Source organism: Rhinopithecus roxellana, chromosome 13 (genome assembly GCF_007565055.1).
Source record: "Rhinopithecus roxellana isolate Shanxi Qingling chromosome 13, ASM756505v1, whole genome shotgun sequence".
In the NCBI taxonomy this organism is placed as follows: domain Eukaryota; kingdom Metazoa; phylum Chordata; class Mammalia; order Primates; family Cercopithecidae; genus Rhinopithecus; species Rhinopithecus roxellana.
In genome coordinates, this window is record NC_044561.1 from 75,223,493 (window position 1) to 75,367,671 (window position 144,179).

A 144,179-nucleotide genomic window follows, 5' to 3' on the forward strand; every position below is an offset into this window, starting at 1 on the left:
GAAGGAAGGAAGGAAGGAAGGAAGGAAGGAAGGAAGGAAGGAAGGAAGGAAGGAAAGAAAGAAAAAAGAAAAAAAGAAAACCTCCAAGCCCAAACCACTGGTTATTTCTATTGAATATTTAAGAAAGAAATAACACCAATTGTACACAATTTCTCCCAGAATACAAAAACAGGAGGGTGCATGTCCCAACTCATTTTATGGGATCAGTATAACCCTGATATCTAAACCAGAAAAAGACATTATAATAAAAGAAAACTACAGACCAATAATCCTCATGAATATAAATAATATCCCTAACAAAATGCAGGCAAATAAAATCCAGTATATATAAAAAGGATAGTACACTACAGCCAACTGGGGTTTATTTAAAGAAAGCAAGGATAGTCTGACATTCAAAAAACTCAATCAATGTAATTCACTGTAATATCAATATTCAATGTAATATCATCAAACTGAAGACTAAAAATCAAATAATCATCAGAAGAGATACAGAAAAAGCATTTTATAAGCACATATTCATGATAAAAAAAAACCTCTCAGTAAACAAAGACTAGAGGGGAACAATCTCAGCCTGATAAAGGACATTACAAAAAAACCTACAACTCTAATGTCATACATAATAGTGAAAGACAATGCTTTTCTCTTAAGATTGAGAACAAGAGATGATATTGGCTGTCAATATCATCCTCCTGTCTGATACTGTATCGGTACAATAAGACAAGGGAAAAAAGACATTCACATTGGAAAGGTAAAAACAAAATGGATGGAAATTTAAAATAACTATGAATAATACGTTACAGACTCTACTGGAAATGAGAACATCATGAATTATCACATGCATAATTTCAGCAGAGGAGGGAAACTATAAGAAAAAAATCAATTGGAAATGCTGGAAGTAAAAACAACACTCACACAGATAAAGAATGGTTTTGATAGACTCATTAGTGAACTCAACACAGATAACAAAAGAATCAGCTAACCTGAGGATAAGTCAATAGAAATTATTCAAACTCTATTGCTAGATGACATGATAATCTACATATAAATTTCAAATAGTCTATTAAAAAGCTACTAAAACTAAAAAGTGACTTTGGCAAGTTCACATTAATAAGATCCATATTCAAAAATTAATTGTATTTCTGTATACTTGGCAATGAAAATTGAAATTTTTTAAGATACCACTTACAATAGCACCAAAACCTGTAAAATACTTAGGTATGGATCTTATAAGAGACATGCAAGCTCTATATGTTGTAAACCAAAAAAACAATGATAAAGGAAATCAAAGACCTAAATAAATGGAAAGACACGCCACATTGATAAAGACAATATTGTGAAGATGTCAATTCTTCCAAACTGATTTATACAGTCAGCATAATTCTAATCAAAACCCACGGGGGGCTGGATGTGGTGGTTCACATATGTAACCCCAGCACTTTGGGAGGTTGAGGGAGGAGGATCCCTTGAACCCAGGAGGTCAAAGCTGCTGTGAGCCACGATCATGCCACTGCACTCCAGCCTGGGCAGCAAAGCAAGACTCTGCCTTAAAAATAATGCAGAATTTTTTGTAGAAATCAACAAGTAGATTCTAAAATTTTTATGAAAAGACAAAGAAAAAATAGCCAAAGTGATCTTGAAAAAGAAGAATAAAGTTAGAATAGAACTATTCTATTGGTTGAGAAATAGTCTTCTCAACCAATGGTGTTGGAATAATTGGATATTTATTTTTTAAATGAACCTCCATTCATATCTCATACTATATCAAAATATTAACTCAAAATGGATAATAGACTTCAATGTAAAATTTTAAACTATAAAACCTTCAGGAGAAAACATAGAAGATAACCTTTATAACCCTAGATTAAGTAAATATTTCTTAGATATGGCCCTAAAAATATAATCCACAAAAGAAAAACTTGATAAAGTATACTTGATCAAAATTAACAACCTGTCAGCTCTGACATGGTTTGACTGTGTTGCCACTCAAATCTCATCTTGAATTGTAGTTTGCAAAATCCCCACATGTCATGTGAGGGATCTGGTGGGAGGTAATTGAATCATGGGGGCAGTTACCTCCATGCTGCTGTTCTTGTGATACTGAGTGAGTTCTCAAGAGATCTGATGGTTTTATAAGGGGCTTTTCCCCCTTTTGCTTGGCATTTCTCCTTCTTGCTGCCATGTGAAGAAAGACATATTTGCTTCCCCTTCCTTCATGATTGTACATTTCCTGAGGCTTCCCCAGCCATGCTGAAATGTGAGTCAATTAAACTTCTTCCCTTTATAAATTACTGTCTCAGGTATGTCTTTATTAGCAGTATGACAACAGACTAATTAATAAAATCTCTAAAAGACATCATTAAGAAAATTAATAAGAAAGCTACCAGAATAATTTGCTAATAACATATCTAGAAAAGAACTTGTATCCAGAATATGTAAATACTCAATAATAAGTTCAATAATAAAACACAAACAATTCAAATTTTAAAATGGACAATGGATTTGAAATCTTCACCAAAGAAAACATAGTGATTTCAAATAAGCCCATAAAAAGGGGTTAAACATCATTAGTCATCAGGAAAGTACGAATTAAAACCACAATGAGATACTAGTACATACTCATTAGACAAAAACAAAAGAAAATCTGACAACATCAAGTGCTGATGAGGATATGGAGCAACTGGAACTCTCATACACTGCTGGTAGGAATGCAAAATAGCATGGCCACTCTGAAAAACAGCTTGTCAGTTTCTTACAAAGTTAAAGATGCATGTATTAGACAACATAGCAATCCTACTTATCAGTACTTACCCAAGAGAAATGAAAACCGATGCTCATCAAAAACCTGTACATGAACATTTATAGGGGCTTTATTTGTAACTGCCAAATCTGGAAACAATCCTAATGTCCCTCTACGAATTATAGTGTAGCTCTACAACTAAACTCCACTCATTATTAAATATGAATGAACTACTGATACAGGCACAATGTGAATTGATGTCAGATGCATTCTGCTAAGTGAGAGAAGCCAGACTCAAAAGACTATGTGCTATAAGATTCCATTTATGGGACATGCTAGAAAAGACAAAACTATAGGAAAAGAAAACAGATTATTAGCTGCAAAGGACTGAGGGTGAAGAGAGATTATCATTCCCAAGGAAGGATTTAGGGGTGAAGGAACCCTTCTATATCTTGATGTGATGGTTGCACACTGGATACATTTATCGAAATTCCACAGAACTGTACACTAAAAAGACTAGACTTGACTGCATGCAAATTATACCTTAATGAAAAATGGGTAAAAAACAGAAATGGGAAGCAGTATCTTTCATGGCAAATGGAAGATAACCATCTTTTGTTTTAAAGACAATGAAAACAAAGCATCGAAATAAAATTTTGGCTAGATACTGCTCCCTGGTCACAAGCTCTGAGCCTGAGGACTGCTTTACCTCAGTAAAGGAGAGCTTGACAAGCGTTAAGTGGTGTTGAAGACACACCATCTCCCAACAGAGACTTTTTCTTTAACAATACAACCAAGAAAAGATTCATTGATAGTCCGTGGCTTATCTACATAGCACCTGAAATCATTTCTGCCATCTCTGGTGGGAAACACCGCACCTCAGGCTGGGCCTCCAAGGGAGGCAGCCTGGCTGGGTCCCCAGCAGCTTTTTGCTGGGCTTCCCTGAGCTCTTCCCAGAGGAGGCACACTTTGCAGCCTCCTTCCTGGTTTCCTTCCCTGGAGTCTGTACATTTTACTGTCCCCAAAGTTGAGAAAGCATCACTGCCTGGCAGGGCCCTAAGCTTCACTCCTTCTCAGGAAATCTGCACTTTCACTGGCTTTTGGAGTCAGAAAACTTCGGAAGTTCTGCCTCTCCTGGTACAGTTGCCGATGACTGAGAACAGATTTCTGAATTTTGAGTATGCTCAAAGCCCTCCATCGACCCTCATCACACCCAGAGAAAGTCCATGGCTTCACCCCATTTCCACCAGGGGCTCATCCCCCACCCCTCCCAATAGGCATTTGTTGAATGAATGACTGTGTGGTGGGCTTTTCTGGTTACTAGTTTTCTGTAATAAGACTGTATTTTACCTCAGAATAAGTAAAAAAAAAAAAAAGAGGAAAGAAACCTGTACCCCAGGCAACAGAACGTTGTAGGGTTGAAAAGGAGAGTGTATGGCTTCTCACAGCTGAGAACCATGCTGGACAGTGTTCATCTCCCTTCAATGTGCCTGGAGTGTTTAATGGGTGAACTATCTAGGTCCAGATGGAGAGAGGCTTGCTGAGATCACACTGGTGGATGGTGATTTAGCTGCACTGGAGCCTGGACTCCTCACCCATCGGATCCTGCCTCCTCCTTCCCCTCATCACCACGAGTCAGCATTATCCAGCACGGCCCTGTGCCAAGCTCTGGTCTTGGGGGCTTTACTCACATCATCCCATTTACTCAGAACAGCCATCCAAGACTGGTTCGTGTGGTACAACAAACATACAAACATCAAAATCACATACACGACTGTGAGCTGGCCCCTGTCCCATGTCCACACTAGCGCAGACCTTACTGTGGGGACAGGATCACCAGCACTGGTTTCTTTGTTCCCGTCCTCTGCCCCTTTTACATTTTTTGTAGAATATGGATTTTGAAATCCACCATACACTCTCTTTTTCAATAAGCCATGCAGCCCTGGAGACACAGCTGGACCCGGTGGATTTGGCAAGATGCAGGAGTGAGCCATCCAGAGCCATCTTGGAGACCGGCTTCCAAGGAGATGCCCACTGGTGTTCACCAATGCATGTAGACACCCACCGGCTTCCCACAACGTTCAGGCTAAGGTCTGGGCCATGGCGCCCCAACAATCCTTTGTGTTCACCTTTCTTTGGTGCCACCAGGCCACAAACATCTAAGCTATGATAAACATGGTAGCAAAGAAGACATGGGGAGACTGTCACGCACACCATCCTGTATCACCCACAGCTCTCTTCCCATTTCGTGGCTCCTCCACGACCTGCAGAGTCCACAAACAGGGCCAGGGGCACTCAGACCCCTCATGGTCCTTGGACTTTGGTGGGAGATCTGGTTTTACTTTGTTCAAATTGTTTGCTAAAACTAATGGCGTGTTTCTTAATTTCCTGGAGCTTGGGGAAAACAGCCCAGGGGAAAAAAAAAAAAATCAGCCTCTGATTCATTTTCTCCCTTCCTTCCCCAAATGGAAGAGAAAACTCAATGCATACCCGTGGTTGATAGATGTGAGTACCTTGAATCAAAGCCCTGCTTCCCTGTATGGTATAGAGTCTTGGAGGAGCCTTCGAAGCTCCTTTCAACAAGTTTCTTTCTTTTTTTTTTTTTTTTTTTTTTTTTTTGAGAAGGAGTCTCGCTCTGTCACCCAGGCTGGAGTGCAGTGGCCAGATCTCAGCTCACTGCAAACTCCGCCTCCCGGGTTTACGCCATTCTCCTGCCTCAGCCTCCCGAGTAGCTGGGACTACAGGCGCCCGCCACCTCGCCCGGCTAGTTTTTTGTATTTTTTTAGTAGAGACGGGGTTTCACCGTGTTAGCCATGATGGTCTCGATCTCCTGACCTCGTGATCCGCCCGCCTCGGCCTCCCAAAGTGCTGGGATTACAGGCTTGAGCCACCACGCCCGGCCTCAACAAGTTTCAATAAAAGTGCCCGGCCGTCAACAAAGGCACAAGCAAATCTCAGCCCCATCAAATCCAAGCGTTTGTCACCCTGAAGCCTGGTGGGAAGGCTTTTGGGGTCAGGGAACCAAGGGGAGGCCAGGGGTGGAAGGAACAGTATCTTGTTAACTTTTTTTCTTGGGGGCAGTTTGCAACTTCACTACCACCCCAACTTGCATTTACCTTGGCCTGAAGAATTGGGACGTTCTGCAGTAAGGTCCATAAATTCCTTTTTTAAGCTAGCATGAGCCAAATATAACAAGTAGCTGTCCAGACCTGTTTAAAAAGAATAAACCCCAGCTAAGCGCATAAATAACAGCCCACTGCCTTTTATCATATAAACATGGCTGGAAAGCCAAATGCGCTACAGAGCCTAAACACAGATTCTCATTGTTATCTCATTAAGTCCATTAAATATGCAGGAAGGAAAATGCTTTCACATCTTGGGCCTGCTTTAAACTATCAGGGAACAGATTAGAGTCAATGAATGCTGTGAACTCTGAAACTGCCAGCCCTGGATGGGGAGTGTGGGGGGTGCTCCCAGTGGAATCCAGGTCCGCACCTGTCACAGACAAGAGTTCACAAAATCTAAGTGGACTCTGATGTGCACCTCCCTCCCTCCCCCGGCCCCACGCATCCCCGTTGCTGGAACCTTCAGTGCCTCATCTGTAACTCACGAATCAGGATCAAGAGATAAACCCCCACCTCTGAGAGAGAGAGTCAGTAGACTCCAAGCAGAAACTGTGCAAAAGTCTCTTGCCGGTGCTCCGGAAATTGCCAGGGGTTCCAGGCCGCAAGGCGAGACGGCTAAGTTGCTTCTGGCAAGTTGGAAAGAGCTTATCAATTATTCATGCAACTGGATAAACAGGGATTTTATCTTGTAGCATGAATCAAGAGATAAAAATTCCATTTCAAGAGGGAGGGGTGGAGACTAAACCCTGAGTGTTAATTGTAAACTGAAAAAAAAGAAGAGGGAAGGAAGGGAAAAATAAGGTCTTAGGCTTGGGTTGTGCTGTGAGCACTTGTAAGATCCCCCACCCCCAAATATTGCTTCTCCAATTCCCAAAGACCCCCCAAACTAGGCAGATGGCCAGAAAAGAAACAGAGAGTGCCGTCTGTTCACCTTGAATTTAGCTAACCTGCTCCCTGGGTGATACACCAGGCCTCTTATTGGCGTAATGTGCCAGCCAGAACAGAACCAAACACTTGCAAGCTGATGGTGGGGGGATTGTAAACCCCCAAACACCACCTTTTTAAGGTATTTCTGTTTAAAATCAATGTGCTGCTTCCAGACTGAAATCCAAAGCAGAGGAAAGTGTACAAACAGCTGCCTAACAAGGTGGAAGGCTCAAAGCAAAACAAAACAAAGGCAAATCCAACATGCAGGATATTTTGGCCAAAAAGTAAGATTTCTTTTTTCATGTCCCTCCCCCACCCACTACCCATAGCCTTGCGTCTAACAGTTCCTTAAAGGCTAGGAAATTAACCCAAAAGATGAAATTAAGGAATTAGTAGTTTATCAAGGCATTCACATTATTAAATTTGACCATAGATGAGAATATTTATATGCATATGTAAAATTCATCCATCATAGCATTAGCCGGGGTTGTCCCTGCGCTGAAGGACTTTCATTTTTCTTCTTTCCACTTTGTATTTTCCAAGTAGCATATTAGGAACACTGTTAATTTTACAATGAGAGAGAAATAAGAAACTCAGTGCTTTTAAAATCCTATATGAGGAGCATATATTGATTTTTATAATGGGGGTTAACAATAAACTTCATAACTGACATAATTTGAAGCCACACATGTTCCCTAACTTTCCTTTTTCCCCTCTTCGACAAAAGCCTCTCAAAACAAGGAATCTGTCACAATAGCTTTTGCCTTTTCTTGCGACCCAGCTGGTGGATGGGAGTGGGGGGCCAATGGGTACAGAAAGGTGAGACCCTGCTCCAAGCAGCTCTTGTGCACACACGAGCAGACATCAGAGGATGGGGACCGAACCATGCTCTTTGGCAAGCCCTGGTGGATCTGCATCACTCCAGACTGTCAGTGTCACGGCCAGAGGGACCTGAGTGTCTGGGTGACACCCAACCACCATTCTGGCCATCCCTCTGCCCCTTGCTGTGCCTCAGTCTCTCCATAGTCTCTTTTGCTTACCATACTTTTTGGATCGCAGACACAGGAAGTTGCATTTAACATTACTGAGTTCATGGCATGCTAACAACCTTGGTCTATGTGGGAACCCTCATCTGTCTTTTATACAAAAATTTGTATAAATTTATACAAAATTTGTATAAATTTATACAAAAAATTGTATAAATTTTTCCCTTTGCCCCCGCTCCCATCTCCACACCTGTTTCCTTCCTTCCTCCTCTTGAAAGACATTCCCTGGAGTATGTCTAATGGATTGCCTTAGATACACACACGTGAAATGCAAGCAACACTTGCGTGCAGGTTTGTGTTCTGGGTTTATATGAATGTGCTCTTCTGCTCAAGAGATGATGTGCTTTCCGGATCTCTCTGTGTCATTGCGTATCTCATTGCTCCGACAGCCATGGATCCCTCTTTGCGGTCTTCACATTTGATAGCCACTTAGAGGCCACCACCTCCCACCCCATGAAGAGCATTATGGTGACCCTGAGATGACACTGGTGAGGAGGATGCTCAGAGACCAGCCTCTCTGCCTCCCTTCCCTGTCCTCTCCTCTCTAGGTGACTCCCAAGAGGTCATTTGAAAATGAGTGGACCTGGTCTGCAGAGGCCTCCCAGCTCCAACATCCTGCAGTGCTGAGCCCAACATGGGGTCTTGGGTGATATGAGCCACTCATCCATAAACCTACCCAGTCCCCTCTGAAATAATGGCGACATCTGCCCTCTTACCAAAGACCTGCAGCCCACCAGGCCCCACACTGAGGGCTTTACTTGTGTCATCTCATTACATTTTCCCCAAACCTGAGGATTCTCCCTTTGCAGTTGAGCAACACAAGGCTCAGAAGTCTGTGCCCAAAGGCCCAAAGTCATGTACCTCATGAAGGGCAGCACCAAGACATGAGCCCCATTAGACACCCAAAGCCTTCCTTCCGCCATGAGTGGGCAGCCTCTCCTCCATCCTGCATCAACAGAAGCCTTCGCTCAGGCTGAATTTTCTTGCCTCCCAAGTAGAATGAACCAAGCCAGTCCATTCTTTCTACAGACCGTCTGCAAGCCCTGGTGGGTCTACATAGCATCAAACGGTCAGCTCCACGACCAGAAGGACCTGACTGTCTGGGTGTCATGTTGATGAAGCTATTGGTGCCAGACTCAGCTGCTCAGCCACAATTCCACAGCCTGCCATGAGTGGCCCTGGCATCAATGAGCGGTTTGAGCTGGGCTGGGGACCCAGAAATTTAACAAAAACAAATCCCCAAACCTCCCAGGCAAACAAGGCTGGCCACATAAGAGCAGGCATTTGCTCTTCGCTCAGCAGCACCTGCCTGTCACGCTGGTGCTGTGGCTGTTCACAGGAAGAACACAAGGCCCTGCCTTTGTGGGAAAGCACCCCTTAAGTGCACAGGGATTAAGATGTGTCTCCACAGCTTGAGTTAACACATTAATGAATTGTTACTAAAAAATTAACAAACCATTCGGTGTGAGCACCACCCAGAGCAACAATTACAGCAAATGGAGTGTTAGTCATCCACCCGCCCACCCATCCACTCACCCTTTCACACACCCATCCACTCATTAGCCCACCCACCTACCCATCCATCACCTATCCATCCACTCACCCATTCACCTATCCATCCACCTACCCACCCGCCTATCCACCCACCCACCTATCAACCCTCCCACCTATCCACCCACCAACCTATTCACCCATCATCTATCCACACACCCACCTATCCACCCACCCATACACTCACCCACTCACACACCCACCCATTAGCCCACCCACCTACCCATCCATCATCTATCCATCCACTCACCCATTCACCTATCCAACCACCCACCCAACCATCCACCCAACCACTCACTCACTCCCTCCCTCATCCACCTATCCATTCACTCACTCATTAACCCACCCGCCTATCCACCCACCTACCCACTCACTCATCTACCCATCTCCCCACCCATCCACCCACCCACCCATTTACTCACCCACTCATGCACCCATCCACCGATTAACTCACCCACCTACCCACCCATTCATCCATCTATCCAATTACCCACCCACTCATCCACCCATTAATCCACCAAAGCATCCACCCACTGACCCATCCACCCATTCATCCACCCATCCACCCACTCATCCACTCATCCATCCATCCATCCACCCATCCATCTCACCCCCATCCACCTACCCATCCTCCTCCCCTTCCATTCACCCACTCACTCATCCATCCATCTATCCATCCACCAACCCATTCACCCATGCATCCATCTATCCATCCACCCCCCCACTCATCCACCCATTAACCCATTCACCCACTTACCACCCATCCACTCATCCACCCACCCATCCATGCATCCATCCACCCATTCATCTATTCATCCATCCATCCATCCATCCATCTCACCCTCCATCCATCTATCCATCTATTCACCGATTCATCCATCCATCCCCCCACCCACCCACCCATCCACCCATTAACCCATCCACCCATCCACTCACCCACTCACACATCTATCCACCTACCCAATCACTCATCCATTCATCTACTGAATTCATACATTCATTCAAAACATATTCACTAAACATTTATGTGCCAGGTATTAGGTTAAGCCCTCCAACGCCATCCTCCCCCAGCCCCTACCATACACACAACAGCCAGATAGAGCAAGAAGACCTATGCAGGTTTGAGGGCTGGTGGGTGAGTTCCCAGACAGCCCAAGGTATTTCCACAACCTGCCTTCCCAGAGGCAGGTGAACAAGATGCCATTCAGGACCTAGGTAGTTTAGGTTCAGGCTGAGGAGCCAGTCTTTCCAGCCCAGACCAGGTTTCCATCCAGGCTCCATTGCATACCAGCTGTGTGACTTCAACTTCTCACCATGGGGTTTCAGGGCCTGAGAAGACTGGACCCTGCACCCAGTGCTCAATTCCTGGGCATGGTCTTCTAATTCCTACAAGTGGCACAGCTTCATTCTACTTTACAGAGGAAGAAACAGATGCAGAGGGAATTGCAGGGCCGGGACTGCGGGGAGGCACCCAGGGCTCAAACTATGAGAAGGCATTCACCTGGAGGGGCTATCTGCACCTGTGCCCACCCGAGAGTGAGTGCCCGTTACATGGTGAGCCCTGGGAACCAGTTTGCCTCCTTCTAGCACCGGGCCGTGGTGAGTGGCTAAATGGTAGCATTAAGATTTGAATTCAGGTCTTCTGATAAACCCAGTGCTCATTCTGTGATAGTTCATTTGTTCTCTCATTCATTCACTCAGCAAACATGTAGTGAGCCCCTGCTATGCACAAGGCATGTGCTAGGCTCAGGGGCACACCAGGCACTTCTGAAGGACAGGGACTTGGTTTTCCTGCCTCAGTTTCTTCGTCTGTAATATGCAGGTTGTTGTAAGGATGTGGTCGACTCGGGCCAAGCCAGCATGCTCACTCTGGTGGCAGAAATGGTCACCAAGAGGGGGCCCAGCCCACCCTGGTCTGTCCCCTGCTTCATCCAGAGCTGCCCCAACCAACTTTCTTGGCCCAGAAGGCTGCCTGGATGTTTATTTGGTTATTAGATAACCAGGCCTGGGCACCATTTCTTTGATCAGATACCCCTGATAACAAGCAGAGGAAACAGACCATTTTATAGCATGATTTTGTGGGGTGATCTTATCATCCCATGGTGTTTTTAACAGGGACAAGGATGAAGAGGTAGGCATTTGGAGGGGAGGGGGAAGGAATAGAGGCCCTGCTCTGCAATACTTTCCTCCTGATTCTGTCTGGACTTTGATTCTGGGGGAAGAGGTGGTGTGGGAGATAAACATGGAGCAAGAAGGCTGGCTCTCACTCACGGACATCTGACTCAAGGACACTTCCCTCACACCCAGCAAGATTCCCTGAATCCTCCCAAAACCTCAGCCCCAGCAGCTCTGACCACCCAGGGAGGGCCCCTGCAGTTAACAGCCCAGAAAAGCCCAGCTACAGAGGCCAAGATGCGATAATGCCCACAGATGTGACTCACGGCCAACACAGAGCTGGGGCTTCTCCCCAAAACAGCTTTATGATTGCTACCATTTCAAAAGTTCTGAAGCGATTATTTGGTAAGAAAGAGGTCAGGAACCAAGCGTATATCACCCTTTCTTGAGCAAAATGCAAGATCTGGACAACATAATTTTTTCTTTTTTTGATTAAAAATAAATTTATGTTTGAAGACAATAAATGAGTTTTAGCTTCGGTTCCTTCTTTTGCTCTTGTTTGATCTCCTTGTGAGTGGAGGAGAGCCTTGTTCAAACACTATTTGTCCATATTCTTTGCTTTTTTCTATTTGTGGGGTAAAATCTGTGTTACCTCGACAGGGGCAGCTCACCTGCAATGTGCTTCTGTTTCCTCACCTGGAAAGTGAGGAGCGCTGGACCCGTCAGCCTCCAGTGCCCTTTATCCTCCCACATCCTCCCAAGTGTTGCCCCATAGCAAGGGTGAGAACGCAGCAGGCGCAGGGCCCACCTGTAACTCTCAGCCTCAACAGTTGGGGTTTAGCTAGGATCTAGAAAAAGCACTTTGTGTGTGTGTGTGTGACAAGGTCTTGCTCTGTCGCCCAGGCTGGAGTGCAGTGGCACAATCATAGGTCACTGCAGCCTCGACCACCCAGGCTCAAGAGATCCTCCCACCTCAGCCTCCCTAGTAGCTGAGACTACAGGCCTGTGCCACTACACCTGGAGAATTTTTGTATTTTTTTGTAGAGATAGTGTTCTGCCATGTTGCCCAGGCTGGATACAAAAAGTACTTTGGAGTTATGTTTCCCCCATTATTCACACACCTCTTTGAAGAGAAGCTGTTATTTTAAAACAGGCCTTTTCTTTTGGGGTCCTCAGATTCAGAAAGGAGTAGACAACCCAGTGAGACAGGACATGTCCTGGAGACACAGCACGGTGGTCAGAAGCAGGGACCTGGGAGTTCTGCCACCTTCCAGCTGCCTGGCCTCAGGACAGTGGCCCAAATTCTCTGAGCTCAGTTGCCCCAGTTTGTAAAATGGCCTGACCATAATTCCTACTTCTTGTCAATTTGCTCAGATATAAAGTACATGCATATAAAGTACTCAACCCACCTAGCGCCTGGCCCATGCCACAGTCTCAATAATTATCAGCAAGTCCTCTCATTTATAAATAAGCCAATACAACTATTAATACACAAGCACCATACTTTGTGGAAAAGTTCGTACCTCTAATAGCAGTACAATAAATTCTGAAAATACTGAATTATGACCCTATGTAGGACATCAGTGTAACACCCATCCTCCCTGCGAAAAGCCACTAATGCTTGAACCCCCATCAGCCGCCTGGGACTTTGAAACACCCACATCCAGAGACTGAAATCTCAAATGATTATGGCCAGAATAGCATGTAGTTTTCTTTTTTTTTTCTTTTCTTTTTTTTTTTGCTATGGAGTTTCACTCTTGTCACCCAGGCTGGAGTACAATGGCACGATCTTGGCTCACTGCAACCTCTTCCTCCCAGATTCAAGTGATTCTCCTGCCTCAGCCTCTGGAGTAGCTAGGATTACAGATGCCTGCCACCAGGCCCAGCTCATTTTTGTATTTTTAGTAGAGGCGGGGTTTCACCATGTTGGCCAGGCTAGTCTTGAACTGCTGACATCAGGTGATGCACCCACCTGGCTCTCCCAAAGTGCTGGGATTACAGGTGTGCGCCACGGCACCTGACCTTAGCATGCAGTTTTTAAACTACCCATAATTGTAAATTTTGTACATTGAAAGACAGATAATTGAAGAAATAACCACAATTATGCAATTATAAATAATCACCCTGCACAGCTCTCCTCTTGCCCACAAAGTTATCCCTTTCATGAGAATTTAACATGTGACCTGTAGCCATTGTCTGCCAGGGAAAGCTCATACCGATTTCGGTTTCAGGAAGGCCACCTCGCGTCTCATAGAAACCAGAAAAAAAAAATGTCATTTTCAGGAAGCAAATTGATCGTTTTCCTCACATTTGCATAAGGTTGTGCTGTGGCCTTGCTCTGAGCTTTTTCCTATTCCCTGTTGCCTCTGGAGAGGAGGAAAGCTAAGGACAGCTCATGGGCCCGCGTCGGGGGTCCCTGGGTGGACTGAAGGGCTCTTGTAGCTCCTGGAAGCCTCACTCAAGTTTCTGGTAAGAAATCAAAGGGTGAGGTGGTGTCCCCTGGTCCTCTGTGGGATGATCAGCTCACAAAAGTGGGACATATGAGTCTATAAAATGCTTCAGAGGGGCAGGTGGACTGTTCACCAGTTAGCCCCGGGAAACGGGCCTGGCCCAGTTCTCCAAACCTTTCCCCAAGGAGGCCACATCTCTGCCTTCTCTCTTCTCTCTTGTCTATTCTCTCTTCTCTCCTCTCTCTCTCTCTCCTCCCCCCCTCCTCCTTCCTGGTTCTCTTTTTACTTCTCTTGATTTCACTCCCTCCTTCCTTTTCCCTCTCTCTTCCCTCCCCTTACTCTCTCTGCCTGTTTCCCCTTTCCCCACTTTCATTTCTCGTTCTGTCTCTTTCTTTCTCTCCCTCTCTCAGGTCTCTCTTTTCTGTCTCTCTTCATCCTCTCTTTTCCCCTCTCTCTCCTCTTACTTTCTTTCCCTTTTTCCTTTTTCTTTCCATCTCTTCCTCTCTGTCTCTGGGTTTGTGGCAACGCAAGGAAACCCGCACATCCCCAGCCCGCAGCCTCGCCCCCTCGGTCCCACTTCTGTTACCCGGTGATCCATGCAGGTGGGAACAATCCAGTTAACTTTTCCCATCCGAGTGATTCTCTTTCTCCTCTTCATTCATAAATCCCATAACTCTCCCTGTCCTCCTTTCCAAGGCTCGTGCACTTGACTTCAAGGCTTGCCTGCCACCCAGGGTGCCACCAGAGTCCCAGTGCCTGGGGTGGGGGCCGGAGTGGACCCATTGGGGTCCCCCAGCCTGTCCTCCGCCTCACGGCTGCCTTGCCTCTGAGCTGCCACCCTCAGCTGACTCACTCAGATGAGATTTGGGGAGTGGGGGGGGGAGCAGGAGGAGGAGTTGGGAGGAGGAGGAAAACCCGCCTGGTCGGCTCCACACTTCGCCTGGATGCGTTTGGGTGTGGTGGGGAGGGGTTGAGGGCCTCGTTTACAGACAGAGGCCGTGGCTGGCTTCTAAGCGACCGGGTTGGCCACTTTCACTGAGCTTCTGGGTTTGCTGGGATCCAAGTTGACGCGACTTTTCCAGGAGTATCTGGAAGACCTGAATAGAAACTTCAGGGGTCCCAGGACTGGAGGGGCTAAGGGGAACTCCCCGCCCCGCTTGACCTTCCAGGGAACGGCCTGGCTAGGGGTGCGCTTTGACGCAAGGAGCGCATCGCTCTGGCTTGGCCGGTACCAGAGTTTGGGGAAGGCCTCCTTGCCCACTGCGAAGACTTTGGGGAAGGCGACGGCCAGGGGACAGACATCTGGGGGAGTGCTGGGGGTCTGAATGGTAGAAAGAGCTGCACCAGGGGGCTGTGCGCCCTGCGCCGGTGTGCGAGCCTCGCCGGGGGCTGTCTCCACCTCTTCTGGCGAGTTGGACCTATGAGTGAGCAGCTCCGCTTACAACTATCAACAGCCGGGGAGGCTGAGCGCGTGTGAGCGCCGAGGGGGGCGCAGGACCCTTGCAACTTCTTCTCAGGACCCCAGCCTGGACGCCGGCGACCGCTGCCGTCCAAGAGCCCAGCGCCCGCGCCTCCCCTTGCGCACCTTGGCGGTGCCCAGCGGGCTGTCCTGCTAGCCCCGCCAGGATGCTCGCAGCCATGCTCCCCTACGCTTGCGTCCTGGTGCTTTTCGGAGGTAGGTGCCACCCTCCCCCATCCGGCAAACTGGCTGAGGTCGGAAGGGAGGGAGCTCGCCGTCTGATGTCCCCTAAGGGCCCTTGGGGACTACGGCCCCGGGCCGGCGCACGCGGCCGCTGTGCTGCGCCCTGCGCGCCCTTCTCCAGTCTCACCTGGCGGGCACCTGCGCGCCTCCAGGAGCTTCCTGGGCCCTGCGGAAGGGAGTCGCGTCACCGCACCATGTGAGCACCCCTGTACGCTCTGCGCCTGTCGGAGCCTGGCCTGTAGGTACCCAGAGCTGCCCTTTGTGCTGGGCCCAGTGGGACCGGGGCCTCCAAGAAGATACAGGAGGATCCCAGACCCACTGAGCCCCCCACGGAACTGGGCAGCCCCGGTCACTCAGACCAAGGATCCTGGAGTTCTTCGTACCCACGGAATCCTGACCTGTGCGGGGTGGGGCTTCGTCCTGCAGCAGAACTTGGGGAGAAGCTAGGGAGCGCGCAGTGACCCCAGGCAAGAGTTGTGCCCAGCAGGCCTGACAAAGGGGACCAAGGCGCTTCAGGAACCCCTGGTAGAGGAGGCAGTGCCTTCTCCAGGACTAAGGGGTTCCTGGTGGCTCTTCGTGGGGGTGGGGAGTAGGGTAGGCAAAACTGTACAAAGGCCAGCTGACTGGAGTGTGCCATCACAGGGCCAGTCACCACTGACAAAAATGACAGTAACCACAGTTGAAGTGTGCCCAGCTGGGGGCTCATCCCCAAGCACCCTTACATGATAAAAGGCTAAGAATTCTGGCCCTGGGCTTAGACCACCTGGTTGGGAAGCCCAGATCAACATGGTATCAACCCGTCTGGCCTTGCCTAAGCATGGCCATCTGCTCTCTCAGTCTTGACTTTCTCTCCTGTCAAATGGCCTCACAAAATCCCCTCCTCCGTCTGGGATGGTTGTGAAGATTACGGGAGCACGTGCAGGAAGAGCACTCCACTTGCGGCCTGGCCCTGAGCTCACGTTCAGGGAATGGCCCCCGAGAACCCCGGGGTAATGAGGGGCTGCGCGGTCCCACGGAGTATAGGCAAGGAGCTAAGTCTAAGTCACCTCGAGGAGCTCTTCAATCACAGTCTTTCCTTCCCAGCCCCCGTATTTCCAGGCAAGCTGTTTTGGGAAGCGCTGGCAAGGGTGTGAATGAGGGTCGAGGGAGGGCGCCTCCGCAGTTTGAAGAGTTGCAGATGCACATGTGGAAAGGGACAGTCATCCAGAGGCCGCTTCCCCTGGCAGCCTGGGAGCGAGAGGTCACACAGCTGCCCTTGGCCACAGAGTTGATCACCAGCATGAAAAGAGACCACCTCAGCCCTGCTGCTTCTTGAGAAAGGGCAGGAAAATGTGAACTGGAAAGGGTGAAAGCGGGCCAGGCATGGAAGCGCACCTCTGCTGGGTGCTGAGATAGGGAGGACAGGATGGGGAAATCGGGTGTCCATCTGCTGTCATCCACCTCTTCCAGGCCGTTGCACCCAGTGGGAATGGGACAGTCTAGAGTGGTAGGACACATGCCCCAGGAGCCTGCAGTCTCAGTCACAGCACAGGACTGTTGTCTTTGGCAGGCCCGAGCTTCCCGTCATGCCAATAAAATCACTGAGTGTAGAACCGTGGCTGGCTCCTGGGGAGTCTTGTTGCCCGGCTCCTCGGTGACCTTTCACCACAGCAAGTGAGACAGATTCAACAGCAGAGAAGCCAAGACTGTCCTGGGGGCCTGACGAGAGAAGGGGGCAGCCTGCTCCCGGGTCCACCTGCCCTCAATTCCGACACAGCCGCCAGAAAGGGGGAGGATGCCATTCAGCCTGCCGCTGCAGCTCCCAGCTGAACGCTTCTTTCAAAAGCTCTTTTCACCACTGGCTGCATCACCAGGTGATGAGATCCTTTTGCTTTAGTAAAAGGAAACGGGACCCAGTTAATCCTTCAGCTACTTACGTAATTTAGGTGCCTGAGCTGGGCAGGCCTGAACTTCATGTCTCCAGGTTCCAGAAACTATATATATAATGGCACACCAGCCACCCCACCAAAGGAATTCAGATTGAGTACACACACGTTAGGGGTTCCTAACCTCACTGCTATTGACATTTGGCACCAGATGATTCTTTGTTGGGGATGAGGGGCCCGTCCTGTGCATTTTGGGGTGCTTAGCAGCATCCCTGCCCTCTTCCTACAGATGCCAGTAGCACCTCCTCCTAGTTATGATAACTGAAAAAGTCTCCAGATATGGCCACATTTCTCCAGGGGATAAAGTGGCTCCCCAGTTGAGAATCACTGGTATGAACAGATCAAACCCAACAGGTAGCTTTTCAGATGAATCTGTCAAAATCACTGGGTTAGACCGATTTTGTTTTTCTTGCTCTGAACGATCAGGAAATCAAAGGCACAGTGGGGCCCCAAGAAAAACAGCATGGCTTAGGTAGTTTCTAATTTGGACATTGATTTTTCCCATTTGCTCTCCCTCCCTCTTGTATCTGAACATGTCTGCATGGCGGCTGCAGGAGCCAGGCTGCGGTATGGGTAGTCACCCACTGCAGCGAGCCTTCCTTCAAACTCTGTCAGGCCAGATGTGTCTGGTGCCAGTTCTCCAGCTGCCAGCACTGGTTCACTCCACAGCAATTTCTGGCTTTTAAAAATCTCATTACTCAACAATTTGTGCTGGAGGGGGAAAATGAGAAACCATAGCTTCTCCTTTTTTTCTCGCACTTGTATTTTTTTTTTTCTAATTTCAGCTCTGCTTTTATCTCTTGCCATATACTTTGCGATGGCAAGTTATCATTTAGAGTCAGATTAACTAGGTCAAAATCACAGGCTATTCCATAATAAATTAGTTGTTGACGTGGAGCTCTGTTTTGAAACTCAGAATAAAAACTAAAGAAAATTACTTAAATACACTCATCCAAAAATCTAACGTGAATAGAAAACCATAATCATATTAGTTATTTAAAACAAACAAAAAAAATTATCAGTGGAGACTTCCTCTTGCTGCTTTGCGATGTGCTCCTCGAAGACGAATCACTGTGGCCAGCTGTGTCACTCATCTTCTGACCAAGGCTGTGATCGCAAAATTCAAAACAACCAGCTCCAGGCAAATATAGCAGCTTCCTTGATTTCAAAACCATCTGGATGGCAAAGCAGTTAAAAGCTACATGTGAAGAAATATTTTTTCAGCGTATTGGAAGTTAACTGTGCTAATGAAAGCTTAAAGCCAGAAAGAGCCCCTGATAAAACTTCCAAGATACAGTGGTTCATGCCAAAACCAGCCTGGAAAATGAAGATCAATAGCCCAACGCAAAGCGAAGGAGAAGCCTTTAAAATTGGTTTGAGTTTGAGGGCAGCTAGGCTGAGTTGGGGGACTCTTGAGAAGGAAGTGAATTCTGAAGTTGGCACGGAGGGTGGTTTTGGAATTAGACAGACCTGGGTCCTACCCTGGCTTTGTTACCTTCCTGTTCTGTCACCTGGACCCACGCAGCCTCCCTGAGCATGTGGCCCAATCAGTGTGTTGGGAATGGTGATAACTGTGACCTCAGGGAGTGCTGGAAGTGTTCAATGAGATGGTATACGGCCAGGACTTAGCACTGAGAACCTGGTGAACCCTCTGTGCTGTCCCTGCAGGGAGTCATATACTGCCCTAAAGTCCCCAGACATGGGGAAGAAAGAGCCAGAGCCCCTGCTCTCAGGAAGTTGCCATTTCAGCTTGAGTTTGTATGCATCACTTAGCATCTGTCTCCTTTTGGCAGGTGCTCTATTTTCTTCCCCATGAGAACACCTTGACTATCATAATGATATCAACAGCAATAAAATTAATAATTGTTTGGGTTTAACCCCGACACCATGCAGGGCCAGGCTCCATCCTTCTTGCTGCTGTCTCCTGTCATTCTGCCCCAGCCCTGTAGCCAGTGCTACCATCATCAATTTCCTTATCTGCAGAGTGGGGGTGTTGACAGCGCTCACTGCCGGAATAGGGTGAACTTGCTAAGAGGAAGAATTGGGCTGGGTATGGTGGCTCATGCCTTTAATCCCAGCACTTTGGGAGGCTGAGGTGGGCAGATCACCTGAGATCAGGAGTTCAAGACTAGCCTGACCAACATGGTGAAACCCTGTCTCTACTAAAAATAAAAAATTAGGTGGGTGTGGTGGCAGGCACCTGTAATCCCAGCTACTTGGGAGGCTGAGACAGGATAATTGCTTGAACCCTGGAGGAGGAGGTTGCAGTGAGCCAAGATTGCACCACTGCACTTCAGCCTGGGCAACAGAGCCAGACCAAAAAAAAAAAAAAGGAAGAATTGTCTAGCAGAGAGGCACTGACAGAGTCTCAATTCAGTGGACGTGTATTGTGTGCCTTCCTGTGTAAGTGCCACTCACTGGTGTGAGATGCAGAAGACAGAAGGACAAATCAGACAGCTCCCCACCTTCATGGAAAATGGGGCAACTGAATCTTAAATGAGCAACTAATTACAAGACTGATGAGCACGTTCCCAAGCAGTTTTAGGGGTGTCGAGCCCAGGCTGGGAGGTTCAAGAAGGCCTCCCTAGAAAGGTGATATGTAACCTAGAACTTGAAAAAAGGGGAGGGGCTAAGTGAATGAGGAGGGGGCAGAACAGACAGAATTCCTAGCAGAAGGACTAGTATGTGCAAAGCTTAGATGCAAAAGAAAAGAGAGTGAGGGACCAAGTGGTGGACAGTGGACAAGGTCAGGGGTTGGCAGGGAGTGGTTCCTGGAGGGTTGTAGGGCCTCAGAAAATTGTTGGACTTTATATCAAGAGCAATGGAGTGTTCACTGAAGGATTTAAAGCAGGGTAAGAATGAGATGCCTCTAGAAGTAGTGAATTCCCCATCACTAGAGGCATCCAAGAACTAGCTGGATGATGCGAGTAGCACTGGCTAGGAGTTGACCTGGATTTGCTTCCAGCCCTGAAAGTGTCTAACTGTAAGCCAGCACATAGGCTATCAACAGCTGTTTCGGTCCCGTGCTTCTCCCTGCCCCCATTCAGAGCCTGGTAATAATGACAGTGACAGTGATGGGCTGTACTTACTGAGCCTTCTCTGTGTCCACCAGGGCCCAGGCTCAGCTCCTGACTTACAGCAGCGTTTGAGGTGGGTTGTTAGCCCCATCTTACAACACTCCTGGAAGGTGAAGCTTTTCACTCCCATTTGACAGATGAAGAAACTGAGGCCCAGAGAAGTAGGTGACTTGCCCAAGAAGAGCTAGGCAGGGGTATAACTAAGGCTCATTTGCAAACTGGAAACCTTGACAGGCAAAACTAGAGGTAACGTCTGTGCCCATTGATACCATAGTGTTGTCTTCAGTTTCATCATCAGGGAAACGAAAAGAATGTTAGTACCTCTGAGTGAAATCCAATCCAAAGGCCCTGATGTGGCCCACAGCACCCTGCCCGCCCTGGTCCTGTCTGCTTCCTCACTCAACGCCAACTACCTGGGCAGCTCCTGGCTTGGCCTCCACATAGGCACCACCACTCCCTGGGGGCCTTCACGCTGTCTTCCCTCTGCCTGAACACTCTTCTGGCTCCTTCTTCCATTCAGGTCTCTACTCCAATGTTACCTCCTCTGAGAGGCCTTCCCAGAAGGCTAAAATGGACTCATCGACTCCCCTCGCACACACACACACACACACACACGCATGCATGCACATGCACACACACGTGCACACACAGACACACATGCATACTCACTCACACTTACGCATACTCATGTGCGTGCACACAGTCCTTCCCAGTACCCTGCTCTGCCTTTCTGCACGACACCCCTCACTGTCCATACACCGTGGCCTATCATTACCTGTTTCCCTGTTTAACGTCTGTTCCTCACTATGAAGTAGGCTGCACAAGAAGAAGGCCTGGCCTGTTTTATTGACAGTTCTTTCCCCGGTCCCTAGAATAGTGCCTGGCACATAATAGGTGCTCAGTAATCACTCATATATCCAACATAATGTAAGCAGCAGCAGACGGGAACCCTAGTCACAGCTGCACTGAAGGGCCCTGCCACCGAGGCCCTCCTCAGCTCCTCTGGGGCCTCCCCAGCCACCTCCCCTCCACCAGTCCTCTGCTCTGTTGTCTTCATCTCTTCACCTCACCACCAATGACAACATCTAATTGAGGATGTCAACCACTTCAGGGGGCATTTTGAGATTTAAAATGCTTGCATGCTGTCAAGATGTAAAGTCCATCAGCTGGAGTCTCTCTTGATTTATGGACACTGTCTCAGCCATGTTCACTCTCTCTGTGCTCTCCCCTCCGCATGCTCCTTGATCCCCATGTAACAGTTGTCTCCACACACTTCACAGATAACCTCTATTTCTTCTTAGAGAGGATAGTGGCTGCTGGGCTGGAAGCACCACCGTGAAGCAGTCACTCAGAGCCCACCAGCCTGTCCATCAGCCGCATTCCTTCCCACCACAACCTCCATATGCACGCATATGCTGTTTCTTCTGCCTAGAACTCTGTTCCCTGCTGCCAGCCTCCCCTTTGCCTGGAGATTTTAGTGGAAATGCTTAGCAGTGGAATTGCCATGGCAAAGTGTGTTTGCTAAATTCTCCCTCCAGCCTTTTTTCCAAATGAGTTGTAGCAGCACCACCCACATGGTGACCTAGGAGAGCACTCATTTCTTACATCTTCACTAACCCTTGCTATTATTACTTCTTAAAAATCATGCCAGTGGCAATGCTTGGTGGTTTTTATTTGGATTCCTATAATATTATGAGCAAGGAGAAGCATGTATTTGTGTTTTATAGTCCTCTTGTATTGCTTTTCCAATGAGCTGCCTGGTCACATATTTCTCCCGTCATTCTATTAGATGTTCAAACCATTTTTCTTATTGATTTATAAGTGCTCTTTATATACAGAAAAGTAGCTGTCTCTTGTATATGTTGCAATTTTTTTTCAGCTTGCTGTTTGTTCACCCAAGCTTCCTGAAACAGAAGTTGCTGTTTCTCTTCTCTTTCATGCTGACTCCACTGAAACCTATTTAGGGGTGCATGGGCTACTAGCAAGTATATATATTCCCCAGAGGGGAGAACAGATGATCAGATATTCCTACCATAAATTACCACTTTGTATGTGTTGGGGGGGGGGGGCTGTGTGTGTCTTGGGGTGGTGTGTATGTGGCAGAGGGAGAGGGAAAGAGAGAAGGAGAGGAAAGGAAAGAGTCAGGGAGAGGGAGAAAGACCAATTTACCTCAGAGAAAAAACAGCTAGAGCACTGTGCTAGCACATTACTTCATTTTATCCTCACAATGTCTCTACGCCATGAACACTATTACCCCATTTTCACCCTACTGATAAAGACATACCCGAGACTGGGCTATTTACAAAAGAAAGAGGTTTAATGAGCTTACAGTTCCACATGGCTGGGGAGGCCTCATAATCATGGTGGAAAGCAAGGAGGAGCAAGTCACGTCTTACATGGATGGCAGCAGGCAAAGAGAGAGAACTTGTGCAGGGAAACTCCTGTTTTTAAAACTATCAGATCTCATGAGACTTACTCACTATCACAGGAACAGCACAGGAAAGACCCGCCCCCATGATTCAATTACCTCCCACCAGGCTCTTCCCATGACACCTGGGAACTGTGGGAGTTACAAATTCAAGATGAGATTTGAGTGGGGACACAGCCAAACCATATCAGATACCAGGCACTCAAGTCATCCAGCCAGCAAGCCCAGCAACCCAGATTTGTGGGCCACCAAGTTTCATGCCTCAACTGCCACCCTCCAGTGAAAGTTCAGCTCCAATTTCATGCAAATACCTCCCTGCCCTGATGCCTTTGAAAGTACCATGAATGAAAGCAAAATCTAGACACCAGGAGACACACACACTCGGAGGCATCTGAGCTGACTGTTTATATAACATGGCTTAATGGGGAAGATTGCAGTAGGAGACCACAGACATGCTAACAAGAACAGTTTTTTAAAACCCCAATTAAATGTTAATCTGAGAGTTGCTGAAGACAGAAGGATCCTAATTGTTCATCTGCAAAGACTGCAGAATGGTCTGGGCTCCGGAATTCAATTGCCCAGGTTCACATTCCAACTGCTCTATTGACTGACTAACCACTTAATCCCTCCAAGCCTCAGTTCCCTCCTTTGCAAAATGATGTTTAACCCATGGGACTGCTTGAGTAGATAAGACTGTCCGTGTGGGAGGCTCACTGCAGACCAGACACAGAGCAAGTCCTCAGTAGATGTCACTCATACCATTTATGAAGGTGACAGGACACTGCCCTACAGATTCCAACCTTTGGACCTGCTACATTGCTTCTTCTGGGTGGCTACAAAGCTACCTTCTCCTTCTGGGATATCAGGAGCTTGGCTGGGGAGAAAGAGACAGAAATGGTGTCTGGATGGGTCAGAGGAAGATGGGGGTATAGAGAAGGGTAAAGAGGTGAGAAGCCCAAATTCCTGCTTCCAGAGGTGCAAGGGGACTCAGGTTGCTTTTGCCTGGGGATGTATCCAAATGGCCCACTCTGGTGGCTAGGAAGGTACTAGGTATTTCTGGGAAGTGGGGATTTGGGGAGTTTGTGTTTGTTTCCTGGGGCTGTCATAACAAAGTACTATAAACTGGGGGACTTGGAACAACAGACATCCAAAATCAAGGTATCATTGGGGGCATGCTCCCTCTGAAGCCCATAGGAGGGAATCTTCTTTGCCTCTTCCAGCTTCTGGTGTTTGCCAGCAGTCCTTGGCATTCCCTGGCTTTAAACTCATCACTTCAGTTCCTACCTCCATTGCCAAGTGGACTTCTTCTCCCTGTGTGTCTCTGTCACTGTGTGTCATCTCCTTTTCTAATAAGTATACCAGTCATATTGGATTTAGGGCTCACCCTGCTCCAGTTTGACCTCATTTTAATTAGTTACACCTGCAATGACCTTATTTCCAAATAAGGTCACAATCTGAGGTACTAGAGTTAGGACTTCAGCATATATTCTGCAGGGTTGCAATTCTGCCCAAAATGCCTAGTGTTGTATCCAAAGGGCCCACTCTGGTGGGTGGGATGGCACCAGGTGTTTCTAGGAAATGGGAAATTGAGAAGTAACGTGATCATCCAACAGTTGAAAGGTGAGTGGCAGAGGGCCAAACCATATCCAGGGATCCAGAGAGGGAAAGGAGGCCAGGAGGCCAGAATTTAAATACCCAACAATAAGCAATGACTTAAATACATCTTGAGGGAATTATGCATATAAAAAATTATATATACAAAAAAATTGACTAACATGGGAGGATATTTATGACATAATGTTAGAACAAGAAACACAATGAACCAGGCACAGTGGCCCATGCCTGTAATCCCAGCACTTTGGGAGGCCAAAAAGTGGAAGAATCACTTGAATTCAGAAGTTCAAGATGAGCCTGGGCAACACAGGGAAATCACATCTCTGTAAAAAATAATAATAATAATTTTTTTTTTAATTTGAAAAGAAACACAATATAGTATATTTGATTCTAATTATATTTTCATGGAGGAGGCATCCTTTTTTTTTTTAAATAAAAAAAGAAAACATTAAATGAGCAGTTATCTCTGGGGGGTGGAATTATGAGAAAATTCTTTCTTTGTCTCTATGTTTTTCTCTGTATTTTCTACAAGATCAGTTCCATCTGAGGCTGGGGGTTCAAGGAAAGGGCTGGGTTTGCAGTTTCACAGTTTTGTAACCTCCTGAATTTGCTAGGACTTCAGCAAGAGAGGCTGGTTAGAAATGTAACAGAGGTTGAGGTTGGAGAAGTGAAATCTGACCTGGCTTCAGGGCTTGGTCCTGGTGTCAGAAGTGGGATCACCTACAGAACTGGGGATCCTGGGTAGTCCAGATGCTCTTAGGCAGACTGATGTTCCTGGGAATGGATTTGGGGAACATCAGGGCCCTACACATCCAGATGTTTAGATAAGGCCCTGTGCCCTCCCTGCTGTGAGGAGAGGTGCTTGCCAAAGGTGCCCTCAGTCTTGTGGATGGGGCTTCAGAACAGGGAACTGGAACCCCACCAGGGTGACTGAGGCTATACTGTAGCTGTGGGTGGATCAATGTCAGCAATACCTAACATCCATTGAGTACTTGCCCTTATGAAACACTCTAGGAGCATTATATTATTTCTTCACAACTGTCTTGTGGTTTAGGTACTGCTATTTATCACCACTTGACACCTGAAGAAATGGACGCCATGGGGCTAGGGTGCTGCTGAAGAAGCAGAAGCCTAGGAAGACTACTGCCTGGTGGGCTCGTGGCTGCTCGGGAACCATCCAGAATGTGTGAAAGTCCAGATCCAATACACCCAGAACTCACAGCTCCCCGGGGGCCCTGAGATGCTAACAGTCTGTTCACATGGTTGTCTCAGAGGCAACAAGACCTCTTGCTCATCACAGAGACGAGCTAGGGAAGGTTGGATCCTTTACCAAAGCCAGGGATATGCATTGAGCTATGTGTTGGTACCATTAGCCATGGAGCCATTGCCCTGAGCAATCTGCTCTCTCCTCTCCCTCATCTCAAGTCCTTCTCTGCTAGAAACAAAACTGCAGTGGACAGGTACCAGTTTTGCCTGCCCGGGCTCCATTCCTCCTTCTTTTGCTGCAGCAGAATTTCACTGACTCCAGTCCTAGAGGACTTGTCAGTCAAGGTGCTTCATCTCCACCTGAGGTGTGAGTCTCCAGATAGGCCCATGGGATGCTTGCCCCAGGACTTTGAACCTTAAGTGCAGTGACCAGAAGCTAAGCACATTCTGCCCACTGAGTGTCCTGGAGAAACTGCAGAGTGGTTCCCACCAACTGCACTCCCAGAGCATCCCTTGGCTCCATGCCCATCCAAGAAGTCCCTTTTTAGCTTACATGAGTCAGATGTTGCTTCTGTTGCTTACAACCAAAGCAGCTAACCAATATGTCTACAAAGTTTATTTTGAGACCATGCCCTCTGAACAGTTAGCTAAATAATATATGTGCTGTACATTCTTGCTGTTCACTATCGCTAGAGCTCAATGTGCATTAAAAACAAAATACGAGTTGCCTTTCCCAAGCCTCAATGTTAAATCATATAGAAAGAGGGAGGAAAAGCAATAGCTCATACCCAACCCTACTCTTTTCCAAAAGTATGTGTAGATACAGGAGAGCACGACATGACTGTATTTAGCCTGGAATAACCAGTGACCACAGTAAAACAAAATTACTTGTTCTTTGGAATGTACAATTAGAGTTGCTTTAACATGTGTTTTTGGTGGTTGGGTGTGGTTTCTAGATAGTTTGAAACTGAAGTCTACTGCTTGGCCCATCAGCTTTAACCAAATTCTGATGGGCTCCAGTTTCCTTAACAGCAACCCACAGAAAATTAAGTTGGAAAATTAAGTTGGAAATTAAGACCAACTTGCCCATGAGTGAAAGTGCCTGGGCTTTTATGATGATAAGCATTTGGATTTGTTGTTTCTCTCACAGTCTTGCAATACTTTTGCATTTCTGTCTGCCTCTCACAGGAAATCACTTCGAGGTAACCATGAAAATCTCTGAGAAGATCATAACCTACATGATTGAGTGGCTAGCTGCATTTTGCTAGAAACCCCACCCCCAACCTTTCAGGGACTGTAAATGCTGCCTTAGGGAAATTCAGACACATGTGTTTCTGCCTCTGATGGTGGTTAGGGGCAGCCTGACTTCTGGAAAAGTCGGAATTCCGGTCCCATATAAAGAGTCATGTCCACTGCCACCCAGGACATTCATTATTGTTGCTGACAGGGACCTAGGGAAGAGAGGTTGGGCCCCTGAGTCTCTAGAGCCCTGTAAGAGCTTCAACAAGAAGATGGAATAATTTGTAATTTGCATATTTATTGCTAAAGAGCTTCTAAGAGTGTTTGAGTTGAGACCAGAGCTGCTGGACTTCATTATTAAGTGGGTGAAACATATTCCCTGTTTACACAGATAATTTGCTTAGAAAGTTCTTTTCTCTTTTTTTAATTCTGCTTAAATACAAAGACAAACTTCTTTCTCTCTCTACTTCAAATTCTAATTTAGGAGAGCTTAAATGAGTGAGCATGTCTTTACTGTTTCTAGATAACGTCCTATAACTTCAGTGGTGAGAATGTCTCTTCATTCAAGTATTCAGTTCTTCAACAAGCATTCAGTGGGTGCCAACTACGTGCCTCGCACTGTTCTACACCCCAGGGATGTAACAGGGAACAAAATGAGCCTGTGTAGACCTCATGGGACTTGCAATCTAGTTGGTGGGATGGGGCAGAGGTAGGACATACAGACTAGAAAACAAACACATGAAAGGCTGGGCACAGTGGCTCATGCCTGTAATCCCAGCAATTTGGGAGGCCAAGACGGGTGGATCACTTGAGGTCAGGAGTTTAAGACCAGCCTGGCCAACATGGTGAAACCCCATCTCTATAAAAAATACAAAAATTAGCCTGGCATGGTGGTGGGTGCCTGTAATCCTAGCTACTTGGGAGGCTGAGGCAGGGTAACTGCTCGAGCCCTGGAGGCAGAGGTTCCAGTGAGCCAAGATCGCACCACTGCACTCCAGCCTGGGTGACAGAGTGAGACTCTGATTCAAAACAAAACAAAACAAAAAACACAAGACAATGGCAGATGGTGATAAGCACTGTGAGAGGAGAGAAGAAAGGGAGTGGGAAGAGTGACCAGGGAGGTGGGCTATTAGATGAGGCATATCTGGAAGGCTTCTCCAAGTAGACTGCATTGCAGCCCAGTCCTAAGAGATGAAAAGGAGCCAGCGCTAGAAGATCTGGAATGAGAAGAACCAACTGAAGGAAAGTCAGGATGGCTGCTAGAGAGTAACGGGACAAGAGGACGGGATAAGCAGGCCATGAAGAGGGTCACAGCCAAGCTTAAGGGCTTTGGAAAGCCAGAGGCAGGTTTGGGGGTTCAAAAAGGCTTTCTGGTTGCTGAGTGGAAATGCATCTGTGGGAGGTGGTGACGGTGGCTTGGTTATATCCATAGGGTTAGAGAGAGGTGGGACCCTTCCCCTGTGTGTGTGGAGGTGGAACTGTCAGGACTTGGAGATGAACTGGATGGGGGGCCTGTATTTGCTTTCTGTGGCTGCCATAACAAAGAACACAGACTGTCTACCATCACACAAATCCGAAATTCTTTCTTGCCCAGCTCTGGAGGCTGGAAGTCAGAGATCAAGGTGTCCACAGGGTTGGTTTGTGCAGAGTGCACCCTCCCTGGCTTGCAGATGGCCGTCTTTGAGCTGTGCCCTCTACGGCCATTCTTCTGTGGGTACACATCAGTGGTATCTCTCTGTGTCCAAATTTCTTCTTCTTAGAGCAACACCAGTCAGACTGGATTAGAGCCCACTCTAATGGCCTCATTTTGACTTAATCGCCTCCTTAAAAGCCCTGTCTCCAAATACAGTCATGCTGTGAGATACAGGGGGTTACGGCTTTAACATATGAATTTGGGGAGAATACAGTTCGGCCACTAACAGAGGCTCTAACAAACAAGAAGAGAAATATATTTAAAGGTGACACTGTAGACTATCTAGCCCATCATAATCATTCAAGGGAATGACTTGTCCAAACTTCAGGACTGAAGTTACCCTGGGGATGGGACAGGAGGTTTCAATAAGACTGGGAGTATTCCAGATCTTAGCCTCAAGGGGGGATTCCCAGGGGTTCTTCTTTAAAGTAAGTATGTCCATATCACACTGTGGGGTACCTGGCAGAGTGCTAACCCTCAGGGAGGCCAAGTAACAGTGGCCAGGATTGATGACTTCACTCAAAGCTGCGGTGTATCTGGAGGAGTGGGAGGGCTGGGGGAAGTGGACACCTTGGAGAGCCCACAAAAGGCAAAACTCCCTGGACTGGGCAACTGGCTAGTGGGGAGTGCAGCGAAGGGTTTGCCTGGTGGAGAGTGGCTTCCTTAGCCAGGATGAACGTCCAGAGACAGTCAAAGCTGTGGCCTGGAGGAAGGATGGGATGTCCTCAGGGTGTGGGTGGCTGTGGCAGGGTGTGAGCCAAAAGGAAAGCCATTGGGTGGACAGGGAGAGACAAGGGGCCTTGGTTTTCCCTCCTGTAAAGCGAGGGCATGACATTTCCCTATCTCAAAACACTACAACACTGCCAAAAGGATTAAATGAAAGAATATAGCAGGTAGCTCGTGAAGCTTCATTCTCAAGCATTTCCAAGGACCTGCTACGGGCCAGGTGCAGGACAGGGGCTGGGGATGGAGAGGTGAACGCAAACAGAGCCATCAGGGTGCCCTTGGCTCAGAGTGGGCTGGATGTGACCCCCGGGATCCCACTGGTGAGGTTCCTGCTTGGGGTGGGAGGGTAGCAAATGCCAGGAGCCCCAGCATGCCCCTCATTAGATGCTGGCTGAATCCGTTGTGATGCGTCCACAGATGGGAACACCTTACAGCCAGAAATAGAACATAGTAGAAAGATGACTTTGTGTCAATGGGAAACTGTCTCTACAAATTAAGTGAAAAAATCAAAACAGAGTGCTTTAAATTCACATATGCATTTTCCTCCAGAAAAAAATGCTGAAAAATCTGATAATAATTTTTGATTTGGGAGGGAGGGACTAGGAGAGAAGGAGAGAGAAGCTTCACCTTATGCTGTTCAGTGTAGAGCACTTTGAAATTTGTTTTTGTTTTTCTAGGCTCCAGCTGTATTTAAAAACTAAAATATTTGTGTGTGTTTTTTTAAAAAAAAGCCAATCTTGGTGTGAGATGGAAGTGCCTGGTCTGTAGTAGGCACACATACAAAATATCTGTTGAAAGAGTAAATGAATAAAGGAAGGCCAGGGAGGGTGAGAGACAGTGGAGCAGGTTTGCATATTTACGAGAGAAAAAAAAGAGGTTGACGACTCAAGAGAGACAGAGAGGGAGATGGGGCTAGGGAGGGAAGTTGGAGAGAGGACAGACAGGGATGGGTGGGGTGTTTGGCACAGGGGTGCCCTCCTGCTGAGGATGCAGTTCCATTGTCCTAGAGGCAGAAGTAGGGTGTGAGGGGGCATCGCCCACAGAGCAGAAGCAGGTAGGGGCTAGGAGCCCCTTCTTTTTTTTTTTTTTTTTTTTTTTTTTTTTTTGAGACAGAGTCTTGCTCTGTCGCCCGGGCTGGAGTGCAGTGGCCGGATCTCAGCTCACTGCAAGCTCCGCCTCCCGGGTTTACACCATTCTCCTGCCTCAGCCTCCGGAGTAGCTGGGACTACAGGCACCCGCCACTTCGGCTGGCTAGTTTTTTGTATTTTTAGTAGAGACGGGGTTTCACCGTGGTGGCTCAAGCCTGTAATCCCAGCACTTTGGGAGGCCGAGACGGGCGGCTCACGAGGTCAGGAGAGCCCCTTCTTATGAGCATGCTTGGGAAGGGCACTGAGGTGGAAGGAGGGAGGAAGGAGCCACAGCTTGTCCAAGGGCAGTTCTGGTGCCCAATCCAACAGCTCTTGAGGGCAAGGAATTGGGATGAGGTGATTAATATTTTCGAGACCAAATTGCAGTGGTAAGGCTGGCATGAGAAGAGACTGAGAAACTGGAGGCTGAGGGTTATTGCAGGAGAAAATTCCTCCTAGACAGGTGTTGCCATAGGTGTGGTCAACTGAGGGGAGGTATGAGGATGCTGCAGGCTGCCCCTGGGTTCCATTCTCCTCCTGTCTCACTGTGGTGGAAGCCCTGACTTAGCTGGGCATGTGGCTGTGGAGAGGTGGTAGAAGGTTTCCCCGCCTCCCTTGCAGCTAGGTGTGGCCAGCAATGTGGCCACCAGAAGGACACAGCCCCTGCTTTCCTTCCCCTGGTAGAAATATAGACCTGCTGTGAGCTCAGTTGGACCGTGCTGATGAAGGTCACACCTAGGGATGGGGCAGAGCCACACACCAGAAGGAGCCTGAGCAGAGTCATCACACTGGCCCCAACTCTCCCTCCCACAGATGAAAAGTCAACTTCCACCTCATTGCGGTGACGGTTACTGTGGGTCTGCATCAGAGCAGCCAAAATTGTCTCCTCATTATCGGAATGAAATGAGAAGTTAAAGGGTTCTGCACCCAAGGTGGGGACCAGCCACCCACAGACATGTGATGGAGATGAGACTCCAAGAAGGGAGGAAGAGATGTGAGGCATGTACCCAAAGCCTCAGGGGGCCAAAAGCAGTGCCAGGGGCTGCAGATGATGCCTGCCCAGAGGGCAAGCATCGGGGTATGTCTCCAATGACAGAGGAGCTTTTGGACAGAGGAGGAGGAGGCATGTTCTAGAGATGGCTCTAGCTCAGCACCTGCAACCAAGGAGGCTGACTGCAGGTGAAGACCAAGGTTATCAAGCTGGGAGGTGTGGCTTCAGCTGGTCTCGAGGTCCAAATAGAACTCAGGTGGCCAGGCCAGACAGACTCTCCTGGACCTCCTCCTTCTGCCCTGCTGGGCCCTCAACACCCTCTTCCCACCCAAGTGTGTCCCTATCAGCTTCCCCCCAGGCCAGCAGCCCCTGGCCTTTCTTGCTGTACAAGGGCCAATTCAGGAAAACCAACGATATTAACAGAATCTTTTTTTTTCTTTCTTTCTTCAAGAAATTATACCCTTGTTAATCAGGAAATGCAATATCTGAAACTGCATTTAAGCTCCTTTAATAGGTTCTCAATTACCGAAGGGGTTCATTTTGGAGGCTAAAATTTCAGCAACGCCACAACCAGCCTACCCCACGGCTCGGATTAGAATGTTGCCCTTCCGAACAAATTTCACTCTTGAGCAAGATGCTTTTGAAGCTAGCTTACATTGTCTTTGCTTGGCTGACTTTGTACGCTATTGAATTGGAAAATGTGGTTTGTATTATAAGGCCTCTTAATAATGTATGTTTTTGAAGCAAGGGACTTTTCCATTGCAAATGAGACAGAGAACGCCATAGTTAGCACAAAAACGCCTCAGTCTGTTTTGAAACGTAATTTTCATTAGCCAGGTTTTTCACCATAACAGGGATTTAAATTTTATTTTAAAAACAGCCTGCCACTGCCCCCCTCCTCAGGACATATATTTATGCATATGCCTCCACAGGAAAAGATCTAGAGAGATGCACAAACCGATAATATCGTTGCTGCCGAGAAGGGAGAGAAATGATTAAGGTGTGTGTACAGGGAATTCTGCTTCTCTGCATGAGACTTCTCTTTTAATATGAGAATCTATTAATAGAGGCTGCACAAGGTCCCTTCTCTCACCAGCTGTGTAATCTTCAGTAAGTGCTGCTGGTTCAATTGTGTCCCCCACCCAAATCCATGTTGAAGTCCTGACCCCCAGGGCCTCAGCATGTGTGACCTCATTTGGAGATAAGGTCTTTGCAGAGGTCATCAAGTTAAAATGAGGTCATTCAGGTGGGCCCTTATCCAGCATGACCTCACAGAAAGGGGACATTTGGACATTTTGACCTGTGTCAAAGGACGACGATGTGAAGAGATGCAGGGAGAAGGTGGCCATCTACAACCACAGGAAAGACCTGGAATAATCCCAGCCCAGCCTCAGAAGGAACCAACCCAGCCTGCACCTTGAGCCCAGACTCATGGCCTCCAGCAGGATGAGAACATAAATTCCTCTTGTTTTAGCACCCCATCTGTGGACATGGTGCAAGGCATCGGTTCCCTGGGCCTCCTAGTGGGCCCCCTTCCCACGGCAGGGAGACTCCCCCAGGGAGAACCCACTTTCCAGGGCAGCTCTGGCCAGGCCTAAAGCTTTGGTCTTACTGCAACTTCCTTCCCTGAAACCCACATCTGCCCCTCAGTCTCCATCTGCTGCATGCACCCTCACCCCCAGGAGGCCCCATTCACCAGCTCCTGTGGGCCCGCCAAGCCCCTCCTCATCCCCCATCCTGTGACTTCTGGTATCCAGGCTGCTGACCCTGGAGCCCTGTCTCTCAAGCTGTCCCCTCCATGGCCTCACTCCTCAAAGGGCCCTTGTCACTGGCTAGTGTCTGCAAGTTCAGACCTTCTAAGATATATATGCAAATTTGCATTGTGACTTTTCTTTTTTACATAGTTTGAGTTACTTGTTTTTTATTTCACTGGACAGTGGCCAGAGTCTAACTGGCCACTCTTCCTCAGTGCTGCTCCTAGGGGTCCCTTTCCTCCATGCCAGGCTTAGGCCTCACGCACCCTGGCCTGGCCCCCTAAGGGGTATTCCCCTGGGGTCTCCCAGGCCCTCCTCCACTCTCCCATGCACAGCTCCACTCTTCCTTGCAGAGTCTACTTGTAACACCCCAAGGGTTTCTGGTGTCTCAGGATAAAGACAAAACTGCCCCACTCACCTGAACCTCAGGGCCAGCTCTGGCCCCTTCACCCTCCTGGCCTGTCTGCCCCATGCTGACCTCCGACATTAGCTCTGTGTCTTCCTCGGCCATGTGGAGCCCACTCACACTGCCGTGTTGGGTTCAGCCTGGGCTTCAACCTCTGGAGGATGTAGGTGAGGTCCCTGCCCTCGGGGCATGGTGGGGGTTGAAGAGCAAGTGTGTGCTGGGGCTCAGGGAGGCATCTCCGCCTAGAAGGTCAGGCCCGTTCAGACTAAGGCCATGCTACGGTGGCCTCCAGCCCTGCAGCATTCGATAAGGCTTCTATCTGGCCCCAAGGGCCGGCTTCCTGGGCACACCACCCATGCAGTCAGGCACACGCTCCCACACTCAGAAGGACCCCACACTGGCCTTAATGCTCTGCCGTCATCGTCTTGAAATTCTTAATACTTTTTGAACAAGGGGCCATGCATTTTCAATTTGCACTGGCCCTCAAACTAGGCCACTGGTCCCGGTGCTCCATATTTGTTGTGTGACTCTGGCAGGTATGGCACTAGGGTTGGCAGATGACAAGTCGAGGGAGACAGAGGCATCCTCGGTCCTCTCAAGCTCCCAGTCGGCTGAAAGAGGCATGTGAGCATGAAGCATCCCGATCTGCACCAGTTGGGATCAGTGCCCAGCAGGCCGAGGCCAGAAAGGACCCCACTATTGTTTCTGGAGGAGTGCAGGGGGCAGCAGGCTCCAGGGGACACCAGAGGGCCCACCTTGAGACAAGGTCATGGGAGTGTTCTCACCGAAGAGGAGACGCTTGAGCTGAAGGAGGAGAATGAGCCAGAAGGCCCAAAAAGAGCATTCCTGGCAGACAGACCGGCAAGTGCACAGGCCCCAGGGTGGGTACAAGTGGGGTATGGCCAAGGGACTGCCAAGCGCTCAGTGGGTGCAGAATGCCAGGAGAAGATCGTGAGACAGGAATCACAGGAGAAGTACAGGGCTCATAGGACTTCGGAATGGAAGGGGCTTTCAACAGGACTCACTTGATCAAATGTGCATTTTTATCTGATATTTGAGGACTACAAAGTATATGTATACTTTGAAACACAGTTGACAGCTGGGCGCAGTGGCTCACACCTATAATCCCAACACCTTGGGAGGCCGAGGCAGGAGGATCACTGAGCCCAGGAGTTTGAGACCAGATTGGGCAACATAGCCAGATCCCATCTCTACCAAAAAATTTTTTTTTAGTTAGCTGAGTGTGGTAGTGGTGCACACCTGTAGTCCCAGGTACTCAGGAGGCTGAGGCCAGAGGATCGCTTGAGCCCAGGAGTTTGAGGCTGCAGTGAGCCAATCCCATTGCACTCTAGCCTATGTGACAGAATGAAACCCTGACTCAAAACAAAAAAAAAAAAAAGGAAAGAAAAGAAAAGAAAGAAGAGAAGAGAAAAGAGAAAAGAAAGAAAAGAGAAAAGAAAAGAAACGAAACGAAAAGAAAAGAATAGCTCTCTCTGGGCTTGGACCTAGCTCGCGGCCACATGGCCAAACGTACCAAGAAAGTCGGGATCGTGGGTAAATACGGGAGCCGCTACTGGGCCTCCCTCCGGAAAATGGTGAAGAAAATTGAAATCAGGCAGCACGCCAAGTACACTTGCTCTTTCTGTGGCAAAACCAAGATGAAGAGACGAGCTGTGGGGATCTGGCACTGTGGTTCCTGCATGAAGATAGTGGCCGGCGGTGCCTGGACATACAATACCACTTCCGCTGTCACGGTAAAGTCCGCCATCAGAAGACTGAAGGAGTTGAAAGACCAGTAGACGCTCCTCTACTCTTTGAGACATCACTGGCCTATAATAAATGGGTTAATTTATGTAAAAAAAAAAAAAAAAAAAAAAAAAAAGAGAAAGAAACGCAGTTGACCCTTAAATCACGTGAGTTTCACCTGCCCGGGTCCTCTTATCCCCAGATTTTCTTCTACCTCTGCTGCCCCTGAGACAGCAAGACCAGCCCCTCCTCTTCCTCCTCCTCAGCCTACTCAACATGAAGATGATGAGGATGAAGACCTTTATGAGGAGCCACTTCCACCTAATGAATACTAAATATGTTTTCCTTATGATTTTGTCAATAACATTTTCTTTTCTCTAGTTCACTGTATTGTAAGAACACAGCATATAATACATGTTATATATGAAATATGTGTGAATTGACTATATTGTCAGTAAGTCTTCGAGTTAACTGTAGACTATTAATAGTTAGGTTTTGGGGGAGTTGAAAGTTACTGGTGGATTTTCAGCTGTGTGGGGCATTGGTGCCCCTAACTCTAGTGTTGTGTTGTTAAAGGTCGACTGTGAACATAATGTGGACACCCGTGAGCCCAGCCCTCATCCCAGAAACCACAACATTGCCCATGTCTTTGTCCACTCACCTGTTCTCCACTTCTGAATTTTGCGTTTATCCTTTCCTTGTTTTTTTTCAGGGTACAGGTGCCCCCTGAACAGGGTATTTTTTTAGCTGTGCTTGTTCCTGAGGTTGATGAAAGTCATAGCTCACTGTACGTATTCTTCTGCGTTTGCTTCTGGCACTCGATATTATGTTTCTAAGGTGTGAGCACACTATTAGGTGTGGCTGTAGCTCCTCCATTTTCACTTCTGGATAATATTCCAACGTGTGAGGAAGCTGCAAGTTATTTTTCTCTTCTATCTACGATCATCTTGTTTGTCTCTAGCTTTTGGCTTTTACAAATAAGGCTCTTAAGAACCTTCTTGGACTTGTTGCTGGGTGTACATATGACAAAATCATAGTCGTGATCTCTTAATGCCTCATGACTCACATTAGTGGGGCCCAACCAGTGTGCTTTCTTAATGAAAGAAAAGAGAATACTTGGGAGTGGATGTCTCATATTAAGAGACAATATCATTTCCTGAAACTTCTATTTCCATTATGTGCATGTTTATGTGCCTGTGTGCACGCACTGTGAGTGCATATATATGTGTGTGCATGTTTGCATTGTGTGTGAGTGCATGCGTGTGTGCATGCTTGCATTGTGTATGAGTGCATTGTGTGTGCGTGCTTGCATTGTGTGTGAGTGCATGTGTGTGTGCATGCTTGCATTGTGTGTGTCCATGTGTACGTGTGTGTGCATGCTTGCATTGTGTGTGAGTCCATGTGTACGTGTATGTGCATGCTTGCATTGTGTGTGTGCACTGTGCATGTGTGCATGCTTGCATTGTGTGTAAGGCATGTGTATGTGTGTATGCTTGCATTGTGTGTGTACACTGTGCATGTGTAGATGCTTGCATTATGTGTGAGTGCATGTCTCACACATTGGGCATGTTTGCATTGTGTATGTATGTGTCAGTGTATGTGTGTGCAGAGGCGTATATATCAGATGGTGATGTAAGATGTATTTCTGATTGTGATTCACAGAAAATGTTTGTAAACCACTGATCTCACGCTGTAAATGCCTATAAGGTTAACTTAGAAGTTATTTTACGGCCGGGCCCGGTGGCTCAAGCCTGTAATCCCAGCACTTTGGGAGGCTGAGACGGGTGGATCATGAGGTCAGGAGATCGAGACCATTCTGGCTAACACGGTGAAAGCCTGTCTCTACTAAAAAAATACAAAAAACTAGCTGGGCGAGGTGGTGGGTGCCTGTAGTTCCAGCTACTTGGGAGGCTCAGGCAGAAGAATGGCGTAAACCCAGGAGGCGGAGCTTGCAGTGAGCTGAGATGGGGCCATGGCACTCCAGACTGGGCAACAGAGCAAGACTCTGTCTCAAAAAAAAAAAAAAAAGTGTTATTTTACTAAGTACTCATCCCAATTTATGCTCCCATGGGCAGGGTTCCCATTGGTCCTCACCTACACTTGCTATTTTTGGAATTCATAAATTTTGATAATCCAATGCGTGCAGAATATAACCTTATTGGGTCTTAATTTGCACAGCCCTGATTATTAATGCGTTTGACAGTCTCTATGTATCTTTATTTACCATTCTCGTTTCCTCTTCTGTGAAATACCAGCTTATGTCTTAACGTCTATTTTTCTCTGGTATGATTTATCTTCTCCTTTAGATTTGGAGGACTTCTTTACACATCCTGTATCTTAATCCTCTGCTGGTCATGTGTGTTGCAGATGTCTTTTCATTCTCTTTATGGTATCTTTTGAGTAACAGAAGTTCCTCATTTTAATAGGATCGTACTTACCAGCTTGTCTTTCTGCACCTTTTGCACTTGCACATTTTAAGAAATCCTTTGCTAGCTCAAGATTATAAGATATTCTTCTACATTTTCTTCTAAAAGCTTTAGCATTTTACCTTTTTGTACATTTAAGTTTTTTCCCCCCATTGGAAGTTGATTTGGGGGTATGAACTGACTTCTTTTTCCTTTCCACGGGTATAACCAATTGTCCTGGCTCTATTTCTTGACCAGCCCTCTCTTCTCCACTTATCAGTAACACTGTCCTGTTATCTAGCAAGCCTCTGTAAATTTCAGGAGTCACCATCTGAGCTCTCTGTTCTATTGTTTTGGTCAATTTGTTTATCTTTTCACAGAATATACAATGCTACAGTTACTCGAGTTTTCAATAAATCTTATAAGAGCTCTGATGCCCCTATATCTTACTGTTTTTCAATTCCTGACACCTTTGCTCTTTCATATACATTTTATAACCACCTTCTCAAGATCCTAAAAAAATAAGATAACCTGTTGGGATTTTGACTGGAATCTATTATACCTATGAACCAGTTTGTAGAAGGTAGACATCTCTTAATATTGTCTATCCTTGAATATATCTCACTTCATTTATTTATACCTTTAATGTCTTTCATGAAATTTTAATAATTTTCTCCAAACACATCTTGCATATTTTTATAAAATTTATTCCTAGGTATCTTATATTTTTTAACTACTGTTGTAAATGATATATTCCCTCCCCACAACTATGTGCTGTTATAAAATATAATTGATTCTTATATATTGATTTCTTTTATCCAACCATCTTTCTAAACACTTATTATTTCTAATAATTTGTAGATTTTGAGTTTTTACATAGACAATCATATCATCTACAAATAGTGATCATTTTATTTCTTTTAAAATACTTATACCTTTTATTTCTTTTTCTTGTTTTGCTGCAAGGACTGTCAGTAAAACATTGAAAGTCATTGTCATTCATTGTGATGGAGGCGTCCTTGTCTTTTTTATTCCTGATCTCAGAAGTTCAGTACTTCATCACTAAGAAATATCATTTAGAATAAGCTTTTTTGGTACATAATGCCCTTAATCAGCATAGATACATATCAAACTATTTCTCATTTTTAAATTATGAATGGGTTTGGAATTTTATCAAATGCATTTTCTGCATCTTTGAAAAGATCTTTTAATCTGTGAATGTGGCAAGGATATTTACAGATTTTTCTAATGTTAATGAGTTGCATTATTAGGATAGACCCAACATGGACATAATGTGTTATCTTTACATTCCATTTACTCATATTTTATTTACGACTTTTGCAACCGTGTCCATAAATGCGATTGGCCTATACCTTTCCTCTCTCATACTGTCCTTAATTTTTCCTTTTCACACTGCCCTCAAAAGGATTCAGGGTCTCTGTCTTGCAAGAGTACTTTCCAAAACCCGGAAGGGTATCAAGTGTGAGAACCCTAGCAATGTGTTCACATGGACTTAAGTTTTTGAAAACATAGCAGATTTCAACATTAATCATTGAAGAGACAGTCTCTTCCCACTCTGTCTTTTGCTGGTTCTTTCACTGGTTCTTCACACTCTGCCTTTTGCTGTGAATGTTGAAGTGACCGCGGGCACTTGGGGGATCAGCTTACGGAGAGGTTGTGTTGAGAATTATTTTAGTTAGTGCCGTTAAGTTTGTGTGTTATGCAGCCACTTCCATGTGTCATTAAGTTCTCGCTAGCAAGGTCAGTGTAGGACTGGCTTCCCCAAATACCCCTGCTTCTCACGGTCCTACCTGCCCACTGTCATGGCGTGAAGATGCACCACGAATGTGTCCTCAGCACCAATCACTAGAACCATGGGGCAGTGGAAAGACAGGTGTGAAATGTGCAGAACCAGAAGCTGGTCTAGGGAAAGTTGTTGCAAATCTCATAGCTTATACATGAAAGAAACTTCATAGAAGTTTTCCAAATTTGATAATCCTAAAAACTTATGATATTATAATAATGAGTTGTTAAGCTGAAAAAGAAATCTCCTGAATGATCGGCAACAAAAAATATTTTTACAACGAAGGAAGAAGAAAGAATAAGCGGCCTTTCTACTCTTGCCATAGAAAATGAAAATATGAAATCTTTGTCGTGTGAAGAGGTAAAGCCAACCCAATCTAAAAAGTGTAGGAAAACACTATTGTAGAAAACTCAATTGAATAATAAAAATAATATACGAGTTCTCTAAATTTTGTTGTGTTTGTGGTACGTGTCAGCTTTATAAAATTTGTAATTTATTGTTATTTTCCAATTCTAAATATTTACTTTTTTGCCAATTTTGAATTTTTGTATGAATTTCCATTCTTTTTCTTAAGAGGGCCCCCGAAATTGAATAAACTTCAGGCTCTACAAAACCTAGATCTGCCATTCATACTAAGAGCTCACAGAGTGAGTTGAAGATTGCACCCTTTTTCTACTTTCTGGACGAGTTTATGTAAAATTGGAGTGATATTGTTCTTTTCTTCTCTTTTTTTATCCAGACAAAATTTCACTCTTGTTGCCCAGGCTGGAGGGCAGTGGCGCAATCTCGGCTCACTGCAACCTCTGCCTCCCAGGTTCAAGCAATTCTCTTGCCTCAGCCTCCAAAGTAGCTGGGATTACAGGTGCCCACGACAACATCCAGCTAATTTTTTTGTATTTTTAGTAGAGACAGGGTTTCACCATTCTGGCCAGGCTGATCTCGAGCTCCTGACCTCGTGATTCGCCCACCTCGGCCTCCCAAAGTGCTGGGATTACAGGTGTGAGCCACTGTGCCCGATCCTAATTTTTTTTTTTTTTTTTAATAGAGATGGGTTTTCTCCATGTTGCCTAGGCTGGAGTCTCAAACTCCTGGACTCAAGCAATCCACCCATCTCCGCCTACCAGAGTGCTGGGATTTCAGGCGTGAGCCACTGCACCTGGCCTGCCTGGTTTTGTTTGTTTGTTTGTTTTGGTTTGTTTGTTTGATTAGTGTTTGGTGTTGGTTTGGGTTACATTTGGGGCAGGGAGCAGATTTTTAAATTATTCCTCAATTTCTTCAACACTTACAGAACTATTCAAGTTATAAACACACACGTTGGATCATAAACTTCTTTTTTTTATAAAAACATGCTGGATCTGTAGTTTTGTCTCTTTTTCATTCTCAGTAATTTTAATCTCTCCTCTTTTCCCCCTACTCCCTCTCCTTTCCTTTCTTTCATTTGATCAGTCTTAGCAGAGGTTGATCTAATCTCTCAGGGGTTTCACAGAAGCAACTTAGACCTTGTTCATTCTCTCTTCTAGCTTTGTTTTCTATTTTATTTTTGTTTTGTTTTCTATTTTATTTTATTTCGGCTTATTCAATTTTTCTATTTCTAACTTCTTAAATTGGATGGTTACCTTTAATTCTTAGGCTTTCTTCTTTTAACAATATGCTCATAAGCCTATAGGTTTACCTCAAAGTATTGATTTATCTGCATTCCATGAGTTTTCATGTGTACTATTTTTACTTTTTGCTTAGTTCTAAGATCTGTGTTCTCTTGATTTTGATTTTGATTTCTCCATTGATGCCTGAGTGTTTGGGAAGTGTTTCTTAATTTCCAAACACATAGAAATGTTTGAAATATTTTTATTACTGGCTTTTAATTTATCTGCATTGCAATCAGAACTATAGCCTGTATAATAGCAATTCTTTGAATTCTTTGAGACATTGTATGGCCTAGTATGGGGTCAGTTTTTGTAAATGTTGCATATGTGTCTGAAAAGAATGTTGACACTCTAATTGTTGGACACAGTAATATATGTGTGTGTGTGTGTGTGTGTGTGTGTATGTACATTAGTCCCTCCCTTAACCTCAGGGGAGGCATTCCAAGACCCCCAGTGGGTGCCTCAGACTGTGGATAATACCAAATCCTATGTCTACTATGGTTTTTCCTCTTATCGCATTGTATAGGGCAGGTAGTGTATATGTGGATACACTAGACAAAAGGGGGGTTCACATCCTGGGTGGGATGGAGCAGGATGGTGGAAGATTTCATCATGCTACTCAGAACAGCACTCAATTTAAAATGTATGAGTTGTTTATTTCCGGAATTTTCCATTTAATATTTCCACATCATGGTTGACTGCAGGTAACTGAAACCACAGAAAGCAAAACCGCACGTGAGTTGACCACTGTGTACACTATGCTTACATAACACACATGCATACACACACATACACACACAGATGCACGCACTGGCACACACATATATATGAAAGGAATTAAACTTGTTCATTGTGTTTTTTAAGCTTTTGTGTCATTACTGATCTTTTGTCTACTTGGTCTATAAATAATCAGAAGAGTTGTGCAAAACTATGCCATTATAATGATGGATTTGTCAATATTTTGCTCTAGCTCTAGCAATGTTTGCTTTGTATGTTCTGATATGGCCATCTTTTCTTGGCAGGCTGGACCTTTTGTGGAGTGACCACCTTTATCCCTAATAGTGCTTTTTATTGCATATCCTACTCTAACTGATTTTGATGTAGCCACCCAGTTTCCTTTTACTTAGTATTTGGCAAGTTTTGTGAATTATTTCACTTTCATACTTTCTGTGTCCCTATAGTTCAAGTATGTCTGTTGTAAATAACACATAGCTAGGGGTTTCAAAATCCAATTAGATAATCTCTGTTAATTGGTAATTAAATCCATTTACATTTTTTCATATTTGTTTTTAACCATCTTTTATTTCCCACAAACTACACTTTTTGTGCTCCTTTTCTCCTTTCTTGCTTTTTTTTAATATTTAAGGAATTAGTTTATTTATACTTACTCCTATTACTTTATTATCTTATTATATTATCTTATTATCTTACTTACTCCTATTACTCCTATTATCTTTCTTTCTTCTGGTTTGGAAGTTACACAATGCTTCTATTATTTTAGCAGCTAACTCTTGAAATTATAACATCTTAACTCTTTTCCTGATTAATGCAAGAAATTTAGAACACTAACATAATCATTTATCTTCCAAATTACATACTTCTGTTTTCCAGTATTTTTGTTCTGTCCTTTTCCTCTTTTCTTAACCCCACAAAATTAGAGGGTATTATTTTATTTCTTCATTTAAAGAATTACATTTTCCAATTCTTTGCTTGTTATTTCTTCTTAAAACTAAGACCTTCCCAGCCTGGCCAACATGGTGAAACCTCATCTCTACTGAAAATACAAAAATTAGCCAGGCATGGTGGTGTGTGCCTGTAATCCCAGCTACTCGGAGGCTGAGGCAGAAGAATTGCTTGAACCTGGGAGGCAGAGGTTGCAGGGAGTCAAGATCATGCCACTGCACTCCAGCCTGGTGACAGAGCAAGACTTCATCTAAAAAGAAAAACAAAAAACAAAAAACAAAATAAAACAAAAAAAAACCTTCCCTCCAGTAAATTTTCCTTCCTAATAAATTCCTTTGTTTAGAAGTTCATTTAATAGAGTGTAGGATGATGAACACTTTCAGTATTGTTTATTTGAAAATGTCTTTGTTTTGCCCTTGTTGTTGAAAGAGTGTTTTGATGGGTACACAAATCTAGGTTGGTGACTACTTTTTGTTTGGTGCTTTGCAGGGTCAAATGTTTATTTCTTTGGATTTTTCTTAATCCCACTTGGTACTAACTGTGCTTCCAGTAGTTTAGTGTCTTTTATCACTTCTGGAAAATTGTTAGACATTCTTCTTCACTGATTGCATCTCCTCTACCCCTTCTTTTTTTTTTTTTTTTTTTTTTTTTTTTGTCTTTATGGAAGACATTAGTTAGACTGTCTCATGATAGCTCCTATGTCTCTTAACCTCTTCATCTTAGTTTGCATTCCCTCTCTTTTTTTCCTAAATTTTGGGTAATTTCTTTACATCTATTTTCCAATTCACTAATCTCCTTTTCAACAGTGTCTAATCTGTTCCCTGAACCAGCCACTAAGTTCTTATTTCAAAAATGTTATTTTTGTTTCTCAAAGTTGTATTTGTTCATTTTCCAGATCTGCTTGATGATTTTTACGGCTCATGCTGTTTGCTCATTTTTAAACTTCCATGTTTTATTTTATTAAACATTTCATGTGTATTACTCTATATTCTGTGACAGATAATTCCAATATCTGATATTCATCTTTTGCTTCTGCCAGCTGTTACTCCATAGTGGATTGTTTACTTGTGTATTGGGGGATCTTTGAGAATTCAGATTTATTTGATCTTAATCTGTGAAAAATATTATAATTGAAAATAATAATACTTTCTTCTAGAGATTATTTATATTTGCTTCTCCCAGGAGCCAGGGGCATCAGCAGCTTGGGAGCACTCTAGCCCCTGATCTGCCCAACCTCATGCCACAGGCAAAGAAGACAATGACATCTGTCCTCTGGAGGGGCTCTCCAGGCCCCCCTTAAGCTCACTTTGGGAGCCAGAGAACTCAGAAGCTTCTCTACTTTATGAAAAAGCATAATTTATACCAAATCTAGTTAGGCACAGTGGGGAAGGCCTTCAGAATATTCAGATAAGCTATACTGCAGAAGCAGAATGCTGATTTGCATTTTTTAAAGATCATGCTTGCTGCTCCATGGAGAATGAATTACAGGGGCCAGAGTGAGTGCCAGGGAAACAGCGAGCGGTCCCTGTCAGCCTTTCATCTGAAAAATGATGGTGACTTGAGCCAGAGTGATGGCAGTGAAAATAAACAGAAGGGTATGAATCCAAGTTAATGGAGTATATGCTGATTAACTTGCGCCCCTTGTTTATTTGTAGGCACGGAAATGTGTGATTAACCACAAACCTTCATTAACTTGTCATTTCCCTTCCAATATTCATATGTTAGACTTGTAAAAATGAAAACTTCGCTTTCTATATTTGCTAATATCCAGTGTGGCCCAAGATCTAAGGACACAGGCACTCTTGTACATCACTGAGGGAAGATCAATTGAAATAGTATTTTTGGAGGACAATTTGGCCAAATCTATTGACATGTTAATGTACATTCAATTTTTCTGTTAAGAATTTCTCCAATGGAGACCCAGAATATTTATACCAAGACATATTTAAAAGGGTGTCCAATGTATTGTTGTTTTGATAATTGCGTGTGTGTGTGTGTGTGTGTGTGTGTGTGTGTGTGTGTCTGGGTACCACGACCTAAATGACCATTTACAGAGGATTGCTTAGCTACATCAAGATTAGTCTAAATAATGGAATACTATTTTGTCTTTTCCATAAGAGATAAGTCTGCAACGGAAAACTATCTCTGATAATTTAAGTGTAAAAAGCAAAATGCAAAACGATGTCTGTAGAAAGATTGCAGTCATAAAAAAATAAAAAATAAAAAAAATAAAACTTTAATAGCAGAGATCGGCATGAAACCATCTTTCTGGCAGGATACACAAGGAACTGTTCAAGTGATTCTGTTTGAAGGAAGCGACTAAAGCTTCAGGGTAGGAAGAGACTCGCAGTTCTCATTTTACACCTTTTTTAATGCGTTTTGAAAATTCCACTGCAAGCCACATATTGCTTTTGTTTGAAGAGTTTAGCCTGTTTTTATTGGACTCTTCTTGATTAGGGCACCGGCCTCCCTGAGTTATTACATCTCCTGCTTCTGCCCCTGCATCATCTCTGATTTCTCTGCTGCAGACTGTGAATGTGTGAATGTGTGTTAGTCCCCACAGTCTTAAAAAAAAAAAAAATCAACCATCCACAAAGATAGCTAAACCTATTGTTCAGTTAAAACAATAGATTTCAAATAATAGGTATAGGGTGACCCCATTTTTATAAAAATGATAATTGGATAAATACAGGTATGTATGTATAAGAAAAAAAAAAAAAGCCTAGAAAGATTTATTTATTCATTCAACAAAAATGTATTGCCCGCCTACCGTGGGCCAGGCATTGTTGTAGAGATGGAAGTTCAGAGGGGACCAAAGTCCCTGTGCTGTGCCTTTTGGCACCCCCAGACTCTAGAAGCTGGAGGGTAATGTACAGCAGCAGGTTAATGGCAGTTCACTCTGGGTTAGGTGACTGTGGACGTGCTTTTAAATCATCTTTGTGCTTTTCTGCATTTTCTGATTATTATTATTTTTTTTTTTGCCCTGTGTATGGCATAAAAGAACTTACATAAAAATAATAATTAAACCATTAAGCACAATCTATCTCACACATCTCCCTGGTTTTGACTTTCTTCTCTGTCCATAGCCAAGTTGCTACACTCATCCATGCAATATTTGGGACACACAGATGCTAACATATTTTTTGTTGTGTGTATGGAAATTAGATTTAACTTGGCATCCTGCATTTTATCTGCAACCCTATTTATCAAACAACTTGCTCCCCATTCTGACTGTGCCCCCTTCCCTGGCCTCTGCCTGAGCCTTCTCCCTAGAGCCACTTCCCTGGGGACTCTGCCTCTCCAGAGGCAGGCTTCTCCAGCCCATTATCGTCCCTGGGTGCTGTGTGGAGAGGTGACTGGGCCCAGCTGGGTGCCCTCTCTGGATGCTCAAAATGTACCCTCTAAATGTGGTACTCCTCCCCAGTTCTCTATCTCAGACACCTGCACCCCATCCTTCCCATGTCCCAGGCTGAGAAGCTGCACCCCACTTTACCTTACAAGGTAGCCTCCCCATCTTTGGCCCCAGCCTCAGAGCCTCCTTGCTCAGGAATTGACTTGGTACCCACAGGCCCTCTCAAGTCCTTCCTTCCCCAGCCCTCAGATGTGCACAACATCATCTTTAATGCAAGCCAGCAGGGGCCTTAGAGCCTGGGCCTCCCACCACCTGTCACCAGGTGCCATTCCGGCCATTTGGCCACATCTGATTGTTACTGTTCTGTAATTGAGTCAACATTTCTCTCCACATCAACTAGCTCACACTCACTTATTTTTAAAAATAATCTATCCCTCTGTGCCTTAGCCTCATCCTAACAGCAACCCAGGATTGACGTGTCAGTTATTGAATTGAGTCAAAATAGACATGAAATTAATCCAATGTAGAATGTCCACCATGGACCCCTGGAACGGTGGGCAGTGCCACCCAGGAGGCACAGTCAGCGTGGAAAACACTGCTTTTCAAAGCACACACCTGATCTTACCCCCTGCAAGCCCCCTGCCCACCTCCTGGAGAACATTCCAGCCCCAAGAAGCAGCGGGTAAGGCCTCCCTCCACACCTGCCGCTCTGTGCTTCTCTAGCTCTCCCCATGACAACCCTCTGTACAGTGCCACCATCATGCATGGACTAATTACATCCTCCTCCATCTCTCTTTGCTGGTTCACACCTCCCTGCTACCTTGCAGCTCCTGCCTGGAGTGCCCATTATAGCTCTCTCCACCTGTCAAGCAGTTTCTTGTCTTGCAAGACCTCAGAGCACACATAGGCAGTGGGGCCCCTCTGGAGGCCCCTCTTCTCTTTGAGTTCCTTTTGGTAAACTGGACCAGTATTAGGCAGAATAATTGGCTTGGAATGTCAGACCCTGAGCCCTTGTAGATGCCTCTGTGCTCTGCAACCCCATGGCCAAGCACATAGTACGTGCCCAATAAATGTTGAGCCAAGACCAGGGCTGTAAGTGCAGATGGAAAGAGGCTAGGGGTTTACAGTTACTGGACCCAGTTTTGAATTTGGGCCTCTCCACCTGAGGGTTATGTGACAGAGGCAAGATACTGTCAGGCTTTCCCTTCTGAGCCTCCGTCTTGGGGTCTGTAAGATGGGGGCAGTCATCACCCCATCTGGAATGTTTGTGATAAGGGTCGAGCAGATCCATGAATGTGGGCTTCGAAGACTCCAGAGCTTTACCAAAAACGTGCATCTTGTTATTGTGGTGGTAACCATGATACTCTGATGACTCACCTGCTGTGGTCATCCAGTTAGCACCGCTTTGTCCCCTTCCTGAGCTACATGTGCTCCTCCCAGGGTAAGAGCACAGCTGGGCCGGGGTCATGAGGGAAGGTGAGAATTGCAAGCCTGTTTATTTAACATTTAGGAAGCCAACACATTTTCCTGTACCTTGTCTGCAACACTTAAGCCAATATTTGCATCTTTGGGATTCTATTTGTATGGTAATTTTAAAATAGGGTGCGAACTTACAGCCGGTCTTTCTCCTGAAACTCTAAAAGCACACTAATTTTCTAGACGGTAAAATAATGCAATAATTAAATATTACCATTTATCTTAAAATCTGGTAACTCCTAGCAAAATGGGTTTTTCGAAACATGATGTAGGTTTTCCCACAAAATTGCACTCTAGGGAAATTTCTTAGTTTGAATGTATGAAAGAGACCACGAACTTAATCTCAACACAATGTAAGAAAAATTGATTTGTTAAATTACAATAATTTTCTTGCATTTAAAATCTCAGTGCTTCCTGTCGCAGCTGACCCAAAGGCCCCCGTATACGTGTCTTTGGGGAGAGGCCCAAGGAGCTGAGATGTCTTGTTTCATTGTTTATGAAGCTTCCCACATGCCCTTTTATGTGGTTCCAACTGGAGCTTTTGTTCTGTTGTTGGAAACTTCTCTGAAAGAGGCAACGCTAGGTGACCCTTCGCCCTTGCCTTCAGTCTCTAAATACGTTCTCTGCGCGAGTGGAAAGGAAGATCTCCCACGTGGAAGAAAGTTTGGGCACCAGAGCTGGCCTTGGTGGGCTCCTTCTTCCCCAAGGACTGGGTGGAACTAGGGAGGCTGGGTGACCCTGGGCTGGAGGCCGAAGCTGGAGCGGGCGGTGTGAGGGTTCGCCACAGTATCCCAATCGCCCCAACCAAAGCTCAAGAGGGCCCCCTTGTGGAAGCTCCCAAGAACAGCTCGGTGAGTGGTGTGTTTCCCCCCATGCTGGGGTTCCTCTCAGTCACCCCCGACATCTTGGGGCAGGTCTCAGATCCAAGGATACTCAATGGAAACCACCATCCTCCATCCCTGTCTCCTCAAAACCTAAATATTTATGCGACACGGCAAGATTCTTGGCCCCTCTGGGGAAGAGCTGGTGGAGAACCAGTTGCCAAGGCTCCATGAAGAGTTCAGTCCCTCAAGCTGGAATCCCAAGAGTCCTTCTCAGGCACCCTTTCTGGGTTCTGAGGGGTCTTCACTCTGATGTATACGAATATCTTTCTTGTTGAATGTGTCAAAACCTTGTGATTATCTTGCCAAAGTCCTCTTCTACAGAACAATGAAAGCTTCAGCCTTCTGCCAAGAGAGCTAATAAGAGTTCAGTCCAACGGGAGACTCCCAGATACACATTCTGTTTGGCAAACACTGACTCCTAACTACACCCCTTAGGGCAGTCACCAGGACATTCAGTGAGATCCAGGCACGTTCGGAACCCCTGCTACACAGTGATGCTACAAGCTATCATCATCCCCTCACTGGCTCCTCCAAGCACCAGGTGGGATGTTGGCATCAGTGGACAGCATTGGCCAAGTTTGGTATAAATAATGTCTACAGACCAACGTGCAAGCTGGGAACACAGCAGCTAAAGTTGGGCTAACGAGGCCTTGTCTCCAAGACACCGGAACATCTGGGTGAAAAGGGAAATGCTCCCATCCATCACCCTGCTGCCTTGGCTCTTTAGAAACAGCTGGCCTGTGGCTGGGATGTTCCAGTTTCCAACTGGGTGGGAACTCCGGCCAGAGCGAGAGTAATTAGCATTATCATGGGGCCGAGGGAGTTTTCATGTGCACAGTTTTCATTCTGGAACATTCCTAAACAAACAAACAGAAAAACCTAGCTTATGAGCCAGGCTTGGTGGGCCAGAACTCATCTCCCCAGGCCCCCATTCCTTTCCCATTCTGTGGACTGTGCACTTCCTTTCTCTCAGCAGGAGAGGCTAAGCAGAGGCCTCAGGGAGGTATCCACAGTGGCCAGCCGCTTCCTCATACACAGCGTTTTCCATTGTGACTTAAGCACATGTCACACAAACATAAAGCAGTCACCTTCTCCAGGTGGTACCAGGCAAGGCCCACCTTTGTCCTCCATCCCGTGGTCCAGCCTGACCTGAGACTTTTCATGGAGAACTGGGGGGCCAGTAGCGAACCAAACCCTGTCCCTTTGATCACCTTTCAACCCGCGGCTTCTTAATCCAAAGGGCCTTCTGCTCCTCAATCCTCAGACCCACTCTCCCAGGTACCCAGTTCCTCTTGACTTTCTCAGGGCAGCCTTCAACTCTCTGAGCGCACTGAGCAGAGGAGGGCACATTCCAAAGGGCTGGGATGCTGAAGGTTGCGGGGAATGGAGGGTGCTTTTTTTTTAGAGCATATCATTTCTGTGTTTCCCAAGATAGCGAAGTCCAACCCACTTCCCAACCTGCCTCCCAGCCCTGAACACAATGATTCTCAGATTAGGTGGATGAGGAGATTCAATTATAGCCAAATGAGAGACATGTGAGGTATCTGAGGACCAGCCATTCACACCAGAGGTTGGGGATGGGCTCCTTAGAATGCAAAGGGTGTCTCCGTATTTCTGTTTGCTGATGCAGCATCCAGTAGTAGCATCCAATCTGCAGCCTTCTCGGGGGAGTTCTGGTGGAAACCCCACATGCCTTTTGTGCAGTGACTTCATTGGAAAGTACATCTCTGGCTGTAGCTGTGCTGTGATGGCTCTGTTTCCATAGCCAGTCTGAAGTTTACTGGCCACACAGCAGGGGCCACCGTCGCAGCCAGCATATCTCCATTTGTAAAAGGCAGCCTCCTCTAATCAAGAGAGCTTATTTTTTGGGTGGGGAGTCACTGCTGAAAGTTTTACTTAAAATATGTGTAAGCTTCCTCCAGGTCCAAACATTCTAGGTGAATTACCTCAAGCTGACGGTTTTGAAATAAACTAAAGGGTTTCAGACATTTTAAGAAAAAAAAAAAAAAAAAACCAGCAAATCTTAATCCAAACCTCAGTATATAAAACAGAGCAACAGGTAGGGACCGTTTTGGCTAAAGCTGGGTCAAAGACTACATCCTACCTACTGGGTTGCACTATCTGTTTCAAAAATAGCCCCAGGAGTCTTCAGAAGCCAACTTGAAAACATGTGATACAGCAAAATGTAACATGCATGCTCCATCCTTGAGCTAGAGTTCTGCTGTCTAATCTGGCAGCTGCCAGCCACATGTAGTCACAGGGCACCAGAAATGTGGCCTGTCTAAATTGAGTTGTGCTATAAGTATAAAATATACACCAAGTTCTGAAGACTTGATATGGGGGAAAAAAAAAAAAAGCACATAAAATATTTCATTAATTGTTATATTTGTTACATGTTGAAATATAGTACTTGGAGCCAGATAAAATATATCATTAAAATTGATTTTACCTGTCTTTTTTTAGCTTTTTTAACGTGGCTACTAGAAAACATGCACCAATAAAATCACGTGCAGGGCTGACATTTATGGCTTGCATTATGTGCCTATGGAGCTAGTGGAGCCTTCCTAGGGGGTACAGGACCATGTCAGGATCCTGGTTTCACTAGGGCAGGTTCCAAGGGTGAAAAGAAGCTTTGAAGCAAAGTACCTGGCATTTGCTTCTTAGGCCAGATCCAGCCTATCTAAGCCTGTGACATGATCTGATGCTCACACACTAATCTCCCTTCACCTACTTCTCTTTCCTCTCTACCTGCTTGGATCAACCTGGCCCCCAGCCTACTGGGAACTCCCTGACTGATCACCCTTTCACCCTCAGCCAGATTCTTGGCAATCCCAACAACTAAACCATCTCTTTCTCCCCTCCCGCTTCAAGCCTGACTCTAATGGCCACATCCAGAGAGGTGGGAGAAGGGTCATCAAGGAACTCACACACGTGCTACTATGGACCACAAGCCATTCATTCATTCAATGAAAAATAGTCATTGTAAATAGCATGTATTGAACACTTAGTATATGAAGGCATTGTCCTAAGCACTTTCCATGACTTAACACAACAAATATGTATTGGGCATCCATCAGGCACTGTGCCAGGTGCTGGAGAATCAGCAGTGAGCAAGAGAGATGAGGACTCAGCCCTCAGGAAGCTGGCAGAGTAGTGGAGTCACAGTGAGAGGAAGGGAGAAATGAGGGATGGGAAGGGAAGGGAAGGGGAAGAGGGAGGGAAGGAAGGAGGGAAGGAGGGAGGGAGGGAGGGAGGGAGGAAGGAAGGAAGGAAGGAAGGAAGGAAGGAAGGAAGGAAGGAAGGAAGGAAGGAAGGAGGGAAGGAAGGAGAAAAGAAAAAGTTAAGAAGCCTGAAGTGACAGCCCACTAGCAGTGAGCACACCTAGCACCCAGATCTTGGTTTCTAAACACCATTTTTCAATAAAAGGAATCAGAGCTCCTTGGAGAAATGGCCAGTTTCAGGGATGGGACTGAAAACAACACAAAATGAACCTGGAAGATCTTCTGGCACCAGGAAATGAGGAAATACTCCCCCCAAAATGACAAAGACATACAGAAAGGACACAGGAGATTAACTGGAGGAGCTCCCAATGGCCAAATCAGGGACAATTTGAGCCACAAAATAAATAATGATAGTAATGTGTTATAATCAATAAAGTAAAAATAAATATTCAGGAGTTCATAGTAATATAAATAATTGAATAAAAAGATAAATGGGAGAGAAGGGACAGTACATTTTTACAGCACAATTACAGTTAATAAACTCAGAAAGAACTGGGCATAGTGGCTCATGGCTGAAATCCCAGCACTTTGGGAGGCTGAGACAGGCAGATCTCTTGAGCTCAGGAGTTCAAGACCAGTCTGGGCAACACAGTGAGACCCCGTCTCTAAAAACAAAAATAAACTCAAAAAGAGTAATGGAACTAGAGAATGACCATTTGGAAAACAACACCAATAATAATTGTAGGCAAGAATCATTGACACTTATCAATAGATGCTCAAATTAGTGGGAGAATGTATAATGAAATACAAGGTATTTCCATTATCTCTGAGTATAGCCCCATAAGGTAATTATTAATCACAGAGAGAAAAGTAGTAATTTAATAGTAGAGAAACTTGGTAGATGCCTCCTTAAGCCAGTGATCACAGTCAAGATCATCAGGAATGGGATGATTGCCTTGGTGTGCCTCCTGAGATGATGCACTGGGAAGGATACACCATCACTTCCACAACATTCTTACCAGAAACTCATGAGCAGAATTTACTCATGAAGAAACATCAGACCATCCCAATCTAAGGGTACTACAAAATAAGAGCCACTACTCTTCAAAAGTGTCAAAGTCATAGAAGACAAAAAGAAAAGAAATGTCTCAGATTGAAGAAAACAATGACAGCTCAATACAATGTGGGATCCTGGATTGAATGCTGGACCAGAAAGGGGACATTAATGGGACAATGGGTGAAACTTGAATTAGGTCTGTAGACTCATTAAGAACACTGTATCAATGTTAATGTCCTGGTTCTGATCATTGCACAATGTCTGTGTAAGATGTTAACTTGTAGGGAAACTGGACAAAGCATACACTAGAACTCTTTCTACCATTTTTGCAACATTTTTGTAAGTCTGAAATTATTTCAGAATGAAAAGTCAAAAAAGTAAATCGAAGCAAGAAAGCAGATAATAAATGCCAGATGTGATGAGTGCTGCACAGGAGAGAAGAGAATGGAGTGTACAGAAAAGGGATGCCTGGAAAGGATGCGCTGCCAGGAAATGCCGTTTATGCTGAGACCTCCGTGAAGACGGAGAGCCCAGCACAGAACAGAGAATGGAACAGCACAGGCAATAGCCTCAAGGCAGCCAAAGGTTTGCCCTTTCAGCACGAGGGACTCACAGTGGAAAAGCACTGTGGGATGGGGTGGGTGATCAGGTGGTAAAAAGGCAACCAGTTTCAAATGGCTTCAGAGGCTACACAAGAAAGCTTGAATGTTGAACTGAGTGCACTGGGAAATCATTGAAGTTGTTGGCCATTGTTTAAATTTCCATCAAGACATTAGGGATGGTTTGAAGTTATACTCTGATGTGAGCCTATTTGATTAATGCCAATCTCTCCAGGAGAACAGGAATTCTGACCATCATGTGCAGCCATATAGAACCAGAGTCCATTTCAGTTCCAGGCATACAACAGGCATTCAATAAGTATTTGGGGCTGGGCGCAGTGGCTCACGCCTGTAATTCCAGAACTTTGGGAGGCTGAGGTGGGCAGATCACGAGGTCAGGAGATCAAGATCATCCTGGCTAACATGGTGAAACCCCATCTCTACTAAAAATACAAAAATTAGCCAGGCATGGTGGCATGCGCCTGTAGTCCCAGCTACTCAGGAGGCTGAGGCAGGAGAATTGCTTGAACTTGGGAGGTGGAGGTTGTAGTGAGCCGAGATCGCACCACTGCACTCCAGCCTGGGCGACAGAGCAAGACACTGTCTCAAAATAAATAAATAAATAAAAATAAGTGTTTGTGTGGGGGAGGAGAAATGAATGAATGATAGTTGGGTCACCTGGGGAACCTCAATTTTGGATGGTCATTGTTATCTGCTGTGGGTTGAATGTAACCCCCCAAAAAAGATATGTTCCAGTCCTAACCCCCAGTACCTGGGAATAGGACCTTATTTGGATATAGGGTCTTTGCAGATGTCATCAAGTTAGGATGAGGTCATGCTGGATTAGGATTAGGGTGGGCCCTGATCCAGGGATTGGTGCCTTTATAAAAGAAAGGAGAGGGAGATTTGGACACAGGTGCAGACAGAGGAAACACACAAATAGGGAAGAAGGCCATGGGAAGATGGGGGCAGAGACTGGCGTGATGCAGCCACAAGCCAAGGGACACCTGGAGCCACCAGGTCCTGGGAGAGGCCCTACCCACACCTTGATTTCAAACTTCAGACTTGCAGACTCCAGACTGGGAAAGGATCGACTCCTGTTGCTTCAGCCACTCAGTATGTGGTCTTTGTCGTGGCAGCCCTGAGATGTCCAGATGCTCTCCTTTTGCATGCCTCAGGTGAGGTGACCAGTTCACCTTGAACTGCTCCTCCCTCCATCTTCCACGCACCACCCTCAGGCCATTTACCACACCCACGAGTCCCTTGTACATCTACTTATTAAACACGATTTCATTAAAATATAAAAAGAAAATAATTAAAATAAAATACTTAATATTTTAATATCAAGTTCAGATCAATCCCCTTTTAAAAGTCAGTCCTCAGCAAAACAGGCCGTGCAAGTACAAGGTTGTTACGGTAACTACCGACACTTTTAACACCTCCTAAAATCAATGCGTGACTGTTGGAATACGAAGTGCTCGCATCGCGCCTAAAATCACCTCTCACCCCACCCTGCATTCATTAGTGCCTTGCTTCGAGAACCTCAGAACAAGCAGATTAAAAGAGAAGAAAAGTACTTTTCTTTTGCTTTTACCCCCAAAAGAAAGGTACCTGAAAAGCTGATATTTCTCCATCTGCTCTGGCTACAAAGCTCGCATCTTTTCTCCACCCTCTTCTCTCTTTGATCCATACCTGCGTTTTTCCTGATCTTTGAAGAAAACATAAATTGTGGCCCCAGGAGTGAAACCTGTCTAAGCCTCCACTGTTCATCTGCAAAATGGAATAACCACACCCACCTAGGAGAATTGCTGGGGAAGGGAAGTAAGAGAAGGGCACAGAGTGTGGGATTCCATCTTTATGAAATATCCAGAATAGGCAAATCCACAGAATCGGAAAACGGAGTCATTGTTGCCGAGATCTAAGAGGAGAGGGGAGCGGGAGTGACTGCTGATGGGCACAGGGTCCCCTTCTGAGGTGATGACAACGTTCTGGAATGAGATCATGGTGGTGGTTGCACAGTATTGTGAATGTACTAATGCTACCAAATGGTTCACTTTAAAATGGTGCCTTTTTTTTTTTTTTTTTTTTGAGACTGAGTCTCACTCTTGTCACCCAGGCTGGACTGCAATGACATGATCTCAGTCCACTGCAACCTCCGCCTCCTGGGTTCAAGCGATTCTTCTGCCTCAGCCTCCCAAATAGCTGGGATTACAGGCGCCTGCCACCACGCCCAGCTAATTTTTGTACTTTTAGTAGAAACAGGGTTTCACCATGTTGGCCAGGCTGGTCACAAACTCCTGACCTCAGGTGATCCGCCCACCTCAGCATCCCAAAGTGCTGGGATTACAGGTGTGAGCCACCGTGCCTGGCCGACAGGGTACCTTTGAGGTTAGGTGTATTTTACTGGGTGTATTGTGTTTTATTTGGTTAAGAAGCATCTGTCTGCAGAGGAGTGACAATGGCCAAGTCCCTCCACTCCTCCAAACTGCAGTTTCCTCATCAGCAAAATAGGTTCATTGACCGAACCCATGTCACAGGTGGTTGTGCCAATGACACCTGTCAATCCTTTGGGCTCTGCCAGGGTACTGATACGCTGCCGCTGGGAGGGCTCAAGGTCATAATGCAGATGAAGCACCTGACCTTGGGCCTCCCACTCAGGAGACACTGGGCACCACTTGATGATCTCAAGACAATCTTAACCGAGTGCCCACACTTCCGTGTGTGCTCAGCGAGTGTTCTTTCCCCGGAAGGCCCCAGGCAGGTCCATATGGTATTTGTTCATGAGGCCTGTTTCTGGTGCTCTGATTCAGGATGACACATCAGCCTCAAGCAGGTCATATTTTAAGCTCCGGTAGCCTGGTCTGAGCCATTGGGAACTCCAGATTTAATTCTTCAGGTAATTTGAACGATGCTATCTAATTCCAAGTGTCCTGCTCTTATGAATGCAAAAGCAGCATAATTTTTAATTAGTGGGTAAACAGTAAATAATGAATGACAGTAAGTGGGCACCACTGTTAATTAAAAGTCCATGGTTGATAAAAATCAATTTGGTCCATGCATTTAACTCCCGTCTATCACTTCCCTGCAAAAAGTTGTGTAACCAAACCCACCACACCATCTACTTGCAGCTATTACTTCTTTAGTTAAGACTTTTTTGGAGGAAGAGAAAGAGGAAGTGGAGGGAAAGCAAAGAAAATCCAACATTCTACCCCAGGAACTGTGTTGGAGAAAATGTCATGGAATCATTTATAACTGGTCAGTTTTGCTTTTGCCACCTTGACGTTGAGACCTCATGCATGACCAAGAGGTGACATGATGCTCCTCAAGAGGTGCCCAGCATTGCTTCGCATTTGTGTGTACATGTTCCGAATGCAGCCACACTTCGCTGTATCTCAGTCTCCCAACATAATTAAATCCCATTTCCTCACAGAAAAACAAGATAAATAAAATGCACTCGGCAGAAACACAGGATCTGAGGATTCACGACAAAACACCATGTCAAGGGCCATCTAGTCTCAGTGACTTCAGGGAGGGTGCAGGGGGGGAAAAAAAGTCTTGTTTTCTTTTGAACAGAAAAACACTTCCTCAAGAGCCCAAGTTTTGTGGAAACAATGGCAAGATAATTTGCAGGACCCCTTCACTATTTCACTCTGAAATGTAAGCTGGATTTTCCTACCAGGCAAATATTGCTGACCCCTTTTGATCCTTTTCCTCGCTCTGTTTTCATCCATTCCCCCAAATCAACACTTTTGGACAGGTTTCATTGACACTGGAGATGTTCAAATTAACCTGCAGAATTGAATCCAGGGAACCCAATGTCTTCTGAAGAAGCATATTGCAGAAGCCCCCAAATGCACAAGGTGTTGACGCTGACGTGCACCCATCAGCTCAGGACTCCTGGCGAGTTGTATAGGGACCTGGCCCAACTTTGGTGCCTACCCACCCACTACAACGTCCTGCCACAAATTTCTGCAAATTAGACATGCTAAGACAAAACAACCACAGCCTCTCTCTTTCAAGATCCTGCTGGCATTTCATTCACTTCATAGAGCAGCCCTGAGTGCTGATGAGTTGGTGTGGTGACACCTTGGCCCTGGCTGGGTGGCTATTTGTTTTCATTTCTCCTATTTGGCTAATTAAAGGCAATAATCAGTTGCAGGATGAACCAAGATTACAACAGGGACCTAGGGCTACACCAGCATTTGTACTCATGCCTTCGTTTATTCAGTCGGCCAATGTTTGTTGACCGCCCTGCGTTTTACCCCGCCTCCAAGTCAGCTCCTTCTGTGTTCTCTGGGGATGTAAGACAAGCACCGGTGAGGCCGTCACACCCCGAAGTCCAACAACCTGGGCTCACATCCTGGCTTTGCCACATCCGGGTGGCATGTGTCCGGTGGAAGCTAAGCCCATCTCTGAGCTGAGCCTGTTTCTCTGCCCATGAGAGGAAGATAATACTAACACCGACTCCAGGGTTATTGCAAAGATCAGATGGGAATAATGTATAGAAGCGCAAGGGGTCCGCTCCCAGTTAACAGGTGCTGTCATCCCCCTCGTCATCATCAGCGTCACTCCTGCCTTCTCAGCTGATCACTGGGGACCCCAAAAGTCTCCAGATGCAACCCCCAACCTCAAGGGAACTGAGGAATCCACTCTGCCTCATTTTCCTAAAATACCCCTGGGGCACAGAGAGTTTGGGGTCAGGCAGCTCTGAGGGGGCAGTGGGGAGCCCTCAGCTCTTCTGAACCCCTGCTGGGAAGGTCTGCCTGCGAGGCCAGGAAAGGGACAGAACATTCCATCTGCTCACTTCTCAACTCAGCCCCCAACCCCTCCCAAGGCCTCCTGAAGTTCCTGCCAGGCCCCCACATCCCCTGGGCTGGAGCTCGAAGACTCAGCCCCTCCTGACCCACTCCAGCCCCAGGCTGGGTGGGAAGAGCCATGCTTGGAAGCTTCGCTGCAGGAACTGGGCCTCCAGGGCCAGGCCGGCGCCCCTGAACACAGCCCGTGGCTGGAGTATTTGGACGCAGCTCACTGCCGAGCTTCCCACAGCATCCCGTCATCTGGGCCATCTGAAGCCCATCAGCCCCGAGTGGAGATGACAGTTTCTGGGAGAGCTGCTGCTCTTTAGCAGCTGAAGGTCTTGGCACTCTCACCTCTGAGCAGCCCAAGAAGAGATCGTGAACAGCCCCACACCCGGGCTTGACTTGTCTCCAGGCCCAGCCAAGCTCATCCAGGGGTCACTCCAGAGGATCTGGAGCTTGTGCTGCAGTGCCTGCTTCCCGTGTCCATCTTCCAGTCACCTTCTGCCCTGAGCCCAATTCCTCCCCTGGTGTCCAGGCTTAGGGAGCCCTGAAGAAAGGCAGGGCCAGCACTGTTTGTCCTCAGACCTTGGCCCAGGCCTCTGCAGCGGCCATGCATTCTTTCACTTGCCACATGTTCACTGAGCACCAAGTAGACAGCAGGCACCCAGCACCAGGTGAGACCTGAAGCCAGTGGCCTCGAGGGACCTGCTCTGTGCTGGGAGAGGCCAAGCAGCCCCCAGAGCTCCTTGGTGGAGGGGAGTGGTCTGCTCTGGGGGTGGGCTAGGGCCCCACTGTCCCCAGCACCTTAGGTCCTGAGTCCCGAGTGCCCTTTGTCCAGAAGCGTGGGTCCTTCTGCCCCTGGCAGGCAGCACCTGGTCACAGCGGGCAAGCCCGTGGAGGTTCTGGGCTTCTAGGAGTCTGCTCCACGCAGTAGGATTCTCAGAGGCCTCCCAGCCCCAGAATCTGGGACGGTCTCCATCTAGGAGGCTTGGATTCCAGGATGATCACATCTGGGAACCCAGGAGGAGATGCATCGGGGAGGCTGATTCTAGGATCCTCAGTATGGGGAGCGCATCACTATCTCCAGAACTGGGGCACCCCGGGGACAGGGCTGCGATGGAGGTTGCGGGACAGCCCTGCCTGGCTCTCTGTGGCCACAGTGGGGTTGGGAGGGCGGATGGGGTGGGTGTTCTTGGGGCATGCTGGGGTCTTACCCAGGTCTGTCTGCTTTGCAGCCCACACCGCACTGGCGGCTGGGGAGGCTGGGGGCAGCCGCCTGCACTGGGAACCCCGCTGCCAGCGGCCCTTGACAGATAGAGTGCCCAGCACTGCAATCCTGCCCCCACGCCTCAATGGACCTTGGATCTCCACGGGGTAAGACAGGTCATCCTGACCATGGGCCCATGGGCTCGGAGACTTCTACCTTTCTGAGACTCGGTGTCCAATCTTTGAAATAGGCATAATTCACATAGTTATCCAAGAGGCCCGCTATCTGCCAAGCTGCTGGCGATGCTTGCCTCCCCTCCCAGACTGCAATGGGAGGCAGGGACTGTGTTGGGCATCGCGTCCATGGACAAAATCCATTCAACACCTTGAGCACCTATTATACAAACTATTACGAACTGAGTGCCCGGGGTCAGCAGCGGGATGTGCCCTTAACATTTGAACACATGAATGAATAGTATAAACTTGAGATTGCACTGAGCTCTTCAATGAAGGAAATAAAACCAAGGATGTGATAGCAAGTGACCTGGAGAGTTCTTTAGAGAGTGATCAGGGGAGGCTTCTTGGAGGTGGCGACATCAGCTGAGAGCTAAAAGGAGAGGAATCAGCCATCTAGAGGGCCAGGGAAGAGCCAGGCAGAGGGGGCAGCTGGCGAAAGGCCCTGGGGTAGGTAGTGGCAGGCCAGGGAGAGCCTGGGTGCGCCCGTCTAATTCTGTCTAACCTGACAGGCTCACTCAACATTTCAGAGGCTCAGTTGCTGCTTTGCGGCCAATGGACTTTGCGTTCTCTCCTCATCTGTGGTGCACAAACCCTACAGCAGCCAGCTGAGTCCCACTCCTGGGGCAGGGATTGGGGAAAAGCGTGGCCCCTCCACACCTGGCACGTTCCTCCTTCCCCCAACATCCCCTCCAGGCCAGTCCCATTCTGGGGTCAAGGGCTGGCCTCTTGGTATCCTTCCTGTACCTCCTGAGGTCGGGCAGAAACTCCCAACTGCCAAACATCTGCTAGCGCTTTGGGTGGAGGAAGGGATGTGAGTTCTTCAAGGCCACTTGGAACACATTTGCAGGCTCAGCCAGGTTGCAAGCAGTCCCCACGCCCACGGCACAGTTCAGGGGAGATCTAGGCATCCACTCGCCAGGGTCACCCAGACAGAACTGGGGTGCAGGAAGAGGGGACACTGATTGCAGGCTGCTCCTGCCCCAAGACAGTAACATTTTGAAGTAGTTCTTCTAAGAAATTTCTTCTAGAGCTTTCTTCCTTGAAAGTTCCCTGCCATGCTCTCCAGACTGAGCTTGCTGCTTCCTGGGAGAAGAGTGGGAAAGGGCCCAGAGCCTGGGAACCATCGAGAGGTCCAGTGTGACCTAGTGTGTCCTGTTAGGCAAATCTCCCCTCTCCAGCCCTTGTCTGAGACCCTCAGGGGTATGGCTCACCCCTCCCTATTTTTAAGTACCTATACTAGTATTTACTTATCATTTTCTGTAAACCAACTTGTTTTTATTTACTAAAATATATTCATTTATTTTTACAGCTTTATTGAGGTATAATTGGCATACATTGACAGTGTAATGTGATTATTTTTAAAGAAAATGTAATATTCTGGATTTGGGGACCAGAGCCACTTGTCATAAATTAAAGGTAACTGTAAAATTAAATTCAACGAAAACAAAACAACATAAATCCTCTCTAGATCTGTTGCCGCCGAGGCTCTGAGTTGCTCTCTCTGGGAGAACAGGGAGGTTGGCACTAAAGGCACATTAGCTCTGACCAGAGAATTTCCCCTCAACATTATCAAAAAGATGGAAGAAAAGAAAAGGGAATTATTTCGTTGCTGGGTGATAACATGTTTCCTCTGCTCCAACAGCCCTGCTACAAAAAATATCAAGAAAATAGGCTGGGATCATGCCTGTAATCCCAGCACTTTGGGAGGCCGAGACGGGCAGATTGATTGAGGTCAGGAGTTCAAAACCAGCCTGGCCAACATGATGAAACCTCATCTCTACTAAAAATACAAAAATTAGCCAGGCATGGTGGCACATGCCTGTAATTGCAGCTACTCAGGAGACTGAGGCAGGAGAATTGCTTGAACCCAGGAGGCAGAAGTTGCAGTGAGCCGAGATTGCACCAGTGCCTGGGTGACAAAGTGAGATTCTGTCTCAAAAAAAAAAAGAAAGAAAATAGCAGTTCGAGAGGGTACCTGGTTAGAGTAAAATCGTGAGGAGAGTGCCTGCTCTTTTTCCCCCCGACTTCATCCACTGTCCACCCCACCTGCACCCTCAGTGGGAAGTCCCAGAGGCCTCCTCTGCCCCATCCTGGAGCTGACTGTGGGTCTAGGAGTCATTCCTCTTTCTTCTCCCTCCAACCCCTTCCCCTGGATCTGTTTGCATCACCAGCAAATGGCGTCTGGGGCCAAGTTCAGCCCACTTTCCAATTTTGTAAATAAAGTTTTATTGGCACACAACCATGCCCATCCATGTACATGTCATCTATAGCTGTATTAGCTCTACAATGGCAACTTTGAGTAGTTGCGGCAGAAACCACCCAGCCCACAAAAACAAAAATATTTATTACCCAGCCCTTTACAGAAAAAGTTTGCCGACTCCTGGTTTATATCTACAAGCCCTGTCACAGGCAAGGATGAGACCTGGTCAGGGCAGTGCGCCTAGAGAAGGGGGAGACAGGACGGGCCACCGTCATTCCTGATCACTACTCTCCCCTCCCTCCGTTCACTCAGCAAGGACGGCGGAGGGCGCGGGGCCGGCTCTGGGCCAGGTGCCCAAAGTCCAGTGAGGGAGGAAGCAGGCAGGGCATCCCGGAGCTCCCAGGCCTGTGGGTCCCCAGATGGTTGCAAAAGGGCCTCCAGTAGGGCAATTCGGATTGAAGGAATGGAGAATGAACTAGAAGGCTTGTGTTGAGGCCACGAGGCATCCAGTGCAAAGCCGCAGTCCCAAGGGTGGCTGACTGAGAGCAGTGAGGGGAACTGAAGTTGGAGGGGCCCAGGCCTGAGCTGAGGCCTAAGAGGGGGATTAGGGGGAGAACGCAGCACAGCCCAGAGGAGAGAGGGGCTCACGGCATGGTGTTCCCTCCGCACCCAGCCCATCTCCTTCCACCCCTGCAGCTGCGAGGTGCGCCCAGGACCGGAGTTCCTGACCCGCGCCTACACCTTCTACCCCAGCCGGCTCTTTCGAGCCCACCAGTTCTACTACGAGGACCCCTTCTGCGGAGAGCCTGCCCACTCGCTGCTCGTCAAGGGCAAAGTCCGCCTGCGCCGGGCCTCCTGGGTCACCCGGGGAGCCACCGAGGCCGACTACTACCTGCACAAGGTGGGCATCGTCTTCCACAACCGCCGGGCCCTGCTCGACGTCACCGGGCGCCTCAACCAGACCCGCGCCGGCCGGGACTGCGCGCGGCGGCTGCCCCCGGCCCGGGCCTGGCTGCCCGGGGCGCTGTACGAGCTGCGGAGCGCCCGGGCCCAGGGGGACTGCCTGGAGGCGCTGGGCCTCAGCATGCACGAGCTCAGCCTGGTCCGCGTGCAGCGCCGCCTGCAGCCGCAGCCCCGGGCGGCGCCCCGGTTGGTGGAGGAGCTGTACCTGGGGGACATCCACACCGACCGGGCCGAGAGGCGGCACTACCGGCCCACCGGCTACCAGCGCCCGCTGCAGAGCGCACTGGTGAGTGGGGCGGGGGGGTCTCAGGGGGCGAGCTCGGAGCTCAGCCCCGCAGCTTTGCAAGATCTGGGCCAGCCCAGGGCTCTGGCTGCCCGGCTGTCATCACTGCCGCTCCCCACTCTGGTCCACGTGCCTCAGGACATTTGCGCACCCTGTTCACGCTGCTGGAGACATCTTTTTTCAGCCTTTACAAGACTGGCGGGCCTCTGGTCGGCCTTCCCACGCTGGTCCTCCCCAGCCCCTGTCCTCGTGGGCACTGCAGGATCTCGTTTCTGCCCCTGCTGGGCACAGAGGCTTGGGCGGGTGTCCTCCTCCCTTGGTTCTTGGCTGAAATATCCACTCCAGTTCCCATTCTACTGTTCCCCGTTTCCCGCGAGTGACCTTGCCAGCTCTCAGCCCGTTCTGAAACTCCGTTGGTGACTTGTTTATTGCCTCTCCCTCTGGCGCTAGGTCCTTCACAAGGGTGGGGTCACAGCGGGCACCTAACACGACGGGTCAGGCACACGATCAGGACCAATAAATATGGATGGATGAATTAGGGAGAGGGCAGCTTTCCTCCAGGGTGCCGCTGAGGCCGCGCACACCAGCCCAGATGCCAGTCCCTTGAAATCTCAGTGCGAGCCTCACACTGACCTAGCCGCACAGCCACTGGGGCGCCACTCCCACCCATTCCCAAACCAGACGGCGAAGACACATGGCCTGGACTTCTTGTGAGAAGGCCGAAAGAGATCCGTCAGGTCTCGGGGGAGCCCGGGGTTCTGCATTTCCAGCAAGCCGTCGGGGGGGGGGGGAGGCTGCAGTCTAAAGGAAACCGCCTGTCTTTGACATGCTCCCCCTTGACTCCAACACGAATTTCATTTAAGCTGATTAACCTAGATTTTAGATGAAGCCATTGCCCGCATACCGTCCTAATTTGGGGAGGATCTAGTAGCACCCCCCACACACACTTCTTTTTTTTTTTTTTTTTTTTTTTTTTTTTTGCCAGGTGAACAAACAGGCAGAAAGAAACATAACTTTACTGTATAATGGCTCCTGGCACATAGCTGAGAGCCCGGCTCCTACAAGGGTGTGGACCTAGGACCTTCCTAGTGTCAGAGAACCCTCTGGTGAAGCCTAAGGACCCCTCTTCAGAAAATCTGTTTTTAAAAGCATGAGAGAAAATACGTGGGATTTAAATGAAAACCAATTCTATTAAAACAGTTACCCAAGTTTTAAAATATTAATTTGTGATATAGAAAAACAATAAATGTGAAATCTTTATTTGCCCTCATTTCAAAGCAGGGATGACTGCAAACCATGTTTCCAGTACCTGCAACGCTGTTAGCGTCATACAGAGTCAGAGGTTCTGCTGATGCTACTGGGGCTCGTTGCCTCCATTTACAATGAGAAGAAATGCTAACTTTTATTAGTGAAAGATTAGTGAAAATGAAGTTGAGGTTAGCATTCCAGGTGAAAAACCTCTGTACAAGGCACCCAATGCGTATTTCCTGAGTGCACAAATGAGCAGATGGAGGGAGGATGGATGAATGGGTGTGGATGGATGGATGGGTTCAGCATCCCCATGAAGTCCTCTTGGAGCTCTTACGCCACCTTCACATCATTCAGCATGTATTTGTTGCCTACTGTGTACTAGACATTCAAGGAACTAAACCAGATGAGGCAACTTCTCACCCCTGGCAGCAGCCACTTGTCATTGCCCCAATGCGGGAGCACTGTGGATGAGAGAGACCGGAAGCCTGCCTTCCTCCCCCTCCCCCCCCTTCTCCAAACCGAGAATCTCAGTAGCAGAGGAGGAACATGACACGAAGTTCTCATAATCAGAAAATCAGCCTCAGAGTTCTTTTTATGACCTCGAAATTATTCCCTTTTTGGCAACCAATATTCTAGGTTGGTGTGGCGTTAATCCTGCTTAGTTCAGAGAAGGCGCTAGTGGTGAGTTGATTACTGGCCGCCACCACCTCATTAGGAGGGGAAACTGCTCTGAATGCAGAGAGGACAGATCCCCGGGGGCTGCGGAGGCTGACAATTTCATGTGTCCTCAGGCAGGACTCTGGGGCCATGGCTGTCCCTGCCCTCCCTGCTGCCTGGCTAACCCGGGTGGCCAATCCAGCCTGAAATGTGATTGAGAAGCAAAACACATAGAAATGAATGCAGAGATGAACAGTGCCAGATGTACAGACATTAAATTAAAGGTCTGCTCACCAGTGGTTCCTCTCCTTGGGAAAAGAAAAAAGAAAGAGAAAAGACAGATAATTTAAAAGAAGGAACTGCTGCAGAGAAACCCCCAAGAAATGAATCAGTTGTTGCCTTAAGCTCTCTGGGGCCCACGCCCTGCCCATGACCCAAACCAGATGGTAAAGATGAACATTTTTAGAAGTTAATTTAAAACCAATTGGATCCCCAAATTCATTGCCTGGATATAGAATCCTAATCAATCAGCCAACACTGGACCAAAATTATCTGAGCCTGGTGTCACCTCTGGGGGTTAATTAGAAACTGTTATGTGGTGTTTGAGAAATAACTTTATGTAACAGGCTTAAATGAGTAAGAGTTTGGTTTCTGTACAAGTGTGAATTCTGCCTGCCGGGGGCCTTGTTTGTTAACGCAGGAGACTTCAGACCTCTGCAGAAAGATGCCCGGAAGATTTCCCATGGAGCCGGGAACCTGGTTTCACCACCTTCAAAAGCACCAGAGAAGGAAATGCCTTTTCTCACCCCTTTTTCACCTTAAAAGTTTGCTGGTTCTCAATTTGCTTCTGCTCTGCAGAAAACTGCTTGCTCCAAATTACTAACTAGCATCCCCAAACGTCCTATCTGCAGAGAATATCTTTTGTTTGTTTGTCTTTTGTGGTGGGTAAGGAGAGCTCTGGGATTATTTTGCTGTAATGCATTATGTCCTCTCAATATATATTAGTGTGACAAGTCAGAATGTGGGTTAAAATGCTAACATTAGAGTCAACTCCCATCAGCCGGCATCCCAATCACCAACACTCCAGCTAACTATCAAGCTTGCTTGCTCCTGTCACAAACATTTTTGCAGTCATTTGCTAGCATTTCAGAGAACCATCAAGCTCTCTGGGCCAAAATCCCCATAACCAAAGCCAATATGGTCTCCAATATTATATAAATCAAGGGAACTTAAGGTTCATTATAGAAATAAAAAATAACAGCTTATAAAATGACACCACCCCCCCCCAAAAAAAAAAAAGCACTGTTATCAATCATCCAATATTTTCTTTCTGAACCAGAACTTCTAAATGTCACTTGTCTGGCATGAAACTCACTCAGTGCTATATGAAAATCAGTGCTATATGGAACTCAGCAGTGTTATATGGAAATCTTGGGAGTTTTGCAAGAAAAAATATATTGGAGCTAATTTCCCAGCTGGGCCCTCAAAACGCCCCCTTCCTGTGCCTGTCCTGCCTGGACTGCAACTTTAAGTTTCCTTCTGGAATGGCAACAGCAGGAGATGTTTTCTTGTTCCCACATCAGCTTTGACAAGTTCCAAGGCCATTTAGCTTCCAGAACGGTGCTCTGGCCTAAAGTCTGGGCAGCAGCTTCTTTTTTAGAAATAAAATAGGAGAAGGGGAAGGAGAGGGAGAAAGAAGGAAGAAGTCTGTATCACATTCCTTTTTAGTGTCTACTGAGCCTTTTCACTCCAAAACGCAGACTACTCCCACGAAATTTAGTTTAGCATCTGTTTCCTGTTAACGTGTTTTATGGTAAACGCAGCTCACGAGAGTTTGTAAGGCAGGGACAACTGTAAATAAAAGCAAAGATGGAGGAAAATCAACTCATAGCCTGGGACAAGTGAGGGTGTGGCGGCACCTGAAGACCTAAGTGTGGCCGGTTTTCCCTATAACAAATAACATGAGAATGAACATCTTTGAGCCACACAGCTCTTTACGAGATTTCAATTATCTCCTTCGCACAGACTTAAGCAATGGGCTTCCAAAGACATAATTTTTTTTTTATTTTTTTGTGAGATGGAGTCTTGCTCTGTCACTCAGGCTGGAGTGCAGTGGCACAATCTCAGCTCACTGCAGCCTCTGCCTCCAAGATTCAAGCAATTCTATATCAGTCTCCCAAGTAGCTGGGATCACAGACGTGCACCACCACACCTAGCTAATTTTTGTATTTTTTGTAGAGATGGCATTTCACCATGTTGGCCAGGATGGTCTTGATCTCCTGACCTTGTGATCCATTGATCTATCTGCCTTGGCTTCCCAAAGTGCTGGGATGACAGGCTTGAGTCACTGCACCCGGCCAATTTTTTTTTTTTTTTTTTTTAGATGGTGTCTTGCTCTGTCCCCCAGGCTGGAGTACAGTGGTGTGATCTTGGCTCACTGCAACTTCCACCTCCTGGATTCAAGCAATTATCCTGCCTCAGCCTCCTGAGTAGCTAGGATTACAGGCATGTGCCGCCACACCTGGCTAATTTTTGTATTTCTAGTAGAGATGGGTTTTCAGAACCGTGTTGGCCAGGCTGGTCTTGAACTCCTGACCTCAAGTGATCTGCCCACCTCAGCCTCCCAAAGTGCTGGGATTATAGGTGTGAGCCACAATGCTTGGTTCAGACATATTTTGATGGCTTTTGATCCTTGTTGCCATATTCGCTTTCCATGGGGTAGGTAGAGCAAATGATGCGCACCTTCCACTGTGAGATTTCTAAAGACAAAAATCCTCTCTTCTCTACCTGTAGGGAAGATGTAACCTGCTATGAGCACAGGAGAGTGGGAGCTCAGAGAGCCAGGTGTAAGCCAGGCTGTATTTCAGCTGGTCTCTGCCACTTCCAGGCTGGACAACCTGGGCAGTCCAGCTGGTCCTCTGGGTCTCAGCTCCCTCAGCTATAACATGTACCAGTTGCCCGGGAAGTGCTTAGCATAGTTCCTGGCACTTCGGAAACACCTAGAAGAGTGAGCTAGAAAAAAGATCAGCTTTCACGGTCAAATTCCAGGACCAAGCAGACTGGGCATGAGCAAGAACAACTTCTCTCAGGTCCCAAGCGAAGGCCACCTGTGCTTCCATTCACTTCTCATTTATTCATGCAACAAATATGTGCTTGCTGCGAGCCAAGCCCTGTGCTGTGGGGATGGGGTAGCCGCAGAGAGACAGTTCTGGCTTTCTAGGGCTTTTTAGGACTGTAAGGCATAATGCGTTCCAGTTTGATGAGGGGCGAGGGGTAGAGAGAAGAGAGTCTCAGGGGGTGGAATGAGGAAGAGAAAAGAGGGTAGTGTGCCAGCCCTGAGGCCCACCTTACATGGGGCATTCGGGAAAGCTCTCTCTGGTGCCCAGCAGAGACCTAGTAAGACGGAGCTGGCGGGGAGTTCCAGGTGCATCAGACAGCGGGAGACCCAAGGCCCGGGGGATACAGGGGCTGATCTCCATCAAGGAGGCCCTCCTGGCTGAAGCAAAAAGACCGTCCTGACTGAAGGCAGGGAGTGAGGAGAGAGAGGAGGGAGGGGCAGGCCGCACCTCACTCTGCCTTTTCACCCCTGCAGAGCTGGGGTTCCTTTCCAGGCTCTACCCCAACCTTTCCGTGTGGGACAACCACTGTTTTTCTGTTTGTCTTTCGCCAGCACCACGTGCGGCCGTGCCCAGCCTGTGGCCTCATTGCCCGCTCTGATGTGCACCACCCGCCCGTGCTGCCGCCCCCTCTGGCCCTGCCCCTGCGTCTGGGCGGCTGGTGGGTCAGCTCGGGATGCGAGGTGCGCCCAGCGGTCCTGTTCCTCACCCGGCTCTTCACTTTCCACGGGCACAGCCGCTCCTGGGAAGGGTATTACCATCACTTCTCAGACCCAGCCTGCCAGCAGCCCACCTTCACCGTATATGCCGCCGGCCGCTACACCAGGGGCACGCCGTCCACCAGGGTCCGCGGCGGCACCGAGCTGGTGTTCGAGGTTACACGGGCCCATGTAACCCCCATGGACCAGGTCACCACGGCCATGCTTAACTTCTCTGAGCCACGCAGCTGTGGAGGTGCGGGGGCCTGGTCCGTGGGCACTGAGCGGGATGTCACAGCCACCAATGGCTGCCTGCCGCTGGGCATCCGGCTCCCACACGTGGAGTACGAGCTTTTCAAGATGGAGCAAGACCCCCTCGGGCAAAGCCTGCTCTTCATCGGACAAAGGCCCACCGATGGGTCAAGTCCCGACACCCCAGAGAAACGCCCCACCTCCTACCAAGCACCCCTGGTGCTCTGTCGGGGAGAAGCCCCCGACTTCTCCAGGCCCCCGCAGCACAGGCCATCGCTGCAGAAGCACCCCAGCACAGGGGGTCTTCACGTAGCCCCCCTCCCACTTCTGCCCCTAGTTCTAGGGCTGGCTTTCCTCTACTGGCTATGACATTGGACTTGACATCAGGATGGTGGCTCTGGACATCCATTCAACTCTTCAGACTCCCTCCTGGAAACTGTAGGGAAGGAACCATCCTCCTCTGCTCTGTCATGGATGGATGCACAGCCCCACTGCTTCCAAACTTTGCCTGCATTCCATGTGGCTCAGGGCATGAGCTTAACACCTGCAAAGCCTATACCACATCCCACAGCCCAGGTCCCAGTCACGCACTTGGACGCGGCAGTAATGTTCATTGCTATGTGAGTTTCTAAAGATCACTCCCAATTTTTCTACTTTCCTTATCCTTGGCAGCCCGCCAACAGGTGCAGTCAGGTGGCCACACGGAACGCCCCCATCCCACGCTGCCCCCCGTTCTTCCCAGCCTGACCCTTGGGATTCCAAGATGGGAGCAAGAGGAGACCCTGAGGTTCTGCCTAGGGACAAGGCCTACTGCTCTGCCATGTCTGTAGGTTGTGGTTTAAAGATTATTAATTCGAATTTAGCAATACGATCTCTTAAGTGGTGCCATGAATTAAAGATGCCACTTCGGGCTTTCAGTGCTTCTCAGCTTTCTGGCAAAGGGCTTGTGTCTTCAGGGGCAGCTCAGCTTTCCTGAGTCCTGACTGCTGGCATTCGTCTGCATCTGCCTGTGCTTCTGTGAGTCAGACCTCAAGCTGCCAATACTGCGTGTGGATAAATCCAGTTTTCCCAGGCCAGCATACAAATGAAGAGGACTCCATCTGAGCTGAGAAGTGTGGCCTCCCCAGAGCAGGCTGCAGCCTCCAAGCCTCCCTGGCCCAAGCGAATGCCAGTGTGCACCAGGCTGGCTGCTGGGGGCAGGTCTTTGGAGGGGAGCAGCGTTTCCAGCCTTCTGAAAGTAGTTAATGGTAATGACCGCCATAACACTAACATGCTCTGCAATTCGCCCTGCCCAGCCATGCTCGGTTGCCAAGATTTCCTGTTCTTGCCTGACAAACGAAATCTCTGAATGTGTATCTTTGGGCGCACCCTAGGAAGAAGTCGGGGTCGCCAGGCTACATGGCGACATCTGGGCAGCTCTGCCTTGCCCAGCCTCCTTGCCATGATCCTAATATATTGGTGTCCTCTGCTCAGAAGGGACTGTCATCATGGTGGGAACAGACTGTGCCTCTCCAGGGACTCTGCCCGAGTTCCCAGGGCCTCATCTGTACACTGTGAAATTAACTGGCCTCCTGGTGGGCCCAAGAGTTTTCAGGACTAGGGGCTGATGACTCACCCCCTCCTTCCTCCTCCTGATCTCTAGCTCTAGCTCTTATCACAGATTTTGAACAATTGTCTCTGAGGTTAATGATGCTTTCAGAGGGAAGCCCTTGTCCTCCTTGAGATTGTGTGGGGTCCAATCAGCCTGCTGAAATTGCTCCCACTTATTACCCATTCTTCTTCTTAAAAAAAAAAAAAAAAAAGCCCATCAAGTTGGCATTCTCTGTAGGTCTCAGACAGCTACCAGTGTTCCTGGCATATTTACCAAAGTACAAGAAAGAATTACATTATTTATGGTCTCAGACGACATTGGGGTGGGGGGAGCTCCTGTTGGGGACAGAGGTGGGTGTTGATGATGTGTCCACGGCTGAGCAGGTCTTTTGTATCCGAGACGTGAAGCAACCACGCCACCATTTATCATCAAATTTGAACCTTTTAATACAATTAAACAGCCTGAAAAATGCTCTTGCTGGTTATTAAAGTCCACCAAGGGAATTATGGTTCTAAAGAAAGGAAGCGGAATGTCTTCCAGAGAATGTGTGAAAGAGAATGAAACCAGTGGAGGTAAAGCCCAGCTCTCTCAGTTCTGCTCTCATGTCACTGCCTGCCCTGCTGAAAACCCCCCAGGGGCTTCCACTGCACTCAGAATAAAAGCCTGACTTCTGGCTCACTGTTGCCTGCAAGGCTCAGCCACGCCTCCCCATGCCCTGGCCACACTGGCCTTCCTTCTGTTTCTTGGATCACAGGAGCTGTTGCTTGCCTTGGGGCCTTTGTACAAGCTTCTGCCTAGCGATTCTTCCCCAGACCTTCAGAAGCTTAGCACTTCATTTTCAATCAAGTCTGGGACCAGATGTCACCTCCTGAAGATGTCACCATTCGCATCCCAAAGAGTAGCCCCACTTCTTCCCCGGTCCTTCTGTCAATCCATTGCATCACAGGTGCATGTTCTTTGTCATGAAAACTGATCACTGTCAGAAATGACCTTATTTGCCTGGAATGTAAGCTCCAACGAAAACGACTCGGCTCTGACTCGCTGCCTGCAATCCTTCCAGAAGGGTCCAGTGTGCCTGGTGCATGGTAGAAAGACCTTCAATGAATATGGCGGACTCAGCAAATGTTGGTTATCGCTGTGAAGCCTCACAGTGAGACCTGTGAATGGGCCACCTCCATCTACCAGATTCAGTGACCCGAGCTCGGAGGGCCCAGCTGAGTCAGTGAGAGGGCTGTGAGTCTCTGCGTCTTGCACGTGAGGACACTGAGGCACAAAGAGGAGAAGTGGCTGGGCTCCAGAGCCTGAGATCCAGGACTCTGTCTCACAGCCCAGGGCTTGGGGTGTCCTCCTGACTCTTGGAGGGAATGGGATTCCTTGACTTCATCTGGGGAAGGCAATTTAGTGTTGCTTCCTGGGACGTGGCGTGGGCCATCCCTAATGAAAAGGAGTGTGTTGAGCAGGACAGCAGCTTCCTGGATCCCCTCAGTTGGACTTAGTTGCTCTCTGCTTGCTGGGGCTTGTTAGTTTGGGGACAGGTGATGCTGCTTGGAGCTACGAAGGCTGAAGAAAGGGCAACCATCCCTTTTCTCCCAGGGAGAAGGTCAAGGCTTCCAAGACTCTGGGCTGATAAAGGAAGGGGTCGTTTCAGAGGCTGAGGGGCTGAGACTCCCTGGCGACAGGGCCAGAGGCCCATGGGCACTAAGCCTTCCTTCCAGCCCTTTGCTCCTGCCCCTTAAGTCTCTGCCCTTCACATAAAACGTGAGAGCGCTCTCATCCACAGAGGGGGAGGAAAGCCCAGAGTCCTATTTCCAAATAAAATTAATATTCTCCATTGCATGTTCAGTCACGCTGAAAGGTGGGGGGTGGGTGGGAAGCCCATGCAGTTGATAATTTCATTGTGCAACTCCCAGGAGAGCAAATGAGCTTTTTTCCCTTAATAAAAAGTTGAAATTGTATACAGCTCTCAGAGGTCCATTAACTAACAGATGCTGGTTATCATAAGAAGCTCTTTGCCTTTCACTAAGCGCATGTTTTTCATCTCCCAGCGGTGCTACCGGGCTGAACAGCAGCGTGTGGCTTGGTGACGCAGGCCCGCCAACACGTGGCCCTGGTCTGTGCATCCTCTCCTGGGGCACAGGTGACTCAGGCATGAGGGGCTAGAGCTTTCTGACGCAGAATGTAGCACTGCATCAGGGCCTGGTCGGGGCTGATTCATACCCATTAGCATTGCAGACTGGAGCCAAGCAGGGAAGAGCTGTTCCCACTTCAAGGGGGGACTTGAACAGTAGCGTGCAGCCTCCAGTCTGCTCCTGATGGTTCTGAGAGACTGAAAGCCTGCTCCTGCTCACACACACAACCCCCCTTAAATGGATGTCAGCATGAGCACAAATGACCTGTCGACATTCCCCAAAACCACCCTTCCAAGCTTCCAGGCAGATCCTCCTCCTGCCCACTTGGCACCTCCACCTTCCATTTCGGCCACAGTGGCCTCCTTGCTCTCCTGCAGTCCCATGGAACCTGGTCCCTCTCAAGGTCTTGGCTCCAGCTCTCCCTCGCCTGGAAGGCTCTGCCCACCTCACCCCTGACTACCCCAAAGATAGCGTCCACCACAGCACAGTCACTTCATCACAGCATTTGTCGGTAGCCAAAATCTGAAAAAACTCCTGGTTGTTGGTTTTCAGCTATTGTTAGCCCCTCTCCTCTAGAATGAGCTCTGTGCCAGCAGGGTCCTTGTGTGTCTCGTTCTCCGTGGGCCCCCAATGTTAGAATGGTGCCGGGCACATAGTAGGACATCAGTAAATACCAGTTAAAAGAATACATGTTCCAAGACCTGGTTGGAGGCTCCGAATTCAGGCAGCAGGATGACACCCACACACTATACTGGCTTGGAATTTTGATGTTGCTGACTTTTTTTTCTAATCAGGTGGGCAGAACAGAACCAAGGCCTGTGAACTTGAGGACATCTGTTTTCTACTAGCCAGGATATTTCTAGAATAGCATTAAAGACCACTGCTATCCCCGAATAGGAGGCCACAGGGCCTGGTGAGAGGTGCCTTGCGACTCCATCTCAAGCTTCTCATCTCCCAAAGGCCAGGGAGACTAGGAGAGCCTCAGCCTCACACAGGTACCTAAGACTTTCCTTTCTTAGCTTTGGAGCCTCTATCTCCCCCACTCCCTACCCTGCCAGCTTCAGTTTCTTTATCAATAAAATGGGCTGAAACCTGATGGTTCCTGAAGCCAACCAGCCCCAACACCAGTTACAGGAAGACCCAAAATAGTAAGGGATTCAAATGGAATCAATAACGTATTTTGAGAGAAATGGCAAAAAAAAAAAACAAAAAGAAAGAAAAAGCTGGGCGTGGTGGCTCATGCCTGTAATCTCATAACTTTGGGAGGCTGAGGCAGGCAGATCACGAGGTCAGGAGATCGAGACTATCCTGGCTAACATGGTGAAACCCCATCTCTAAAAATACAAAAAATTAGCCAGGCGTGGTGGCACACACCTGCAGTCCCAGTTACTCGGGAGGCTAAGGCAGGAGAAACACTTGAACCCGGGAGGCAGAGCTTGCAGTGAGCCGAGATTACACCACTGCACTCCAGCCTGGGTGACAGCAAGACTCTGTCACAAAACAAACTCTTAGTGAGGATGGGTCTTTGTCCTGTGATATAGTATGTATTTCCTAGGGGTTATTAATAACCTACTGCTCTCACTCCTGCATTTGACACTGTTTTTAATCCCTCAGGAGAAAAAAAAATTACCAAAACCTAGGTGGTCACTACTTCTGGTGAAATCAACTGCCTGTTTAGTAAAAAGACCCACAGATATTTGCTGAGCACCCATCATGTGCCAGGTGCTATGCTGGATGTCTTAGAAGGAAGGCCTTCCAGACTTCCAGCGAAGGTGGGGCAGGCAGACACCTACCTTTAGCTCCACTTCCTTCTGAAGTCCTAACAAATTATGGGAAAGAATTAAAGGGCACAAGATCACATGAATAAACAGAAAAGTAAGAACATAGCCAACAGGAGATGTCAGCAAAATTCTGGAATCTGGAAAGCTGATGGGTAATTTATCACTGGCAGGAGATTACAGAAGGTGGAAAGCAGGTTGGTCGAGGGGCGCAGCTCAGAAGCAAGTCCACTTGTGCCATGAATCCCCCCTAAGACTTAGGAAATGGTGGCCCTAGGCATGGCAGAAACCAACAGAACAGTAGGGCTAAAAACAGGAGGAATCTTTGAAATGTTTTACAAGTCTGTAAAAGGAATTCTACTCCTAGATCCCATCCCTAACCACTGTAAGAAACCAAAAGTTTAACTCAAAAATCTTTGGACTTAGCAACAGCCCAGGGTAGAGTATCATGCTAAAAATTTAGATACAGGTTAAATGAAGTATCCCCAATATGAAAATTCAAGATCCAAAATGCTCCAAAATCCACAACCTTTTTTGAGTGGTGACACAATGCTCAAAGGAAATGCTCACTGAAGCATTTTGAATTTTGGATTTTCAAATTAGGGATGTTTAACTGGGAAGTATAATGTAAATATCTGAAAATCCAAAAAAATCTGAATTACAAAACACTTCTGGTCTCCAGTGGAACAACATACAAAAAATACAGAACAACAACAAAAAAGAACAAAGCAATAAAGGGCCATAATATCCTCAGTGAAAAAAATATATACATACATCTTGCAGCAGGTTGCTGTAACAAAGAGTAACTGGAAAAGAAAGATGTCTTGAAAATTATAAATATGTTAGCAGAAAAAAATAAAAAGGTTGGAAATTAAAGGTGAAGAATATTCCCAGAAATAAAAAAAGAATCAGGAATTAGAATGGCGCTTGATTTCTTAAAGGCAACACTAGAAGCTGGAAATCGGTGGAACAATGCTTCCAAAATCCTCAGAATGATTTAAACCTTGTGTTTTATACCCTGTACAACTAATCAATCAAGTGGGAGAGCAGAATGGGACATTTTCAGACATGTAAAGTTCTCAACAAAATTATGTCCCGCATACTCCTTGCTCAGAGACCTGCTAAAGGATGTGCTCCCCCCAAATGAGGTAGTAAAACAAAAGAGAGGAAGCTAGAAATCCAGAAAAGAAGGGATCCAATCCAGAAGAGTGCAAAAGGAGTTCTGAAGATGAGAGTGAGTGAAGGCCCTGGAATGAGAGCTGTGCAGTAGGCTTAGATAGCAGTCAGTCCAGAGAGGAGCAGGAGAACAGAGAGCTCTAGGAGTGATCTAAGAAAACCAGAAAAATCAGATTGCCTGAGGTGTTGTGATTGTGCTGAGGAGATTTACACTTCTATCAGGGTCTGGGCTGAATAGGTGACAGATACATTGGAAGCTAAGCAAACAAAACACTAAGATTTAGTAACTCCGGGAAAACAAAGGATTACACATAAAAGGGAAATAGAAGCATAGCACATCCAAGGTACAGCTGTAAACAATATCTCAGTAGTCTTAATCATGCAGAAGTATACTGGTGTAGTCAAAAATTATAACATGACTGAGGGAGAGAGAAGGAAATCTATGCTTGGGATGTGGTTGGGAGAAAGATTATTAAAACTAAATCCCTCCCTTCCTCAGGAGGAAATCAACAGATAATATATAGAAGTGAAAAATCAAGAAAAAGTAATATAACCACATTATTAGGAAATGTAGATGCTAATATCAGAAGAAACAGTTCAGTGTGCTCAACTGGCTACCTCTGGGAAGAGGTAGCCCAGGGCGATATGGGCCTGCTACTTTTCACTATGAGCCTGTTATAGCTGTTTGGCTTTTTATATTATGCACACAAAATACTTTGGTATAAAAAAAAAATGAGACCACCACAAAACCAAACCCAACAACAAAAACCTTGAACTTCCCCTCAAATTGCTTTCAATCCAGTAAAGGGCAGACTGTGTTGAGAGGTTTCTAACGCTCTGGGAGGCGAGAGTGGTGAAGCACAGAGGGCTAAGCGGGGCAGCCAGGCCCACTCATGGGAGAACAGAGCATTCGGGAGTCTGAGCTTCTGGGAAACAGGAGGAAAAGTGGGACCATGACAGGGTCCTAGCCGTGGCCCGCCAGCCCTTCCTCACATATCAGCTGGAAGAATATTCTAGGGTGGTTTTCTCATTACTAATGGAGAATATTTTCTTTAGTGTGGAGGCACTCTTAGGGCCAACAATGTGACTGTATGGTGGGGTTAAAATATAACAGCAGGTCTTGGCTTGACTTCAAAAGCTTCTTGTCTTCCCTACACATTTCTTTAACATTTTTCGAAGTGGCATAAAGGTAATATTTTTTCAGAAAGTCCGTAACACTAATTTTGTGTTTCTCCAAATTCGTACTATTTTCTTCTTTGAAGTGATTTTAGCAGTCAAACATTGCTAAGAAAACAGAGGCCAAAGTTCTACCTGGAAAAAAAGAAAGCCCTAGACTCTGAAGTGCAATTTCTGAGAGTATTTTCAGTTTCTAATGGGGCATGTCACTCCCATTACTCCTTGGCAAATTATCAGGTAGCAGGTTTTGTCTTCTAATGCACTAACCAGAGATAATGGCAAATCAGTGTGGTCCCTTCTTCAAAATAGCTCCTTGTGTTGCTGTTTAGAAAACTCCTTCACAGTTCGGGTTTTAACGCTTCAGTTTTTGTTTTGAGATGGAGTCTCGCTCTGTCGCCCAGGCTGGACTGCAGTGGTCGGATCTCAGCTCACTGCAAGCTCCGCCTCCCGGGTTTATGCCATTCTCCAGCCTCAGCCTCCCGAGTAGCTGGGACTACAAATGCCCGCCACCTCGCCCGTGTTAGCCAGGATGGTCTCGACCTCCTGACCGCGTGATCCGCCCGTCTGGGCCTCCCAAAGTGCTGGGATTACAGGCTTGAGCCACTGCGTCCAGCCAATGCTTCGGGTTTTAACTCTTTAACGACCACCACCATTTTTCAGTCTCTCTTACAGAAGCTCTCTTTGGTCTGGGATGCTAACATTTGCCTCCCCTACACCCTCTGTGAAGGCCATGGTTAAAAGGACCCCAGGGATGCAAGAATGACATGAATGCAGCCAGATGAGAGCAAGTGAGGTGGCCGGTACAGGTCAAGAATCAGAGCTCTAGCAGTTGCCATGAAGGGTTATTTCCCCTGCCCAATCCACTTCGATACACTTTGCTGCAAGTTCTTTTCCTGTTAATAACACAAGGTAGATTCCAATTTCCACATTCATGACTGTGTGCCCTTAGCCTCTTCCTTTCTGCTGCTCTGCCGTCAGCCCTTGGTGTGATAAGCCTTTATTCCCTTTGGCCTTACTTCACTCTGGGTCCTCATGTGTGTTTTCAAATGGCCTTTACGTACATAAACAACTGCTCAACCCAAGAACCACAAACTCAAGGTAAGATACCACGTGCATGTTACAGGTGAGCAAAGATCAAAAAGTTAAGATGGCACAAGGTGTTGGCAAAGAGTAAAGCAGCAGACCCTGCGAGGACTATGAACTGGTACGTCCTCTTTGGATGCAATGTGGAAGCCATCTAACACAATTTAAAATGCAGGCTTCCTTTGACCCAACCATTGCTCCTCTAGGAACTGATTCTGTGATATTCTTGCTCATTTGTAGGAGTATTTGTTGTAGCGTTGTCTTTAGCACCGAGATTAGAAACTGCTTAAATGCAGCTCAATAGAGGGCTGGTTAAGTAAATTAAGGGCACATCCATACAGAGGAAAATTATAGAGCCATAAAGAATGATGTGGGCTGGCATGAAATGATCTCCAAGATAAAACTTCAAAGTCAAAAAAGGAACATGCACAACAGAGCAGTTAGTGTGTGCTGTTGCCTGTGTATTAGAAAACACACAGTTGGTCGGGTGCAGTGGCTCACACCTGTAATCCCAGCACTCTAGAAGGCTGAGACAGGAGGATGGCTTGAGCCCAGGAGTTTGAGACGAGCTTGGGCAACATAGAGAGACCTCACATCTACAAAAAATAAAAAAGACAGCCAGGCATGCTTGTGCCTATGGTCCCAGATACTCAGGAGGCTGGGGTGGGAAGACTGCTTGAGGCTAGGAGGTGGAGGCTACAGTGAGCTGTGGGGGTCACACCACTGCACTCCAGCCTGAGTGACAGAGTGAGACCCTGTCTCAAAACAAAAAGAAAACACAAGGCTGGATATACACAGACATATATGTGCACAGATCTCTGGAAAGAGTCAATACATGGAAAGTTCAGGATATCTCTGGAGAAAGGTTTGCGAATGGAGGAAACCTGACTTTGTATACTGTGTACGACACCCTTTGGTCTTGTATGAAGTCTTACCATTTGCCTACCTTACTTTTCCAAAAGAAGTTAAAATTGTTTTCATTAATGTTTTAACAAGGTAACACTCTAAGATGGAGAACCATCAACCACTACTTAAAAGACAGACTCCACCCACCTTTCAAAGCTGGAAGCAATTTACACAGGTGGGTACTTTTGTAAATCAATGATGACACACACTTCCCCCAACAGGAAAACACTGGTGTGCAAGCTGGTCCCTGTGCTTAAGCTCTCTGGGCAAAAGTTTCCTCATCAGTAAAAAGAGGACGTTGACCTAAGCGATCTCTTAGATCTGTTTTCTGGTGCAAGGTATCTCTGATTTTAATTTAAACCAATGTCATGTTCCTACGAAGCAGCGAGAGTCAAGCAATGGGCTCTAGTCCACACTCCAAAGCCTATCTCAATGGAATGAAGCCATCCATTCAAAATAATTTTACACTGAAGCATCCTTTAAATATATTCAGAGCACAGAATTTATTGAACATAATATGGAGACAGCTAGTACAAAAGTTTATGCCTTGGCAGGGCAGGTTTCATCAGGCTGATATGGAACATGGGAGAACATGCTGTTAATGGCTCTTTCGGTCTGGACCCTGCAGAAATACATCTCCTTCTCTCTGGGAAACATCATGTCAGCTTCCAAGCCATGGGTTTATTACATATCAGATAACCAAAATGTGCAACAGTAAAGAGTCCTTTCCTGCACCAACTTTTTAAATGACTTCCATGTCAAAACAGCAAATACAATGAAAACTACATAAAGGAAAAATTATGAAAACTAAAGCATTCTAAGACATCTCTTAAGATACTCAGTTCCTAAAATGTTAACATACATCGAAGACAATAAACACATTAGAAACTGCAGGAATCTTTTTTCAACATAGGGAGAAAGACGTAGAATAGGGAGAGAACAGCATGAGTTACTGAAACCAGTTATTCAAAAAGGAGAGGAAAGGTGAAGGGAACACTGAAATAGATCACTTTTAGTTTCTTATAGGAAGTTCCAAATGGCAGCAGTTTATAAATAGTCTTTAAAAAGGAAACAACAGCAACAGAAATGAGAACCAAATGTATTTTGCATTTTTCTCTCAGTGTATAAGCTTGAATCACCTTACTTAGGCTACATACGAATGAAAAATATAAAAAGTCACTCCCACTGACTAATTTCTCAGCACCTCATATAGTAGCAGACAGACAGAGGGTACTTATGAAACGTTTGCTAAGGAGTGAATGATGAAAAGCAAAAAGTAGTTCTTGTACACATGGTCTCAGTATCACACAGACAATAAATTCTGACCTTTGAATTCACATAAAAGATGCAATGGAAAAACACTTTAACATGGATGCTGCACGAGAGGATTAACAGCTGAATGCAGTCTATTTCGTAAAAACAAAAGAAAGATGGGAATGCAGGCAGCCAGTTCGGAGAAACAGCCAGGACTTTTTTGTATGACATGGAAAAACCAGCAAGTCAACGTGTGAAACGTGCACACTAATTTCTCATCTTCTTAAACCCTAAAAAGCCCCGCAATCTTGTTAGCACTAAGCCTGGATGAAATTGTGTTAAGATACCTGATTAGTCTCCCTCAGTTGGCATTTTCCAAAGGAAAAAAAAAGGGAACCTGTTTTATTTCAGTCAGACATGGCTTTGGGTATCACTGAAACAAAGCTCTGACAGAAGCTCCACCTGCAGAAGCCCAGGCGGGCTCCTGCGGCTCATCAGAATGCCAGCAGGAAAGCAGGCCAGCAAGTGAGCATCCGTCCTGCACCCACATCCATTAGCCAAGTGATTACATCTCCATCCGCCCTGGGGTGTAATAAAGCAGTTGTAATCGGGCATTGTTACAGGATCAATGTTTCCTGGTTTAAAAATAAACATCAGCATTTATCTAGCAGCAGAAAGCGATTCTCCCACAGTACTGTTTTATTCAACTGACATCTTTTAATCAAAGCAATCCATATCGTGGCAACATTCCAAGGTATCATAATTGCAAATATTTATGGCAAGTTAGATAATAGCTACATTTTTGTTGCTACACTTTTCTTCCTTTTTTTTTTTTTTTTTTGAGACGGAGTCTTGCTCTGTCGCCCAGGCTGGAGTGCAGTGGCCGGATCTCAGCTCACTGCAAGCTCCGCCTCCCGGGTTCACGCCATTCTGCCTCAGCCTCCCGAGTAGCTGGGACTACAGGCACCCGCCACCACGCCTGGCTAATTTTTTTGAATTTTTTTTTTTAGTAGAGACGGGGTTTCACCATGTTAGCCAGGATGGTCACGATCTCCTGACCTCGTGATCCACCCACCTCGGCCTCCCCAAGTGCTGGGATTACAGGCTTGAGCCACCACGCCCGGCCTACACTTTTCTTCTTTTTCTACAGATTTAACGCAGACATTTTCTAACAAATTAATTCCATTAAGAAAAAAAAAATCTCGGCCGGGCACAGTGGCTCAAGCCTGTAATCCCAGCACTTTGGAAGGCCGAGACGGGTGGATCATGAGGTCAGGAGATCGAGACCATCCTGGCTAACACGGTGAAACCCCGTCTCTACTAAAAAATACAAAAATCTAGCCGGGCGAGGTGGCAGGCGCCTGTAGTCCCAGCTACTCAGGAGGCTGAGGCAGGAGAATGGCGTGAACCCGGGAGGCGGAGCTTGCAGTGAGTTGAGATCTGGCCACTGCACTCCAGCCTGTGCGACAGAGCAAGACTCCGTCTCAAAAAAAAAAAAAAAAGAAAAAAGAAAAAAAAATCTCAATTATATTCATGAAGACAACCTCTCATCCACCTCCACCGGTTTCCCTTTTAACTATTATCCATAACTGTTTATGTGAGTTTGTGTCTTTTAAATTTTTCAAAATACCTCTGTAATTTAAACAAAATGAAGTCCCCTATTGTTAAGTGCCATAGATACAGCTAAAAACATGGCATGGAGGGAGGTCAGGGCCCCTCGGCACAGGAGTGGGTGAGCTCGTGCACCCCAGCTAACGTTCTTGGTGGCTGAGCCTCGTGTGCTAACGCTGTAGCTAACGGGATTCAGAGGCTGGAGGAAGAGGTCTGTGAAGCTGGCAGCAGACCCATTCCCACAGCCTCCCAAGCTTGCCTCTCGGCTGATGCTCCTTATCAGGGGCTTCTATTACTTGCTCCCTTGGCTGATTTCCTGGAGAAACGCAGTGCTAATTCAGGGAGAGGCCTGAGATATCGGCAGCTCAGCTGTTTTCAAACCTTGGCAGGGCACTTCTGTAATACCAATTTTAATGAACTGCCCTCATTCACATTTAATTTACAAGTCATGTAAAGCCTCCATATAAAGCGTTCCCATCATCTCCTTGCCAAGACAGACTGGTAATATTCTTTCTAAAGCCCCCAAAGTCATTCCCCAGGAGCATCGGGCAGAGATCTTCAGGCAATGAGAAAATGGAATATGCACTTTTTTTCACTGTCTGGAGTGTGTTCAGTTTCCAACAGTAAAAGAAAAAGCATCTGAACTACAGTCTTAATTCTACTTACTTTAGTGTGAAAATAACAGGTATGGAGGCAGACACATAAAAGATGTACAGACGGGCAGAGTAGCTGAAGGAGGAAGGCTTCATCCACTCAGTTCCCTGAAGCAGATTTTCAGAGCTGAAATGGTATCTTAGCAATGCAAGCCTTACAGAGACTGATTTAGTTCTAAAAAGTTGCCCAATTTAACCTCCTGGAGCCTTTATTTCTTCATATGCAAACAGAGCCACCTACCCCCCAGTACAGTTGCAAGGATTAAGTTCAATGAGCGAATGTACTGGAAATGTTCTATACAGGTAAGGAATGGCATTGAAACAACAGTAACTTGCTTGAAAAGGTTCCTATCAGAGCAGATCTGTCTAAGGAAAAGGGGGGCAGGGAAGGCGTTCTCCAAATCCAATTAGGTCACAGAAACTCAATTCGCGTAGGGCATGCGTGATCTCAGAGCTGCTCTTGGTGTTCCAGAAGAGTGGTCGTTGGCCTTATGGGATTTGTGTGTCATGAACTAGAGTCATCCATCTATACTTTGCAGGGACCTTTCTAAATAAAATCCCATTCCAGCTCATCTTTGAGAACACTCCTTCTCAACAACAGCAAACATGGCCCCAAGCTTAATTAAGAGAGGTCTCAGAGTGGTAACTTTTCATAGTTTAGTTTGGTTCTTTCTCCTTCAGGCCAGACAGCCGGGGGCAGGGGAAGCCACGAGAGGCCCTTCAATGAAATGTCATGTCCAGCAGGGGGAAGCACTGGCCTCTACAGCGAGAAGGTCTCAGGGGTTAAATGTTATTCAGGTGTTCAGAGTGACACTGGGAAGCCCGAGACCCCTCTCTCGATATACATATTTTTCAAACTACAATGAGAAATGGGCCATTCCTTTAGAGAAGGAGCTGAAAATGACAAGTGACATGGTATTTTGGCATGGATTTTGAGTTTGCAAATACAAAACTTTGTGTAGGCAAAAAATATAGGCACGATTTGAAAACTGTCAAGCCACTGACACATGGCACATATACTACACATGCACACATGCATGCACACACAGAGCCTGGTTTCAAATTGATCTGAAAGGCTCTTTAGCTCTGAGTTCTCACTACATTCAGTTCTATCTGACTCAACACAGCCTGCAAGCCGGGCACTGATATCTTTCGATAGCAATTCTGTTCCTAGGATTTGTTTGAAAGCATTTAGGTTTTCACGGATCACTGGAGGGTCTTCATTTTTCCCCCTTCTGTGTTAAGGAGGTATAAGCCGTCTCTCTAGCCATAAACTGGCCACTGGTAAAAATCAATTTTGATTTTATCAGTATGTATTACTGCTGGTGCCAGCAGTTTAGAAGACTAGAGAAGGAAAACATGCAAACTAGGAGGAGAAAAAATTAAAGCCAGTTCCTCACACCTACAAATAAAATAGCCTGCTGTCTTTAAGAAGTATTTTGTATCGTGCCAAGGAAGCTTAAATTATCAATTTAAAACGTCAATCAATAAAAACTTTCAGGATTCTGTCACCGCTTCCATCTCTTCTGCATTTGTTATGACTGGCATTTCTGAAGCCAAGGCTGCCCTCTCTGAGGTGCCGTGGAGTCAGTAACACAGGAGCAGATTGGAGGGCAGTCTGGCAGCAGCTCCCCCATGCACACTGCCCAGCGGCACCCTCCTCAGCCTCGCTCTTTCCATGCCAGTTGCATCCCGATTATCCGACTCTTAACCTCTTGGGACAGGGCAGGCCGTTGTGACAGGCCCCATATTCACCTCCTCTTTGCCTTACTCTTGTTTTCATTATGTAATTCTAGGAAAGACACCCTAAATGTGCATGCATCTCCACGTTCTCCAGGAGCCACGCCTGCTCCACGTTCTTTCTTTTCCTGGCACATTTTTGGCTGCCAGGATGACTGAGAAAATAACCAACCTTCCCATCATTCACCTGCTTCTCTTCCTGAGGATCTTCCTTCTGCCACTCAGCCAAAAACCCCACAAACGTGTTCACCAAGTGCTAACCTCTAGAAGGGAGAGAGACTTCAGAGGCTGATTTTTAGCTGCAACCAAAATGCCCACATCCTCTGAGAAGCTGAACACCTTCTCCTAGATGTACACAAAACTCTAAATCACATTCAAAGGTCTGAAACAGAGTAGTTTCTCAATATTCTTTTTAAGAACTGCCACAGACTCACAGGCCAAATCCCATGACCTGACTGTTTTTGTGAATGAAGTTTTATCAAAACACACGGCCATATCCTTTAAAAATAAAGAGCCCTGCTCTAGTGTAATGGGACTGTACTGTACCCCTAGGTATGTTGGGGACCATCTAAGCACTCTCCTATCAAGGACATGAGGGCCTGGAAGCTACAGAAGGACTTAACTGGCTGCAGCACCTATAATTAGCAAATTTTAGTCTCCTCACGGAAAATCAGGCAGCAGAAGGCATGTGCCTTACAGTTCGGTCTTTTCACTCCCTTTTATAAGTACTGGGGGCCACATGGGAAAAAACCTGGAGACAAATTCATATTGGGGTGACCTCCCTGTCTGCACACTCAACATAATCCATGGGTGCCTGGGTAACAACTAAGTCTGCTCACCATTTCTGTGAGTACCTGGGATTCAAAGTCAACTTTTTTCACGAAGACAGGAAGTTCCTTACTCGGACCAACCACAGACTTCCAATTCTCCAGTTTCAAGGCCCCTGACCCAGCTTGACACAGCCAGGCTTAGGAGCAATGTGGCTTGACGTATGTGACTTCTAAGGACTGCCTTCCTTCTGATGAACTTGTCCTCTCAAACCTGTGCACAGTGGGACTGTGCCCAGAACGCTCGTTACTAGTCTCAATGGCATGGTTCCCTGACCCAGAAGCGAGGCTGCTTTTTACTGAAGGCCAAAGCAATGGAAGGCCAAGGGTGACCAGGTGCTCAGCTTTTTCAGCAGTTTTATTTTTCATATTGTCAGCTGAAGACAACCAAAAAATATATACACACACACACACACACACACGTACGTACATTTAAATCATGAAACACATATTTCCCAGTGATAGAGCTCATTTTAAAGTCAACCTTCCAATGGCAAAATAATAAAAATGACAAAATAATTCCCCCCATAAAGCAAATGTGACAAAATGACAAAAGAATTCTTAATTTTGGGGCTTTATTATAATTTTTCTTTTCAAGATGCTACATAGTCAAACAGAACTGGATTGGTCTTTTATGGCATAAAATTAATTCACAGTCAAACTCTCAACTAGTACTAGAAGGATTAGCTGAAGAGTCTCTCTCTCTCACTGCTCCCCACCCCCAACTGCTGGTGCCCTCGATTCTAACCTTCTGCAGCCCAATCCATTCGTCCTGACTCCAAGCTAGGTCCCCAAGGAGAGGTTAGGCTCAGACTTGGGCCTGGGTGCTAGAAGTATGAGTAATGGTTGAGAGGTGGTACAAGAACAATCTAGAAGACTGACTACTCTTCATTAAAAAAGGTAACCTAGAGTTGACTGTCACTACAGAAAATTTCCCTCCCTATGACAGCTGTTATTTACTGACCCAGAAAAACACTTCCTGACAGCTCTTCTCCAACATTCCAATAAACCCCACCTCCACATGACCAGACTCTCCAAAGACAGAGGAGCCCACAGCCCTCCAGCAGCAATACCAGTTCACCCACCAGAGTTTGGCAGCACGCAGCATTAACTGTACTCTTGCGACAATAAGAAAACATGAGATGAAATACATTAAATAAGTTAAATATGCATTAAACATCTCTGAATAACAGTTCAACTTCACTACATGAACCAATAAAAATTTAGCTTGGTCCCTTTAAGAGAACAAAGCGCTGCCATTTATTTCCAAAGTGCTGGGTCAATCAGTCAACACATGCCTCTCACTTATGACGAGTACGTCTGATGCTGCCACAGTGCAATTCCTTTGGGCTTCTGACTCTGTTCATCAGTCCCAAGAAGCTGATGGCTTGGACAGAACTGAAGACATGGAAAGCAGCCTGGGCCGGGAGTGGGCCACGTGGGGACTACTGTGTGGAGATGACCTCACTCCCCAACACGCTGGGCTCCAGCTCCCCACGGGCCAGCACCAACAGGTGAGGAAGAGTGTCATTTTAAGAGAGGTAATCCAGCATCATGTACCAAGGCCTACCAATGTTTAAAATGACATTTACAATATGCCACTGTGGCATTACTCATGGTTTCCCTTGTCATTAATAAAGATCATTCTTTCCCCCCCTAATCAGTTACTATACATTTTTAACTTTCTAAAAGATTGTTACATTATATTTGTGTGTGTGTATCTGTGTACGTGTGTGCAGGGAGGGGTAATTTAAAGGCAAGACCTGTGAGATGTCATCATACATTAATTTCTTTTTACACATGGTTATGATAAATTTAAATCCCATGATATGGTGGATCCATCAATCCAATTTACCATCCTGTGCATGCTACATCTACAAGGCAATCTTCCCAATAATTACACCAACGATAAAGAACAAAACCACCAGAGCCAAGAGCCGGGTGCTAAGGCCTTCTTCCTTCCCAGTTGGGGCTAGCGCTGAAATGGGGCTGTTGCTCTGCACTGTCTTCCTCATCCGCAGTCCATCTTCTTCCTATGGGAGCAAACGCACATTTCAAAGATAAGCCAAGGCACCAGAAAGGGGAGTCAACCGTACAGCTTAACAGGATGGGCTGTTCATGCCCAGTGTTGGACGACATGATATGGTCCAACCTCATTTTGCAAACGAAGAAACTGCAGGCTACAGAGGGGAAAGGGCTAGCCTGAAGCCACAGAGAAAACAGTCCCCTATTTTCTTTCATGCATTCCACTTGATGCTGCTAGTTATAACAGAAATCTAAACAAGGTGCTCCTTGGTTTCCCATGATTTACAGAAAAAAAGTTCTTAAAAGGGTCAACTGGGCCCTTTGCACCCTCAGCCCCACCCGCCTTTATGGCCATGTCTTTCAGATGCTTCTCTTCAACCCCAACCTCTCTGTCCTTCCTGCCTCTAATGAATAGCCTTCCTTGATCAAATCATCAATTTTTTAAATGAGAGGCATTTCCCAAGACATAAATACACAAATCATAAGAATCTACAAAGTCAACTGGACGCGGTGGCTCATCCCTGTAATCCCTACACTTTGGGAGGCTGAGGCAGATGGATCACCTGAGCTCAGGAGTTCGAGACCACCTTCGTCAACATGATGAAACCTCATCTCTACTAAAAATACAAAAATTAGCCTGAGGTGACAGAGTGAGACTCTGTATCAAAAAAAAAAAAAAAAAAAAAATCTAAAAGTGGGACATCTGGAAGCTTTCAAATGCAGAGCTCTGTACGTAGCTGGTACCTGATGAACTACATCCAGAATGCTGGATCAAATGATATTTGGAATATTAAAATATTGGTACACTCATCTCAAATATTTTCTACTTAATGCATAGATTTCTCATTGAAGAAGCAACATTCTTTTCCACACATATAAAGATACTTGATAATATCCCCCACCCTCCCCTTGTCCCCAAACTACATGGATATGTAAGAAATGAAAATTTTTTTCTTCCTTCACCTCCACTGCCACAACTGCCTTGCACTTTCCTAAGAATCTGCAAGTTACCATGTAGATCTATGATGCCATTTCCATGCTCTCAAAGCCAAGCCCACATCCCTGAAGAGGGACATGCATCAAGCCATTCTATTCTGGCCCAGACTCATCTTTGCTGAAAGATCTCTTGCTAATTACCTCGTCTACTCATCCCCAAACCCCACACACCAGCTGTACTTTCTTTTCTTCATTTCCTTCCATTCTCTCCCATCCACCCGAGTACCTAGTAGGTCCTGGAGACCACAGGCAGATGAGTCCCACGGAGCTGACTCTCCCTGCAATTTGTTGCTATCTCTGTGGGACATTTATCACACTGGCTTATAATAATTTCTGTGTATGTCTCTCCCTGCTATCCCATTAACAGAGAGCTCCTCAAGGGCAGGGACTGTTCGTGTTTGAATCCACAGTGCCAGGCACGTATTAGACCCTCATTTGTTGGCCAGATGACAGAATAAACCAACACAAAACAAGAAGGCAGCGTTTGGCAGGATAAAGAATCTTCTAATGTCAAGATTAGTCTGATCATATTTTAAGGATATTCTGCTCATGGGGCATGGCAATATCACCGCACAGTGATAAACAACTGGTAGTGTCCGACTGACTTAAAAAAATAACAGCAAACTACACCATTTATTTTATTGGGTTATATAGAAGCTATTTCTACCTATTTACCACTTTAAACAGCACAGAACTCTGTTTCAGAAGAGAAATACATTCAAGGAGAAGCTTCAGGCATAGCTTAGATTGTTAGTCAAAACGTAGTGTCGGCTTCACAATTTACTTACACATTAAAGAAGTTACTGACTGAGGCAAATTAAGATCACTGCAAAGGAAGAAGATGATGCCATTTCCCAAATGTTGTCAGTTCTCCTACATCTATCTCATTGTCAAGAGTAAAAGAGAAGAAAACTCATACTTTTAAAGCTGGAAGGGGCCTTAGAGGTGTTTAGCAAACTGAGGCCTAAAAGATGCTGTGACCAGCACAGATTCAGAGCTGTTTCATATTGGATGGGAGCAACTTCCACACCACCACAAGCCTCCAAGCCAAAAGAAGCACCCTCTGCCTCCCCTCTTCACCACTCAGTACAATACAACCTTCCATTGCCAACGCCAACTGCCTCATCCACGAGCTAGAGGCTCAGGTTTTCTTTCCATAATCTCCACCTCCTATCCACTGAGGCACCCCACCTCCAAGCTCATCACCACATCAACAGTTTGAGGAGCCAAAACTGCCCGGACCTATTTAGAGTCTTCTAAAATCAGAACTATACCTGCATTAAATCAGAGTATAGGTCAGTACTTACCCTCTGAAAAAAAGATTCTCACCCAAGTGAATGGGGATGGCGTGGGGTTTAAAAATGCATATTCAAAATAACAACTGCTATTTTGGTCTCAACATTTATTTTCAATTTACACTAATGGAAAGTGTGTATTTTGGGGGGTTTTGTTTGTTTGTTTTGTTTTTGAGATGGAGTCTAGATCTGTCACCCAGGCTGGAGTGCAGTGGCGCGATCTCAGCTCACTGTAACTTGAGCCTCCTGGGTTCAAGCGATTATCCTGCCTCAGCCTCCTGAGTGGCTGGGATTACAGGTGCCCGCCACCAGACCCAACTCATTTTTTTTTATTTTTTATTAGACACGGGGTTTCACTGTGTTGGCCCAGCTGGTCTTCGACGGTTGACCTTGTGATCGGCCCGTCTTGGCCTCCCAAAGTGCTGGGATTACAGGCGTGAGCCACTGTGCCTGGCCGAGTTTTTTTTTGTTTTTTTGTTTTTTTTCCAAGGGGACAAGAGCTTAAACAGTTGAGAAACTTCTGATCAAGGGACAGTGGTTCTTCATTTAGACAGATCCAAGGACCCTTTTGAGAATCTGATCAAAGCCATGGAAATTTCTCCCTGGGGAGAAAAAAACAGCCAAATACCAAAAGCAAAAGAAATCTATATATTCACTGGCTCATCAACTTCCCCACCCAAGAAGCTAGTGAAAATGCCCTTGTTCTCGGTAGATTACCAGAAAATAAACGATTACCTTGAACTGCTTGTTCTCCTCCCGTAGCCTCTGAACTTCACCTTGCAGCCTCTTACATTCTTCCATAACCTTCTTCACTTCAGTGTCATCCAAAGAAGAACTCAGAGACTTAGACGCTATTGGTGTTTCTGTCTTTGATGCAGTTGTGGATATAATTTTATTTATTTCTACATCATGCTGTTCAAAAACAAATGAAAGCCTAAGTGTCACCAACCAGGTAATAAAGGACTTTTTTATGCAAAGTAGTTCTCAGCAAACATCAAACGTGGTAGCATTTCATCCACACTGTAAAATGTCACATTTATTTTTAAAATGGATCATTTTATTTGGTATCTTAATAATCTAAAGCAACTGGGCCCTAGAAATTATGGATAAGGGTAAATAATGAAGTTTGGCTGAGACTAATACTTCAAAGAAAGAGAAAAAGGGCTGTGTATATTGCACTATCAAATTCCTGCCATGCAAAAATTAGCATACTGTAATTGTGCAAACTCAGGAATTATTAGCCACAAATTACTGTCACCACAAAGATGTGAACATCCCTAGGATGTTGGTGGGGGTAGGAGGCTTGGGAGAGCTGTAGACAGAGGGTGAATTATTTTACCAACTTAGCATTTGGAAGCTGGGATGAAAGTGAAACAAGCTCCGTGTCTGCAACGTTTCATTCTTGGGAAGTTACATACTCCCCTAATTTCCCCTGCCAAGACTGAGCTATGAACCCCTCTTGAGATTTACTGGGGATGACAGCCAGTCAGTGGAGGGAGGGCATGGAAGCACGCAGCTTGTCAGGGAAAAGTAACTGACGATCATTGACCTGGGTAGCAAACTGAAAACCAGGAATCTAGCTCTACCCACCATTTTCCAGATGAGAAGAGCAGGCCCTGTGAAGCAAGGCCCCAGGCTACCAAGTCAACCTATCACAGAGCTGAGGCCAGAATACAAGTTTCACAACTTGCAAACTGACCTTCCTGTGACAGGACGTACACTGGGAAGAGGGAAAAAAAGACCACTATCCACTTAAAGAAACACGGTAATAATAGTGGTAAATGATTCAGCAGAAATAAAATATCAGGTAGTTTTGACACAAATCAACAGCATTCCCACAGACCAGCATAGATACTGTTCACAGAACACTTCAGGGCACTTCTATTTCCCAACTCCAGCTATCAACGGCTAAGACAGTTTCATATGCTGCATGTTTTCACAGTTTTGGTGTTTTTATAACAATTAAAATGTTTTCGACTAGGTTGAAGGGAAGTCCAAATTAGCATTTCAGATACAGTCTCCTTTCTTCAACTGGTCACAAGTGAGGACCATCAAGGGTGAAAGCGGACAGCCTAGAGGATGGGGCTCCTTCCTTCTCCCCGCAGGCAACACCGGAAAGAGATCACTCTCAGTGGGGGTTGATACTGCCCTCCAGGACACATGTGGCAATATCTGGAGACATTTTTAGTTGTCACAACTGGGGGGTACTACCAGTATCAAGAGGGCAGAAGCCAGGGATGCTGCTATCAATAAAAGACCCTACAGTACACAGGACAACCTCCACCACCAAGAACTATCCATCCCAAATATCAACAATGCTGAAGTTGAGAAATCCTCATCTAAAAGCAGCCTTTGACTGAGGAGACAGATAGGGTAAAAGGGGTAGGGAGGCTGACAGGGCACTCTGTAAAACAAGGGAACCTGTAAGCTTCCCACCCGTCCATCAAGCACCATGATAAAGGGCAAATTATTCCCTGCTTTACACTCACCCACTGTTTAACAGCAACCTATACCCTCACCAGGCCATAGAAGCTCTTCAGGATTTATGACATCTCAACGGCCATCGGGCTGCACTTTTCAAGGGGAAACACTGTTTGAATCAGTTGTCTTTCCCTGAGTTTTTCAAAGGCTGATTTCATAAAGGCCCACTTATTTGCTGACCTCAGCTTATTTTTTTTCTTCGGACATCAGATAAAGGAAAATAATTTGCCAACTTAAATCTTGGTTTTGCAGGAAATGGTATGCAAATAAGTATCAGCTTACAACATTCAATTATTGTTAACTATAAACATACTTACTGGTTTATCATTCTCTGCTGGCAATTCAAACACACATCTAAGTTTTGAATCCATAAGGTCTTCTGGTTTTGCCTCCTTCCACTAAAACAATTTAAATTTAATAATCAAGATATTATTAACCTGGTGGAAGAATAACTTTCTTCCTACAACTGACAATTTCAGAAAAATACTCTTAATGAGAAAGCCCAGAACTATATCAAATAAAGAACTGAAGTCTGCTGAGATTCCAATATTTGTAACATGACAAGATTAAATACACTCACTTTCTCGAAATAGTTATTACACTTCACAAACCCTGAAAGTCTTGCTGCCTGACTCCTTAAAGTCAACCAATGCTCCCCATGTTGCTACTCTATGGGAGAGGCCCATCACTGAACAAAAAGGAGTCCTCTAAATAATGTCTGGATGACCAGGCAACCTTGGCTCTCCTTATGAAAATAAAACTTGTTTTAGGCTGGGCGTGGTGGCTTATGCCTGTAATCCCAGCACTTTCGGAGGCTAAGGTGGAAGGAATGGTTGAGCCCAGCAGTTTGAGACCAGTCTGGAAAACGTTAAGGAGACGTCATCTCTACAAAAAAAATTTAAAAATTAACTGAGCATGGTGGCACATGCCTGTGGTCCCAACTACTCAGGAGGCTGAAGTGGGAGGGTCACTTGGGCCCAGGAGGGAGGCTGCAGTGAGCCATGATAGCACCACTGTACTCCAGCCTGGGGGACACTGAGAGAATCTGTCTCAAAAATAATAAATTAAAATGAGAAAATGAAACTTATTTTAAAGGCATATCTAGAAAGTGTAAGCACATATTATCTGGGAGTAGTTTTAGAACCACTCTGCCAACTACCAACAGAACACATTCATTACCAAATCCCTCCTCTGTCACTGTGGCAGTGTCTAGGCTATCTCTACCCCAAGACCCATCTCCATCCCTCCAGGCTGTAGTGACAGCACCTTCCCAGCTAAATCCCATGTCCTAAGAGGATATGCTCCTGATAACTTCTCCTTTTGGCAGCAGAGGATGGGAATTACAGGGTATTCTAGGATCATAGACCAGGATAGCAGCAAGGTTATGATATAGAAAAAGAAGGCATCCCCCACCCTCCGTCCCTCCAACCCTTCCCAAAACCATGCAAGAGGCAGCTAGTGTAACACAGGTACCAAGAATCAAAAGCGGGAACCAAAAAGTGGGACACTAAGGAACTGCCACAAAAATTATGGCAGATCCACTAAATGGAATAGCATGCTGCCACTCAAATGATGCTGAAGAGCATTCAGTTAGATGGAAGAAATGTCCAGAATATTAAGTGAAGAAACCACAAAGAATACTGAAGTCTGCTCCTCTGCACACACACATCTGTACACGTGTGCCTACCACATGAGTCAAAAAAATATCAGGCAAGGATCATCACTGAACGCTAAAACCACCAGGTGAGACTGCTGGCAAGCAGGATATTCACGATATTCACGTGGTCTCAAAGTATCAGATGACTCAGAGTATCACAGATTACCTACTAACCATAGGGGCAAACGTGCTTTGTGCTCTGACACTGGGGAGAGCTGGCATTACTGTCTTAACCAAGTGATCAAACAGCATCACCAACAGCAGGACAACCTGGTATGAAATACTGACTATGGAATATTCTTGCCAAAACACATTTAACTTGAATTTAATCATGAGGAAATAATCGAACAAATCCACAATACGGGACATTCTGTAAGTCAACTGGCCTGGACACTTAAAAAAAAAAAAAAAGAAGTTCAAAGTTTGGGCAGGGTACAGTGGCTCACACCTGTAATCCCAGCACTTTGGGAGGCAGAGGCAGGAGGATCGCTTGAGCCCAGAAGTTCACGACCAGCCTGGGCAACAGAGTGAGACCCCAACTCTACAAAAAAATTAAAAATTAGCCAGCGTGGTGGCATGCCTGTAGTTCTAGTTACTCGAACAGCTGAGGTGGAGGTCAAACCATGACTGCACCACTGCACTTCAGCCTTGGTGACAGAGCAAGACTTTGTCTCAAAAAAAAAAAAAAAAAAAAAAGTTCAAAGTTTGAAAAACAAAAAGGTTTGGGTGTCCTCTACTAAAGGCAACTTTTGGAACAACTAGGAAATGATGAAAATTAATTTATCACATAATACTACTGAATTAAAGTTAATTTTTTCAGCTATGATTAATAGTATCATGGCTATATAAGAGACTGTCCTTGCTCTGAAGCATTTAGAGGTGAAGTATCATAAAATCTGCATCTTAAGCAAATAAGAAAGTTTGTGACAGAAAGGAAGCAAATGTGACAACATGTTAACAAATGGTAAATCTAGGTAAAAGTTATATGAGTGGTCACCGTGCTATTTTTTCAACTTTCTGTATCTTACAATAAAAAGAAAAAGATTTTAAAATAAAGAAAAAGCAGGTTGGGGCAGTGGCTCACGTCTGTAATCCTAACACTTTGGGAGGTTGAGGTGGGCAGATCACTTGAGTCCAGGAGTTTGAGACCAGCCTGGGCAACATGGAGAAAACCTGTCTCTACAAAAAATTAGCCAGGTATGGTGGTGCGCTGCTATGGTCCCAGCTACTTGGGAGGCTGAGGTGGGAGGATCACTTGAGCCCAAGAGGTGGAGACTGCAGTGAGCTGAGATCACTCCACTGCATTCCAGCCTGGGTGACACGGTGAGATCATGTCTCCCCACTGCCAAAAAAAAAGAAAAAAAAAAAAGGAAGAAAAACACAAAGCTCTTATTAATGATGGTTAGACCTAGTAGAAAAGAACTATGGGTCACTTTAAATTTTTTTTCATTTGTGTATTTCCAAAATTTCCCACAATGTACATTTTATTAAAAAAAAATGTAAACTGTTATAAAAATAATCATACAAGGAACTAAAATGACTCTTTACTGGATATGCAGTGCCTGGCCTACTACACACTCTGATAAGCAAGTGTCAGACACTAGACTGACCAGGCACTTACACAAGGCACACTTCATACTCACCATCGTGTGAGCTGCATTTTTATTCCTATTTTACAAATGATCAAAACCTCAACAGACTGAATAAAACCTGCTCCCAGCCACAATGTTAGTCAAAGGAAGAACTCAGCTCAAAAATACCCAGGCCCATGCTCTTTCCACTATGCCATGCAGCAAAAGCCAAACAGAACACACCCTTGGATCTTCCATTATTTTCTATCTGCCATGTTTCTTTGATCACACAAATTAACATGAAGTTAATACATCATGTTGCAGAAAATCAAAGAGAAGCTTTTCATAAGAATTGTTCTCATGAAAAGAAGACAGCCTATTATCACTGATCTAAAACTCAAAAATATCTGGCCTCCCCCTTCATTTTCTGCCTACAAGTGAAACACCAGTGGAGATGCTTTTCCACAACTAAAACAAAAGACTATGTGGCGAAATAGGGCATGGGGTGGGCTTGGCCTGAGTTGGTATGAAACTCAGTCAGAGGAGAACTGCAGTATGGTGTGAGGAACAGCAGACTCAGGTGGGCAGGCCTGCCATGAATGACTCGGGGCCCCCCTTTGGGCTGGCCAAAACTGAACAGCAATACCAGTGGTATGAGGCAACCCTGTCCTGCTTTCCCGAACTGTAAGGACAAACGCATCTGTCCCTGCTGGGGCTGTGCGTTGTACCGTACATTTCAATTCAACTCCCAGCCCCAGAATGCCTATGGACTTACTCAAATGTATAAAAAGCTCGTTTTGGTGGGAATGTCCATTATACTCTTTTTTTTCCAAAACCATCACTAATATCACTTATTTCTTTTATAAAAATGAAGCCATCTTAATTTTATCAAAATTAGAGAAAAGTTAAACATATATTTAAGCAGGGGGAAAATAATCATATTTACTAGAACAAAGCCACACACACGTGTGTCTAAATGGGTGAGGACATTCAGCACTGACATTCTCACATGGCTCTTGAGTTTGTGGGGGATAAGAAGACACAGTAAGAAAAGGCGGGACAATGAAAAGTATCCTTTTCTGTCGGGGCAGAAAGGAGAGGCGAAAGGAGGCCATCCCTAACCATTCAAGACACCAGCCACCAGCGCAAGGAGCTGCTGAAGCACACTGAGCTCAGAAAGGTCAGAAAGAACAGCCTTCTAGAAAGTCACATAAAATGTTAAAATTATTCCTCAAAGTTTTAGAAAAACCATTAAGGTAGTTAAAGTACAAACCTCCTTGAAAAAAAAACTATTCCCTTTTAAACAATTTTGACATATTTTGAAATGCATGCACCCACAATTCCATATCTAATTGTTTTTTTAAATTATTATTACTGAAAAAAATAAGAAGCATTCAGTACTTACTACTGCTTCCATATCTGAAGTGTCAGTTGGAGCAAACATAGACTGAACCATAAACTTGTGTTTACTTTTCTCATTGGGATCATAATCGAAAGGCTGTAACATCACTGAGAAAGAAAATATTTCATTAGGAGGGTCAGAGCTTGGTTGTCAGTGCCATTTATTATGCTAATATTTGTACTTTGGTTGTAAAGCAATTTACCGGCATTCTCTTATCTCTTAGGATGGACGCCCCTGGTGGAGTAAGCAAGGGTGACTAACATCTCCATTTTGCAGGTCACCAACCTAAGAGCCACAAAATCAGGGCATGACAGAGCTGGGAATAAGGCCGAGGACCCAGTCTTCTGATGCCTACTCCATGGATCTTTCACTACTGCAAGGCTACCATACATGTCTGCTATAGGCCTTACAGAATTGGGAAACTGGGTAGCAACACCATCTGCCTGTTTTGCTCAAGAAAACATATCCAAATGATATTTTCAGGAATTAAACGGAATAATCTAAGATGTTTGAGAACATTTAAGGAACTGTTTTAGCTTCTCTCCAACCCATTTCTCATATAATTAATCAAGGTAATCCTTGAAATACAATTTTGCCAATACAATACTAGAAAATGTTTACAAGCAGGACACTCACACAGCAGGGAAAACAGTATCAGCTTACACTCCGCTTTTATTTCCCTAAGAACCTAGAGAAATCTCACATAGAGGATCCTGTGGATGAGTCACACCCACTGCATGGAGGAAGATGCCTTCCTACCCCAACTGGCTCCCTTCAACCTACTTCCTAGAGTACAGCTGGGCCTACTCCTATCAAATGATGGCTGCTTTAAAATACATTACTTTGCTACAAGGTTTTGGCTAATCCACACATCTAGTTAAGTTCCCTGAAACAACTTCACATGCAGGGAAAGCCTACTGTGGCCTTGACCACAACAATGGGCATGGACTGAGTGTTTCCATGTGCCAGAAACTGGGCTCTGTCCCTTACGTCTACCATTATCTCATTTAATCCTTAAAAAGTAGGTACTATTGTGGGGGGAGAGGGGCTATTCCAGTGTCTACTTTTCAAATGAAAGGAATGAACACTGAGAGGTGAATGTGCCCAAGGTTACACCTTGGTGGAGTGCACACTCAAATCCAGGCAGTTGGTGTGGAGACCTAAGCTCACAGCCACCACAAAGGACTGGTGCCTTGTCCTCTGATAGTACAAGCCTTACACTTCTCACCAGCAGGGCTTCTACTACCTTTCTACTGGGCCCTCATCAGCATTCTCTCACCGTGAAACCCCAACTTAGAACTTCCCAGGTGCTTCCTCTAGAGTCACACAATCAACCACAGTCAGCAGCAGATAGAGAGCAGGATAGCCCTGGTCTACAAATGAAGAATCTGGGATTCCACAAAGTGAAGTGGCTCCCTCAAAGTCACAATATCAGGAAGCGGCAACACTGGGACAGAGCCAAGACTTGATGACTCCAAGTGCAGTCTACACCCCTTTCGCCACACTAGTCACTCCAACACGAGCTAGATTTGTATCTGGCACCCAGGCCCCATGACAAAGCTAATGGAACAATTCACAAAACAGGACAGAAATACCAGCTTCCCCCATCCATCTCTCAGGGATGCAGTGGCACTTTCCATCATGGGAACAGAGAAAGTCCATTGAAACCTAACCATGCACCTGACTTCAATGCACTGGTGTCCCTAGTCACCCAGACAGCTTCACTGCCCACAAGACCCACCTGAGTGCCCTGAGCTACAGGAAGCCTTGCTGGGAGACTTCTTCAGGACAAAATTCAATAACTGTCAGAAAGTAAACCTTTTATCAACGTAACTCTTTCTCTGGCATCACTGAACTGGCAAGAGCTGAACTTTCCTATAGACAGACCTGGAACATTTACCTACCTGGGCTTGACACTTAACCTCAGGGACAAATGACCAGACTGGAAGGTCAATGCTTTTTCTGAAAGCTAAATTCCCAATGTGTTTTTTTGTTTGTTTGTTTTTTGTTTTTCTGCCCCCAAGACTGCAATAAGGAAGACACACATTATAAAGTAAAGAACCAGTGTCTTCACATATGCTGTGAACCTTCCTAGACAGGGACTGTCAACCTTCTTTGGAGCTGGGATACACTGTTAGATTAACATTCCCTTTCTAAAATTAAAGTAAATTCAGTTTTAAGAATTTCAGGTCTTGCTTGGCTGTGACAAAATCATGCTCTGGTATTTTTCAGTTTAGGAAAGAAGAGAACTTTGACCTGAACTACTCTTAGATTTTTGGCAGGGCACAGACCTAGTAGTAAACACTGTCTCCCTTTGAGCCTCTGCTCTCCCAGCTGTGAACAGCTATTGCACCATTCCCAAGTCTACCACTCTGGAGAGCTCTGAGGAGGAACAAGGTTTATTTGTAAAGAGCCCTGATGCTCACATGACAGCAATCTAAGGAAAATGCTAATTTTTAGAGAAGCTATTTAGACAAACTAAAAAAAAACCAATGGATCCAGAAAACAGAACACACCCCCAAAAAACAGCCCCAGGAAGCTCTGCGTGCCCCTTCCCATTCATCACCTTCCTAGAGGCAGTGGGAGTAAAAAAGTACAGCCAAGGGCACTGTGTCCAGAGCTCTGCCTGGGTTCTAAGAATGCCCCAAGGGAAAACAGGCCTTTCCTTTCCATTTCTCCACCATCCCTCAGCTTCTTCATCCCCAATACTTTCATGATGGCCCAAGAAGGAAAGAAAGGAAAAGAACCTTTACGCATGTCTCCTGTGTAATAGGTACCATAGAAGGCAAATTATCCTTAGTTCTCCCATTTACGACTCACAACAATCCATCAAAGCAGCACATGTCTCCTTTTTCAAGATAAAAAGATAAGGGCTGCCAGGCATGGTGGCTCACACCTGTAATACCAACACTTTGGGAGGCCAAGGCGGGAGGATCACTTCAGTTCAAGACCAACCTGGGTGACAAAGCAAGACCTCATCTCTACCACAAAAAAATTAGCTGGGCATGGTGGCCTATACTTACAGACTTTTCCAATGAGATCAGCAGGAAAAGAAATGAATGTGATGTTTTTGCAAGTGTACGATGCAATATGCCAACATTTGGAAGCTCTGCAACACTCAGCAAATGGTTTCCAAACAGTCCATGCATGATATCACAAAATCCATTCAAAGTACAGGAGAGACTGTAGTCCCAGTTACTTGAGAGGCTGAAATTGAGCTGGAAGGACTGCTTGGGCCTGGGAGATGGAGGCTGCAGAGAGAGAGCTATGATAGTGCCACTGAACTCCAGCCTGGGTGACAGAGCAAGACCCAGTCTCTTTAAAAAAAAAAAAAAAAGATAAGGGCTTAGAAAGGCGCTAAGTGGGCTCACCTGGGTCCCATGGCCAGCATATTAAACAAGAGTGCCAGGGCTCAAACCCAGCTTTGACTCTAGATAAAAACAATTTACAGTAGTTATTGCCAATGATAAAATACAAGCTTTCAGGCAAAAATGATAATTGTGGAAAACTTATCTGCCAACCACAGCTTCATGGTTCTGCAAATACTTACAGACTTTTCCAATGAGATCAGCAGGAAAAGAAATGAATGTGATTTTTTTGCAAGTGTATGATGCAATATGCCAACATTTGGAAGCTCTGCAACACTCAGCAAATGGTTTCCAAACAATCCATGCATGATATCACAAAATCCATTCAAAGTACAGGAGAGACTGATGTATTTTAGTGAAACAATGTTCAAAAAGTCACAGACATGGCTTCAGATTCCACATCATACTAACAACCTTGAAGAAAGTAACACTTGTCAAGTTTTGGTGTAGTATTGAAGAATGCTCAGATTTATCTGAAAAAGCAATTAAACATACTCTTCCCTTTTCCAACTACATTTGTGGTGAAAGCAGTTTTTCTCCATATGCATTCACCAAAAGAACACATCCTAACAGACTAAATGCAGAAGCAGATATGAGAATCCAGCCTGTCTTCTATTGAAACAGACACTAAAGAAATTTGCCACAGGGCGGAGTGGCTCACGTCTGTAATCCCAGCACTTTAGGAGGCAGGGGTGGGTGGATCACCTAAGGTCAAGAGTTCCAGACCAGCCTCACCAACATGGTGAAACCCTTTCTTTACTAAAAATACAAAAATTATCTGGGCTTGGTGGTGCATGCCTGTAATCCCAGCTACTCAGGAGGCTGGGGCAGGAGAATCGCTTAAACCTGGGAGGTAGAGATGGCAGTGAGCCAAGATTGCGCCACTGTACTCCAGCCCGGGTGACAGAGCGAGACTCTGTCTCAAAATAAAAAAAAAGAAAAATGAAATTTGCAGGCCAGGCACGGTGGCTCATGGCTGTAATCCCAGCACTTTGGGAGGCCAAGGTGGGTGGGTCACCTGAGGTCAGGAGTTTGAGATCAGCCTGGCCAAGAGGCAAAACCCTGTCTCTACTGAAAATACAAAAATTAGCCGGGCATGGTGGCAGGCACCTGTAATCCCAGCTATTCGGGAGGCTGAGGCATGAGAATCACTTGAACCTGGGAGGATGGAGTCTCACTCTGTCCTTCATGCTGGAGTGCAGTGGCAAGACTGTGCCACTGCATTACAGCTTGACCGACAGACTCCATCTCAAAAAAAAAAGAAAAGAAATTGGCAAAAAATGGAAAACCGCATCAAGTTTCAGTCTTCTCACTAATTTTTTTGAAAACTTATTTTTCATTAAAAATGTTACTGTTAACATGTAATTATGTTATTCTTAATTTTACAAATTTTCAGTTTAATTTTTAATATAATATTGATACACCCCACAAACCAAAAAGCTTTTTGGGTCCTTTTTTTTTTTTTTAAGAGATGGGGTCTTGCTATGTTGTCCAGACTGGCCTCCAACTCCTGGGCTCAAGTGATCCTCCCACCTTAGCCTCCTGAGTAGCTAGGACCATAGGTGCCTGCCACTGTGCCCAGCTGCGTCTTCATTTTTAAGAATGTAAAGGAGTCCTGAGACCAAAAAGTTTGAGCACTGTTATGCTACAACAAATGGTCTCACAGGCCCTCCAGAAGGTAAACAATATGGTTAAGTAAGTCAATGCGGTTAAGTAATAACACACTGGTACCCGTCTTGATAGAATCTGCAGTTTACAAAGAGAAAGGAGATTTACACAAACCAGGTCTTGAGTTTTCAGGACGTACCTGGCCCTCAGGTGAAAATAGAAGCACATATGCATGCACACACATTCCTTACGGAAGGAATGGGGCATTACCTATGCTCCTCTAATCAAACGCCTTTGCAACTGCTTGCTCTACCTCCACAGAAGGGCACTGTCTGAGACATACTGCCCCCTTACTGCAGACCTTACAGATGTCACCAGCACAGCTCCAGGCCTAGAACATCCTACCTACCAAGTCACCACAGTGTAGACATGGAAGGACCATTTCATGGGCAGGGGAGAAGACATAAACAGGCATGCAAGCACACAAGGCAGTGGGTGTAAGCAATCACTTTAACGGAGCCCCGGCGACAGCCTGAGGTAGCAGGTCCAACAGCCCTTCTACAAAAGCAGAGGACTGAGCAGATATATACACAGATGCCTAAATACACTGTTGAATGGAAACTTTTCAGTTGAAAATAAAAACTGTGCCCTACTGGCATGTCAACTTTCAGGAAGTTCTAGGTATAAGGTGGGTACTTATGGGAGGTTTTTGATCTGATAAAAGGTTTTTGCTTTGAAAAAAAAAAAAAAAAAAAGTCTAACAAGCACCATGGTATATGCTTCATTTTTTAAATCTCAGAATCTCATCTTTGAAAAGAAATCTCTTCACATTTTTCATGCCTACAATCTCAGCTCAGGCCCCAAAGAGTCACTTCTATATTTCTACCAGCCTGGAACATCTAAGGGGGGTGCTTGCCACCACCAGCTCTCCTTGGCTTGTGGGCTCCTACATCAGTGAGCCACAGTGAAGATCTAGGACACCCAGATTCTGTGAAACTTCATAAACTCCTGGAGTACCTCGGTATCCACATCCTGCTTAACATGGCCCCTAACTCACATCAAATAGTTTGTATTTTTCAGCTACTATCATCTCATGTCAAATTCAATTTGCTCTATCCTGTTAGTGGGAACTTTATAAAAACATGACAGAATGCTACTAATCATTAGTTCTTTCAGCTCCATACGTGCAAACTGTGACAGAAATTATGTAATTTTTCCATGGCAGGTTATAAAACAGTTTCCCATTAACTTATTTCACTTTCACTTTTTTTTTTTAAGAGATGGGATCTTGCTAATGTTGTCTAGTCTGGCCTCCAACTCCTGGGCTCAAGTGATCCTCCTGCCTTAGCCTCCTGAGTAGCTAGGACCATAGGTGCCTGCCACTGTGCCCAGCTGTGTCTTCACTTTTAAGAATGTAAAGGGGTCCCGAGACCAAAAAGTTTAAGCACTGTTATGCTACACCAAATGGTATTCACCAGTATCTCTTCACTTGAATACCAGAGATACTGATGATAAAGCCCTCTTAAATGAACCATCTATCCTACTTTTAAAATGTATCTGCTGATACTACATTAAAAAGAAGTCTGTTACCAGAAGACAGCCTGGAAGCCAGGCCACTACTTATCCACATTAACGCTTTGTGATACAACGCCTGTTGTATTACAGATTGCAAACTGGGATCCTGTTAAGAAAGGGCCTTTGGGGTCATAAAACATTGGATCAATAAGATCAGAGTTTCCTCAACAGAGAAGAAATGCAGAAGATACGCTACTTAAAACATATACACACACCCCTTGGAGAAATGATGACTTGATTAAATGCAGCATAAATGCTGCTTCTGAGAACCCAAGCAAATCACAGATCACTTTCATCTGCATCATAATGGTAACAGAGCAAATAAAGTCTAACAAGCACTATGGCACATGCTTCACTTTTTTTTAATCTCAGAATCTTATCTTCGAAATCTCTCTCTCCACATTTTGCGTGCCCACAATCTCAGCTCAGGCCCACAGATCTTTCTAGATTTCTCCCAACTAAGAGATTTTTCCAAGTTTCTTCTAGTTTCTTTCCCAACCAAATCACCCTGCCTAGCCCCTACAAACTCCACACATTTAATCTTACCTTAATACCCTACTTGTATCACGTTAATTCCTCAAATCAAAAACCTCCTGTAAGAGTAACTATGTCCTAAGTAAAAGGCAATCAGTTCAGCTTTTCACAATCTGGCCCTTCTTGGATTTCTTGGTATCTCTTATTGGAGGCCTCCCTTCTGCTCCAACAGGTGTGCACGTCACTCAGGCTACACACCATGCCCCTATGTCCTTAGACCCAGTGACGCTCTCCGATCATCATCAAAGTCTCCTCTTATCATGTGAGCCCTCCCTGACACGTTTCTCTTGATTCTCCCTTACTCTACTCACATGTCAATATACCCCATCTTCCAGGACTTAATCCTCTGACAGAACCTCTGTAAGGAATATGCCTCTGTAAGGCATGGTGGTGCATGTCTGTAGTCCCAGCTACTTGGGAGGCTGAGGCAAGAGGACTACTTGAGCTCAGAAATTTGAGGCTACAGTAAGCTATGAGAGCGGCATGCACTCCAGGCTGAGCAACACAGCAAGATCCCAACTCCATAAATAAGTAAATAAGGCCAGGCGCAGTGGCCCACACCTGCAATCCCAGCACTTTGGGAGGCTGAGGTAGGCAGATCACTTGAGGCCAGGAGTTTGAGGCCAGCCTGGCCAACATGGTGAAATCCCATCCCTAACTAAAAATACAAAAAATTTAGCTGGGCATGGTGGCACACACCTCTAATCCCAGCTACTGGGGAAGCTGAGGCACGAGAACCGTTTGACCCCGGGAGGCAGAGGTTGCAGTGAGCTGAGATGGCACCACTGCACTCCAGCCTGGGTAACAGAGAGAGACTTTGTCAAAAATAAATAAATATATAAATATAATAAAATGTAAATAAGAACCCTGGAGGGAAAAGTTCTCAAACTTCAGTGAGTATCAGAATCACCAGGAATGTTTGCTACAACACTAACTGCTAGAGCCCACCTCCAGAATTTCTGTGTTAGCAGGGGTGGAGTGAGAATGAGCACTCCCATTTTTAACAGGTCCCCAGGTGGGCTGCTGCTGCTGCTGCTGGCCCAGGGCCTGCACCTGGAAAATCTGTGCTGTACTATACCCCTAACATCACAGTTCCTGCTGAAACAGCATTTCATACCACAGTGCCTACTGTGGGCACCTCACTTTCTTGGAAGACTGTCAACTCCAAGACTCCTAAGCTTCTACTGACATGTTTGCCTTTTCTCCCCAGTGAGACTGAGACCAGAACTTCATGTTTTAATAGCTCACATTCTGGGTGCTAATTTGCATTTTTTTCATTAGCTGACAGGTTTGCACCTTCTTCTCTTCCAACATTCAAAGCGTTCCTGAATCATGCTCTCCCTAGAAATATCCTTGGAGAAGCCCAAAGAAGAAACCCTCCTTTACCCCCACCAGCTGGCTTTTCTTCTGTCCTACTTCCCAGAGTCACTCCCTCCCTTCCAAGTGGGCAAGATAGGGCTTCCAGCTTCTGATGGCAGTGCCCTCAGTCTCGCACTCCCCATCCTCTCACAAAGCCTGCATCAAGACTGTCCTCTACCATACTGTGCTTATAGGATCGGAATGAAGTCACTGATCCACTTTTTTGAGACTAATCAAAGACACAGATACATAAATGCCAAGCAGAGCTCCTGATGAGCTGGTGATAACCAGCATTACCTAAACAAGATGATATAATTCTAGCCTAAAGCAAAGAAGCTGGACATTTTAGACTGTGAGCAAATTTATCATTTCCTTTAGGGTCCTCAAAACATTGAGATCATGACCACCTTGGTGGACCTCTGCCTATTCAGGGGCCCATGGATGGAACTCTGAGTCTAGCAAGTAAATAATGAATTGCATTTACTAATAAATCAGTTAACGCTGAAGAGTCTTTGTGTTCTCTACAGGATTTTCCAGTTTCTGTATTCTGTCTTAGAAAACAAACTCCTCACAGTCTGATTAATTTATTTGTGCAGAGACTAGTACAAATGTGCTGACAGTGAGGTCTCCTTTCTCCAGTATCAATGGAAGATGAGGACTGCTATCTACAGGCACTGGCCAAACAACAAGGCTTATTCACTCTTTTTTATAAATATCTTTTAAAATGTAAATCTTTTTCAAAAATCCAACATACTTTTCAGTCTCCTCTAACATTTATAACGGAATACAACATACCCCTTTTCTGATTACTCTTATGTTGTGACATGAATCCCCATTATATACCATCTTAGTGAAACCTACAAGCTGTGTCTCTTGGGGTTGATCACCTAAAACATGGAGAACAGTTCCCCGAGGCTTAAGGAATTCCAGCTCCCCACTGTTATTTCTGAATGCTCTGCACTTGCTCTCTGTGGTGTTCTTGCCCAGCACGTCCACTGTCTGCTACGCACTGTCACATGGGCCACTTTCAATGTGGCCACCTCTCTACCCCTTTCCCTTTATTCTGATCTGTGATGGGCTGGCAACCAGGACAGGGTTAACAGTAAGTCTAAGGTAAGAATAAACAAGACAGCATTCAAGACTGGAGAGCCCTCAAGTGTGTAAGTATGCAAGGACCCGTAATGAGCAAAAAGAAAATCACTTTTGGCTTCTTAAAATTTTCTTTGCTTATTTTTTGCTTCTCAGTTATGCTGTACATAGTTGAAGTTACCTTCAGCTAACTGAAGTAGACGAAATGTGTAAGTCCTCTCGATCTTGATATTTGAAAATGTAAAGAATAAACTGTGTCATAGTCACAAGAAAAGTAACAATTCTTCATTAAAAAGCTAAGTATTACAGTAAACGTGTAAAAACCCTTAAAAGCGTAATTAAGCTGAATTTTTGTTGGCAATTTTCTTTTTTCTACTTTTTGTTTAACCACAATCTCATCTGGTGAAAAAGATTAAAGACATCTTTTAAAGTATGAATGTGAGTTGTTGTTATCTGAGAGTAATAAGCCTGGTTCATGGAAACCACTTACAAAAAAGTTTCGCTTATCAGAGACTTTCAAAGCAAACAATCAAACTAAGAAGAATGTTGCTGTTAAGAAGCCCAAACACCCCAAATGCAGCTCCCACTATCAGTGCTTGATGGACAAATATTTGGCTTCTTTGTCTAAGGGCTCTGTGCGCTTATACCCTAGTGCTAATCACCTGAAAGGTGCACCCCGGTTGACTGGTCCAGGGCCACCAAACAGCTACATTAAACCGAGTCAGGGAAATCTTAAAAGGATTAATTATTAATCACAATACTATCCATTTAAATTAACTGATCAATGTTTCCATCCAAGAAGAGCTGCTGATGTTCATGCTCTGTCCTGAGGACTTTTTTTTTTTTTGAGATGGAGTTTCCCTCTTGTCGCCCAGGCTGGAGTGCAACGGCACGATCTTGGCTCACTGCAACCTCCGCCTCCCGGGTTCAAGCAATTCTCCTGCCTCAGCCTTCCTGAGTAGCTGGTATTACAGGCATGTGCCACCATGCCCAGCTACTTTTGTATGTTTAGTAGAGACAGGGTTTCTTCATGCTGGTCAGGCTGGTCTCGAACTCCCAACCTCAGGTGATCCACCCGCCTCGGCCTTCCAAAGTGCTGGGATTACAGGCATGAGCCATCGCACCTGGCTGTCCCGAGAATTTTACTGGAAAAACTTTATGCTTTAAATGTGATTGAAAAGAGTGCTGAAAAGGGCTGTATGTCAGGAATGAATACTGCTCCTTAATTCTTTGAATTCTAATTTAAAACACAGATTCAGACACTGGGAGTTTTGTGTTTGTCTTTAATTCATTTTCAATTCCCAAGGTACACTTAGTAAAGTACATCTGTACCTAAATATTGGTATCTTTAATGACTCTTTCCAATGGCCCCCTCCACACACAGATATTTTGCATTTCTAATTTGCTTGGTACACAGGCACCCAATGTACATAATTGAACTACAAATGGAAGCATGCTTGCTACTTTAGTGAAATTAGAATTCAGTGACGGTTATAAAAATATTAAACTTAATATCATATTACAGGAAGCGTAAGTATTTTTGATGGGCCCATAATTTTACCACTTCACCTGCTGTATCCGCTGGCAAACATGGTTTGGAATATTAATGGAAAACTCCCTCATTATTAACTGAAGCACAAAAAAAAAAAAAAAAAAAAAAAAAAATCCACAACCACTAACAGCTTACCACAAAGAGATTTTCAGAAATTATGTACCTTAAAAATATTTTCCCACCATACAGTTCAGAAAATAGATTTAATTTTGTAAAGCTAGAACAACTGGGAAGATCCCCCACTGCCTCAAAACAATTCATTAATTCAAAAAGTTCTTTATTCCTTACATTTGAAATCTCAGGAGGAAAAATATCCAACCTCCCGTTCTCCAATCTTTATTTAAGTGTACCTATTTTGCTGAGGTCCAGAGTAAATAATTCAAAACCATCTCTAGTTGATAGTATGTATCATGGAGCAAGGGGCCAAAACCACAGCATTCTGGGCCAGTGAATGCAAACAGAAAGCCCCCCGCACCCCCTACCTACCATGCTGCCTCATCCAACAAGCACAACCCCCAGAAGGGGCTACAATAAAAATGAGATAAGACAAGCACCTACAGAAAGGACAAAGAAAAGGATTCAAATCATAGGTCCAGGGGGCCATATCTTAAAGCAACTCTTTGGTAAAGCCCACACATTATAAACCACTGACACAAAAAGTTTAGGTTATGCCTGTGTCCACTCTTACTTTACCATGTAAGTTTATAAAAGGGAGTTTTTTTAAGGACCCAATAAGTGATCTGCCATGTTCTGAAGAAAAGAGCATGATAGGTCAGAGCCTGAACTTTTGAAGCACAATGTAAGGTCCCTTGAATATGAGGGTAATGTGAAAAGGTAAGAAGAGCTTCACAGGGTATGTCTCAAAGACATCTGGCTTTCCATGTCACAATCTGGACCTGTGTGCCTTCAAAACCTTAATCCCTCTGGCCAGCACAGGTGCCAGTTCCATGGGCAGACATCATTACCATCAACCCTCCCTCTCTTCCCACCTTCCTGCTTCCCTCCTCTCTTTCTTTCCTTCCCCCTCCGCCCCTCCTCTCTTTAAAATAATGATTTATAGCCTTCCCGAATGGCTAGTGCATCCCAAAGGTTTTCAGAAATGGGAAAAGTGCACTGGTCATGTCCTTCTTAGGTATGCCCTGCCCACTCTGGGTGGTGGGCAGGGCAACGCTAGCAGTATTTTAAGTTGATTTGGTGGCCACCTTTTTAAAGATTGTATCTGAAAATGTACTGGCAACTTTTCACTACAAAACAAATGAATAGGCCGGGCGCGGTGGCTCAAGCCTGTAATCCCAGCACTTTGGGAGGCCGAGACGGGCGGATCACGAGGTCAGGAGTTTGAGACCATCCTGGCTAACACGGTGAAACCCCGTCTCTACTGAAAAATACAAAAAGCTAGCCGGGCGAGGTGGCTGGCGCCTGTAGTCCCAGCTATTGGGGAGGCTGAGGCAGGAGAATGGCGTGAACCCGGGAGGCGGAGCTTGCAGTGAGCTGAGATCCGGCCACTGCACTCCAGCCCTGGCGACAGAGCAAGACTCCGTCTCAAAAAAAAAAAAAAAAAAAACAAATGAATATTATACAAGGAAGAGAAAATACAAATTTCTTCTCAAAATTAGGAAAGGTCTATAAACAAACAAAATGTAGGGGTTGATTTATTTCTAAACAGTCAATTCAACTAGCCGGTTTTTGTCAAAGCTAGAGGAAGAACAATGTACAAATGTACCACTCTTGTACCATGTTGTCGATTCTGCAGTATTTGTAAACATTCTGTAAGGTAGACACTATTCTCCCTACCTTACAAGTGAGAAAACAAGAACCTAGAAAGGTTAATAGGTTGGTCAAAATTCAGCCGGCTGGTTAAACAGCCTAACTGGTCTTCCTGTTCAGGTTTCCTGACCTCAAATCCACTCATCTTTGAAGAGAGTGGGTAAAACCAAGCTTGGCCATGTGCACATCTGGGGAGAAGGGGAGGCTGGCTTTTGGATTATCTGCACTGCCTGTCCACTGGCATCCTCCTCTTCCTGAGGACTCTACTGACTCACCAAGATGTCATCATGTAGCTGTATGAATACCAAGAGGACTCCTGGAAAAAGGCAGTGCTTTTTATCCCAAGCTGTGCACGTCTAATAAATGATGCAGTGGTCCCTCAGCGATACAACTGCAGCAAATGGGGCTGGTCTCCTTTGCTGACTTGCAAGGCTGTCCTAGATATGCAATGATATCTGGCTTCACCTTGGTTTCCCTCAAGCACTGAGATAAATACCAAATAATAACAAAGGAACCCTTTTCTAAGGTGCAGATACGATCTTGTCTCATCTAGGAAGAAAGTCTACAGACACATGGACATTTTATTATTCAACTACTTTTTCCCCCAAATACATTAAACTTTGAGAATGATGGTACTTTTTATATTCATTCATAAGTGGGGTCATCCTCTTAACACTACTGAGGCAGTTTAGTATGACAGAAAGAGCACTGGATCAGGAGCCAAGCCACTAGCTTCAAATAGCAGTGCTGCCATGACCATCCACGTGACCCTTGATGACTATGCCACACTCTGTGCCTTACTTCATCTGCCAAAGGAAGGCCACAACCACAAAGTCTTGGTCTTCCTTGTGTAAGCAATCATAGATCAGAACAAAGGCAGAGTTTGCTTTTGCTTTTTAAAAATTCCTATGATGGGGAAACAATGGATCTTCCTGAAAGACAGAGATGCCGGGCACAACAGCTCAAGCATGTAATCCCAGCATTTTGGGAGGCCGAGATGGGTGGATCACATGAGGTCAGGAGTTTGAGGCCAGCCTAGCCAACATGGTGAAACCTTGTCTCTATTAAAAATATAAAAATTATCAGGTGTGGTGGCACGCACCTGTAATCCTAGCTACTCGGGAGGCTGAGACATGAGAATTGCTTGAATCTGGGAGGTGGAGGTTGCAGTGAGCCGAGATGGCGCCACTGCACTCCAGCCTGGGCAACAAAGTGAGACTCTTTAAAAAAAAAAAAAAAAAGAGATAGAGACATACACATACACCCACCCATACATATTTATATTTTATATCAGAAAACATACTAACATTGTACAACTACCTACTGAGATTCTTTTATTCAGAAAACCATGCTGCGTTCCCTGTTCTTACTGTGAAAATTGGTAATTTTCATCTACTGACAAACTTGCTCAAATTTGATACGGGCATGGAAATCGAGGGGGGAAAGTAGATAAAATAGGGGAATAAAAGATTTCAGCTGCCCTTGACGTCAACAGAAAAATTTAAACCATACGGATCCAGAGGATATGGAAACGCCAAAATCCCAGTCCCTTCCTTTCTCCAGAGTGCTGCGCTGCAGTTCAAAGAGCATGGGCTTCAGAGCCAGTCAGAATGATCCACATCTTGGCTCTGTCACTTGCTAGCTTCATGATCCTATGACCACCAGTCTACTTCTTAGTAAAATGGAGGTAAAACGCATCCCTCACAGGGCAGGTAAGAGAAATGACGTGAGATAGCACATGTGCAGGTCCAGCACACTGAAGTCACTTATCAATGCCAGCTTCCATCCTCCTGACTTCAAGATAATAACCTGATTCGAGAGTCCAGATCAGGTCTTGCAGACTCAGAGAAGCACAGGGGGAGAGCTGGCATGGGTGCACCATAATGAGAGAGACCAACAGATGCAGGGAATAAGAGTTTGCAGAAATGATCAGATAATGAAACACCTTATATCTTTCCGAAGAGGTGAGTCATTTTTTTAGGTGTCAAATGAAGAGCCAAAAGTATCACAATCAAAATCTATCATGGAAAAAGCCAGAGAGGTACTCACTTCAAATGAGCAGTGGCTTCTATTGATGCAGAAGCCTCTGTGACAGTGAGTCACCTGATATTTACAGGATAAATACACACTCCCCCATAGCTCCTTCTTGGCTGGAGAAGTTCTAATGAGCTGAAAGTTTATTCCATTTCTAAAATGCATTTAAACTCCAACCCATCACTGACATCTCCTTAACTCCTTAACTCTAAAATCCAATTCTCAATTTGGGCACTTTACCAGCATCTTTTCAGAAGCTGGATTTTGGAAAATATATGCACTCACAGACAGAAGGGAAAGCCATCAGACATGCACCAAACTGACACCCTCGAGTATATTCCAATTTCCTCAGCCCTCATCTCCCTTGGCGTTTCACAATCAGTAAAGTGCAGTGGCCAATCATTGGAAATGGCATGAGCTTAATGTCAGAAATCATTTAGCTTAAGTAAGAAAATAACTCCATTTAGCTTTCTCCCACAAAGTAAAATTAAGTTTGTTTAGCCCTTTTATATTTATTGCCAAAGGGCAGATTTAATTTCAAGGGAGTAAAAACAAAACTCATTCTGAAGTGAGGTCTAAAGTTATCACTTCAGTTTTGCTCTAACTATTGAGGTGCAAAGGGGCTGTAAGCATTGAAACAAGGAGGCATTAATTATGAAAAACAGGTGACTGGGACCCAGCTTTCTGATCAGGGGGTAGAGGATTGTGGGGTGGGGTAGGGGGTGGGTGGAGAGAAGTCTATCTTCCTCTTTTGCTACACTGCAAATACAAACTTTAAGAAAACCTACTGTCCAGGGGCCTTTTGAGTCCACCCTCCAGGCCTCGTCTCGGGACTTACCAGATACATTAATTGAGGCCCCTGCATCAATGATTCCGCTGTTGGGCCTCACACAGTACCTACGTGGCGCTGTAGTCTTCACCTTAAAACACACATTTCGGTCTGTTGGATTGCCAAGCTTCAGGTTGGTGGTGACAACATCAGTGAAGGGACCTGTAGAATGAGACAGAGACTGATTGGGGGTCTCATGAGGAAAGTTGAGAAGGTTTGTGGAAAGGAGAGCTATAAATATAGTTAAGGGAAGATCTGAGATCCACGATTATCTCATTAACATGCCAATGGATGAAAGAGATGAGCTGAGGTTAATGTACTACCAGTAACGTCTAATATTTACCATGTTCCCACTATTTCACTAGGTACCTAGTGTAAGTATTCTAGCATACAGCATCTCACTGAACCCTCACAACTTTATGATTATTGCTGTTTTGTAAATGAGAAAACTGAGGCTTGCGGGGACAAGTTACTTGTCCAAGTTTTCATGATAGTGGTAGTGAGGATCTGTAACCAGATGGCTTGCATCTAAGGCCAGTTCTTACCCATGCTAAATACCGGTTTCCACAACAACAATATGAAATCTAACAGGGAAAGCGCAAAGGACTAAACTCGGTCCAAAATGATTATCTAAAGCACGGTGTGCCAAGAGTAGCAGATGGAAGAAAGACTTTGAGGTGTTAATGGTCTATAAACACAGAAACTCTCAACATTATAGTGTTGCTACAGAAAACTTCGTATCACCTTAGGCTATAGCAAGAAGTTCAGAGTCCTGCTGGGCAGTCCACACCTGAAACATTACAGACAGTATTAACTACTGAGGCTACCGGGAGGATTCAAACAGGCTCAGTGGCCTGAAGATACCTTTTATTACTATTATTTATTCACTTCCTACTTTGTTAAGATTTTTTTAATTAAAAAAGTAAAACATGCTTCTTAAACCAAACAATAAAAGATGTATAAACAGGAATAAGCTTTACTTTGTCCCCTGAGACAACTAATATTAACAATGTGGGAGATCTTTCTACATCATCTGTGTTTACACAAACAATATACATGCACACGGGCAAGGGATGGGGGCTAACACATAATGAAATAATACTATTCCTATTACTCTGAAAGTTGCTTTTCTGCATTTACCCCTCTATGGTGGACACGTGATCTCTGTGTTTATTAGTCAGGTGGCTACAAAAACTGAGGTCCTTTTCAACACCTTTTCAAACTGACATATTTTTCACCTGTACATAAGTATTTTTGTGTTTCCTCTAGGCAAGTTCTTTACTCTGGTCTTGACATTTGCAAGGAAACCAGAAGTGAAGGTGGGGAAAGGGTGTGTGCTTATTTGTTCACAAATATGTAATGTTGACCTAACAAAGTCATTCAAATGTGTGTTCTGAAAAACTTCTCAATGAGACTCTAAGCTCCTAAGGACCAGGATTATGCCTTACCCATCTCTGTAGCCCCAGCACTGTGGCTGCATGGAATAAAGGTCTCAATCCACATATTCACCAAGAAGAAAACCACCTGTGTGTGGATTATCTCCAGCAAAATTAAAATCTCAGGCTGGTGTCTCTACTCTTGAGGTGCTCAGGGCATGGAAAAAAAAAATCAATCTGATATGGGCTTACCTTAATACAAATTAAGAAATCAAAAATGGTGATAAGGAAGGAAGGAAATGGGACTCAATCCCAAAATCAAACGACAGCCAGTTCTGCTATGAGGCTTATTTTGAAAACGTAAATTTGATCCAGCATTACTCGTGTGCATATTAAAGGGATATTCTGGGCATAAACAATTTTCATATTTGTTTCTGCGTGATTCTGTCTGCTATCAACACTAGGGGAACACAGAAAACTGCTCCTCGCTGAACCCAACTGCAAAGAAATACAGAAAATTTAAAAGCACACCTCAACCACCTACGAGATACCTCAGTTCACCTTGTGGGTAATGAGCCACACCTATCCACACCTGGTATTACAACTTTCCATATGATTTCAGGTAATCCTCCTTACTTCAAGAAAACAACTCTTCTGATGTCCATATCCACAAACTTTGGGTCTTTTTCAAGAAAAATGCCATATCTGCTGTAGCATTTGTGGGTTTACCAGTGCCCTATCTTTGTGCATGTGTCACCAACAAAGTCTTTGAGTGCTGTGCTCCTAACCACACTTCCCTCATAATCCCTGTGGTTTTTACTGAGCTACTCAGTATAGTGTGGTGATTCCAGGAATGCATTACAGCAGAACTGACTATACTACTGTATCATCTATTGTTTTGTGAATTATTATTGCAAACACTATTCTCATTCCACGAGCAGTGACACCTTCACAGATGCAACACTCCATGAGAATTTCTCCATTTGCTTACCTTTCTATCACAAACAACTCTATCACTACACTCTAAGTCAGCTCCTCATTGAAAACTAAGAGTACAAAGGAGGTCAGGTACCTGTGGCCCGAAAGGATTTTCAGCTACAGTAAGGGAGAGCCAGATGCTGACGCTGCTCCATCCTTGCATCAAGTTCGTGGCATAAAGGGAGAAACAGGACACTTGGTGCTGAAGCAGTGCTGGGGAGATTATAGAGGCAGCACTCTCCGTGACTACCCTTTTCCACTCTCCAACACAGGCAGTCTGACTCATAATAAAGATGGAGAAAAAGCTGTCCTCCTAGTAAGTCTCTTTGCTTGCTTAAGGAAGGGATCACTTCAGCACTCATGGAGTAGGGGGAAAAAGACTAGCTATGCAAGCTCTGATTTTCTAGGGTCAAACCAGCAATAAAACACACACACAGACAGGCATAAAGGACAAACAAACCTATGAGGGCACAAGCAAATCACCATGTACATGCACTCATCTAAAAACTGCAACTCAGAAGAACTCCACATAAGCAGAGCAGCACCACAACACTGGGGGAAGGGAGAAAAAAGTGGACACAAATGTGCACGACATAAAGAGACACCTGAAATTAGGGTGAGCTTTCAAATATAAAGCCGAGGGATGACAGGTACTCAACAACAGTTTGAATGTGATTCAGAAACTCTCAGGCCACAAAGCGTTCTAAATCAAAGCTTAATCAAAGCTTAAAGTGACTAGTTTCAACAAGATTCTGCCTCAAAAACATGGAAGTATCTTCACAGCAGAATGCCAAGAATTCATAATGGCCCCCAAAACATCCAAAAATACATAGATCTTTTTTTCTAAAATGGTTTGAAGTATAGTGAGAGCAGAAAACCAGGATGCTGGCAAGATTCCACTGTGATGAAATCCAGAATACTTGCTAGTTTCCAATTCAGTTTCTAGTCTCTTCCTTCCCTCCTCTCCCCCTTATGAAGTTGGCGTGTGAGAATCCCAAATTTAAGTATTTGTTTATTTCTTTTTGTTTGTTTGTTTGTTTGTTTGTTTTTGAGACGGAGTCTCGCTCTGTCGCCCAGGCTGGAGTACAGTGGCCGGATCTCAGCTCACTGCAAGCTCCGCCTCCCGGGTTTACGCCATTCTCCTGCCTCAGCCTCCCGAGTAGCTGAGACTACAGGCGCCTGCCACCTCGCCTGGCTAGTTTTTTGTATTTTTCAGTAGAGACGGGGTTTCACCGTGTTAGCCAGGATGGTCTCGATCTCCTGACCTCGCGATCCGCCCGTCTCGGCCTCCCAAAGTGCTGGGATTACAGGCTTGAGCCACCGCGCCCGGCCTTGTTTATTTCTTACACTGACCTCTTCTTCCAAGCACTCTACAAAAATAAGCCAAATTTAAATGTAAATATTTAACTGTTTTTAAAAATTTCCCCAGGTTAATCCATTACATCACAATTAATTGCTATTACACAGCAATCTTAATGGTGCTTCAACTTACATAAATCACATAAAAGGAAGTCTAAATTGTTAAAAGACAAGCAAGATGTGTAATAATAAACAGGATAAAATAAACATCCCAGATTTCTCCCTCCACAATACTAGGTCTTTACACGCTTGGGATTTCTTGGCCTTTCACGGGCTTTTATTTGTAAAGATCTGGAGGGAACTATACTGAAAATACACGCACTGAAACCACATCACTGGTAAAACCACAAAGTCCCATAGGTAAAAATCCAGACAGTCTGTAAGAACAGGCCAACCTTCCTCTCCGTACTCTGGTCAATTTACTCCAAGAATTTTATTGAAAATAAATTATATTCGATTTGAATAATTATAGGAAATAAACTATGTTAGTGTTCTCCTTTTCCCCTGTATTAATGGATTAGCATACACAAAACCTTCAATAAATAAAAATGATGTAAAAGCTTATGAGCATCATTCAGATTTTTACTAGTCACTTTCACTTCATAAAACTGCCATTTCCATTAAAGCATTATGTAAAAAATGGGATTTTACTATACCAACATGCATATTTATCACCAGTGAATTTAAACATTACTTATAAAGTACAGTCAATTTTACAAATGAAATCTCCTTCTAAACTTAGCATTTTTCCTTTTTAGAGATAAAAAAATGATGTGTCTCTAGAACCACAGTATATACTTTAAATCATTTTTAATCTTCTATTCCTTATTTCAGATAATGTCTGCAAAACTAGGAACTAAGCATCTAAAATGTGAAATGAGAGGTTAAAAAAGTGAAAAAACATGAATTTGGGAGAAATTGGCAATACTCTTTGAAACTGTTACTCTTTTTTAATAATGTAAACAATGCCCTTTACATCCTAGATTATGCATATACTCACCTGTGAACATTTGTGTGAGTTTGCTGAAGATGCTTATGAAACAGCACTAACTGAAAATGAATTCCTTGACATGCTCTAAAATGTATTTAGATAAAGCTAAACATAGTATAATTTATTTCCTCCACCTTCCCCCAGGACCCACTGTGCTTGGGTTTTTGTCATTTTAAATTGTGTTTAAGGAAATAAGAGGTAAGAGTAAGACAGTAAGAGGGACTAGAATTGACCCGTTTTAGAAGGCAAATACTACAATACCAGCAAAAACTTGAATACCATTAAAACTGAAAGAAGAAATAGTTGCTTTTTACTCTTAGTTACAAAAATTGGGCCTTAAGATGTACAACGTTCTGGTTTAAAGGTCAAAGAAGACACTCACATTCCAGCACAACATTAAGAGGTCAGGTTCCAGGTGTTGAAAATGTCATAAAAAAATGGCTGAATAAACTTATCAGTCAGGAAACCTAAGAGCATTTTGTGGGGAAAGTATTCCATTAAATCTTTAAACAGTCTCCTGATCTACATATGACTTAAATGCTTTTCTGTAATTATTCATTCAAGACCCATGGAAGAAAAATTAAAATCCTTCCTTTCAGGAAATGTAAATACTACCTTTACAAAAGAATAATTTAAAAGTTCATGTCCCATCAAATTATAAAAAGTAACAATGAAAACTCCCAATGAACTGAAAACTCAATCTAGGCCTTACCTATCTGTATTACCTCAAGAATAGCATAACATCCTATCTACTAAATGGCAAGATAGATGTTTTTAAGGAGTAAATATATGTTTACCTTTTTTTTTTTTTTTTGAGACAGAGTCTCGCTCTGTCACCCAGGCTGGAGTACAGTGGCACATCTCGGCTCACTGCAACCTCCACCTCCCGGGTTCAAGCGATTCTCGTGCCTCAACCTCCCAAGAAGCTGGGACCACAGGCACATGCCACCACACCTGGCTAACTGTTGTAGTTTTAATAGAGACGGGGTTTTACTACATTGGCTAGGGTGGTCTCAAACTCCTGATCTCCAGTGATCCACTCATCTTGGCATCCCAAAATGCTGGGATTAGAGGTGTGAGCCACTGCGCCCAGCCATAATTTTACTTTTAACTCAGCAATTCTACGAGAAAATAAAGGCTAAAATATATTTAGACACCAAACTATAAAACTCCTAGAGGATGACAGAATAAAATCTAGATGGCCTTGGATTTGGAAGTGACTCTACTTACAGCACCAAAACAAAATCCATGAAAAAAATAACTGATAAGCTAGACTTCATTAAAAATAAAAACATCTGTTCTGCAGAAGACAAGCAAGCCACAAGCCAGGAGAAAATATTTGCTAAAAACATATCCGAATAAAATACTGTCAACCAAAATATACATAGAACTCTTAAAATTCCATAATATGAAAATGAAGACCAGGAACAGTGGCTCACGCCTGTAATCCCAGCACTTTGGGAGACCATGGCAGGCAGATCACGAGGTCAGGAGATCAAGACCATCCTGGCTAACATGGTGAAACCCCGTCTCTACTAAAAATACAAAAAACTAGCTGGGCGTGGGGGTGGGCTGAGTAGTCCCAGCTACTCGGGAAGCTGAGGCAGAAGAATGGTATGAACCCAGGAGGCAGAGCTTCCAATGTGCTGAGATCACGCCACTGCACTCCAGCCTGGGTGACAGAACGAAAGAGACTCCGTCTCAAAAAAATATGTAACAGTAAAATAAAATAAAATAAAATAGGCAAAAGATCTGAACAGCCACCTCACCAAAAATGTACAGAGAGCAAATAAACATATGAAAAGATGTCTGGCCGGGTGCGGTGGCTCACGTCTGTAATCGGGAGGCTGAGGCAGGTGGATCAGCTGAGGTCAGGAATTCAAGACCAGCTTGGTTAACATGGTGAAACCCTATATCTACCGAAAATACAAAAATTAGCCAACTGTGGTGGCCCATGTCTATAGTCCCAGCTACTGGGGAGGCTGAGGCAGGAGTATCACTTGAACCCAGGAGGTAGAGGTTGCAGTGAGCCAAGATTGTGCCACTGCACTTTAGCCTGGGCGACAGAGTAAGACTCCATCTCAGAAAAACAAAAAAAGAAAAGACGTCCAATGAGATACTATTAGACATTTGTTCATTTTCTTATTGTTAGGTTTTAGAATGGCCAAATTCTAAAATACTACCAATACCAAGTGTTGGTGAGGATGTGGAACAACAGGAACTCTCATTCACTGCTGGTAGGAATGAAAAATGGGGCACAGCCACTCTGAAAGACCATTTAGCAGTTTCTTACAAAACTAAACATATTCTTACCATACAATCCAGCAATCACCCTCCTTGGTATTTACCCAAGTAAGTGGAAAACTTATATCCACACAAAAACCTGCACATGGATGTTTATAGCAGCTTTATTCATAACTGCCAAAATGCAGAAGCATTTTGTGAGTGGATAAAATAAACTGTGGTATATCCGGACACTGAAATAGTGCTCACTGCTAAAAAGAAATGAGCTATCAAAGCCATGAAAAGACACGGAGGAGCCTTAAATGCATATTCCTGAGTGAAAGCAATCAGTATGAAAAGGTAGCATACTGTATGATTTTTACTCTATGACATTCTGGAAAAGGCAAAACTACAGAGACAATAAAAAGATAAGGTGTTGGCCGGAGTGGTGGCTCACGCCTGTAATCCAGCACTTTGGGAGGCTGAGTGGGGGCACGGATCACTTGAGGTCAGGAGTTTGAGAACAGCCTGGCCAATATGGTGAAACCCCATCTTTAATAAAACTACAAAAATTGGCTGGGTGTGTGGGCACACACCTGTAATCCCAGCAACTCGGGGGGCTGAGGCAGGAGAATAGTTTGAACTCAGGAGGTGAAGGTTGCAGTGAGCCAAGATCGCCCCGCTGCCCTCCAGCCTGAGTGATGGAGCAAGACTCTGTCTCAAAAAATAAAAATAAGAAAATAAAATAAGCTGTTGATAGAATTTAAGGGAGGAAAGAACAGGAGGAGCATAGAGCCTTTTTAGGACAGTGAAACTATTCTGATATTACAATGGTGGATACATGTCATTATACACTTGTCAGAACCCACAGAATGTACAACACTAGAAATGAATACTAATGCAGACTATGGACTCTGGCTAACAATGATGTGTCAATGTAGGTTCACCAATGGTAACCAACGTACCACTCAGTGTAGGATGTTGCCAGTGGAGGGGGCTATTATGCATGTGTGGGGTAGGAGTTATATGAGAACTCTGTGCATACTTTCTGCTCAGTTTTCATGTGAACCTAAAACTGTTCTAAACTATGTTTTTTTTTAAAAAAGGAAGAGGAAAAAGTATTTGGTCTTTTATATTAATTCACTTTCAGTAGTATCCCCCTTAACATTTCTAACATTAAATATTATTGAGATTTTGAAAATCTATATTGTGTGTGTGTGTGTGTATATATATATATATGAATAAAGATTCTTTGTTGTGCAAAATGATTGCTCCTCTTCCTTTTCTAGAGTTCATGAAATTCTGGTTTCACAAATACATATCCTTCCTTTGTAATTTATCTTCTGATGTAGCTACAATACTTTGAAACTCAACCTATATGTTACCAAGTAAGTTATATACCAATTTGATATATAATCTATCAGGTCTCAGCTTTTCAGATATAAGTTTAGAGTTAATAGCTTCACAACAGTTTTTTTCACTCTGCATAAAAAAAGCTGTATTATTTTATACTCTTAAAAACACAAATTAGGTACAGTATCTCTCCTTTTCACAGCTTCTCCAAAAAACCAGTTACCATATTTCATTTCAGCTCTAAAAAGATTACCTTCTGGGAAGGTAATAATCTGTCTCCAGAAGCCTATGACTTTTGATGGATTTTGTTAAGACAATAAAAGTGTGCTTGAGGTTTCAATACAGAAGACTATATGTGGGAAAAATACACTAAAATGGAGGGACACAGACACTCTAAAGTAAAATCTATTGGGTATCTTATTAATATCTTTAAATTTTACCCTTTGACAGTCTATTTTCATTAAAAAGTATCCTACTGCTTTCTGCTTTCCATACCCATCTGCAGTGCACCAATCCCCACGTTATTTCTTTTCTTGTTTATGTAAATCAATCTTCCCCTTCTAGAATGGAAACTCCACCAACACAGACCTTTTCGTCCCTCTTGTTCATTACTGATCATTAGCACCTAGAACACTTGCAGGCACAGAACAGATGCTCAATAAATATATTTGCTGAATGAACAAACAGCCATGCCATGCTTCCATCTACTTCACACAATGGCTGTATTCTTCCTCCATGCACCCACTGTATGCACATCCAGGCGCTGGGTGAATAAATACCCAGATAACTGCTGCTCCCGTTCCAGCATTACACCCTTTTCATCTTCTGCATAGGACATATTTTGTTTGTTCCTTTCCTGTTTCCACATGGAGTGGGGGGCGGGGCGGGGTGTCTATCCTATTCATCACCAGATCCTCCGAACTAGAACAGTGCCACAAACACAGTAAAAATGTATGCTGCATGAATAGGAGACTTCCTCAGAGGTCATTGTACTCTGATTCTGCTGCATTTCCTGTAAACAGACACCTACTTCAAAACCTGGATGTGAAATCATTCTAAATCTGTGCTGCTTATATATAGGTTGAAGGTATTAAAAATGCTCACTGTGTCAATAATGCTTTCATCATAATTATTCTATGGTGATTTTTTTTTAAAGTTGCCCCCTCCCTAAAAAATGAAAGATACCATACTAACAGATATTCAAAGAGAGTGAGCTCTTAAATAACCATGAACTCAAGAATAAGGAGAGTGGAGACGTCTTCTTAAAAATCTATTTTTTTGATTCAATTGTCAGCTCATACATTAAATCAATGCTTTAGAAACAAAAATAAAGCTTTAAAGCTTTGCAACCAATGTGTTTAAATGACAAACATTATATTCCAATATTCCAGCAGAAAGCCTAATTGTATAGCTCTTATTTTGAAATAACCACATAAAAAGAACCCTACCCATAGACACATAACTTTCCTGAAGAACTCTTAGAATGCAAAGTGTTTTAAATTAATAAAGTATACTCCTGGTATCCTCGGGAGCCAGTCAGCTACTGAGAAACATCACACCTGTTATTGCAGCAAGAGAAATCAACACCAAGAACTCTCACTGATGATGCCATCAAAGGCACACCAGAAGCCAGCTTGATTGAAATAGACTATACCAGCCTTGCAGGCTGCTTGCGCAATTCACTAGTTTCCTAGCTCTTTCAGAGCAGACAGAAACAAAACTCAGCCTGCCACCACCTCCACGGGTGGGAAAACTAAACCGGAAGGCATGCTATTGTAGTTTAATAATTCCTCAGATCAAACTCAGGAAAGCTACCTGAAAAAATATAAAGTTAGACAGTAAGGAACAGCCTGAAAAACTAAGATATTTACAGTTTGTATAAGTGACTAGAATTCAAAATATATAAAGAATTATCTTACAATAAAAATGCTACAATCTCATGAAGGAATAATGAACTAGATCTGTATTTCAACAACTGAAGGGTCTCAAAAACACGTTAAGTCATCCATACACCATGACACTACATTAAGTGATCTAGAAAAAAATGGAAATAGTTCACATTAAATTCCTCTGCAGAGTTAAAAAAAAAAGGGAGTATGAATCAGCAGATATGGAGTACAGACATGTCATAAATTATTAGTGAAGTTTTACTTGTTTTATTAAAGAAAGTCTTCTAACAAATTATTAACATTTAGCCACTCCATATTGGGGTATTTATATTATCTGTATTTTTTTGTAGTTAAATTTTTTTTCATATACAGAAAGCTACCTGTAGTTTATGTGAGATCCAAACAAGGTTCTTTTGTAATAATTTTCTACTTGTTCAGACTTGTAAAGTTGTTGAAAACTGACAAACCAACCTTGATAGTCATGCTTGCATAATTTATAAAAATCAAGGTTATCACTTAAAACATGTTTAAAGTTGCAGTAGTCTCATTAATTCAAGACAAACACCCATGTCTACAATTCTGACAAAAGCTGCTGTATGAACTTCAAAGACTAAAAACCATCTAAAAATAAATACTGTCACTACTTTTCTTTAATGCACTAGATTTTTTTTTATAATAGAAAAAATGGCTAAAAGGAGTACATAAGAGCTGAAGCTTCATACATTCTACCTATATCCAGCACTAAGATTATCATGCAGTGGAAGATTATTCACAGATGAATTTTGTATCAGTTCTAAAAGGATCTTAGACGATTTAATAAACTGAATTTTTTCAATGCACTCTTTATCCCATTGACTAGCGGACATCTAGTAATTATTACTAGCGGACATCTAGTAATTATTCTCTACTTGAAAGACCAAAATTTCTGATCACAGTGATCACAAAAATAAACAAAAAGATAAGCAATATTCTACTCCAAATAAAATTCTATCTAACTAGAAGAGTGGCAAAACATGATTCACATTTTACACAAAGCAGGATGAGTCAAGACAGATAATATGCTCAAGTTAGGGGTATGAGTGATAAAATAGCATGGGGTCCAATTTCTCGTGGTTGTAGTTGTTTTAACAGTTCAAGTGCAAAAAGTTAGTATCAACAGAAGTAAAAACTTCCCCAAAGTGTTCCCTCTTTAGTGGAGATGACAGCATGTGAAAAAGCCTCCACACCAAAATCAACACACCCAATTCACACCAGATACACAGAAGAAGGGAGAAGAACAAGCTGAGCATTCTGCACCTCGATGATCCAACTGGAATTTTCAATTTGTGAACAATGAGAAACAGTAGAACGTGGTTTATCAGTTAGTGTATAATCTGGTCTGGTTCCTTTTCAATAAAGAACCTAAGTGGCTATACCAATGGTAAGAGATTATCAACCAGGTCAGCAGCTTCTTAAACTCAACAAGAGGCCAGAGGAAAGGCTGTGAGACTTGGATGAAAAATATTTTCTATTTTCCCCTTTCTCTGCCTTTGGAAATTATGCCCATTCTTCAAAGTTTTGCTCAAATGTCTTCTCTTTTGGAAAGGTTTACCAAATCTCTTTAGTCAGAAGAAATTATTCCTTACTGTTCTATGTCACAACAATAAGCTGACTGCCAAATTTCTATCTGCAGCCTGGCCCTCTCCCCTGAGCTCCAGACTCAACTACCTATTTAACATCTCTCGTTGCAAGTGTACTGAGCATCTCAAGTTTCTTATGTCCAAACGGCACTCTTGAGTCCCACTCTCCTGCCTCAAACTCAATGCTTCTCATCTCAGTAAAGAAACCACCACTCACCCAACTGCTTAGGCCAAAAGCAGTCTCCCTTCCTCTACATTTAATCTACATTCCTCTATATTCTTCTACATTTAATATAGAAACCCTGTCTCTACTAAAGATACAAAAATTACTCAGGCGTGGTGGCACACGCCTGTAGTCCCAGCTACTTGGGAGGCTGAGGCAGGAGAATTGCTTGAACCAGGAGGGGGAGGTTACAGTGAGCCGAGTGAGACAGTATCAATGCACTCCAGCCAGGGCAACAGAGCCAGTCTCCGTCTCAAAAAAAAAAAAAAAAAAAAAGACTCCTGGCCAGGCATGATGGCTCACACCTGTAATCCTAGCATTTTTGGAGGCCTGAGCTCGGGAGTTCAGGAGTTCAAGACCAGCCTGGGCAACATGGTGAAACTCTGTCTACTAAAAATAAAAAAATTAGCCAGGCATGGTGGTGTGTGCCTGTAATCCCAGCTCCTCAGGAGGCTGAGGGAAGAGAACTGCTTGAACTCGGGAAACAGAGGTCGCAGTGAACCGAGGTCGCACCACTGCACTCCAGCCTGGGCCACAGAGTTAGACTCCATCTCAAAACAAGAAAGGAAAAAGAAGAAATAAAACTAGTTCTAAGATGGAAGTGGGTATGATGAAGAAACTCCCTGCACCATCACAATAACTGAAATGGAGACAGCCAAGGGCTCCTTCATCTGGAGACTCTGTCTCCAAAAAAAAAAAAACAAACAAAAAAAACTCCTACTCAGAATCCTCTGTGGCTTCCCATCTCACAACAAAATCCAAAGTCCCTCTTGTGGCCTGCCTACCAGCAAGGCTCCTGCCCTCTTCTTTGAGCTCACCTCCTAGCAGGCCCCTCCATCACTCTAGTGCAGGCATAATGACCTTGCTGCTCCTTGAACACACCAAGCTCATCACCATGCACTTGCCCTTCCATCAGTCTGTAATGCTCTTCCCAAATGTCTCCATAGTTCACAGACACATTTTATACAGGTCTCAGTTCAAATATCACCTTCTCAGGTAAGTGACCTTCCCTAATCACCCTACTTAAATGATCTTCCCTCATCGCCCTACTTAAAATTGCATACATTCCCAAATCCCTTTATCCTGCATTGTTTTTAGTTGTTTTTTTCCCATGTATCACCTACTACCTGACACCACATCATATATATTTTCTGTTTTTATTTAATGTACATCTTCCCCACTATTAGATGAGCTCCATAAGGTGCAAGTTTTCTCATCTCGGCCTCTCAACAATGCTTGGCACGCTACAGGTACTCAATTAATAACCAATGAAGAGAACAGTTCAGGTGCCGTGCTAGGCTCTCAAGCTGAAGAGAGAAACAGGGCATTGCAGCTCCCACCCAGAACACACAGAACAATCTTGGGGCCCATCCAGAATTAATGAATCAGAATCTCTAGGACTGAGACTTCATAATGATTTTTTCTTTTTAAAAAATTATCAAATGTGACATTAGCTCATATTTAACAGTGCCAATCTATTCTAAGTACTTTACATGTGTTAATTTGTATCCTCCTAACATACCCGAGGGAGGAATTTGAGGCACAGACAGGTTAAATGCATCATTGAAGGACACATGACTCTCAGCTGGCAGATCTAGGGTTCACACTCTTAACTCCTGGGCAGTATACCACCTCTAACTGTATCAAATACTGTATGAAAGGTAATCTACAAAGCATCCTATCAAAAGGGGAGGGTGAGCAGTACCGGGAACTGATCACTGAGGCAAGCCCTGGAGTCTGAAAAGCAGGTAACGCAAAGCACACTTTGAGCTGCAGGGAACTTGGGTGAAAGTACAGTGTGATAAAGCTGTAAGGGACTTCTGGGGGCATCACATGGCTGAAGAGGAAAGGTACGAGAGGGGTGAAAGAAGCTGAGGCTGGAGAGACGCAGTGTGGCCTGACTCTGAAGAGCTTTGCTGCTGGCCTAAGAATTTGGGGCACAAACCTATCCGTAAGATCTAGAGAGCCAATGAATGTTTTTAAACCAAGAAATGATATCAAATTTCAATTTTTAGAAAAATATCTCTGGAAATTGTATAAAGGATAGTCCGAAGGGTAAGAGAAGCAGGTAGACAAATTAAGAGACGGAAAGTTGAGACATGGTGCTACTACAATAGTCTGGAAGGGAAAGGACCTATACTCAGGATACGACAGCCGAATACAAAGAAGCAAAATGGCATAGGAGATGTTGCTGACTTAAACAGACTGAGTAGATGTGAAAGGTTATGGAAAAGGGGAGCAAAAGACAAGTTTAGGATTTCCAGTTTGCCAACTTGGTGCAAGGGCCACTCCCAAGAGCCAGAAGCCACAGTCAGTAGGGATGAGAGGGTAAACTGTAAATACAGTGTGGAATATGCTGAGTTTGAGGTGTTCTCATGACAACCAGATAGACACGGATGTCCAGTAGGCTGACAGATCAAAAGATCTGCTTGGAGATACAGATTTAGAAGTTTTCTGTGCAGAAGTGGAAGATGAAGTCATTATGAATGAGGCAACATACAGAGAATTGTTAAATTGAGAAGACTGAAGCCAGAACCTGAGAAACCTCAACACCCGGTAAAAGAAATGATAAAGAGGTGGACAGTTCATCGGAAAAGTCAAAGACAAGTATCACAGAGAGAAACCTGGGGAACTAAGAAGGGTTTGAGTGGAGGGGTGGGATCTGATGAAAGAAGAGTGAAGATATCAGAAACTGAGATTCACAGCTTCCCCAACACTAGCTGTGACAGAAGACTGGGCATTTGCCTAAGTGGGGAAGATCTAGAAAACAAGATCTCTTTTTAGGAAGGGGCAACTGAAGAATGTTTGTAGGCACAAGGAAGGAATCAAGTACAAGAGAAATTTGAGATAGCAGTAATAGGCTGACTAACAATGCAAAATACTGTTAAGTGATGGGAAAGGAATGGGGTAAAAGAACACACACCTAAGAGGTAGTCCTGACTCTGAAATAGAAGAGGAGGATAAATAAAAACCTAAGTTTCTACATGACAGAAAAGTAACCAGCATTTAGTAGAAAATGTTCAAATATTTTCTGAGCAAAATCCACTGTGTCTGCATCAATCAGCTGTACATAACGGGCCCTGCCGATAGGCTTCATTACTCCTTACCACTGAAAGTCTTCTCTTTTTCCCCCCTCTCCTTTCTCAGCTTTGTTTTTGCTTTTGAGACAGAGTCTTGCTCTGTCACCCAGGCTGGAGTGCAGTGGCATAATCTTGACTCACTGCAGCTTCCACCTCCCGGGATCAAGTGATTCTCATGCCTCAGCCTCCCAAGTAGCTGGGATTACAGGAATGCACCACCACACCAGGTTAATTTCTGTATTTTTAGTAGAGACAGGGTTTTGTCATATTGTCCAGGCTCATCTCAAACTCCTGGCCTCAAGTGATTCGCCCCCCTCGGTGTCCCAAAATCCTTGGATTACAGGCGTGAGGCCATTGCGCCTGGCCTCTCCTTTCCCAGCTTCCTCCTAAACACCAACCCTTCCTCGCCTATGCCTTAGACCCAGAGACCATTAACTCCCTGAGAAACTGCCATGCACCATGCACTGTGCTAGGCACTGGGATCTGGGGAGAAGAGACACAATCTAAAAAGAAAAAGAAAAAAAAAGGGGGGGGCTTGCTGACTAACGGGAAAGGAGTCACGTATCACATAGCCAATGACAACACGCTGTGACACATGTGGGAGCCAGAGGAACAGGTACAATGTGAGTGAAGAATGTCAGGAAAGTGACCTTGAAGAAGTGAAGCCCGTGCTAAGCCTCAAAGGTAAGCAGGGGAAAGCAGTGAAACCAACAAGAGGAAAAGGAATCAACTAATTTTTAGTGGTAGAAACAGCTAAAAGCTGTTACTTTATGACTACATACAGGGTAAGTCATGATACAGAGTATGCCAAAGCCCCATGGCCAAGGAGAACTAAAAGGCTGGAACACAAGCATGAGGAAAGACCATGCTGGAAAGATGAGCAGGGCAATGTGGAGGGAGTGCAACAAGTATAAATAATTTTCCAGGTTTTGTTAAAAAATTTAAACGTTATTTTTGGCAACAGGAAGACATTTAATGATTGTAAGCAAGCAAGAGATATGCTCAGATTTGCATCTTTGAAAACCACATCAGGGTGGAAAGAAAGAGAAGACTTAGACAAGAAGACAGGTTAAGAGGCTATTACAGTTGCGGGAGAAAATGGGACAACCATAGAGGGAATGGGGAAGAAGGGACAGAATTGAGTCATAGACTCTCTGAGTTGGTCAAATGCATGAATGTAGGTACCATTCAATGAGACAGTAAGAAGGGGGAAGTTTGGAGGAAAAAAAGAAAAGATGGTATAGAGTTCAGCTTGGGTCATGCTGCATTTAAAGTACTGCAGCCTTTTATATGGGCTTGAGTCAGGCCTGGGTTCATACATAAGTGACGTTAGAAGCTAAGGGTACTGGTAAAAGTTCCGCAAAGGGGAGAAGGGAAGACATGGAGAGAGCAAATCTGAGAGAAACAGGGAAAGGAGAAGAGGGGGAGAAGGTGAACCTGTAACCCTGAGCATTACCAACCGGACTGCATGATGAGTAGGCAAAATTGGCCACATGGGCAGAAGAAAAGCCGAGAGAGCAATTAGGGAGGTCAAGAGAAGTGTGTCAATGAGCAGGATGACAACAGGGGTCAAATGGTAGGGAGAGCACACATATGGTGAAGACTGAACATGCAATGGGAGATGCAGTGATGAAGCAATGACTGAGCTCCCGGGCAGTGACTAGAAATGAAGAACAGAAAGAAAAAAGACAGGGAACTATGCTTTCCAGAAGCTTACCATGATAAGAAGGAAAGTGAAAGGAGTAGATAGACAGTGCAAAAAGGACTGACAACACAGTTTTTCTTCTTTAAAGGTGGAAGTGACAATACTCAGATGTTTAATGAAAATGACTAATGGCCAAACACTATTCTCAGTGAGTGCTAGGTATGAAAAAAAAGAAAAAGAAACAATCTTGCTTTGAAAGAGAAAGGCAACAAAAGCATTCATTTTAAAAATAATAATAAATAAAAAGACCCAAACGAGCCAAGTGTTCTCTGGATTTCTCTAGATGACTGCTCATGTTTCTTCCACCTTTTCTCTGAGCGAGGTTAGAGGTGAACTATGCACTAAGATGGGATCCTCCTACCCGCAAATTACATGAAAAGTTTTGATTGTGTGCATCTGCACATTCTCTCAAGAGTAAGCCATGGCTCTCCTTCATCCAATTAGTAAAGCACTGCCTGACTTTACAAAGGTCAGAAGCACAAATTTAGATTTTTCAGAGAGTCCATCAGGATATACTTATATGCCAACAAATCAATTCAACCAACAGATTGAGAATTCAAATAAGCCTCCACAGGGACAAAACTCTGGTTTTTCAGCAAATTTCTCTTTTTATTCTTATGTCTGCGTCTATTTCAAATGCTCATAGCAAACACTGAAAAGATGACCAAGTCCAGGGTTGTATCCTTCTTTGGGGTACTAGGAAAAGAAAACAACAATAAGAAGAGAATGTAGTCTACTAGTCACTACTCAGAAATACCAAAACAAAAAACTATAGAAGCTTACATTCTAGCAGCGAAAGCCAAGCAATAAGTAAATGAAGCACATAAAGAATAAAACAAAACATCAAAGTGACATACAATTCGTACAATAAGAGGTGATATAGAAAAAACTGGATCAGAGTCCAAGAATACTCAGGAAAGGTTAATATTAGTAGTGAGCTTTCAAACAGAACAAGAGGTTTCACTAATTAAATATTCAGGAGCCCATGGGAACAAAGTACTGGTAGGTGCTGTGGGAAATACAAGCTGGTTCCTGTCCTCAAGGGGCTTTCCATCTCTCTTCTTCAGCTAAAATAAACTTAAGTTCTCAAGCTTAGAGCTGGAAGGACCACCTAGAGGTACTGAGTTGAAGCCTCCTCACATCACAGAGGAGGAAACCAAAGCTAAGCAGGTTAGCCCAAGTGCCTCTAGGTGACAGCAAGGCTCAGGAACCACAGACTCCCTTTGTAATGCAAAGCACACAGACTTGGGAGGCTGGAAGACCTGGGTACAAATTCACATTCTGCAAAAGCCTCTCATCTCTAAAATGGAGATGGCCATAACACTGACTTCTCAAGTACGTACCACTCCATTTCTTCCCTTTTTCTACTATATTGTAAATGCTGAGTGATGGAACTAAAAGACTAAAATAGTACCCAGTTAACCCAGAAATACATAGTTTGCACGACAGGTATTGAGGACATGAAAGACTCGGAGTACAGAGTGGGGTGGTGGAAGGGAAGGTACAGTTGATAGCATTAGCACAGAATTTTCGACACTAATAAACAAACAGCTCACAATAAGAAGTGATCAAATTAGGACAGAAGTTCTTAGGGGGAAACACAGAATTTGTTGAAGGATTTTTTTTTTTTTTTTTTTTTTGAGACAGGGTCTCACTCTCAGCCCAGGCTGGAGTGCAGAGGCACAATCTCAGCTAGCTGCAACCTCTGCCCTCCTTGGTTCAAGCGATTCCCACCCCTCAGCCTCCTGAGTAGCTGGGATTACAGGCATACACCACCAAGCCTGGTTAATTTTTGCATTTTTAGTAGAGAGGGGTTTCACCATGTTGACCAGGCTGGAGCCAAACTCCTGAGCTGAAGCAATCCACTCACCCCAGCCTCCCAAAGCTGGGATTACAGGCATGAGCCACCATGGCTGGCAAAAGATTAAAAGTCAGCCACAGTCATTCTAATGTCCCAGAGCAACTGCACTTTACGTAACAGGTGCCGAGACAATTATTAGACTACAATTACAATAAGGCACTTTTTCTTTTTCTCTTTTTTTTTTTTGAGACGGAGTTTTGCTCGTTTCCCAGGCTGGAGTGCAATGGCAAGATCTCGGCTCACTGCAACCTCCACCTCCCCAGCTGAAGCGATTGTCCTACCTCAGCTTCCCAAGTACGTAGGATTACAGGCATGCACCACCAAGCCCGGCTAACTTTTGTATTTTTAGTAGAGATGGGGTTTCACTATGTTGGTCACGCTGGTCTGGAACTCCTGACCTCAGGTGATCCACCCACCTCAGCCTCCCAAACTGCTGGGATTACAGGTGTGAGCCACCGCGCCCGGCCTTTTCCTTTATTTTTCTATCCCATTTCTCTTTCAAGCCTCTTTCTCTAGGCTCACTCCTCATCTTCCTAACAACATAATAAATAAGAAAGCCAAGGGCAGTCACACCCCCACTTATCTTTTAAGGGAAGAAACACAGCCAGCATAATGACAAAAAAAAAAGAAAAGAAAAAAAACATGGCCTTTGCAATCAGACAGATCTTGATTCAAATCCCAGCTCCAACCCTCAGTCAGGTTCATAATTTGGGTTAATAACTTCAGGATCATAACTGTACCCACTTCCTAGGCTTGCATTAAGAATTAAATAAATGAACGTTTAGAAAAATGGCAAGCACACAGTATAAGCTCGCCAAGTCACATATCTCAAATGCCATCTTCCCTGTGAGATCGAACACCCAAAGTAGAATTAACACAGCTTTTTCTAAGCTTTCAGTAGGTGCAGGCCATAAATATCTTGTCCCCATTTTCCCTCCTTGTCTCCCAATACCTAGAGGCTGGAAACTTTAAGGGCTAAGCCTTCCTCCCAGGTCCCCAATGCAACCTAGTGCCTGGCCCACAGGAAGCTTTCAGTATGTGGTAACTGAACCAAATCTCAATCAGAGTCACGTTCAATTCCCCCAGAAGGAGTCATCTGTCTATAAAGAAAACCTCAAAGGATCTGCAAAGGGCAGAAACCCAAAATAGCTCTAATTTGGACAATCATCTATTATGTACAGACAATCCCCGATTGGTTTGGCTTGCGATTTTTCTTTCTTTTTTTTTTTTTTTTTATACAGAGTCTCACTCTGTCGCCCAGGCTGGAGTGCAGAAGCGCGATCTGGACTCACTGCAAGCTCCGCCTCCCGGGTTTACGCCATTCTCCTGCCTCAGCCTCTCCAGTAGCTGGGACTACAGGCTCCCGCCACCACACCCAGCTAATTTTTTGTATTTTTAATATTTTTTGTATTTTAATCACCATGTTAGTCAGGATGGTCTGGATCTCCTGATCTCGTGATCCGCCCGCCTCGGCCTCCCAAAGTGCTGGGATTACAGGCCTGAGCCACCACGCCTGGCCTGCAATTTTCAATTTTACAATGATGTGAAGCCATCACAATTTTGACATATTTTGAATTTTGATCTCTTCCAAGGCTAGTAATATGCAGTACATGAGATATTCAATATTTTATCATACAATAGGCTTTGTGCTAGATGACTTTGTCCAACTGGAGGCTAACTTAAGGGTTCTGAGTATGTTCAAGGTAGACAAGGCTATGATGTTGGGTAGGTTAAGCTGTATTAAATATGTTTTCAACTTATAATACTTTCAACTGACAATAGGTTTATGAGGACGGAACTCCGCTGTAAGGTGAGGAGCATCGGTACGAGATCATTACATCCATGCATGTCTCTAAATCCTTTCTGATCCAATTCATATGCCTGGCATATCATCGTCTTGCGAAATGATGACTTCCCAAAGTGTACCTCATATGGAGTAAAATAGCACTTTCTAATCACCTTAAGTTTACCTCTTTGAACAGTTGAGAGAAGTCTCTATTTATTAACTCACCCTTATTTGTTTCTCTGTCCAAGACAATGGCTGGTCAGGAGCATGCAGAACTAAAGGCTTTGTAGCACCACTTACAAAGTTTAAGGTGGCACTGCTAAAGATCATTTATTTTAGACATTCCTATCATAATAAGTACCGTTTACAACTTCTTGAATTCCCACTCTACAAACCTGCAAGCCTATGAAATCCCTACCTCACACAAGCTTTGCCCTGCCTTCCAAAGACTGGATAGGAGAAGGACAAATTACTCACAAGGTAATGCTTTTAATCTTTTTTTTTTTTTTTTTGAGACAGAGTTTTGCTCTTGTTGCCCAGGCTATAGTACAATGGCGTGATCTCGGCTCATGGCAACCTCTGCCTCACAGGTTCAAGCGATTCTCCTGCCTCAGCCTCCCAAGTAGCTGGGATTACAGGCATGCGCTACCACACCCAGCTAATTTTGTATTTTTAGTAGAGACGGGGTTTCTCCATGTTGGTCAGGCTGGTCTCGAACTCCCAACCTCAGGTGATGTGTCTGCCTCGGCCTCCCAAAGTGCTGGGATTACAGGCGTGAGCCACCATGCCTGGCCTAATGCTTTCTAAATACATAGAATCATGAAACCATCAGAATCTGATATAAAAGTGAATATTCACAAGGTAAATCAAAGCATTCTTTGGACTCATCTGTCTGAACTTTTTAAAAAGTAGGGCAAGAAATCCCTCCTAAAAAATTCACAGAGAATAACTCTTAATTGATGTTCTTAAGAAATTGTCCAGGCAGCTATTAATACTTCATTAATGGTTTCAAATTATCTGCCTCCCTCTCTCAAGAACAAACCCCTTTATGAGTTAACTCTAATGAGCTGATAGTGGTATAAGTACAAGGCTTTGCCTGTGCCACCATTCACTAGTGCAACCTCATCCAGCGGAAAGTTACCTAGCCACTGACTACGTCATTTAATAGGATTGTTACACAGATTAAACAGTAACATAAATATGGCAAAGCACCTCTTACCACAGTTCCTAAACTGTGTGGCCTATCTTCAGGAACTAAAGCATTTATCCTCTAGAAATGTTTGTTCTTTCTTTACCTTTCTTTACCTTCACATTACAAAATGTATGTCAGCCACTGCTTTTAACTCCAGACCCAACCCAATGGGGTGTTGGCGGGCACATTTCACCACTGACAAATATGACCACTCCCAAATCCTTAGGTTCCATTTTCAATTCCCCTCCATTCTCTAAGCACCCTTCAGCCTTTCAAGACAACTCAAGGAACTTAAGAGCTCTAAACCACATCACAAGGAAGTAATTCAAATCTAGGTAAATGGTCTAGGGGTACATCCCACTGTCTTAAAGTACAAGCTAAAAGATGAAAAACACTGTAGTCTCAATCTACGCCCAAAACATTTATTGCCCTAGTCTCCACTTCCCAGATGGGCAAAGGCTAAAGGAGCCTATTGAAATGCCAACAGTGTAGTAATTGAAACACATTACAGGTATCAGCGAATGTGTCCCACAACACGAGGCAGGCATGCACACACACCCCCCCCCAAAAGCCTGAAGACATCACTTGACACAGGTGAAAACACTAACATGCTAACCAAAGGTCAATATTAGTCCTTCTGAAAGGATGAAGGAAAACTCCAAGAAAGCATTTCTGTAGATTTACAGTTTTATGCAATTAATAAAAAATGTTATTAAAAGAAAGTATTCCAAGGTTTTCTCATGGGACTATGCCATTTTCTCAACTGCTTCCCAACCCCTAAGACCCCATGCTAGGGGATAAAAACCCTGAAGTACCATAAGACATTGTAGACATCAACAGCTTCTGTTAAAAGGATGCACTTAACATTTTGAAAAATATTCTAGAGATATTATTTTACCACACTCGGTTATTTTGTTTTTTAAATAATCCTCAAGTGACTGTCAAGTTTAGTAACTGTTTCCATAACAAAGCTCTTTAAACAACTCTTCCTTGTGTAAAGCCAGCTGCCCAGGTCTGTCAGGTAAGAACTTCAAAGAATGCACATGCCCACTGAGCAAGGCCAAAGCAATCCTGGATATCCTATGCTTGGTGACAGCCTGAAAGGGGCCTAAGATGATAGGAAAAAAAAAACAAGGATGCCAGTCTGGAAACCATAATGCAACTTTGTTTTTAACACAATCCTCAGTGCAAAATAACTGCAAAAGGCTTTTGTTCTATTTTATTAAAGACATTCTATGGCAACCTTGTCTTGACTAATGGAACTCAGTACTCTGTGTGTTCATCTTTCTTGTCATCTCATTGAAAGTTGTGTCCATTTGTTCCAAATCATGGTCATCCTTTAGACAGCAAATTTTTCAAAAAAGTGGGGATATATGAGACACTCTTGGCCTGGTGCAGTGGCTCACACCTGTAATCTTCAGCACTTTGGGAGGCCAAGGTGGGCGGATCATGAGGTAAAGAGATCGAGACCATCTGGCCAACATGGTGAAATCCCGTCCCTACTAAAAATACTAAAATTAGCTAGGCATGGTGGCACATGCCTGTTGTCCCAGCGACTCAGGAGGCTGAGGCAGGAGAATTGCTTGAACCCGGGAGGCGGAGGTTGCAGTGAGCTGAGATTGCGCCATTGCACTTCAGCCTGGCAACAGAGCAAGACGCCATCTCAAAAAAAAAAAAAAGACACTTTTGGAAATAATTCTTTATGTAAAAATTCAAGTTTCGGTTCTAAAAATCAAGTCTAGGAGCAGTATTTGAATGTTAACCAATATAATATACTCCCTTGACTCCTCCCTTAATTTTCAACTACTTAGCAATAATAACACAGGGTCAAAGTTCTCAGTATTTTGCCTTCAGCATTTGAAGGAAACATGTATACAATTTAATAAATAAAAGACAGCGTTAATGTTTAAGACTTCAGCTCTTTAATAAGCATCAATTCAGACTATTTTAGTAAATCCACACTTGGATGAAAAGCTCCCAGGTAATTATGAAGATAACTGTGATTTATGTCACAACCACTCACATTAAGGAAACATCACTGCTTTACAAATATAAGCACATGGTCAAGAACTATACATTTTTTCCCCTAAGGAGTTAACTGTGAAGAAAAGGGAGTGAATAGGTGGATAAAAGTAAGCTAACTTCCAGTCCACATTCTTCTCCCAGGAACAAGATTTCAGAAGTAAATGGTACTATCTATGAAAATTTAGGTTTGACTCAAGTTAAATTTAATGCCACTTTTGTTAAGCAAGCTACTTAATAATTAAATAAATGAAGATAATCTATTCAGGATGGATCTAAACTACTACCATGAAGAATCTTCAGCACATGGCTGACATTTTGTTGAGCTGTAAAACACAGCCTGCTCTGTGTGACCAGGAAATGTTAAAAAAATCAGTGCTGGCCGGGCGCGGTGGCTCAAGCCTGTAATCCCAGCACTTTGGGAGGCCGAGACGGGCGGATCACAAGGTCAGGAGATCGAGACCATCCTGGCTAATACGGTGAAACCCCGTCTCTACTAAAGAATACAAAAAACTAGCCAGGCGACGAGGCGGGCGCCTGTAGTCCCAGCTACTTGGGAGGCGGAGGCAGGAGAATGGCGTGAACCCGGGAGGCGGAGCTTGCAGTGAGCTGAGATCCGGCCACCGCACTCCAGCCTGGGCGACAGAGCCAGACTCCGTCTCAAAAAAAAAAAAAAAGAAAATCAGTGCTGTGCTAAAGTTAAAGAATTAATGTTGTACTTGGCATATGAAAGATAATTACTGCACTGAATGAATTGTAGATCCAAAGGGTTTTCGATTTTTTAACTTCCTAAACAATCTTAAATTACACATCAACTTGAAGGGCTGAACTAAAGAGTCTAAGCCAGCTTTTCCTATACAAAAAACAAAACAAAACGAAACAGCGTCTTTAAACTATCATTCAGTGTCCGTTTCTATTTTCTCCGAAAACTGGTACTCAACTACACCGATTCATTGGTGCCCTCCCATCTGATATCCCTAATGGCAGGACTATCTAAGACTTCTTGAAACCCACTGGTTCAGTCAAGGAGTAAAGCAAAAGTAAATGCATCCACAGTTATGTTTAAACGTTAACTGGCCGGGTGCGGTGGCTCACACCTGTCATCCCAGCACTTTGGGAGGCCGAGGCGGGCAGATCACCTGAGGCTGGGAGTTCGAAACCAGCCTGACCAACAACGAGAAACCCTGTCTCTACTAAAAGTACAAAATTAGCCAGGCGCGGTGGTGCATGCCTGTAATCCCAGCTACTCATGAGGCTGAGGCAGAAGTGCTTGAACCCAGGAGGCGGAGGTTGCGGTGAGCCAAGATCATCACGCCATTGCACTCCAGCTTGAGCAACAAGAGCAAAACTCTGTCTCAAAAAAAAAAAAAAAAAAAAAAAAAACCTTAACCTAGTGAGTATGGATGTTCAACAGACCATTTCCATGCGACAATATCATTGCTAGGGGAATAGGCTAGGATATAAAGAATGATCTAGAGTCTTGAACAATGACCAAAAAATATATAAGACATACTATTTACCACAGATGGACTCTCATGGAAGGGGAGGGAGAAGAGGATGACAGGAGAGCGCTATATAATGCCTTGAAAGTGACTCATTTGGAAAGCTCTCTTTAAGCTGGACAACAAGTGGGATCTCAGAGTGAGGAGATGGCAAGGAAACGTTTAGGCCTTGGAAGAACTGAGATCAACAGAAAGAATGACAATTAAAAAAAAAAACTCCTATGACTTAGTGAAAAAAGCAAAAAGAAATATAAAAGAAAACACACACTTAGGCTGGGTGCAGTGGCTCATGCCTGTAATCCCAGCACTTTGGGAGGCCGAGGCGGGAGGACTGCTTGAGGCCAGGAATTCAAGACCAGTCTGGGCAACATGGCAAGACCCTACCTTTACAAAAAAATTCAAAAATTAGGCCGGGCGCGGTGGCTCAAGCCTGTAATCCCAGCACTTTGGGAGGCCGAGACGGGCGGATCACGAGGTCAGGAGATCGAGACCATCCCGGCTAACATGGTGAAACCCCGTCTCTACTAAAAAATACAAAAAAAAACTAGCCGGACGAGGTGGCGGGCGCCTGTAGTCTCAGCTACTCGGGAGGCTGAGGCAGGAGAATGGCGGGAACCCGGGAGGCGGAGCCTGTAGTGAGCTGAGATCTGGCCGCTGCACTCCAGCCTGGGCGACAGAGCGAGACTCCGTCTCAAAAAAAAAAAAAAAAAAAAAAAAATCCAAAAATTAGCCAGGAATGGTGGCACCTGTAGTCCTAGCTACTAGGGAGGTTGAAGCAGGAGGATCTCTTGAGCCCAGGAGTTTGAGGCTACAGTGAGCTATGATGGCACCACTGGCACCCAGCCTGGGTGACAGAGCAAGACCCTGCCAAAAAGCAAAAACATTTACTTTTACTCTCTCAGAAAGATACCCCTAGTCTGAAAGAGCTTAATGTTCCCTTACTAAAAATATCTCATGAAAATCAACCTTAAGTCTAGGCAAATCCTCCTGTGTCATGCTTCTGTGAGAAAGTCACCAGGCTTTGTCCTTTCCATATTTATGATGCAGCACAGTACTTCCTATAAAACTGCATAAAGTCATATAGATTTGCGTTCTTTTTCTTCTGTAACATACTTAAATTTAACATACCACACAAAATTTCCAAGATTAAAGAGTCTGACAATATACAATCCCATATGATCAACTTAGGCTGCATTTAAAAGATAATTTTTCCTTTGAATGGGCATTTTAGTTATTACCTTAAGTAATTAGCTCAGAGGTTCATCTAGGTGAACCACCAGAAATCAGAGTCATCACCCTGAGTAACCTGGAAGAAACCAGTTAAATGTGCAAGTTCTCATCCTGAAATGAATTATCTCTAAGTAAGTCAGGGTATTGAGTCTCTATTAATTGTACTGTCATAGCATTCAGTTTAAAACAAACAACACAACTCACGACGTCGTTTAAGAACACACACAGATGTCTCTTCTAAAGTTATAAGCCAGAGGCCTTCAACAATTTGGTACCACTTCTCTTGGACCACTTCCCCAGCAAAAATATCCAGTGACTTTGGCATTATTACTTTGGCCAATCCAGGGCCAGAATGATCTCTCTTCTCTGCCACACCTTTCAGGTACAGAAGTGATGAAATCACTCAAGTGGTTAAGTGATTGTCTAATCTCTGTATAGTACTATGCACTCACAAAGCCGCTAACAGCCATTTCATTCCTTTTAAACACTCTCCACAAGAAGCAAGGTGGACATGAGCATCATCCCCGTTGACCAGAGAATGACCCCAACCTTCGAGGAGTGAAGTGGCCTAAGGTCACATATCTTTCAGTAAAACAACTGAACAAAATCTTGAATTTTCTCAAATGAGTGCCTCTTTCCGTAACATATTAGACAACAGAGTTTGTACTGGGATTTGGGGGTTTTCAGAAAGTTAATGCAAGGAAGGACTGCTCAAGCAGAAGCAACACAATTTTAACTTGGACACTGGCTGCATCTATGCATAAAAGGACTGAGGTCTGACTCTTGTCTACTCACCAGCCTTGTCTGCCATCTTGCCAGGCAACCACAACAAATGTTCTTTGTTGCTGTCATTCAGAACTACTAGTGGTGGCTGGGCACAGTGGCTCACGCCTGTAATCCCACCACTTTGAGAGGTCAAGGAGGGCAGATCACTTGAGGTCTGGAGTTTGACACCAGCCTGGCCAACATGGTGAAACCCCGTCTCTACTAAAAATACATTTTTAGCCAGGCGTAGAGGCACACGCCTGTATATAATCCCAGCTACTCAAGAGGCTGAGGCAGGAGAATCACTTGAACTTGGGAGGCGGAGGTTGCAGTGAGACAGCGCCTCTCTGCACTCCAGCCTGGGTGACAGAGTAAGACCTGCATCTCAAAAAAAAAACCACTGGGCATCCCAAAGCAGCCCAGTCATCTCAGTGTTTGTGCCTCTGTGCATGCAATTTCCTCTGTCTGAAATGTTTTCACCCCTTCCTTCTTTGAGCCTTCTTCTACTCAACCTTTATAACTGAGCTCAAATGACATGACACCTCTTTCAGGAGTTGACCTCCTCAATGCTCCTGGAGCACTCTGAACTACCCTACATCATTGTCCTGTCCTGGCTGTTATTCTCATCTGCCCCCTTCCCTAAAGTACTGAGAGGAGGTTGAGGGAAAATGGGAGAGTACAGCTGATATGACTTGGCTTCTCCGGGTATCTGACACACAGATCAGGTACTCAGTAAATGTTTGTGGACTAACCGAATGAACCCACCAATTCTCAGGAGAAGCCAAGCCAGGCCTCCCAGACAGAAAAAGAACTTCAGACAACTCAAGTGGAAACCATGGCTCACCACTTTCACTTTAGCCACCTGGCCTCCTTTTCCAATCTGGTGTTACCAGAAAGCCATGAGAGCATCATGAAACCTCAAGTACTATCCTGGAATTTCGATCCCCAGTAGGTTTGGTGGGGTTTTTTTGGTTTTTTCATTTTAATTGGAAAGTCTTTGGTTCTCTGTAAATTCAGAGTTATTTCACATTGTTAACTTGGAAGGCATAGTGACAGCCACCGTTCTGGAGTATTTCCCAGCGATCAGACAGCATAACGGTTAAGAGCGTGAACTCTGAAGTCTGGGTTCAAATGTACCACTTGCCAACTGGGTAACTTTGGGTAAGTTACCCTACACTACTTCCCAATAGGACATATAAACTAGAGAGCCTCTGGCCATTCATTAATACCAGCTGAACATCTACTGTGAGCCCGGTGCTAGCGATATAGTGGAGACCTGACCTTCCAACCTAAAGTACACTTCCATGGAGTCAAACTGTTCCATTTCCTACACGGCACTTAGCACTATCTGCAAAGATCATGTGTGCTGGTTTGTCTGTCCTCGTCGGAAGGCAAGCTCTATGAGAACAGAGGCCTTGTCTGTCTTGTTCATCCGTCACCTCCCCAGTGCCTTCCACATATCTGTAACGATGTTGTGTGCTGGTCTGTCTGTCCTGGTCGGAAGGCAAGCTCTCTGAGAGCAGAGGCCTTGTCTGCCTTGTTCATCCGTCACCTCCCTAGTGCCTTCCACATCACTGGATACACGCAAAAAGAAGGAATGAGCATGTCAGACCTTTTACCTCATGGCCCTGGTGAAGGTAGGGGAAAAAAAAAAAAAGAACAACATAGAAAACATAAAGGCACAAATTACAGAGATAATAGTGTCTGGGAGAAACCAGGGTCATGGTTTCCCACCACTGCAGGTGCTGCTCCAGGCAGCTCTGCGGAGCAAAAGGATCCCAGCACCTTGGCAGCCTCCCTCAGCTGCATCCAGGAGGCACCATGAGGGAGGGAGTGAAAGGAAAATGGGACCAATCCCATCAGAAGGCCTGAGGAGGTTCATTTGTTGGTTCAACAGGTATTTACTAGGCATCTACTGTGCGCTGGGTACACAGCAGCGAACTGACAAGAGCCTGTCCTCATGCAGTTTCCTTTCTAGTGTTGAAACAGTAATTTTGGGTACGAAAAGTGCGGTGCTGGCCACGAAACAGTGACAGAATGTGGAGCGACAGCAGGAGAGCAGGTGTGCACGGTGGGCTGGGTGGCCACAGCAGGCCTCTCTGGGCAGGTGATACCTCAACTAAACCCTGAGGTCAACACTGTCACAGAGCAGGGGAGAACCTTCCAGGCAACGGCAGCGGGGGAGGCTCACACTAAAGTGATCACAAACTAGTCAGTAAGTTACAAGGCAAAGTGGCAAGTGCCTCGAAGGCAAGTCCCAGGAGGCTGGGGGTCGGGGAGGAGGCACAGGCCCTAGCTCCCGCACCAGCCCTCTCGGGTCCCGGCCGCTCCGCGCAGTTCTGGGGCGCGCGCCGAGCGCCAAGGCCCGGCCCGGCCCGGCCTCGCCGGCCCCCGCGACAGCGCCGTCGGGGTGGGGACGAGGGCCGACGTCACCCGCCGCGCCGGACTCCGTCCCTCCAGCACTGGGGCGGGGGCCGCAGGCAGGAAGGTGGCGGCCTCTGGGGCTTACCTCGGAATTTGAGCTCGTGCTGCGGCTCGAGGCTCAGGACCTGCTCCACCTTCGCCATGTTCCTCAGCGGCGGAGCACCTTTGGCGGGGAGACCCCTGAGAGGTCACCGGGGCGGGAAGCGTTAATGCCGCGTCCGCTTTAAGTTTTACAAAAAAGGGGGGACCAGTCGGGGCACGGGTGAGGGTCTTCGACGGGGTGCGCGCGTTGGGGGGGGTTGGTTTACGCGGTGCAGGCTCAGGGGCGGAGGGCGAGGGCGAGGCCGCGGTGCCCGGCGAGCTGACGGCACGCACGCACGCACGCACGCACGCAGAGGCGTACACACGCACGCACGCAGCAGGCTGGCCCGCTCGGGCGGCGGGAAGCTGCGCCCTGCGCCGCCAGCTCCAGGGGCGGGGACTAAAGCTGCGCGCATGCAGCCCCTCCCGGGACAGTGCGCAGGCGCGGTACAAGCCACGGGGGCGGGACTGCAGGGCAGCAAGGGGCGGGGCTTCGCGCCGCTCAGGAGGCGGGGTTTGTAGTCCGGCTACGACTGCAGCCGCGAAAACTATTAAGGGTCTGCTGGGGGCCAGCCTCGTGTTATATGCTTTATTCAGTAACAACAATTACAATAAACTTCCACTTTTCTCTTGCTTATGTAGTGCCAGGCACTGTTGGAGACTTTGAATAATAGTGAAAGTACTTAGTATAAACATGATGTTTATGGGTGAGTGATACGGGCTAGGCACTGTGACGTCTTGTAAATAATAATTATAAATATAATAAACTACCAATTATTGCTTATTTCGTATCACTCTGCTGAATGCTTCCAATGACAACAGCAGCTACAATAAATACAAGCTACTCTACATTAAATGTTTATTATGCAACTGGCACTGTGCTGAATTTTTACTAGTAAATTCGATTTGTTTATGCAGTAAATATTTAGAAATACAATGATCAGAAAAGCTAACCTGATTCCAATCCTTTTACTATAGCCTAGTGAAGAGACATCTTTTGAATAAATAACCACACAAGTAAGTTAAATAATTAAAAATTGCTGGAGAATCCAGATCTGCTTGACCTCAAAAATGGATACTCTACATCATGATTACCGTTTAAATTGTATTTCATTATATTATGTTTACTGTGGAAGTAAAATAGGTGTTCTTAATAGTCTCCTATACATACCAATATAGGTGAAACAAACATGGCAAATTGCTAACAATGGCTGACTTTACATCGCAGGTATATGGTTTTCTTGTACTTTTTCTCCCACTTTTCTGTATACTTGAAATTTTTCATGATAAACAGGTTTCTTGGAAGAATAATCTTTGTATTTTAACTGGAGCAGTTAGTCCATTTACATTTATTATATTTACTAACATATCTGGAATTATTTCTACCATCGAATTTTGTTATTTCTATTTGTCCTGCCTGTTTTGTTTTTCTTTTTTTTCCCCTTTCTTCTTTAGGGTTTATTTTTATTCTCATTCTTATTTTCTTCACCTACATACTCTATTTCTAAGTTTTAGTGGTTACTTCAAAATTTTGGGCATGCATACTTACCTTGTGAAAGTCCAATATGTTTAAATATTTGTAAAAATGTCTTTACCCTGTTTCCTTAAAATATGAAGACTTCGGAGTACTTTAATCACCCATCCTCTAAATTAGACACCTTAATGTAGTGTATGTTAAGTTTAACCTTTGCCATTTTAACCCCAGGAGACATTATTAAATTGTTTTATACAGTCAACATTAGTTTAGATTCAGACACACAATTACCATTTTTATTCATCTTTTCTTCTTGCATCTCAGCTTTCACGAACAGGATCACTCTCCTTTTGCCTGAAGTAAATCCTTTAAATTTTATTTTTTTGTAGGTTTGTTGGTGCAGACCCTCTCAGTTTCTGTTCGTCTGCAAATGCATTCATTTTTGTCTTTTGTTGTTTTTTATTTATTTATTTTTGGAGATGAGGTCTTGCTCTGTGGCCCATGCTGGAGTGCAGTGGCATGATCATGGCTCACTGTAGCCTGTATCTCCCAGGCTGAAGCAATCCTCCCACCTCAGACTCCCATGTACCTGAGAATAAAAGCATGCAC

General features: G+C 44.9%; 3 protein-coding genes across 3 annotated transcripts; 2 read left to right on the forward strand and 1 right to left on the reverse strand.

Moving 5' to 3' along the window:
- The first annotated feature begins 14,882 nt into the window (after positions 1–14,882).
- APCDD1L (APC down-regulated 1 like) lies at positions 14,883–71,431 on the forward strand. Its single transcript, XM_030914525.1, has 4 exons — positions 14,883–15,626; positions 59,744–59,882; positions 62,848–63,400; positions 68,976–71,431. Exons 1-4 carry the CDS (start codon positions 15,578–15,580, stop codon positions 69,738–69,740), a joined length of 1,506 nt encoding a protein of 501 aa, XP_030770385.1. The 5' UTR covers positions 14,883–15,577; the 3' UTR covers positions 69,741–71,431.
- Positions 35,332–35,721, forward strand: LOC104663793 (putative 60S ribosomal protein L37a). The gene has a single exon (XM_010365138.2). The coding sequence runs from the start codon at positions 35,360–35,362 to the stop codon at positions 35,636–35,638; it is 279 nt and encodes a 92-aa protein (XP_010363440.1). The 5' UTR covers positions 35,332–35,359; the 3' UTR covers positions 35,639–35,721.
- A 14,419-nt stretch (positions 71,432–85,850) lies between the features above and the next one.
- On the reverse strand, positions 85,851–142,495 carry VAPB (VAMP associated protein B and C). The gene is made up of 6 exons (XM_010365136.2): positions 142,101–142,495; positions 112,447–112,599; positions 96,726–96,829; positions 92,410–92,490; positions 90,347–90,523; positions 85,851–87,328 (listed from the first exon to the last, which is right to left on the reverse strand). The coding sequence occupies exons 1-6, from the start codon at positions 142,156–142,158 to the stop codon at positions 87,170–87,172; spliced, it is 732 nt and encodes a 243-aa protein (XP_010363438.1). The 5' UTR covers positions 142,159–142,495; the 3' UTR covers positions 85,851–87,169.
- Positions 142,496–144,179: the final 1,684 nt, after the last annotated feature.

Coding starts and splice junctions, on each gene's coding strand:
- LOC104663793 (XM_010365138.2), top strand. CDS start 35,360: ATGGCCAAACGTACCAAGAAAGTCGGGATCGTGGGTAAATACGGGAGC.
- VAPB (XM_010365136.2), bottom strand. CDS start 142,158: ATGGCGAAGGTGGAGCAGGTCCTGAGCCTCGAGCCGCAGCACGAGCTC. Junction 96,830..112,446: donor GGCCTCAATTAATGTATCTG/GTAAGTCCCGAG, acceptor TTTCTTTCTCAG/TGATGTTACAGCCTTTCGAT. Junction 90,524..92,409: donor CAGCAGAGAATGATAAACCA/GTAAGTATGTTT, acceptor GTTTTTGAACAG/CATGATGTAGAAATAAATAA.
- APCDD1L (XM_030914525.1), top strand. CDS start 15,578: ATGCTCGCAGCCATGCTCCCCTACGCTTGCGTCCTGGTGCTTTTCGGA. Junction 59,883..62,847: donor GGACCTTGGATCTCCACGGG/GTAAGACAGGTC, acceptor CCACCCCTGCAG/CTGCGAGGTGCGCCCAGGAC. Junction 63,401..68,975: donor GCCCGCTGCAGAGCGCACTG/GTGAGTGGGGCG, acceptor GTCTTTCGCCAG/CACCACGTGCGGCCGTGCCC.